Below are 136,433 nucleotides of genomic sequence, written 5' to 3' on the forward strand. Positions count from 1 at the left end.
GCAAAATGTCTGGCAGTTTTTTCTAGAAGCAAGAACCCTGAAGGACCGTTTCACCTTTAGGAGAGTTCAGTAGTCATTTTTCTGTGAGTCTGACATGTCCAGTTCATACAGCATAACATGAAGCAGTTCAGGTAAGAACAGTTTCTTGCCCAAATGGCTAACAAACTCCATAAGGAGCCTCTTTGATGCCCATCATCCTTTTGAAGTAGCTTGTGCTGCCAGGAGCAGATGTGTCTTGTTATCATGAAAAATCCTACGTTCTTAAAACATTTTGAAAGCCATATTCTGTAGGTCTTTGAAAGGTTTGAAGATTCTCTATCTAACTGAAATATATCTCTATATATCTAGAAAACCTAACATGACTACAAGATTGTCTATTATAGATGACTAGCTATTAACTTGTATTTCTTAATTATATATTACATTTTTAAATGAGCTTCACAGACACAATACTTTAATCAAGAGCAGAACTATATATATAACAAAATTGATCTTAAATTTGTTTCAATAAATCAAGACCCATACCAATGCAAAGTATCCATATTTATAGCAGATCCCCCTTTAAATTTAAACAAACATTTATAAACAATATTTGGGGATTTGGGTGCAGTTCTCTCCAAACTACTTCCTGCTATTTATTGGGTGAAGCATTTCTAGGGTTCATGGAGACCTCTCGGGCTGGTCTTGTTCCATCAAACCACATTAGTCTGGCAGGAATCCACAGGTTCTCATCCTCTTTGGAAAAAAAGCAGAACCTCTTTTCCAAAGTAACATATCCTTGGACCCAAATTTTGAAATCAAGATACCTTTCTGGGCTGAGCAGGGCAGGAGAGGCCTCTCTGATAAGGCAATATTGAGGTGAGACCTGGATGCCAAGAGGGAACAAAGACCTAGAGAAAGAGAAGACAGAGGGGACTCAGGTAGAAACCTCTCCCATCTACTGCTGGGACAAGCTGGGCTTATGCAAGAAACCTGAGGAGGTGGAGGACCAAAGGATGTGAGTGGCTGTAGAGAGATGGAAGGGGCTTGGGCAAGTCTGAGACCCCATTTGTTCAGAGCTGTCATCTGAGCCAAAGTTGTGCTATTTTCAGGAGTTCTTATTATTTTAAGATTTTTTAATGATATATTTAACTTTATTTTATGTGCAATGGTGTGAAGATGTCAGATCCCCTGAAACTGGATTTACAGACAATTATGAGCTGCCATGTGGGTGCTGGAAATTGAACCCAGGTCCTCTGGAAGAGCAGTCAGTGCTCTTAACCGCCGAGCCATCTCTCCAGTCCCCACGTCAGGAGTTCTTGCAAAAGAAAATCACAGCTGGGCTTAGCTGACTGTTGACATTTTCTCACAGAAGGAGCAGACAGGGAGGGTCATGGGACCCTCATCTGAGTATATGACCACCCTCCCAACCAGTTATATGCTGCTCCAATTCTGCTTTTACTGCACATGGCCTCAAGGTCTTGAGAGAGGTACTAGAGGCTACAGGTGGGGAAGGATGAGGCGCAGAACTGTATCTACGCAGCCACGGGGAAGCCATCATCCCTGCTGGGTGTAGACTTTCCCATGTGGCTGCTTTGTGGTCACCCATGCTCCCACCAGTAAGCACCCACCCATTATTCCGTAAAGAAGCCTAGTGAACTCCTTGATTGACCCAGGTGAACTTTGGTGGAATTGTACTTCCCTCCTCAGTTTGTCATTGGTGGATGTTATTTCCTTATCTCCTAGAGGAGGGAATCTTCCCTCAGAGAAGTATCGCAGTTTAAGGACCAGCAGGATGTGCCCTAGATACCAAAGTGGAGACTATTACAATATTATTCCTGAATGCAGCAAAGCCCCTTCCTGTTTGTTCTCCCCAGTTAAGGGCTCACCAATGTCTGTGATGTACAAACAAGAATTCAAGCAGTGTCTAATGGCAAGCAATGATCAACTTCAGTCTGCCTCTATGGTCTACTCAGCAGAAGCCTACCTGCTTCAAGGGTCAGAGCCCACCAAGGTTGCCTTGGAAACCAGATAGACGACTTATGTACCTACTTATGCACCTACCCAGCCACTGTGAGAAGTCATTTCTCTGCCTAAGACCATAGAGCTGGAAGCAGAGGGATGACTGAGAGTCTCACCAAGGTTCCTGAGGATAGAGAAGTATAGTGAGAGAGGATAGGAGGAAAGGAAGGGGGAAGGGAGGCTATAGTAACAGAGGGGGGAAACAGGATTCAGCTTGAAGCCAGCCAATCAGAAGCATTCTAGGAGGTGGTGATTAGCTTCATGTGTGCAGCTGACTGGGCTACAAAGTGCTCAGATATTTGCTTAGTCCTAAAGACTTAGTCCTAAGTGTGTCTATTGCAGCTATTTCTGGCTCAAATCAACACTTGAACAGAGTGTTTGAGTAACATGATGTATCACCCAATCCATTCAGGGCCCGAGTAATTCACAAAGGCAGCAGCAGAGGAGAAATCCACTCTGACAACTGAACTGGGCCTTCTACTGCCCTGGCCTTGAATTGCCGCATCAATTCTCCTGTCTCCAGCCTGCCAACTACAGAAGTAAATGATACTTCTTGTCACCCATTATGGGAGCCAGTTCATCTCTTGATACAGGATCTCTTGTACACCATGTTTCTCCGGAGATCCCCGATGCATACAACCTCTAGCCACTCCTATGAGTTATTCTCTGTCCTGGGACCTCATTTATTCCCTTCTTGGAGTTTGCTACTGCTTTCCAGTGATAGTTGTGTTTCCTTTCTAATGTGATGTGCACATGTGGTCCAGTACAAACCAGAACCTGGCACTTGGCACTTAGTAATGATCATGGAAGCAAAGGGATGTTTCTTCCTTCCTTTCTTTCTTTCTTTCTTTCTTTCTTTCTTTCTTTCTTTCTTTCTTTCTTTTCTCTCTCTCTCTCTCTCTTTCTTTCTTTCTTTTGGATGTGGTGAGCTAACATGAACTGTGTGCATGTAGGAGCCCCTGGAGGCCAAAAGGATCTCTTAGAACTAGAATTACAGGTGATTGTGAGGTGTCATGTAGGTTCTGGGAACCAAACCAGGGTCCTCTGCAGGAGAAACAAATGATCTGAACTGCCGAGCCATCTCTCTAGCCCCAGACTTTTTGTCTTTTTGAGACAGGATCTCATGAAGCCCAAACTGGCTGTAAACTTCTGACCCTCCTGCCTCTACCTCCCAAATGCTGGGATTATACCACCACATCTGGCTCCTAAGATGGACATTATAAATAATGAATTAGTGGTTCCTTAAAATATCCTGGCCGTTTCTCGTGAGCTTCTTCTGGTCCAGGTCTGGGCCCCCAGCCACACTCTGTTGCCAGCACAAGTCATTTTGAATTAGCCCGCGTGAACTCACAACGTGGTTGCTTCTGTCTCTGAAGCAAAGTGCTGTCTCCCTCACCCCAGAAAACACTGTCTGTCACAGCCTATCTTCTGAGGAAATGTCATGCACACCCCGAGGCCACTGATGCCACCGATGGAGGTTGTTCAGAGGCCAAGTCCCCGTGGTAGGTTTTTGTTCATCTGTTTTGCTTTTGAGACAGGATCTCACTCACATTATGTAGCCCAGCCTAGCCTCAAACTTGAGGTAATCCTCCTGCTGCCACCTCCTGAGTACTGGCTAGGCTGAGAGGCATGTGTTAGCATGCCAACCTTTTTCTTAAAGACAGGGTTTCACTATGTAGTGTGTGCACCCTGGCTGGCCTGGAACACTCTCTTTGGGGCGCATGGAGCCCTATCTACTTCCTTAGACTGTTTTGCCTGTTTCTTCCTCTTGAGTGCTGGGATTAAAGGCGTGTGGCCTCACATCTATTTTTGTTGTTTTATTTTGTTTAAGGAACACTTTGTTGGTGCTTATTGACCTCCTGGTTTCTGGGAGAGTTCCCCAAAATTTCTGCAGCGGACAAGTATAGGACCATACCAACACAGAAGATGACTCAGCTATTGGCTAAGGTGGGACTCTGGAGGGGGAAACAAACACCCTGACGGTAGTACAGAGGAAAGAATGACACAGCAAAATGGCCATCACAATTTGACACAATGATTGCCTGTCCTCTGCAAGGTGTTACCTCTTAGGATAAGGATTGGAGTTCAGGCAATGCCAACACACGTTTTCCCAACCTATTTACCAACAGACTACAAGCATCCTTTGCCAAAGTTCAAGCTTTTATTTCTTGCTAATACTTCATCTAAATCTGGTGTCTTAGTCTTTTTGAGCTGCTGTTACCAAAAAACCACAGGCACGAGGGTCTATAAGTAACTATCATTTATTTCTCACAGTTCTGGAGGCTAGAGGTTGGAGGCCAATACGTTTGAGTTCCTGTGAGAGACCACTTCCTGGTTCACAGATGGCTATCCTCTCACCGGGTCCTCACCTGGAAGAAGGAGCAGGGAGGTCTTCAGAGTTTGGGTTATAAGGGCACTAACTGCACTCAGTATGAATCCATTCTCATAATCCAGTCATATCCAAGGGCCCTCTTCAAAGCACCCTGAAGGAGTGGATCCCCAACCACTTCTTGTGAACCTCTGCCTCGGGTATCTTAGCCCAGCTCAGTGTTGCTGGCTCAAGACATCTTGCATCATCGTGCTGGGTACTGGGTGTCAACACAGCAACGGAGGGGAGACACAGACATTGTCTATTGCGTGTACGTTTGTTTGTTCTTGGTCTAACATCCCAAAGCTGCCGGGACCTTTTATAGAGGAAAAGAATTCCTGCTCCCGTGGAGAATGAGCCGAGCTTGAATCTCCACCGAGAGCTCCGCTGTCTTTTAGGAGGAAGACGATTCATGGTCCAGAGTGCAGCTCGTAATAAGAATGGTCCAAACGCCTCTGAGGTCAGAAGCTGTAAGTTTTCACTTCAGCTTGGGGAAGTTGTAAAGCTGTAAGCCATGAAGCCTGACTTGATTATCTTCACACACACGAATGCCCCAGCCTGGGAGGTGGGCTCTGCTCAGGAATGAATCTCTCCATCCTTCCTGCATCTCTACTCTGCTGATTCTATGCTCTGGGATCGACTGTCCCAGTGGGCGCATCTAGGCAAGCACCCGCCCTTTCACTGCCTGGAGTGATGCGATGCTTCTGTCTTCAGCATCTCCGTCTCCCTTGGAGAGGTACCACTAGCTGGGTGTGGGAAAGCAAAGAGCAGGAAGAGGTGGCTCAGTCATCCTCGTCGTCATCCTCATCCTCCGTGTCCTTGTTAGGGGCGCACCTCTGGAAACACTGCACCACGGTGGCCAGGAAGAAGCTGGAGATGATGGCGGCAATGGACACGGCCACACCCGAGAAGATGATGATGAACAAGTCTGTGAGGGACAGGCTGAACTTACACTCGCTAAAACTGGCTTCTGACAGCTCGCGCAGAGCCACCCTCCGGTCCTCCATGGGCAGTGAGCACTGGATGGCATCAAGGCCTGAGGAGAGACAGAATGAGAGAGAGAAGATTAGGCTGCAGCCCTCAACTGTAGTACCTCCCAGAAGGAAATCTCACAGCACTTCCTTTGGTAACTTAACTTCACAGGTTCACATCTAGACTTGAGAGCCCAGGCATTCAGCTCTGGAGACTTCCTCTTATCTGTGGATAGGTTTGTAAGGTGTTCTTTTTCTGAGGAGACATCGTTTTCACAGGAAACTGAGCAACCATCAATCCTTGTTTACTTTTGGTGTCTTCACATTCTCAGGAAACCTCTCTCGTTCTCTGTTACAGTGTTTCTGAGCAGCAGAGCTCACCCTCAACCCTTTCCCAACATTGTCTAAGAGTCAACTCTCTTCCAAGTTTGTTAATTTGCCCTCTTGGGTCCAGAAAAGAGCAATCTCACTCACTGTCCAGTGCCCCAAATCAGCCTCGGGGTTCTTACCTGTTACTCCTTCTTCTCCAGCTCAGAACAGAAAATGGAGAAAGAATATTTGAGCTTCCTCCCTCCCTCAGTCTTGGCCCATCCTTTACACATCCACAGCCACCCCACCCATTCATTCCTCCATGGGAACAGTTGTCTAGCAACCATACTGCACTCTCTCTTCTCCCTAAATCGCTGTAGTTGCTTGGGAGTCTCAAGGATTTAGATGACCCAGAACTCTTAGCTTTTTGTTTGTTTGTTTTGCTTTGCTTTGCTTTTTTCGGCAAGGTTTTACTGTATAGCCCCTGATGGCCTAGAACTCACTTTGTAGAACGGGTTGTCTTCAGTCTCACAGAGATCCACCTGCCTCTGCTTCCTAAATGCTGGGATTAACGACACATGTATAATATAATTACTGATACTTTAATTATATAAATTAATAGAATTGACTCGCTATTCCTATATATACATTTACTATATAATGATTCTGTCCACCCCACTGCTTCAAGTCACAGGATGTGTGTGTGTGTGTGTGTGTGTGTTTACATGTGGTGCCCTTGGAGGACGAGGCATTGGATCATCTACAACTGCTAGACATAGGTGCTAGGACTAGAACTCAGGTCCTCTGAGAAAGTAAGCAGTATGTGCTTGGAACTGCTGAGGCATCTCTCCAGCTCCTATTTAGCTAGTTTTTGAGACAGAGATCCATTATATACTTGAGGCTGATCTGGAACTCATTATGTAAGCCCAGGCCTCAGCTTCCCAAGTGCTGGAAGTACAGGAATGAGCCACCTTGTCCATCTTCACAATGGACTTTCTTACTCTTTTCTTTCTTTTGCCCTCTCTCCTTTCCTGCCTCTCTGTCCTTTTCTTCCCTTTCACCCCCCCCCACACACACACTCTTTCTCTGTAGTGCTGAGGATAGAAGCCAGGGCCTTGCTTATCCCAGGCAAGCCTAGTACCTATGAGCTACATCCCAAGCCCTTGACTGTTTCTTAAGCTAAAACTTCAGGCCTAGGATGTAGCTCATTAGGCAGAGTGTTTGCTTAATGTTATAGAGCATTGGTTTCTATTTCAGTATAGCATGGTGCATGCCTATAATACTAAACCAGCTAAACCAGCATTAGCCACATGGAATCTTGTCTGAAAACAAAAGCAAAATAAAACATCGGACTGAAGGGTACTTGCTACTCTTCCAGAGGAAGAGTTGGGTTCCTGGCATGAATGTCAGATGACCCCCCCCAACTCCTATAATTCCAGCTCCAGGGTAATTGATGCCCACTTCTGGCCTCTTCACACACACACACACACACACACACACACACACACACACACACCTGAAATTTAAAACTTAAGCATACTTTTTTTAAAAAAAAAATAAAATAAAACTTCTCCCTACTTATTCTGAGCATCGAAAGGCATTTGAGCCAAATTAGGAAAGTTTTCAGATGTCCATAGCGGGGCTCCCTTGCAGACATCTATTTCTCAGGGCTAAAATCAGTCAACCTGCCTCCTCTTGATAGCTACTCTCTAGCCAAAGATACCCTGAAAACAAGGAAGAAAGAGTCCTGCCTGAGGCAGGCGCAGCCCTCAAGTGATGCGCAGCCCTCAAGCTCACAGCGGGTCACAGTTCAGCTAGTCAGTAGCCCAGCCATACACACCCATCGCGCACGCACCTCTGAGCCCGTTCTTCTTCCCAGGCTGCAGCTCCCCGAGTCAGTTCTGATCTCCACACTGCTCTTTGTGCCTGGAGATTAGCCTTGGCATTTCCACAAAGCAACGTTTTTAGAAAATGTCATTTCACGTTTCTCTGTGGCTGGGATAAAAGGACTTGTTTGGGAAAACACCACCTAACCCACCAGGAGTGGAGGCTGGGCCTGCGCTCAGCTGTGATAAGACACCCTGACTTAATGGCTTTCCCAAGTTCACAGAGGGCAGACAAACAAGAGGAGCTGGACAAAGACGGTCGGCTGGATGGACAGGGGCAGGCAGAAGAGGGTGACGATCTGTCCCTAGAGCCATGTGCTACAGCACCCGTGACTGGTGCAGGGCTCTGATGTTGGCGTCTGTGACTTCAGGGTTCCCTGTCCTTTTTAACAGTATTCTGCCATAAACTGGTTTCTCAACCTGGCACTGTTTTGCTTGGGATTTGAATGCTGTTGTTTGTTTGGCAGTTTTATATACGTCTATGATACATTTAGTTGTTTTCACACACACACCCTTTCCCATCTCATCCCCCCACCACCTCCAGATCCTTTCTTCTCAGCAAGTGCCCCATGTCTTCTTTTTGGTATGTGATCCACTATGTTAATTAGGGCTGTGGTGGATTGATTGATTGACTGACTGACTGATTGATTGACTGATTGATTTAAAGTCATGAGGTATGTGTGTGTGTGCCTACTTGTGTGTGCGTGAAAAGAGAGAGAGAGAGAGAGAGAGAGAGAGAGAGAGAGAGAGAGAGAGAGAAATATCAGATCTCCTAGAGCTGGAGTTACAGGCAGTTGTGAATTGTCTGATGTGAGGGCTGGGAATTGAACTCTGGTCCCCTGGAAGAGCAATACGCTCCCTAAACCTCTGAATTGTCTTTCAAGCATCTTGGGTTTTGTTTTTGAGACAGTCTCACATAGCCCAGACTAACCTTGAACACATATGCAGCCAAGAATGCTCTTGAACTTCCAATTCACTTGATTCCACCTCTGGTACTGCTAAGATTACAGGCATGCCCCACCATACCTGGTTTATCTGGTACTGAGGATTGAACCCAGAACTTCCTGCATGCTAGACAAGCGCTCTAGCAATTGAACTGCCTCCTAACCCCCAACCCCAGGACTCTTGACTTGTGGGACAGGACTCTTGTCCTTGGCTTGAGCCGTGTGTTTTAGGCTATCTAACATCCTGTCCTATTTACAGGAGATGCCAGCAGCGCCCCAGCCAGGGGGCAATTCAAAGTGTCCCCAGGAGCCAGGTGTGTTTGCATTGTCAGCACTTGGGAAGCGAAGTCATGAGGATTAGAAGTTTAAGGCCAATCTGAGCTGTACACTAAGGACTATTTGAAATCTTGTCTGAAGCAAGTAAACAAACAGAAAAGTACCTCATCCAAGTGTCTTCTCAACCATTTGAATACAGTAATTATATATAATGTCTTTGATTTCTTTTTTAGATTTGTATTTGTTTTTATTTTGTGTTTTTCCTGTATGTATATCTGTGTACCATGACATGACATGCCTTTGGAGGTCTTAAGAGGGCATCAAATCTCCTGGAACTGGAGCGATGGATGGGTGATTGTGAGCTAACACACGGGTGCTGGGAACTAGACCCAGGCCCTCTGCCAGGACAGTCAGAGCTCTTAACCTCTAAATCATCTCTCCAGCGTCACCTCGTATGATTTCTGAAACACTAACCAGAAACATCTTGGGGAGAAAAGGGTTTATTTGGCTTTCATGTTATAGTCCATCATTGGAGGAGTCAGGACAGGAACTCAAGGCAGGAGCATAAAGGCAGGAACTGAAGCAGAGGCCACGGAGGAGCGCTGCTTACTGGCTTGCTTCCCATGACTTCCTCAGCCTATTTTCTCATACAGCCTAGGACCACCAGTCCAGGGGTGGCATTGCCCACAGTAGGCTGGGCCCCAATCATCAACCAAGAAAATGCCCTAAAGTCATACCACAGGCTAATCTGATTGAGGCATTTTCTCTTTCTTTCTTTCTTTCTTTCTTTCTTTCTTTCTTTCTTTCTTTCTTTCTTCCTTCCTTCCTTCCTTCCTTCCTTCCTTTCTTTCTTTCTTCTTTTTTCTGTCTTTCTTTTTGTTTGTTTGTTTGTTTGTTTGTTTGTTTGAGACAGGGTTTTTCTGTAACTTTGGAGCCTGTCCTGGAACTAACTCTGTAGACCAGGCTGATCTCGAACTCACAGAATTCCACCTGCCTCTGCCTGCTGGGTGACTGAAGGCATTTTCTAATGAGATTTCTTTTTCCCAGGTGACTCTAGCTTGTGTCAAGTTGACAGACACTTAACCAGGACAAATAACTGTTAGATGAGCCACTCTTCCCTCAAGAGCCCACAAGTGGGCATATCTGACTCCCTGTGACTCTTTAAGCACATGGTCTCAGGTGTGTCTGTTTGTCCTTCTGAGCTGCCTTCTCTTCTTCTCTTCTAACCCCCACACTTGGACCTATATTAAAATATCTTTTAATAAACTCTCCAAATCAACTTCATAAACTGGCCAGTCCTAAATTCTTTCCTATGTTGAGTCAAAAATCCTGGTTTTGCCTGACTGGGGACCCCTAAAAGCCTGGGAGAAGTTCTGCTAGTACCTGAGAGTGATAATGGGGGGATTGTGTCTCCTGCGTCCCAACTGACAATTCCACAGGGCATGGTCCCGCATTATTTCCTCATAGCTGCCCCAGTAACTACCCACAAACAGGGGCACCCAAACTAATTGCAGTTGATTATGGTGGCTCACACCTGTAATCTCGGGGTACTTAGGAAACTGAGGCAGGAGAATCAAAAGTTAGAAGCTAGCCTGAGCTACATGCAGAGATCACGACTCAAAACAACATAAAAAACAAAAAAGGCGGGGGGTATAGCTCAGAAGCAGAACTCTTCTTGCCTGGCACGCACAAGGCCTGTGTTCAATTCCCAGGACCACACACATAACAAATTAAAAAAAAAAAAAAAAGCATGAAGTCACCGCACTCTGGAGGCTGAGGTGAGGCAGGAAAGGTCAAGACTGAGGCTAGCCTGAGCTACAGAATATAAGAACTTGTCTACACAGAGAGAGGGAGTGGGTATGCACTCACAGCTATGGAGGTCAGAGTCAGGACTACCTCTGAAGACCCTAGGGGAGAGGTTGCCTGTCCTTGGCTCATCGCTTCCTTCTCTAACCTGTCTTCCCAGGATCTTCTGCTCTGTCGCTGTCTTTCAGATCTCTCTTGGCCTCTCTCCTACAAGGATAATTGTCATTGGAGTGAGGCACTCAGCCTACCCTGTCCCTTCAGCCAAGGAGGGTCTCATCCCCAGATTCCTAGCTAATTACAGTCACAAAGTCTCTTTCTAAATGAGGTCACTATGACAGGAGAGTCTGACTCCATCCTGGCCACAGCCTTTGGAGCTCACAATTCAGCGCCCTACCAGTACCATCTATGGAACAGTGTCCCCCCACCACCACCACCACCACTTCCCTCTGTCTCTACATTCAATCTCTCCCATGATTCTTTGAGGGCAACCACCACTGAGTGTGCTTTGGCTCAGCTTTCTTGAAACTGCTCAGGACTGAGCGGATAAGACAGCAAACATGTGGACCTGAGTTCAAACCCTAGAGTCCATGTTTAAAAAGCCAGGTGTGGTGTCATGCACCTGGAACCCCAGCTCCACCTGATGAATTCCAGCCTGTCTCAAAAAAACAAGATGATGGATGGTGTGCTGGTTGCTTTCTGTCAACTTGACACAGACTGGAGACACCGGGCAGAGGGCAACTTCAGTTGAGAAATTGCCTCCATCGAATTGGCCTGAGGCATATCTGTGGAACATTTTCTTGATTGGTGATTGATATGGGAGGGTCCTGTTCATCGTGGATGGTGCTGCCTCTGGGTATGAGGTCCTGGGCTGTGTAAAAAAGCAGGGTGACAGCTGGATGGTGGTGGCCCATGTCTTTAATCCCAGCAGGTGGATTTCTGAGTTTGAGGCCAGCCTGGTCTACAGAGAGAGTTCCAGGTCTAAAAAAAAAAAAAAAGAAAAAAAAAAGGAAGGAAGAAAGAAAGCAGGCTGAGCAAGCCATGGGAAACAAGCCAGTAAGTGGCGTCCTCTGAAATCTCCTTCAGTTCCTGCCTTGGTTTCCCCTGGTGAGGCTGTAGCCTGAAAACCAAATAAATCCTTTCCTCCCCAAATTGGATTTAGTTAGAGTCTCATCACAGCAATAGAAACCAGACTAGAACAGAAGTCAACTAAGAAATGATAACCAAGGCCATCCTTTGGTCTACACCCCCATACACACACCTGCACACACAAACACATGTACACAAACACACACACACACACACACTCACACACACATATGCATGCACGCATGGGCTGTCTCGCTGGCCCAGGAAAACACTTAAACTCAATAGCTCAAAGAAAAGTGGAGCCCACTTAGTCCAGCCACCCCTCCTGCTGCCCGTACCAGTGGGGTTGGTTCAACTCTCCAAAGCCCCAGAGCCATCTTCCCTTCACTATGGTTTGTTTGAGGTTTTGGTTATTTTTGAGACAGGGTCTCACTACATAGCCAACGGTGGCTTCCAGGCAATCCTCCTACCTCTGCCTCTATGGCATTTGTCCACCACATGCAGTTTACGGTGCCAGCGGTGGAACCCGCTTCCTGCATGCTATGCAAGCACTCTGGCAGCTAAGCTGCATCCCTGTCCTGAGCCCGCTTCTTCAGCGCTAAGGATCGGCTGGCATCCTTCCGTTAATAACCTTCCCTTTGCTCAGTCAGGGCTGGTTCCTCTTGCTTATGCTCACTGGTCCTGGGATGGGTTATGGGAAATGGAATTCAAGGATGAGTTAGCCCCTGTTCTGACAGCTACTGCCTCACAACCACATATTGTCTACAGCTGCCCAGATGTCCTGCAAACCCGCCAGCTCGGAGGCACATGCAGCCAGGAGGGTCATAGGAAAGGTGCCCATGCAGATAGATCACCTCTCCTGAGGTGATTTCCCAGTGGGCAGCTTATGTGACCTCCTGACCTCCGCCTTGTAGTGGCTCTTCCTCTGCTCATTCATTCACCAGGCAACTCAATCTTGTTCCGGCCTATCTTCTCTCTTGGGATAGCTGTCGCACTCCTGCGAGTGGCTGGGGTCCTCCCACCCACACCCCAGGCTCCCCTTGAATGATGACTTCTCCCCACAGCTGACACCTGAGTGGCGAGGGTGACAAACTGTCATCCTAGAAATAGACAGTGACACAGCAGATGGTGGATTGAGATTAATCTCTCAAGCCTGGCCCGGCCCCTTGCCAAAGACCAGGCTGGGCCGAGATCTCTCAGGGGGCCTTTCTCCAGCTCTGGCCTCCTGAGAGCTTCTCAATCCAATTGGCTACAGGCTCTCCTAAGCACTTCTGTTGTTAAAGATAGGCTTCTGCTTTCCTGATTCCGCTTATTAGGCAAAACCGGCATGCACACTGAGACACCAGCAATAAATGAGCAGAAGGCAGAGGCAAGAACTCATAAATCCGATTTGCACAATGGTTTAGGATGCTCCTAGGTCCTCTTCTAGGTGTAAGCACACACAAATCTGTCTGGAAGGAGTATCTTCAGCACCGTATTTGGTGACAGTATTGGGAATGTCTTTCCATTCACCAAAACAACCTGCCACTTCTAGGCATTTGTCTCACTGTCTCCCAGGCTGGTTTCAAGCTCCTGGCCTCAAGAGATCCTCCGACTTCAGCCTCCCGAATCTTGGGACTATAGATTAAAATACACTTTGGAAGCTAGAGAATGGTTAAATGAGCTTGTCATGCAAGTACACCAAGCTGGGTTTGAATTTCCAGGGTGAATATATTTTTTTTTTCAAAAGGTAGGTGAGGCTGTTCATGCACCTGTAATCCCAACATCATCATTTTTTTGAGGCAGGCACGGCCACATACATACCTGTAAGACCAGCGTTATACGAGACAGAGACAGGCAAATGGCTAGGGTTTGCTGGTTGCCAGGCTAGCCCTAGGCTCTGTGAGAGACCCTGTCTAAAGGAAATAGGTGGAGCATGGCATCAGATGTACTCTGGCCTCTGAATGTACTTTTTAGCAAGGGTGCTTATGCTGCGAGTGTATAACACACGCACACATATATCACATAGAGAGACACACAGAAATACACCCTTAATGGCTGCCGGCTTTTTATGGCAGAGGAGTCATGATCTTCTTCTTCTCTTCCCAGATGATTCCAGGATTGTGTTTTCCCTGTTAAAATTCTCTTTACACGTTATTTTTGTGTTTTGGGCGGAGGGTGTTTAAAACAACGCACATGTGCAGGCCAGAGGACAAGAAGGGGAGTCGGTTCTCTCCTTCTACCTTCCTTGGTGGTGTAGGTCCCACCAAGCAAACTCAGGTCACCAGGCCCGGCAGCAATTGTCCTTACCAGCTCAGCCATCTCTCCAGCTCTGGCTAGTTACCTATGCATCATCATCAACATGACAGGCTGTAGAAAAGAATGTCACTGAGAGATTTTCTATTACTCTGATCACTCTTTGAGCTGCATGCTGTATTGTGCAATCAGGGACCAAGACCTGCGACATAGCTCTTGTCTGTCTTCCGGAAGTGTCGGAGGCCTTAGGGACAAGGTAGACTTGGAGAAGGGGTGTGGCAGAGGCACCCCGTCCCTCTCACTCCTCACCTGCAGCTACAACTCTGGGGCAGAGGTAGGTTGTCCTCCCACACCTTGGAGGGAGTCACAGCTTGCTCTCTCACAAAGCTATTCTATAAACTCACTTCTCCTCCTTGCCTCTCACTGGGCTAAAGGGGGGCACACCCTGTGCTGGCAAAACTCCCATCTTTGCTTTTCCCTGCCTGCTTCATAGAACTTTTAAGGAAAGGAAGGAAGGAAGGAAGGAAGGAAGGAAGGAAGGAAGGAAGGAAGGAAGGAAGGAAGGAAGGAGAAAACAAAACACCTCAAAAACAAACAAACAACAAATAAAATGCTCAGGAAATAGCAGTTTGGGGCCTTCCACATCTCCAGCCAGGCTTTCAGCAGCTCTGTCTTCTCAAGCATCACATAGTGGAAGGTCAGATTTTGAAGATACCTCTTCCATGCCTGAACTTCCCTCCTTCCCCTGCCCTCACTTATATTATAGATGAAGGGTCCAGGGAAATCAGACAACTTGCCTAAGGTCACTGTGATGATGGTTAATCTTGAGGGTGGGCACTGCAGTTGAAGAATTGGCTCCATCAGACTGGTCACGTGTGGGCATGTGTGTAGGGGCATTTTCATGATTGCCACTGACGAAAGAGGACCTGGTCACTGTGCTCAGTACTGTCCCTAGGCTGGTGGGCCTGGAAACCAGCCAGTAAGTAGTAATCCTCCTCCATGGTCTCTGCAGCAAGTCCTGTCCTATTGGGCTTACTACTCTGAATTCCTTCAGCGATGGGCTGTGGCCTCTGAGGTGAGTTCCAACTCTCATTTTCCCTCTGCCTTTGACCTGTAAGATGAAATCAATCCCTTCTCCCCAAGTTGGCTTCATAGTATTTATCACAGCAATAGAAAGCTAAATAGGGCAGTCACCCAGACTCTGGCCTGGATCCCAAGTCTCCTGACGCCCTCTTTAGTGTCTTTCCAGGCACCTGTTCTCTGTCACCCTGAACATCTGGAGAAGGTGTATGTGCCGTGGCCTCAGATGGAGTTATCCCGTGCCACAGAGGAATGCTGCCCAAGGAGGCCTGCAAGGAGCCCTGTGAGGCTCGTTCTTGCTCTGGGGTGCCAAGGAGCATAGGCTCTAATTTCCCATAGTGCTAACTTTTGTTTTCTCCTGCCACTTTCATTAAATATCCACTATCGCACGGGGGACAATTCCCAATTATCCTCGCTGTCTCGGCCGGCAGACACTCCGTCTGATTAAATAATAAGCTGATTTCGTGGCGAGAAGGATGTAGGGCAACTGTGGGTCAAGGGCTCATCCTGGAGTACCCTGGCATCACACAGCCAGAGCTCCCATATCTCTCAAACGGAAACTGTACCCGTGAAATGCCCACTGCCCAGCCCCTGGCCACCCCTGTTCTCCTTCCTCTTCTGTGAATTTCACCACCTTGTTCCTCCACAAATGTGGAGCTAACTGTATAGGACTTGTCTTAGTTAGGGTTCCCATTGCTGTGATGAAGCACCATGACTAAAAGCAACTAGGGAAGGAAAGGGTTTATTTTATTCACGGTTCCATACAGCAATTCATCATCAAAAGCACTGTGGGCAGGGACTCAAGCAGGGCAGGAAACTGGAAGCAGGAGCCAGTGAAGAAGCCATGCTGCTTACTCTCACTCCCCATGGCTTGCTCAGCCCGCTTTCTTAGAGTGCCCAGGACCACCAGCCCAGAGATAGCCCCACCCAAAATGGGCTGGGCCCTCCCACATTGATTCACGAGTAAGAAAATGGTTTCTATCCATTTTCATGAAGGCATTTTCTCAGTTGAGGCTCTCTCCTGTCAGAGATTTCTAACTTGTCAAGTTGGCATAAAAATAGCCAGCACAGAACTTATTGTTTTGTGTCTAATTTATTCCCTTTTTTTGTTTGGTTGGTTGCTTTGTTTTTTTAACATAGTGGTTTGGTTTTTTTTTTTTTTTCACTTTTTTTCTGAGACAGGGTTTCTCTGTGGCTTCAGAGCCTGTCCTAGAATTAGCTCTTGTAGACCAGGCTAGCCTCAAACTCAAAATATCCACCTGCCTCTGCCTCTGCCTCCTGAGTGCTAGGATTAACACCGCCTGGCTTGCTTTGGTTTTCTGAGACAGGATCTCACTATGTAGTTCTGGCTGTTCTAGAACTCATTATGTAGACCAGACTGGCCTCGATCTCACAGAGATTCATTTATCTCTGCCTCCTGAGTACTGGGATTAAAGGTGTACACCATAATACCATCTAAAAAAAAATTGTTTTTAGCATAGAACTTTAATAGTAAAAGGATTTCAGCCGGGCAGTGGTGGCACACGCCTTTAATCCCAGCACTCAGGAGGCAGAGGCAGCCGGACCTCTGTGAGTTCGAGGCCAACGTGGTCTACAGAGTGAGTTCCAGGACAGCCAAGACTGTTATACAGAGAAACTGTGTAAAAGTAAAAGGATTTTGGTTGTTTAATTTTTATTTTATATGTATGAGTTTTGCCTACATGTATGCCAAGTGCATCATGAGTGTGTAATGTACTTGGGGGCCAGAAGAAGACATTGGATCCACTGGAATTACAGACGGTTGTGAGCCACCATGTGGGTGCTGGGAACTAGACTCAGGTCCTCTGCAAAAGTATCTGCAAGCCATCTCTCTGACCTCTGGGGATTTTTGTTTGTTTGTTTGTGTTGTTTGTTTGTTTTGGGGGTGGGTTGTCTTTAATTTTTATCATCATTATGTAATATGTATCTGCTCCCCCACCCCTGACTGTTAAGTGAAGCTTATTACTTTTATAATCAGGAAAAGAAAACTGCTTTTATTTTATTTTTAGAAAAAGAGAGTCACCTTGGAGCTATCTAAGAGGAAGTGCCCTGTGACTTTCAGGCAAGCTTTGGCTTTTTTTTTTTTTTTTTTCCATCTGGATGACAGTAATCTCCATTCATTTGCCCAAGGCGAGACTGCTTGACATCAGAAAATCAAAGCAGTTTCTGGGGCTCAGGATGGGCTCCCCCACTGGTCCTGAGTTGAGCCAGGTAGCAAACTGGGTTAAATGATATGGCACAGGGGCTGAATAAGCACCCTGTCTGCCAGTACCCTCTCACAGAAGGATTCTGCCCACAGGAATGTCCACTGGGGTTCCCAGCCATCGGGAGCCGGGACATTCTAGGCAGTTCTGCTGGGTTCTCTCTAGTAGGCTTTCCCGGCGGAGACCAGGGCTAGGCAGAGTCAAGGCACTTCTGCTTAGTTCTGACACATCTACCCTCCTCCCAGCCCACACCCTACACCTCCAAGTGTCAAGATCATAAGACGGTAGACTCAAGCGTCCCCTGTCTGGTACTGAGGGTTGTGACCTTTGAGGACAGAGGACCATGGCTAGAAAGAGAAGGCCCAAGAAGAGGCCTGGCTAAATCAGCTTCTGTGATGAGATCCATTGGCTGCTTTCCCAACATCTGCTCTCTCAGGCCTGATGTAGACTGTGCCACCCGCTCCGTGCACCTCCAAAGCCAGGCATACAGTCCTGATCTGCCAGCTTCTACTTCTCAATCCAGTGACCATCCTTCCACCATGGCCCCAGGACCAAGGCGAGGGAGCGCATGTGAACAGGCCTTCTATGATGGCATCTCAGGCTGCTGTGCACACGTCCACATAGGGCGTGCCCAACCTCATAAAAATAATTGCATAGTCACGCATAGTGGTGTACGAAGAGGCATAGACACGTGGATCTCTGCGAATTCAAGGCCAGCCTGGTCTACACAGCAAGTTCCTAGCTAGCCAGAGTTACATGGGGAGACTTTGTCGCAAAACCAACCAACCAAACAAACAAACAAACAAATAAATAAATAAATAAATCGAATGGAAAAGAAACATTTATGAATACACACACACACCTTTTTTTTTTTTAACTGACAGACTTTCATTTGGAAATGGCTCTCCAGGTCTGACACGGATACACTTGATTGCAAAAGAAAATTCTTAGGCCTAGAGACAGTAGGCAATTTAGGTCACATCGCTATGCTGAAGAGTTTTTATGTCAACTTGACACAAGCTAAAGTCATCAGAGAGGAGGGAACCTCAATTAAGAAAATGCCTCTGCATCCAGGAGCACACTCTTTTTGGAGGGATACCTTGCTCAGCCTAGGTAATCGGGGGGAAGGCCTTGGTCTTGTCTGGAAGTGAAATGTCAGACTTTGTTGACTCCCCATGGGAAGCCTTACCCTTTCTGAGGAATGGATGGGGAGGTGGGGTAGGGGGAAGGTGGAGGAAGCCGGAGGAGAAGAGGGACTGGGAACAGGGGCAGCTATGTAAAATGAGAAAAGATTGTATTTTTAAAAATTCTTAATAAAAGAAAGGAAAAGAAAAACAGAAGAAAAAAAAGGAAAAGAAAATGCCTCCATAAGATCTCCATAAGACTGTCGATTGGCACCTTTGCTAAGGGTCACCTTGAACCACTGCTGCTCCAGGGCAGCCTTCAGGAGTCAGCACCACGGCTGAAGACATCAGGACCAAAATCAAGGACTACAAAATCCCCTTTGACAGCCACTTTCCAAACCAGAACGAAACCAGGAACTGCTGGCTGAACTATCTGGACTTCCACCACTGCGAGAAGGCAATGACCACAAGCGAGGGTGGTGATGTCTCCATGTGTGAGTGGTACCAGCGTGTGTACAAGTCCCTCTGCCCCGTATCATGGGTCTCAGCCTGGGATGACGGCAGAGCAGAAGGTGCATTTCCTGGGAAGATCTGACCTGGCTCCACCCACCTCTCCTCTGTTCACTCTCCTCTCCCCATACAGTAAAGCGGGGGGGGGGGGGGGGGGGGTCCTGGGTATAGGACAATCCCTACCCTGGGACCCTGAATCATGATGCAACACCTAATAAAAATTCACTGAAAAATTTCAAAAAAAAAAAAATCTGACTGTCAGCAAACCTGGAGGGCATTTTTTTTTTTAATTAATGATAGATGTGGGAGGGCCCAACTCATGATAGGTGGTGCCATTCATAGGCTGGTCCTTGGTTCTATAAGAAAGCAGGCTGAGCCAGCCTGGGGAACAAGCCAGTTAGCAGCACTCTCTACAGGCTCTGCATTGGCTTCTGCCTCCAGGTTCCTGCCCTGACTTCCTTTGATGATAAACAGTCATGTGGAAATGTAAGCCAAATCATTCCTCCCTAAGTTGCTTCTGGCCATGGTGTTTCAACAGAGCAATAGTAACTTAAGACAGTCACCCAGCTGCAAACTGCAGAGCCAGGGAGCCAAGGCTTCCCCCGACGCAGTTATTAGGCTTCTGTGCGTAGGAAAGCCTCAAATGGGGCTCATACAGAACAGATCGTGGCCTTCTCCCCTGGAGCTTATTCAAGAAGTCTGGGGACCTAGGGATCCGCAGGAAGTTCCCAGGTGGCTCTCAGATTATGCTGTCTACCTGCCAGGCCTGTGTGAAGGAAGCTCTGACAAAGGGAAAAGCACAGCATTTGTGACAAAGGTGTCATTACCAGATGCTTCCTGGCCTCTCTACCCTGGCTGGCCACCTGAATGATTTCCAAAGTCTCTCTGGCTTCCAGGTCTGTGGTACTTTCTACTTAAAGAAATATGAGACCTGTGCCCCGGCCACCCACTGTCCCTCCTTACCTGGGAGCCCGGTATCTCGTGCGGAACCACCAGAACAGGTACAGAATCTAGGACTAGACAGAAGAAGCAGCCTGGTGTCACCCAGGAACTGGGGACTGAATAGGGAAAGACAGTGTCCCTTCCGGTGTCTCTCAGAAGGATGGGGCATGGGGTTGGGTACCCCAGAGTGCCAGGTTGTCTCGGTAACTAACTATTCAGCCCTATGCCGGCCAATTCATCCTGGTAACTGCTTTGTTTCTTGGTGGGAAAATTGTTGGGGGAGGTGTTCACTGGGCACAGTTGTTAAGTGAGAAGAGATTTAGGAATGACAAAGAGGTTTATAACTGTAGGCAGTACGTTCAGGATGCCAGAGAGCTGGGCATGGAGATGAATGCTGGGGATCCTAGAACTTGAGGGACTGAGGCAGGAGAATCATGAGTTCTGGGACAGCCTAGGCTGCACAGCAAGACCCTCCTGCAAAAACAAGCAAATCAAAGGCAGCACGGGAGATGGCAAGGTGGCTTCGTGGGTAAAGGCACGCGTCGCCAAGCTTGGTAACCTGAGTTCTACCCCTGTGACCCGCACAGTGGAAGGAGAGAGCAAACTCTGAAAAGTTGTCCATTGACCTCCACATTCACACTTTGACACACATATGCCACCACTCCAGACTAAATAAATAAAATTAAATGAAAACACAAATAAATATAGGATGCCCAATTAGGCCTGAATTTCATATGAAAGACAAATAACATTTCATACAAATACTAAATATGCCATATTACATTAAATAGGTAGAGCGTACTTAGTCTTCATATCTCTAAGAATAACATTAAGAAGTGATTTATCATTGATTTGAAATACAACACTAATCCTAGAATTTCTGCTTGGCTTGTCGTTTGCTAGTCTGTTTTGCTTTCTGTTACCTGGCCATGGGTGCTGCTGGCATCCCTTGCCCTCTCCCTTCAGCAGGGCAGGTTCTTCTCTAACCTTAGGCCTAGTGAAAGAGCCTGTCCTGTCCCTGTCTCCCCTCCCGGCTCCTCTCCTGGGAACTTGCTTTGAGGCTCAAAACTCCCCATCGCTGTGTGTCCATCAGGGGAGGTTCACCTGGCAGATAACACATTTTTACTACTGTCTGAGACAGTCAAGGTCACAGGAGAAAACTCGGCCCTGTCCCTGTTGGAGGAGGGGGTAGGGGTACAGAGAGCAGTACTAGAGGATGCCCTCTGCTTAGGTATGGGGGTTCCCTCTCTGGGAGGAGGCAGAATTTGTTCTTACAAGGCATGGCGCTTGTGCCCTAGGGCAGCCTGATTTTCATTGAGAAAGTTGGTGGTCAGAATGGCTGAGGAACTGGGAGTCGGGAGGAAGCATCTTCCAGCCTTGTTTTCGTGTGAGTGTGGCCTCTCTGCACACATGCCTTCGCTGCAGTGAGGCAGTCTAGACAACACCACCGTTTAAAAAGTCACTGTTCCGAGCCTCCCGGAAACCTCGCCTAGCAGAGTACTGTATCATCATTTACAGATGAGGTAAGTGTGTTACAAAGATTGGGGCTATCATTCCCAGTGGTAGAGCACTTGGCACTGCACACACACACACACACACACACACACACACACACACACACACACACACACACATACTTCAGTGCCCCAACTGGGCCTTGGAGATTTGACCTTGGCCTTCATGAAAGACATAGACTGGGAAGGAGGTGGGGGTGGAGAGCAGAGGGAGACCACATAATGGATACCAAGGAGAAATAAACCCTAGTGTTCTACAGCACAGGCAGCTTTTCTTATTTAATTACTTATTGTTTATTGTGTGTATATGTGCCGTGTACATGTATGTCCAGGTACACATGTACATGTGAAGTGTGCATATGGATGGAGGCCAGAGGTCATGTGATTCCCTCAAGTGCTCTCCATCTCCTTTTAAATATCCTTTGAAAATTTTGGTTCTATTTTTAATTATGTTTCTACAGGTCTACAATGGAGAGGCTATGTGTGCCATGTGAGTGCAGAACCCAGTGAGTCACGAAGAGGTTGTTGGATCTCCTGGAGGTGGAATCATCCTGGGTGCTGGGACCTGAACTCTGATCCTCTCTAAGATACAAGAGCAGTAAATTCTCTTAGCCATTGAGCCATCTCTCTAGTCTCCTCTACCTTCTTTTTTTTTTTTTTTTTTTTTTTTTTTTAGAGTGTCTCCCACTGAACCTGAAGGTTCCTGACATAGCTAGATTGGCATCCATTTGTCTCTACCCATCCAACCTTAGACACACACCATCATGCCTGATTTTTTACACGTTTGCTTGGGGATCGGAGCTCAGGTCCTCATGCTTGTGTGGTAGCACTTGATAAACCGAGCCATCTCTAGTCCCCATATCAACATACTTATATTTAATTAAGACCAGAAGGAGTCTGCAAGAGGCCAGAGCAAAGAAATGATCAACAGTTAATAGGACAGAAATGGTAAGCTCCTCTTATTCGATAGCTATATATCATGTACATGAATTAAATTATGACACGATGTGCCCCATTAATACACACAATTACCACGTGCCAACTAAAGTTTAAAGAACTGTCAAGTATGATAAAGAAGGGAGTGGAAATTAACCCCTCTTAAGCATCCACGCAAACTGGGTATCATTGTGCCCTCTCAGCAGGCAGGAGGACAACGTCCATATCTTGATTTCAGAAGCAGGGAAACTGAGGCAGGGGGAGGTCAGGGACTCATCCAAAATTGTAAACCTGAGTCCAGATCAGAGCTTGAGTCTTGCACTTACCAGGCCCTTCACCCTCCTTGCTTCTGGTTCACTCTGGGGACACTGTTCTGGCCACACTCTGTAGGCAGCTGCACTCTGAGACTGGAGCTGCCCTTGGCTCTGAGCCCCAGGAGGTGCCTTCCAGCTGTCACCCTCCTCTCCTGGCTGGATGAGACTAGTCTTCCTCTCCTCCCTGCCCTATCCCCAGGACCCTTACACGGGCTTCTGTTCAGTGCCTGTCCATTCTCCCCAGCCTCCTGTGTCCACCAGCTGCCCATTTTCTCCCATGGATGATAGATGTTGGGGAAAAAAAAAAAGCAGCTCCCCTTGCTCTGGGGCTACACCCTCATTACTGTGTTTTGGTTTTGACAACACATGAAGAAGGGAAAACCTTAAATGACTTACCTACTCAGAGTCCCCAGGACCTTAAAGCAAAACCCACAACTTCAGACTCTGACCCAGGGCACTGTGGAGGTCTCAGAGGTCAACCTAAGTAGCCAAAGGACAACGGAGCCAAGGCACAGAAGCATTTATAGCCCACTCCTCAAGGCCCCAGCTACCCAAGGCAACCCTGGAAACAGAACCCAAGCTCCTGCCCCCAACTGGAAGACAATGAGAGCCCCATAGCAAACACACAGTCAGGTAACGGACAAGCAGTCCACCAAGAGGGGAGCAGCCACAGAAAATTGACCCTCTCTCTAGAGAAGGCTTTGACAGGACATTCCTGTCATTCAGAATATCCTGGCAGATCTAGGGAGCCAGGCAGGAGAAGGGCATCACTCAAACCTGGGGGACTCTGCACCTTGCAGGCTAGATCTTTTATGAACTGTTCACATAGGAGAGGTATTAGGGAGAGAAAGTGTTCTCTTGCCACAGGAGTAACCGCTGGGCCTCAGGGTGTGTGCTTATGACCCTGTGGGGTGAACAAGCAGTCACGGGAATTCCGCACACCAAGGAACAGTGTTTCTGAGTTCTCAACTTTAGTCCGAAGACTAAAGGGAAGCTCACAGCTAGGCCACCTTTTGTAATGTGTGCTATACAGGACTGCAGACAATTACACCAAAATTTAGAGGCTCTCCGGAGGTGAGTTCTGTTCTGAGAGGTCAATTTGGGCCAGAGCTCACAGGCTCAGGAGCAGAAGGACGAACTCCACCCAAGGTAAGGCTATCACCTGCCTTCAGTCCTGGCGTGCACTCCGACAAATGCTGGGGTCCCTGACGTCTCAGCTCTGCCTTTACCTCCTTCATGCTGTGTTCCTAGAGCCCTGGGGTTCCCATCAGCCATTTGGATGTACGTGGGAAAGCAGGAGGGGCAGCAGGAAAGCAGGGGAGGTACCCACCCAAAAGATTTCTGTCCCACAATTCCACACCTAGGCCGCCTTTGTCCTAGCTGGGAATTTTCTTCACCAGAGATGGACTGAAGAGTCAAGGGGATCCCGGGACAGAAGGACCAGGTTAGAATCTGTGCAGCTAGACCGCGATCAAGACTGATCAGCTCCTCTCCATCTCTGGGTTTTGGGAATGGCAAGGCGTCCCACACAACATGGCGTTTTCCCATTAGGAGGGACCCGTACGTGGCTCACACCCACCTGTCCCAGGACCCAAAGAGCATGTGGACCACAAGGATGGAGAAAAGGCAGATCCTGAATCTGGGAAGGAGGTGAAGAAGAAAGGTAGAAACTTGGGAGAGTTCCAGATGGATTCTTTGACATTTTCTATGTCACCATATCGGGGAGACGTTCAGGCCTCTGCTCTTGTGGAGTTACACCTATAGCGATTCTCATTCTGAGCACTTGTTACTGAGTCCCCAAAGCGAGGTCACGAACATCCAGACCATGCTGGACTCTCCCATCTCCTTCCCTCCACCACCCAGCCCTGGCTTCCAGCCACCCTCTGGCTCACCTTTGGGCAGTTTGGATGCGTTCTCTTGAATCCAGGAGAAGAGGTGGGCGAAGTCACAGTCGCACAGCCAGGGGTTCCCATCCAGGCGCACAGTGCGCAGCGCCGGCAGTGCATCCAGAGCCGCCACGTTGAGGCTGCGCAGGTTATTGTCGTTGAGTTCCAGCACCTGCAGCGACTCCAGGCTCTCGAAGGCGGCCTCGTGCACACCAGCCAGGTGGTTGTTGGCCAGGCTCAGCTTGACCAGCCGCCCCGCCGAGCGGAAGGCGCCGGCACCCAGCTGGGTGAGGTTATTGTAGCTCAGGTCCAGGAAGGCCAGCTTCGCCGAGCCGCTGAACGTGCCCTCCTCCAGCGAGCGCAGCGAGTTGTTCCTGAAATCCAGATAGACCAGGTCTCCGTGGAAGATAAAGAAGTCCTCGGGGATCTGCTGGATTCGGTTGCCGGCCACTAGCAGCTTGCGCACGTCCAGGGGGAAGGGATCGGGCACGCTGGGCAGCCCGCGATCACGGCAGTCCACGGTGTGGGGGTCGGTGCAGGCACAGCCCGCGGGGCACGCGCGTCCCGGCCCGAACAGCATCAAGAGGCTACCGAGCCCCAGCGCCGCAGCGGCGCCGGTGGGGCGGCGGGGGACAGAGCAGAGACTCATGGCCCCGGGGGCTCCGGTGGACACGGCTCGTGGGGCGAAGCAGGCGTAGCGGGGCCCTGGCTGCGGGGCGCCGGGAGCCCTAGGGCAGCGGCGCGGGGCGGGGAGAATGCTCCCGGGCGCGCGGGGGCGATGAGAGTGTGGCGGGGACAGAGCGACCTGGGGTGTCCGGGCAGCAGGGAGGGAGGAGGCAGAGGAGAGGCGCTGGGCGCCGAATTCACCCGCACAGGAAATTGACCCTCTGGAACATTCCAAGGCATAGGTGGTGATCACGGAGGGAGCCCAGCGAGACCCCACTCGGGCGGGGAAGTGGAACCTGTCGCACGGACCTGGCCAGCGGTGTTCAAGACTAAGTTCGGTGACCGTTCCCTGGAGTGATTTTCATAGGGCGTGTCTGGGGCATGCGCCCGCAGCTCCACCCTAATCTCTGCCAAAGGGGCCCCTGTCACTCTAGCTCCAAGTCATGGACAATGCCCGCAGGCTGTCAAGTCCCCGTCTGGGGTTGCGAATCTGAGGTACGGGCTAGGCTCCAGGACGACTGGGCTTCCCTCCTTCCTCCCACCTGCCTTTGGTCCACCTCCTCTGGAGGAGGGTGTGAGCCTGGCGGGTAGCTAGCTGCCAGTTCTGCTGTGACTGGAAAGATGACCCGGGTCAGTCAGCGTTTTCCATGCTGGTCCTGAGCTTGGGGATGGAACTGATTATCCTCCCAGCGTGAATCTACTGGGGCTCTGAGCAAGGCTCAGGCAAGAGGCATTGGGGCAGTTTGGAAGGGAGTTGGGTGACCTGAGGCCAGAGCCTCCTAGACCCCCTGAACTCCTGTGACACTATCTGTGAAATGGGGAAGGTAGCTGAGGACTGAGGAAGGTCAGAAGCAGAGTTCGGGAGTTACCAACTCTTTCCGTTCCCCATCATTTTGATACCCGAGGAAAGTGATCTGGTCAGAGAGATGCCAAGGCTTAGAGCTCCACAGAGGTGAGGCTGGTCTTAGACCGTGGTAGAATTCCTACCTTGTCATTCCTCAAGTCACCCTCCCCACCCGGGCTTTGACTCTTTTCTTTTGGAAAGCCCCCACGGAGCTACAAGGAAATTGCCGCGCAGGTGGCTATTTTAATCCCAATACCCTGTGACTGAAAAGCTCAGCCCCTGGCCCAGAATAACTCAGGGAACAGCTGTCCACTACATGCCCCCCATGGCCTCTGCCCCAGCCCTAGCTCTGCAGGGGATTGGTGGAGCCAGTTATTCCGAAGCTCCAGAGCTAAGTCTGGATATATTTTTCCCAGTTTGGAAGGGAGTTGGATGACCTCTTTTTCCAGTTTGGAATCCAGTTGGTACCTCTGAGCCAGGGATCAGGCAATCAAGCCTTTGGGATGGAGCCAAAGGCCCAAGAGGATAATGCTTGCTTGAGTTCCCAGAGGGGCTGAGTATTGGGTCCCCTCAGTAACTCCTCCCCCTGCACACACCCATACCACCAAGCCAGATCCCACTCTCTCCGGAGGTCCCAGAATGCCCTTGCAATCCCCAGGTTCAGGGTCTCTGCCTCTTAAAGAGGCAGTATGGGATGGGAAAGACCTGGGTAGGTGAAGGTGCCTTAGCCACACTGGTGGTGTGCTGTTGAAGATGGAAGCAGGCGGCCAGAGTAAGCGTGTGCCACTACCCGAAAGTCTGCAAGAGCCCCCTGAAAAGAGAGATGCTGCCCGCTTCCGCATCAGGCTCTGTTTGGACTGTTCTCACCAGGGCTGCGCAATACCGCAGACCCTGTTGGAGCTCTGAGCATTTTTGTCTCGGGACACTTGGTTGACTGGGATGCCATTTTGCCCACCCTTGTACGTGCGGGTCTAAGTGTTCACAGGCGTCGTCCTGCCAAGGGATCTGATTGGCTGCAGCTCTGCACTGTGAGTCAGAGTCTCATCTCTCCCCCCCACCCCACCCATCCCACCCCCACCCCCTCTGATCCTGGCCTACCACTGACCACAGAGTTATAGGGCAGGTTCCTTTGTCTTTCTGAAACCTTTCCAGACCTTTTCTGTTAAAATTTAGCCTGGTGAGCAGTAAGCTCTTATCTAGAAAAAGGACACCAAGGGTAAATAAACATGGCACTCACTCATGGGTGACTTTGATCAACAAAAACAGTACTTTCTACCTAATGCATATACAGTATTTAGCCAATAAAGGCCCACAAAACAGGCCAGGCTTGATAGCGAAATAATGCAGGGTGTTTCCGGAAACGAAACAGCTGAGAAAGGCCTCTCCATAGCTGTGACTCCCGTGTCCTGAAATGAAGAGGAAATGCTTCCTCTACCCTTGCGCAGACAGCATGAGGGCATGAGGGGAATTATTTGCACGCAACGTGACTTGGAAAATGTTGCAGAAGTCATGCATGGAAAAGTGGCCACAAATCTCCCTTTCGGGAACTCCTTGCTTCTTGCTTTGACTGCCTCCCAAAGTCCCTGGGATCCAAATCTAACTGGATGTTTTTGTTTTTGAATTAATATCAGCACAGCATAGTTGAGGCTCATGAAGATCAGGAGGCCCTTGAGCTTCAGGACTCTTGTTCCTTGGGGAAAGGAAAGCTTTGCCACCCCTGCTATTTCTTCCCCTTGCAAGTAACACAAAGCCGTGACCTCAGCAAGGTCGTTCTGTGAGTCAGAGATACGAGCTGGAAATAGAACACAGGCACTGTGGGTCCACACCTGTGCCACTCACCCATGCTTGCTGTGCCCACTTAGGACGAAACCTCTTAGGGAGAGGTCAAAGTGCAGGTAAAGAAGCCTGGAGAAGCTTCTAGACTATCTGCCTGCCAGAAATGCTCCTGTGTTTATTCTCAAAGGCAACATGTCATGATTCCTATTCAAGAGACTCTAGATGGGGTATAAAATACCCAATATTTTGTATTGGGTATCCTGATGGATGTTTTTTAAAAACCTGAGTTTCAGGTTGTTGAGATGGCTCAGTGGGTAAAGGTGCTTTTGATGAACTGAGTTTGACCCCTGGAACCTACATGGTGGAAGGAGAGAGGCAACTGCTACAAGTTGTCCTCTGACCTCCAACTGTGCCCACACACACACCTGTACTCATACACACTGGCCCACGAAAAGTCGAAAGAATGGTTGACTCCCCTGGGACTAGATAACAGATGGTTGTGAGCCATCATGTGGGTGCTGGGAATCGAACCTAGGTCCTCCAGAAGAGCAGCCAGTGCTCTTAACTCCCGAGTCATCTCTCCAGCTCCAAATAAATATAAATTTTAAGGTCCTATTCTGCCTGCCCATCCTCCCTTTCTCCACTTTAAAAATCCCCAGGACTCCCCGTGCTTTCCGATCTTCATTCAGAGATCTTCCTGTCTGGCCCTTTTCCCATCTTTGCCAGTTATCCAGGAGATGAGGTCTCGGTGAGCTGTATACATGGAAATCCCCTGGGAAGGCCCGAAGTAGGGCCAGGGTCCTGAGAGCAAAACCAATCTAGCAGCTAGGCGTTCCCCTTTTGTTGCCACACTGACATCTTAATTAGCCAAAGTCCCAGGCCTTGACTCCCAAGCAAGATGATGCCAGTATGTCAAAGGCTATGTTGGAATCGTAAAAAATGTGGCTGGCATTTGGTGATGTCATTTGGATTACTGGTGTGAATCACTTTTTAATCAGTGCCTGGCTGGCTAGGCAGGAGGTATGAGGACATCCCCTTGTCCCCAGGGATGAGAGCATACTCTCCTCTGTGTCTGTGTCCCCTACTAAAGGGCTAATCTCAACTCCCCACTCTTCTGCACCAGCACCAGGGGGTGCTATGTCTCACACACACACACACACACACACACACACACACACACACACACACATCCCACTTTTCCAACTCTGGCTGGCTTGTAGAGTCAGTGTGCAGTATTCCCCCACTTTGCTCAGTAGCTTGGTTATTCTGACTATGAGCAAATTAACGAGACTCAGGACATGGGGGTAGTCCATTGGCCTGGCACAAGGAGATGTGTGTTCTTCGCTTGGGGCTAGCGCCCCTAATGCCAGCCAACCATCCATCTAATGTGTGGCCTTAGGCAGGGCTGGAGAAGAATGGAGTTAATGGCATCCTATCTGTTCCAGGGAAAAGCGAGAGTCCCAGGCATCCTCACCCTGTAGGCAAGATATATCCCAGCAAGCCCTGGTGCTACCCATCCCCACTTCCTCTCCATCCCTCTTCATCTTCTATCCACCCGCAAGATCCGTACCCAAGCCATGTAACGCTCTAACTGCCATCTGTTGTCTACTCCTGCCCAACTCCCAACTCATGCTTCCAATACGCAAGGAAGCCAAAGTGGCCAATGAAAATATGTATCAGAATATGTCCCCCTCTGCTCAGAGGCCACTGGTGGGATCCTGTGTGTGACTGTAAGATTTCTAAGATCGTCTCAGGCTCCTACCTCCCGGCGTCCCTTGAGTGAGGGTGAAGTCTGTGGCTTACTTCTTCGAGACACATTAAGGCAACGGTGAAAGATGTTGCATCTGAGATTGGGTGACAAAGAGCTGCTTCCTTCCATGTTGCCAGCAGACTGTCGTCTTCTTGGCTTGCACGGTTTGGTGCAGCAAGCTGCCAGCTTAGAGTGGCCCACATGGCAAGGATTGGAGGGTGACCTCAGAACAACAGCCCATGAGGAACTGAGCCTGGCCAACATCCACAGGAACTTTAAGTGAAGCCTTCCCAGTTGAACCTGAAGCTGTCCACGGGCCAACCCAAAACAGTTTCTCACCCAGAGAAACTGACATAAAACCATGTTTAGTTTTAAGCGGTTAAACGGGAATGGGGGTGAAATTTGTCGTACAGCAGGAATTGATGAATACAATCACTTGGGATAAAACCCACCATGCCTAGCTCTATGTCTCTTTCCCACAAGGCTTGTGACCCTTTCTTTGCCTATAGGTCACAACCTCTGGTTAGCCTGGTCTTGTTCTTTTTTCTTTTTATTGATTTCTACTGCAAAGTCATTGCTCTAGTTATGTCCTCTGTAAAGACACCCCACACACACACCAGGTTCTGGCTTGATTGGTGCCATTCTATCCTTTGAGTTTTCTCAGTCCAAACATCTCCTCTGCAGGCCTGCCTCAACTTCCCAGCTTCTCCATCACCCTAAACTTCCCCTGTCTTCTTGTCAAACCGCTCATTATCACAGACGAGGCCTCACTTGCCTGTTTCTTTACTTGCTCACTCTATTGTCCCTCATTAAAATGGAAATGGGACACTGTATTAGTCAGGGTTCTCTAGAGGAACAGAACCACTGGAACGGAGATGTGTTCCAAAGGGGATTTATTGGGCGGCCTTACATAACACAGCCTGGATAGCCCAGTAGTGGCTGTCTGTTCACTGGAAAGGCTGAGAACATGGTTAGCTGATGGCTAACTTTGGTGGCTGGATGCCTTAGCAGTCCCAGTCTGGTGCTGAAAGTCTGGAGGATTCCTGGAGAGCCATTGGCATCAGTTCAGGTTAGAAGCCAAAGAAGCCAGATTCTGATGGCCGTGGAGGGTGGTGGTGGCAGCAACAAGGGTACAGGCCAAGTCAGGTGCCAAGTGTTGCTTTCTCCTGGGCCATTTTTATATCTTGGCCACTAGAAAGTGCTGCCCACTCTTGGGGCAGGGTTCCTCCTTTCAGTTAACCCTTCTGGAAATGTACTCAAGAACATACCCAGAAAGGGGGTACCTCTATGTTGATTCCAAATCCCATCAGTTAACAATTGCTATTAACCATCATGGATGCTTTGTTCTAGTTCCCAGAATCCACCTCAGCATACAGTAGGCTCTCAAGGAATGTTTAAATAATGAACTAGTTGTCACCTGCAAATGATGCTTCTCGGTCAGGGTTCACAGTTACTTCCCTGGTGCCCCATGTGGACATAGATGCTCAGTTGTCCTTCCCTGGTAGAACAAGAGCCTTGTCCCTCCAAGACAGCCTCAGCTCTGGTCCTATGAGAGGTCAGGGGTGTGTGGGAATCACAGAACACTCCAATTGTACCCTTGCAGCACCCTTGGAATGGAGGGTCCCTCCTAACATTGCTTATAATCCCTCTTTAGCCTATCAAAAGCAGGCAGCACCCCACTGCTTTATTCTACCCCCCCCACAAGCCTTCATCAAACCCTCCTCCCCAGTTGTCTCCCACTGTGTGAAATCTACACTTATTTAGGAGAACTTGACTTTCCAAATTTACCCAGACCCCTTTGGTTCTCCTTCTTGGGCGAATAAGTGTTGTATTAGGCGTGGGAATCAAAGAAAGTGTTGGCACAACCCCATCCTACAGGGGTCCCAGGCTTCAGAAGGAACCACAAGAGCTAACAGAAATTTTTCTGGAACGCAGGACTTTCACATTCATCTGTAAAACTCAAGTCCAGAGGCTGGAGGGATAGCTCAGCAGTTAAGAACTTTGACTACTCTAGGACAGGACCCGGGTTCAATTCCCAGCACCCACGTGGTGGCTCACAATCTGTTCTAACTCCTGTTCCAGGAAATCTGATACCCATGCATGACTCCACAGACACTGAATGCACAAGGTGCATAGGCACACATGCAGGCAAAACACCACACACATCAAGCAAAGTAAATCAAGTCCGCACTGGTTTACCAGGCGTAGCGAAATGGGAATGGGAAGCGCGGAGTAAGTTGGAGCTCTAAGCTCTGACTGTCGTCGCTGTTTGTCTGCATCCGAAGCCAGCATGTCTCTGCATGTGTATAAATATACTTTCACCCATGCATGCCTCCATCGAGGTTGAGGCACAGTCTTCTGCTGAAGCTGGAGCTCATCATTTGGCTAGACTAGCTGGCCACCAAGACCCTGAGATCCTCCTCTCTCCGTGTCCCCCTCTGTTCCCCAGTGTTGGGGTTACAGGGATGCATGCCACATCTGGTTCTATGTAGGTGCTGTGAACACAAATTTGGGTGCCGGTGTTTGCAGAGCAAGCGCTTTCTACTGAGCCATCTTCTCAGTCCCAAAGTCAGCGTTCCTGGGCTGCTTCCATCCTACAAGAAAGGCCACACCTCCAGATCCTAGTAGATTCATCTGTAAAGGAGGGACCCACGCTGGTCACTGGGGGGGGGGGTGCTCGGTGAAGAGGGTCATCATGAAGGCAGAAACATTTCTAGTCATGTGGTGATTGGTGAAGAGGGGCATCATGCAAGTGGGAACATTTCCATCCATTCCCACAATTTCAGTGAGCTCAGTTTCTTACCTGCTTGAGAGTTCAGAGCAAGATGCTGAAGCAGGATTCCTAGGGGAAACAAAGAGGCAGACATAGCCCCATTTCTCAGTGACTCAGTCTCCTTGAAGTGACAAAGCCCAGGCCACAGCAGAGGACAAACCACACAGACTCGCGCTGTTTACCTTAATGGAGGAGCAAGCACCTGAGGCCCATAAATGGCACCAGCATTTTCAGGAGCCAGGGGTGCCAGGGAATAGTACATCTTGACACCGTTGACCGTGTTTCCCAATTGGAACGCACAGTTGTGTGGCTTCATGCTTCTGCGCCCTGGCCCTCAGCAACCCTTCTGCCAGTCCACCTGGCAGGCTCCTGCCTATCCTTGAGACACAGTGCGTTCCTGTGTGACTTTGACCTTCCCAGGCACAGCCAGCCCTTTCCTCCTCTCTATCTCTTGCAGTCTAGGCAGCCAGGCCTGCTCCGTGCGTGGTGTTTCTAGGTGATACATTTGTCTCCTGTTCTGGTCGTTCGCAGAGCTCTGAGAAGAAAAGAGGTCCCTCTGAGCAAGGACAGCAAGAAACGATTTCTTTTTCTGTGAACAAAAGCGACAGTGTCCTCTCTGTCCTTACGTCCTGGAACCCTGCAGAGAGCTGATCCCAGAGCCCGTGCTCTCTGCATTTTTGTCAAATGAATGAACTGGTGCATGCTTGTAGGGACAAACGAGCCTGCTGTCCAGAATGATAATTGGACAGAATACTTGAAGACTGAATTACTTTGGAAAGCTCATACTGCCCAGACTGCTGCACGGCCTTATGCTAACCCTCCTTCCTCACTGACTCCCTTCACCTTGTGTAATACTGTCCAGTTGGAGCTGAGAAAATGTTTCAGTGGGTAAAGTGCCTGCCCATTCAAGCAGGAAGACCTGAGTTCAAATCCTTAGCACCCACTTCAAAGTCAGGCATGGCCGCAGGTGCTTGTAAACTGTAATGGAGGTGAAGAGACAGACAGGTCCTTGGAATTCACTGGCCTAGCTAATTGGTGAGCTTTAGGTTCAGTGAGAGACCCTGCCTCAAAAAATAAGGTGATATGGGGCTGGAGAGATAGCTCAGTGGTTAAGAGCACTGACTGCTCTTCCAGAGGACCTGGGTTCAAGTCCTAACACCCAAATAGCAGCTGACAACTGTCTGACATCCTCATATGGACATACATGTAGTAAAACACCAATGAAAATAAAATAAAAATAAATTATATTTTTAAAAACAAGGTGATAAAAGCACAGAGGAAGGCACTTACTGCTGACCTCTGGCTTCCATACATGCTTGCAGACACATATGAAGGTATACACAGACACGGACACATATTTGAGATGCACGTTAACATACAATAATTAGTTGTAATTTTTTCCTTTTTTTGTTTTTGGTTTTTTTTTTTTCGATTTTTTTTTTTTTTTTTTTTTTTGGTTTTTCAGGACAGGGTTTGTCTCTATAGACTAGGCCGTCCTCGAACTCACAGAGATCCACCAGACTCTGCCTCCTGAATGATGGGATTAAAAGCATGTGCCATCCTGTCTGGCTGAAAGTTTCCAATATTGGCTCTGAGAGCTTGTTTGTAGGCTGTAGCTGGGGAGCATGGCTACCTATATACCAGCAAGCAATCTTCCTTTTCTGAGGAGGGCTGGTCTCTCCCATGGAGCACTCAGCTTTGGGAGGGACTTGCGTGGAGCACCGATGCTTACCTAGCCACCCAGATCAGCCAAGTCAATCCTGGAGATAAACAGGGTGGCAAATGGCAAAACCAGACCACTGTCACATCTCAAGGGACTTTTTAAAATTGCGTTTCATGTATTTATCTGGCATGAACGTGTGGATGTGCCAGCGTGTGGACACACTGGTATCATAGTGGGGATGCAGCGGTCAGAAGAAAGTCTGGGGCAGTCGGTCCTCTCCTTCTATTATGTGGGTCCCAAAGACTGAAACTCAGGTCTCCAGGCACCTTAACCCCGCGGAGCCCTCTTGCTGGCACTCATACTTAAGTTTACGGTCTTGGACCTGCCACTCCTATCTCGCGACTGAGCAGTTCTGAAGTTGACACCAGCAACCCCTCGACCTCTGAGACCCACGCTCAGACACACTCGCACCCACGTGCACGCCTCTCCCCACCAGGTGTGCCTTTCAGAGAGGACAGATTAGAAACCTGACAGGACGGAGTGGCACGGAACAAAGCCACCAGACTTCTTTCTAGTAAACGCGGAGGTGGTACCCACAGACTTACTTTATGTGAATCTGTATGCGATTTGCATACATTTGCATGTTTTCCCCACAGCCATCCCACTGCGTTCACAGAACAGAAAATTATCCAGTAAAGGACACCTTCACCGAAGCTTTGATTCCATATGACACCCTCTCTGCATCCGTGAAGATCCCAGAGGGTGCAGAAAACACCTGTATGTGTGAGGGAGGGGAAATCCAACATAGAGGTGTACACTTTTAGCCTCCGTGATGGGGAGTAGAGACGGGGTGTGGGGGAGGGGAGGATGTCGGACGGCCTGCTGGAAAACTCCTGAAGAAAGCCAGCTGAGCTGGTTCTCTGGTCTCCAGTCTCTGTGTTTGTGTTTCTCTCTCTCTCTCTCTCTCTCTCTCTCTCTCTCTCTCTCTCTCTGTCTCTCTGTCTCTCTCTCTCTCTCTCTCTCTCTCTCTCTCTCTCTCTCTCTCTCTCGTGTGTGTGTGTGCGCCTATCTGTCTTTCTTTCTCGCTCACACATACAGAGACAGAGAAACAGAGAACTCAGAAATTGATCGCTCTTAAGAGGTTCCTGGAAGTAAGTTCCAGACTTGGGCAACCTCGCTTCCTCCACGCAGGCACATGGAACACCCAGGAGCATCCCACCTCATCTCTGCGAAGCCCTCAGATGCTGTCTTCACCTGCTGGATGAGGCTGTGACGCTCCTCCTGATAGAGTACGGAGAAGAGATGAGAGCTGAAGGGGTCACACCCAAAGCCCAGTAGTCTGCCATCTCTATCCTTTTTCTAAGTGTCCTGTAGCCATATCTAACGTTGAGAGAACTAGGGGGAAAGGATGCCGAGGGTCTGACAAGCAAGGCATCGTGGATTTGGGTGGGCAGATGACAGAGATGACAGGTTTGAGGTGAGTAGATAATGTTCAAGGGATGGCATCCGGGGTGAACCATACAGTGAGGAAAAGGAACAGGGAAGGACTGGAGATGACATGGGGTCAAATTTGTGGACAAAGTCCTCAGCTCTTGTCACTGTCCTTACCTGACCTGGTCACATTCATATACACTGTAAAGATGCCCAAGGCTTAAGAGAGCTTCTGCACTTCCTGAACTCAGTGAGGTCACCTTACATCCAGCCAAGCAGCAGGTGATCTGTCCAAACAAGGCTTTCCTGGCCCTGACTGAGCCTCTACAGTCTTTTAGTGATAGATTGTGTGTGCACCCTTTCTTTTGTTCTTTCTCTTTTATTTTGTTTTTGATTTAGTTTATTATTTTATTTTATTTTTGACTCAGGGTCTCACTATGTAGCTCTGATTGGCCTGGAACTCATCAGGTAATCAGGCTGGCCCCCAACTAACTGGAAGAGATCCACCTGCCTCTGCCCCTGAGTGCTAGGCCTAAAGGCATGTACCACCATGTTCTGTTTTTGCTTTTATTTTTAAAATACTTTAAGGTACTTAGTTAAATCATTGTCATTTTCTTTTCAAACGTTTTTTTGAGATTTAGTCTTTGTTTTTGTTCTGTTTTCATTGCTGTTGGTTTATCTTTGAGACAGGGTTTCTCTGTGTAACACCCCTTACTGTCCTGGAACTCATTTTGTAGACCAGGTTGACCTCGAATTTACTGAGATCTGCCTGCCTCTGCCTTCCTAATGGTAGGATTAAAGGCCTGGCAAGATTTATTCATTTTTTTTTTTTTTTTTGTGAATGTGTGTTTTGCCTGCAGGTATATCTGTGGAACACATTCATGCAATGCTCACAGAGGCCAGAAGAGGGCGGTGGGTATCCTGGAAATGGAGCAGAGTAAAGTTCTAAGTTGCCATGAGGTGCTGGGAATCAAACCTGAGTCCTCCAGGCCCTGTCATTTCCTTTTGTTGAGAAAAGAATTCAAGAGCTGAAAATATCTGATCTAATCAGAAGACAGAATTTAGCCAGGCAATGGCGGCACATGCCGTTAAACCCAGCACTTGGGAGGCAAAGGCAGGCAGATTATCCAGTTCAAGGCCAGCTTGGTTTACCAAGAAAAAAAAAAAAGATACAATTTACTGAGCTTCTGTGAGGTGGGAACTAGAGGAAAGGCGACTTAGGGCTGGAGCAATGGCTCAGTGGTCAGAAGAGATGGGAGCAATTGAAGGGGCTGCAGCAGGGCGTCAAAGCCCATCCTGCCATTTCTCTCCTTTCCCTAAGTTCTCTGTGGCCATATCTACTTCTCAGAGGAGCTGGGCAGCCCCATTGGTTCAGCCTCTGGTGACAGTAGGGTCCCCTTGGCTGTGATACCTAGGGCAAACGGCTTCATATCAGGATCACAGGCAACAGGGAGCGGCGACAGAGTAGAGCCAGAGAGGGTCAGGAATTAGGTTTGTTCTTTTACAGCAACTTATTATTGGGAGAGCTCTTTCTCTCCATGGCACACGTTCCTATAACATCCACAGAAGTGAAATGTGGAAGGGGTAAGCCCGGGCCATTTCTCATTAACTTGATTTGATAGGTTACTGAAACACTCAGGTAGATACGCGTCGTGTTGCTGGGCCTCTCTGTGCCTTCGTGGGTGAGATTCCCTCCCTTGGGAGCATAGCTCTGTCGGGAACAGATTATCCATTTGTTTGTGCTTCTGTGTAACCTTCAAAACGGTGGTCATGGGGTCACAGCCAAAAGCGCTTGCTATTCTCTTAGGAAACTGAAATTTGGTTCCCATCACTCACATCAGGTGGGTTCTTCTGGTATCCTTGTGTGTGTGTGTGTGTGTGTGTGTGTGTGTGTGTGTATGTGTGTGTTTGTGTGTTGTTCCCATCTTAGTTCCTCCTCCTGCCTGCTCGGCTCCTCACCATCCTTCTCCAAAGGCTTGGTGTTCTTCTGGCCTCGAAGAGTTGCATATTTGCTCCCATGTCCATCTCCAGTCCCAAGCCATGAGCCCAGGAAGGTACACTACACATGCTCAGTGAAGACCCTTGTCTTAGAATCAGAGAACTCATGATTAGAAGCTGGGAATACAGGCAGAGAGTCTTTATAGTGTCAAACTCCAGAAATAGCCCCCTGTAGCTTCAAATCATTAAAATATATTCAATTTTTCACTAACACTTGAATAACATTTGACCCAAGTAACCAGCCCCCATCACCCTTCCCTGCAGGCTCCCTGCATCTGCTGGTGGTCCCCGGTTCCACCTCCAACACTCTCCAAAACATGAGCTCTCTCACCTTCTCCGTCCTTCCCTGACCTGTTCCCTGGCTTCTCGTTGTCCCCGTTTGATCTCTCCCAAGTCCAGAATTCAGGCTACAAAAAGCAGAGCTCCTCTTCAAAGGTAAAAGAGACAGCTCAGCTGGGCTGGTGAAGACTTAATCATACTTGAGCCTCCAGGCTGTGGTCGTGAAAGGGCACTTTTTCTCTCTGGGTCCAGTTCCAGAAGATTCCTTATAACCTAAGTCAGACACATGCAACGGCAGCCAGGGTCATGGCCACAGCTGGACACACCTGCCAAGAACAGCTGTTTGGGTTCTGGGGACTTTTCCTGCCACAGGGAGAGGCTGCCTGTAACCTTTCAATCTGCTTCTTCAAAAGAAAGAAGAGCAACTTGGAAAAACTGAGTTTGCCCCACCCAGACCCTCTTCTCTATTCCATAAGAGCTTGTTGTTTTTAAGTTACAGCCCCCCTGTGTAGTCCTGACTAGTCTAGAATTCACTATGGGGACCAGGCTGAACTGAACTCACAGAGATCTGCCTGCCTCTGCCTCCTGAATGCCCAGCATGTAACAAGCCAGGTATTTCAGCAAATGCCTGTAACCTCAGCTCTGAGGGAGATGGAGATATCCGGAAAGATCCTGCCTCAGAAAGAATATGTGATTGACCAGTGAGATCACTCAGTGGGTAAAGGCACATGCCTCCAACCCGGACTATCTGTATTTGATCCCCAGAACCCACATGGTTGAAGGCAAGAGCCCATTTCCACAACTTGTCCTCTGACCTCCACTTTCATGCCATAGAGCATGCAAATACACACATTAAATAAATAGATCTTTTTAAAAATCCAGGCCCAGTGAGATGGATCAAAAAGTAAAGGTACTTGTTACTATGATTGAAAACCTAACTCTGATACCTGCAACCCACATGGTAGGAGAGAACCAACTAACCCCAGCGAGTTGTCCTTGGACCTCCACACATATGCCAGGGCACATGTACCCCCGACTACATACACACATTCACAATAAATAAGTGAATATGAAAACAATTCTTCTGGTTTTTGAGAGAGGGTTTCTCTGTGCAGACCTGGCTGTCCTGGAACTAGCTCTGTAGACCAGACTGGCCTTGAACTCACAGAGATCTGCTATGGAATGCTTCTGTACACTGTGAAGCTGTGCTGCTCTCATTGCTAATAAAAAGCTGATAGACCGATGGCTAGGCTGGATGAGGTTGGGTGGGAGGGTCAGACTAAGAGAATACTGGATAGAAGGAGGAGGACTCTGAGGAGAGACACCAAGAGACCCATGAGCAAGCAGAATGGGAAATATGTACCTGAGGTAAATGAACCTCAGGTGGCACTCAGCTTAATAGAAATGGGTCAAGTTAAGTTATAAGAGCTATAACAGCTGGAGAGATGGCTCAGTGGTTAAGAGCATTGCCTGCTCTTCCAAAGGTACTGAGTTCAATTCCCAGCAACCACATGGTGGCTCACAACCTTCTATAATAAGGTCTGGTGCCCTCTTCTGGCCTTCAGGCATACACACAGACAGAATTATGTATACATAATAAATAAATAAATATTTTTTAAAGAGCTAGCTAAAAACAAGCCTAAGCTATTGGCCAAGCATTTATAATTAATATGAAGTCTCTGGGTTATTTGGGGAGCAGCTAGCAGGACATAAATATCCACCCACAGAGATCTGCCTGCTTCTGCCTCCCAAGTGTTGGGATTAAAGGTGTGTGCCACCACAACCATGACAAACTATTCTAAGGGGAATTTGCTTTGTGGGATCAGGAGGGGACACTACACTAATGCTTTCATGACATTCCAGTCAGATTACTTACCCCGGAGATGAAGTACTGCTCTGAGAAATGACTGAGGGGCTATTTTGGGGATCGAGTTATTTTACTTTGAATTATTAGCAACCTGTTCTGACCGAGAAACAGCGGTTGTTTTGTTTATTCATTTAAACCTCCAACATCTGGGCTCCCAGACTGATCTCTGAGAGGCAAGGAGATCTGAGAAGGACTCCATGGCAGAGACTGGGCCTCTGAGCAGGGACAATGAATCCATTTCCACAGATAGAAATAAACAGAACCTACTTTTCCCACGAGCCGCCTGCTCCTCTCGCCTCTCAATACTGCAGCACCCTGCTTCTGTTCCTGTGTTGATTTATGGCTGTTCTAGTGACACTGTCATATTGGGGCAGCATCTTGGAAGCATGTCACCCACTAGGTTGAACCCTGGTCAGAACCAGCAGTGGGCTGATAAGTGCTTCTGACTTCTTAGGGGGAGGTGGGGACAATGATATGTACAAATCCACAAGTAAGATTTGACTTTTCTGATAAGATATATAACATGATTTGAATATAACTGTAACTTGCATAATGTTCTTTATTGTACATTCTGAATATTCTTGAACTATCCCTCAAGGAATGCATTTATTTAATTTTTTGCTGAAATCATGACCTGGGACCAACCTACAGCTGCTATTCAGCCTTGTCTTAGCAAAACCAGTACTCAAGTACCATCCATATGGCAAATTTTTAATTTTTATTTATTTTAAATTTTATTTTATATGTATGAGTTTTTCTGTTTGTTTGACTGCTTAGTCTTTGGGTTTTTGAGATAGGGTTTCTCTGTATAACAACGCTGGCTGTCCTGGGACTTACTCTATAGATCAGGTGGGCCTCAAACTTACAGAGATCCTCCTATCTCTGTCTCCCAAGTGCTGGGATCAAAGGCATGCACCACCACCTCTTGACTATACGGGTGTTCTGTCTACATTTATGTCTATGTACCATTTGCATGCCACAGAAGCCAGAGGAGTGTGTCAGATCCCTTGGAAATAGAGCTCCAGATAGTGCTGGGCCAACAGATGGATTGATACACATCAATTCTTGACTCTAGTTCACCGAGTTGACTGTACTGTGTTACTCTAACAGAATACCGGAGACTGGGTAATTTATAAAGAACAGAGGTTTGAATTCGGGCTGTGGTGGCACACACCTTTAATCCCAGCACTCAGGAGGCAGAGGCAGGTGGATCTCTCTGAGTTTGAGGTCAGTCTGGTCTACAGAGATAATTCCAGGACAGCTAAGGCTGTTGCACAGAGAAATCCTGTCTCAAAAAACCAAGAAAAAAAAAAGAGCAGAGGTTTGTTCCTTATTCTGCTGAAGGCTGGGAAACCCATAGTTGAAGGAAGGACCCGCATCTGGTGAGAGCCTTCTTGTCACATCCTCTCATGGGGAAACAGGAACCCTAGATTTACAGCCAGGAGATCAGAAGTACAAGTGACCTGAGAGTCATACCTGGCGTTTGAGACCAAGTTCTTCACCTGTGGGACTTGACTCCACTCCCAGGTAAAGTCATGGAATTAGACACCCAGCTGGTGGTGGGGGAAAAAAAAAGACAAACAGACAAGGGCTAGAGAAAAGGGCATTACAATCCTCCCCCTCTTTAACTTCCAATTCATAGTAAAATTACGCGAGTGGAGAAGTGGGGGAAGGAACAAGAGTTTGCCTCTGCTTGTGATGCTGGAAATCTAATTCAAGGATGGCCCAGGAGGCACCTCCACTTCTGCTTTCTTTACTCCATAGACCTCCCAGTCATGTGACTTAGGCAAAAGCAGCTTCCTAAAGGTCCAAACGGGACAGGATATTCCTCAAAGAGGCACTAATGAGAGGTGCTTTGGTCTGTGTTGCTACAGTAAGGTTCACAAAGCAGTGTTAACTCAGAAAACAATAGGAATCATAATTCCCAATGATAACCGGGTGATCATTTTGGCAGCCAGTGGATCCAAGCAGCATGCCACTGTCCAGCGGCGTCACAACACAGAGAGAAGCAAACAGAGACGTTGCCATGGATGGCGTTTCCTCGCTTTATTACTGTTGCCCCAGTAAAATATCCTGACCAAGTGCGAATTAGAAGAGAAAGGGTTGCTTATAAGTTACAGTTCCGGGGTACAGTCTGTCGGCATGGGGAAATCAAAGCAAGAGCGTCAAACAGCTAGTCACATCGCTTCCACAGCTGAGACGTGAGTGCAGAGTCACTTGCTGTGGTCAGCTCAGTTTCTCTAATCTTACAGAGTTGAGGACTCCCTGTCCAGAGAATGGTGCTGCCACAGGAGGCTGACGCTTTCCACATCAATTGACTTAAAAATCTGCCACAGTCATACCCACAGGCCAACTTAATGTAGATAATCCCTCACTGAGAATGAGTTCCCAGGTGGCTATAACTTGTGTCAAGTTGGCAATTCTAGCTAACCATCACTGTGTGTGAGCAAGGAAGCAAGAGACTTAAACCGGAGGCAAGCATTCATCGCCCTTTAAGAATGGAACCCCCGAGTCTAGTCTGTTTGGATGCACACTTTCCTAGGATGGGGGGGCCTTGGACTTCCCACAAGCAGGGTACCCTGACTTCTCTTAGGACTGGAGAGTGAGGGGGAGGGGGAATGGGGGGAGTGGGAGGGAAATGGGAGGATGGGAGGAGTTGAAAATTTTAAATAAATAAAGTAATTAATTTAAAAAATTAAGAAAATAAAAAAGACAGGAGCCCCTGACGACCTAATTACCTACCAACAGGTCTCATCTTAAAGTTCCTACCAATCCAGCACCGTCACACTAGACACCCAACTTCCAGCCTAAGAACCTGTGGGGTACAAACTATACCCAAACATTAGCAAGAAGACTGAGCTAACCCAAGCTTTGCTCTCTCCCTAATCTCACATCACCCTCGTTCTCTGTCTCAGCAAGATGAGGCACTGCTGGGTTTTAATGAAGGAAACAGAGATGGCAGAAGGGAAGGTGAATGAGCACAGAAAAACCAAAGGCCATTCAAAGAAAGAAATCAATGCAGCCAGTGAGCTAATTGTGTGTGTGCAAGAACCAAGCATTTATTGAGTTCTGCGTGCACATAAACCTAAACCAACCCTGGGTCAGATACATGGTGTTGGGGTGAGAAGTCAACAGAAGATGCCATAGGCATGAGTCCATGGTTCTCAGCACCACTAGCCTCTGATTTGACCCTGGTAGTTTATCATGGAATATAGTGGTATAGTATTTGTGTTTTAATAAATAAAGCTTGCCTGAAGATTAGCATGCAAAGCATTCAAAGCAGTCCCATTGGTCAGCCACACAAGCCAGGCAGTGGTTGCACATACCCTTAATCTCAACAGCCACACTAGATAGCCATAGAAGTCAGACGGTGGTGGTGCACGCCTTTACTCCCAACACTAGAGAGGAATGTAAGACGTGAGGAGCCAGGTCTCAGCTCAGTCTCAATCTAAGGATTCATAGAGGCAGGATCACCCACCCATTTCGATCTGGTAAGAGCAAGTAGTTGGTTGCTTGGCTTTTCTGATCTTCAGCTTGAACCCCAATATCTGTCTCTGGGTTTTTATTATTCATGCTACAGTGGAATGTTCCCAGCTCTCTGAATATTTAATTTTAATTGGGGAAGGGCAATATGCGTCCAACAGTGTGGGTGCCCGTGGAGGTCAAAGACAACAGATTCCCCAAGGCCAGAGTTACTGCCTGATCTATCTATGGATGTTAGGACCCAAACTTGGGTTTTCTGCAAGAGTAGCATGTGCTTTTAATTACTACGGCATCTCTCCAGCCCTATGGAACTATACTTAATCAGCACTGTGCTTAAAGTGGAAACACTCAGCTAGGACCACGTGAGTCAGCTTGGAGAGGCTGAATTTGGACGTGCCTGCTTCTGAGAGGAAGTCAGCTGTCTCCTCGTCGGGAGTGAATGACCTCCAGAGAAGGTGGATTTTTGTCATGGGAAAGAATGGAAAGAGGTCAGGTGCAGGGGGTGTCCCATCCAAAGGGATGCATAATTTTATCCCCACTTTTCAGGGAATCTTGTGGTGGTTGGCTATCATATTGGTAAGATCTAGAATCGTGTATAAAGCAAGCCTCTGGCTAGGTACGCCTCTGGGGGACTATTTCAATTAGGACAGGCCTGTGCAGGTTTTCTGGATTTGGTTCTCTGGGGTATGAAAGACTCACCATAAAGTGGGCTGTACCATGCCATGGACTGGGGCCTTGGATTGTCGAAATGGAAACAATGAACTGAGCATCCCCGCATTCCTTGCTCTGTTTTCCTTGACTTCTGCTGCCTGCCATGTCTTCCCCATGCCCTGATGGACCGTGCACCCTCAAACTGTGAGCCAAGGTGATCCCTTCCTTCCTGAAGCTGCTTTTGTCAGGCATTTGATGACAACTACAGGAAAAGTGACGAGTTTTCCCAGTATGCCAAAAGGCAGAGCATGAGTGTACACACATGTACACACACATACACACGTGCATATGTTAGACTCTAGTGTCCAAACCGAGAAGGAGTCACCCCCAGAGACTACCTCATACACCACAGCCGATGCAAAAGCATGAGGATTTTATTAATTCTGTCATGACAGGGTCCCCCAGCATTCGGGAAGCTGAGAGACCCCGACTAACTGGTACAGTCTACTTTTAAAGGAGAAGGCCCCGTAGAAACAAGAGGGGTTGTTCCTTGACCATTATGATTGGCTTATTTGAAAAGGGCTAATACCAATAATTGACTGGAGAACTATTGTCAGATCAGATGAGGTAAGAGGTCATTTTGACCCCGTTTCCCAGGGGACTGAGTCAAAACATACGTGTATGGGTAATTGTTCAGGAACTGAGTACGTGCATGTGTAGCTGTTAGGTCCTTGGTTCCCAGGGGAGGAGGGGAAGCACTGAGGCACAGAGGCTGAGAGGGTTTGGAATTCAGAATTGTCTAAAATCTTACACATACATATGCACAAACATGCACACACGCACACATACACACACATGTGCACATGCATACACATGCACATGCTCGTGCGTGCGCGTGCAGAGGTGAATCCAGGTTCCTTCCCCAGCTTTCTCACAGCCCTGCTGTGTGTTGAAAGCCTTCATTTCCCTCTCCTGATTAGTTAGTTATTCAGGAGTTGTCCATGGGTGACACTCACCTTAGAGTCGTGGTGACTTTCAATCCCCTGGAGTGTGGAGATTGGGCAGGGAGACCTCTGTGCAGAATGACAATGTGCACTGGGAGCAGGTGGGGAAAGAGGCTTCATGGTTGCCTTGAAACTGCAGATGGGACCTAGAAAGGAGTCCAAAGTGACTCTTTCCAAGAGACATCCGGCAAAGACTGGCTGGGAAAGGAATGAGTGAGCAGAGGGGAGTTGAGGGGACTTTTCCTCTCTGCTGGGATGAGATGAGTTCCTGAGAACTAGGTTGGAAATTGGAATTTTTATAGTTCAAATCATTTTCCCTGTTATTTCCCTTGCCCGCCCTCCCAAATGGCTCCTCAGAACATTCTCCAGCTCTTGAATATAATAAAATTACAGCCAAGGCCTCGGCAAACCTTTAAACATTATTGCTTTTATAACGGAAACTGACCATTTTCTTATATTAAAGAAAATCACATGTGGAAAAACATGAAATAAAATAGCTGAGGTTGCTTCTCTATGTGGTGCAATAGTTTCAGTGTTAATGGCTGTTGACTGAGCGGCTTCTAAGTTTGGGGCAGCAGCAGAGGAGCATTTCGGCACAGCACCCAACTTCACTGTGAACGCAATCCTGAGAGCTAACTATTACCTCTGTCTTAAAGTGTGGTGATCACATTTGGCGGGGGGGGGGGGGGGGGGGTAAGAAACTTACCCACACTCCTGGTGAGCTAATATTGGCAAAGTGAGACTCCAGACCCAGGTAAGGGTGGCTCAAAAAATGTTCTATTCTCCTTTCACTTGAGGTACTCTATTAACTGAGTTACACCCTCAACTCTGCCAATACCACTAGGCTGGGAATCCAACACCTCTAGGCTCGGGGGCTAAATCAGACCCGAACTACAGCACTGGGGGATGAGATGCGAGGCTCAAACAGCCTCTGGGACTTGAAGGTTCTTCTATTAAATGGGAACGAGCCTGCCACTCACTTCGGCTGTGGAGTCCACAGAAGGCTCACACACCCCCCACACCTGAAGTCAGGGTCTCACACCAACTCACCGCAGATGCTCTTTTCTCGCAGCTCCCCAGGAGCCTCTGGCTGAGTGTGTGGCTCAGCAAACAGCTGATAAAGAAGTCTTGAATTAGTTAGAAAAGAAACTTTGCCACTAGAAGGATACAGCCCTAGCTAGCCCCAGTACATCTCAGGAAGCCAGCAATCAACTGCCACACTAATAATAACCTGTCTCCTTTTCTTTTTAAGACTGGGCTTCACTGTATGTCCCAGGATGGCCTTGTGTTATAGTTAGTTAACCTTAACTGTCAAGTTGACACAATCTACAATTACCCAGGAAGAGAGTCTCAATAAGAGATTTGTCTACACGGAGTTGGCCTGTGAACATGTCAGTAGGGGACAGCCTTAGTGGAGTTACTTGATGTGGGAATACCCAGCCCACGGTGGGTGGCAGCATTCCCTAGGTAGAGAGCCCTGGATGTATAAGAGTGGAGAAATAAGCTGACCCCAAGCAAGCCAGCGCTCATTCATGCATTCAGCTTCCTCTTCTCTTGACTGCGGCTATGGCATCACTAGCTGTTGGAAGCTCCTGCCTTGACTCCCCCACAATGATGGACTGTAGACCCTGGAACCATGAGCTGATAAACCCTTTCTCTCCTCTGTCTGAGTAGCTTACCACAGCAACAGAAATGACATTCAGACAGCTTGAATCCTAGACCCTCCTCTAGGGCCTCCTGAGTGCTGGGACTAGAGATGTGTAACCATTTTTTAATCGACCATGAGGCAATATGGTTTGAGCTCTGTCTCAGACATAGCCTTACACTGTTGTTGTTGCTGTTTTTCCATAAAAAAAAAAAAAAAGAAGTCGCAACTCATTAGCAAAACACAAATTCTGATGTGCTCCTTAGAGAGCCCCTCTGAGGACGATGCTGACCTGGAGGTAAATAGCAAATACTGAAGGACAAACAAGCTCCCCCTCCCCTGCCTGGACCACCCTCCCTCTCTCAACTCCCGAGGCTCCAACTGGGAGACAAAACAGCAGTTGTTTCCTCCCCAGCTTCAGGGCTTCAGAGGATCAACTGCTGACGTCAGAGACGAATTTCTCCTGCTGGTTGTGGTCTAGAATTTCACAGCCTTTGGTGCCAGGAAGGTCTGAGCCCTGTAATGGGACACAGGTGGAACGATACTGCCATGAGTGAGCTGTCCTGCTTGGATTACTCACAACTGCTGGGCTGAAGGGAAAAGCCGGGCATGTCTACAGTTCCAGAGACTGATTCTGAGCAGAGAAGGTCACTCGAGCCCAGCAGTTCCCTGCCCACCTGGGCAAAATAGCAAAGACATGGCTCAGAAATAAACCAAGAAAGAGAGTGACTGGGAAAGAGGGAGAGAGAGAAAAGGAAGAGAGCAAGAGAGGAGGGGGGGGAAGAGGAATGAAGGGAGGATAAAAGCAGAGAGTGAGAGAAGAAATCAGGTATTATAGTTCAAATTTATAACCCCAGCACTTAGAAATCTGAGACAGGAGGATTGCCATGAGTCTGAGTACAGCCTGGGCTAAATACTGAGTTTTAGAGCTATACACACACACACACACACACACACACACAGAGGGGGGGAGGGGGAGAGGGGGAGGGAGGGAGAGAGAGAGAGAGAGAGAGAGAGAGAGAGAGAGAGAGCTCAGCCAACCATGATAAGCGTAATAGGGACAGACCACCCAAAGGAAGTTCTTTACTTCCAACCATTATCACCTGCCAGAGTAGGACTCAGCATTGACAGGCTTAATGGAGGCCTGAGGCTCAGTAGTTTACCCTGAGGCAATATCTGGTTACAGGAAGGACCACAAACTGAGATTACCCAAGCACCACCCAAGAACATACTGTCCAAAGGAAATGCCTAACATTCCCACCATTGTAGATAGGATCACCTGCCAGCACACATTCACCAGGACACCCCTGGACAAATGTCAGCCAATCAGGGATTCTGAATCTTGGAAATCTCCCCCTCCCCCCACCTTTATTACTATAAAAACCCAACTCTAACTGAGCTCGGGGACTCTTCGATTATTCCAAAACGTTGGACATGCAGAGAGACCGAGTTTGCAAACTTATATAAAATAAAGGATCTTTGCTTTTACATACAGGACTCCGTCTCCTTGTTGGTTTGGGGGGGGGGGGCCTTTGCAGATCTGGGCATAACAACACACACATACACATACACAAACCTTTTGTTAGGAACATTTCTTAATGCGAGCTCCCTGCCGACGCAAAAAATTCCCAATCAAGCCAAATCAAAACAAGCCAAATATCCAGGTTTAATGGGAGATCTGCGCTCTCAGGTGGCCCCGAGGGGGAACCGGGAAGCCATGGGAACGTGACCCCCGGGAGGAAGAAAGGGAGACCACGTGTTCTGCTTTTGGTTGGGGGGGGGGTCACTTAAATACCCTGGGGAGTGGTCCTGACCCCACCCCCAGAGAGGGGTCAGGATCTAGCCTGCTGGGATTTGGAGTCCAGACCAGGCCTGGGATAGATGCGAGGAGCAAGGGCCTATGCATCCAACTTGACACCTTTCTCAAACGAAATTAGTATAATATTCACCTAGTATAACCCTGCTGCCCTGGGTTCGATCCCCAGCACTGCATGAAACAGGCATTATGGCACACACTTGTAATTCTAGCACTGTTTGAGTGGAACTTTCCATTCCAGGCCCCCTCCCTGGGAGTTGCCGCAGTCCAGGCTCCACTTCCGGGAAAGCCCTCAAATGATAATCCCTCCCCAGAGAGGGTCAAGACTACGCCCACAGGCTATTTAAACTGCCCCCCCACCCCAGAGAAGGAACACGTGGTCTTCCTGGTTGGGTTTTCCTCTCCTCTTTCTGTGTTTTTCTGGAGGGCCACCCAGGACTGATGGTGTCCATTAAACCTGAGCTTTTCCTAATTTGGTTTAATTTGGTCTGATTTGGATTACTGCATTGGCCGAGAGGCTTATCGGGCCAAAACAACTTTGCACTAACCTATCTCCAGGTAGGTAGCTTTCATGTGTTCTGGGGCTGGTTACCTGCAGTCTGGGATAAAAACCTTCAAAATATGAAGTATGACTGAGGATCACGAGTTCAAGGCCAGGCTGGGGTACACAATCAGACTCTACCTCAAACTAACAAACAAACACTAATGAAAAACAAGCAAATACACCACAATTAATAGAAAATCAACCCATATCCCTCACTTCTGTCATAGGTGGGGTGTTGTGGGAACACAGTCCGGTCCTTCAGCCAATAGCCTTGAAGATACCAGCCCACTTGGGTGTGGTCTCTGATACTGTAAATGCAGCTGTGAAAGGTATGCCCGCTCTCTTGCTTCTGACTCTCTTTTCTGGCTGCAGATTCTGTTGCTGTTCCCTGTTCCAGCAGAGGATTGTGATCTGTGAGTCTACCCCTAAGAAAATAACCCTTCATTATTCATAATTCTGAACTGATGTGGGATAATTTTGTAACTTCTGCCTTCATTTGTAAACAAAAGAGGGATGATATTATCTTAGAATGAGTCTTTTTTTTTCTACCACATAAACCAAATAAAAAATTAAAAACTTATGTGGAAAAAGTCTCTGAATTAATTATAAAAGGTAAATTAAGACTTCGTCAATTAGCAGGTATAGACCGAGCAGAGATTATAGTGCCTTTTACTACTGATGAAATACAAAAGTTATGGGAATACAATGAACCCTGGCAAAGGACTTGTGCTATTTTTTGGGGAGAAATTAATAGCAATTATCCCAAAAGCGATAGACTTAACCTTATAAAGAGAACTACTTGGATTCTTCCCCAAACTGTACATGATGCACCAATAACTGGAGCCCGAACATGTTATACTGATGCAAATAAATCAGGGAAGGCAGGCTCCAAATCAGAATAACTAAATAAGGTGAAACAAAACCCTTATAATTTTGTCCAGAAGGCAGAATTTTATGCTATCCTTATGGTACTAAGGGATTTTAAAGAACCTCTCAATATAGTTACTGATTCACAATATGCAGAAAGAGTTGTCTTACTTTTGTTTTGTTTTGTTTTTGGAGACAGGGTTTCTCTGTAACTTTTGGAGCCTATCCTGGAACTAGCTCTTGTAGATCAGGTTGGCCTCGAACTCACAAAGATCCGCCTGCCTCTGCCTCCCGAGTGCTGGGATTAAAGACATGTACCACTACCGCCTGTCTTGAGTTGTCTTACATATTGAAACTGCTGGATTTATAGCAGATGATACAGAACCGACTTTATTATTCATCCAGGTGCAAGACATAATCAGGAATAGGTTTTGTCCTATGTACATAACACACATCCGATCCCATATAGGTCTGCAAGGTCCTCTAGTGCCAGGTAATGCAGAAATTGATCAATTATTGATTGGAAGAGGGTTGCAGGACTCAGAATTTTATAAAAAAAAAAACATCATGTCAATAGCAAAGGTTTAAAGAAAGAGTTTTCTATTACATGGCAACAAGCTAAGGAGTTTATAAAGACATGTCCTACTTGCTCTTTCTATAACCAAACACCATTGCCTGCAGGGAGTAACCCAAAGGGTACTCAAAGGAATAAAATCTGGCAATGGATGTGTTCCACTTGCAGAATTTGGTAAATTAAAATATGTACACCACACCATAAACATGTACTCAGGTTTTCAATGGGCAACTTCCTTGAGCTCGGAAAGGGCAGATTCAGTAATTATGCATTTATTAGAAGTTATGGCCATGCCATCATGGGCATTCCTGCACAAATAAAGACAGACAATGGTCCGGCATATGTGACTAAGAAAATGAAATGGTTTTTTGTTTATTATAATATTAAGCACATTACAAGTATACCAATTAATCCTACAGATCAGGTAGTTATAAAAAGGTCAAATGATACTATAAAGGATATGCTGAACAAACAGAAAGAGATGGGAAATACCTCCAGAAATAGATTGCATAATGCTTTATTAACCTTGAATTTTCTTAAGACTAATGAGAAAGGAACAACAGCAGCAGAGAGGCATTGGATAATGGAAAAAACTTCTGAATTGAATCAACCAGTATATTTCAAGGATGTATTGACCTCACAATGGAAACCAGGAGGTATGCTACATTGGGGAAGGGGTTTCGCTCATTTCCACAAGAGAAGAAAAACTATGGATACCATCAAAATTAATAAATATTTGCGTTGAAAAGGAAAATCCTCTTGAAAAAGAGAAATGACAGCTCATCCACAATGGTGACAATCATAAAGGTGGTAAGGAAAGAATATAGAATTGTGGCAGGGTTCTGCTCTTATCTTTACAGGAAAATACACATCGTCAAAAATTCAAGAGTACTTGAATGCTGACAGAAAGAAAAATAACTATCCACTAAAGATCATCTAGAAAAGGGAATATGGATTATGAGGCCAGATACTGGATACACACACACACGCGCACACACACACACACACACACATATCTGGTTTTGGAGCTGGACAATGGCTCTTTACTTCTCTAAATCCAAGCTTGTTGTTAAAAGGTACATTCAGAGTTTCTGTCTCATATCAGAAGCCATCTGGTATGGGACATGGTGTGGGAGAATTGTCTGTATTCTGTCAATCATATTTTAATAAAACGCTGATTGGCCAGGCAGGCAGTATAGGCGGGAAAACCAGACAGGAAGTAGAGGTGATACAATGAGAACAGGAAAATTCTGGGAAGCAGAGAGGTTCCTCTGTCATTCCTGCGCAGACCACCAAAGAGGCGACATGTAAGCTGTCACACTGAAAAAGGTACTGAGCCCATGTGGCTAACATAGATAAGGATAATGGGGTAATATATGTTATAAGAGTTAACAAAAAGCCTGACCTAATGGACCAATCAGTTTATAACCTTATGGAGTCCTATGTGTGATTTTCTTTGTTGCTTGCCGGCTGTTGGGGTACTGGGCTGGACAGAAACCCCAACAAGCCGGCCCTCATACTACAGGGACAGAAGGAAGACTAGGAAAAATTTTGCTTTCTCCATGTCTATTTTTTTCTATATTGTATTCTTTATTAAATGTATGTCTCTATGAATAATGTTCAAGTTTTTCACAATGAACAATAGATTTTTCCTACATATTCTTTTCCTATAGTAATCTTTGAAGTTTCTAGAAAGAAGATGGGGCCCCATAGCAACAACTCCACATGTTTAAGATGACATCATGATGCTGATAGCGCTACTATAAGACCAGTTTTTTTGGGTACCAGCTGCTAAAATGGTGCACCTTCTCATGATGTTCTGGCCAGAACTCCAAATAAGAACTTTGGGAGAAAAAATCCTATCGACTGCTCAGAAATCGTTTGCAACTATACTAGACAGTAATTTTGAAACTTAACCATCACTTTACTTTTGCAGGTTCCCATTAAGAGAACATTACCACAATGACAGCAGGAAGCAATTCTAGAGGATGATGCTCCCATCTCAAAAGAGTTTGTCCTCAGGGTTGGGAACACTGTTTAGGGCTTGTTGATTATTATTTGTATTAGATAGAGGACTGGGGTGGAAACTTTGTTTGTTTTTAAAAAATGGGGGGATGATAATAATAGTGGGTAATAGAGTGAATACTTGTGAGCTATTATTTATTGATAATTTACATTGGTACAGTTTTTTGTATATCGATACAAGTTCAAATTATATTTGTTATTTCTGTTTATAATATTTGTGTACACCTATGCAAAGTTATTCTTTCAGACTGTATATATGCATGCTTCTACCTCCGTTTAGTGCATTTTGTATATTGATACAACCTTTAGTATCTATTTTCATATTGCATTATATATTACTCCTACCTCTGATCAAGATACTTATACATTGTTTACATTTTGAAGTCATTGTCCTCATTTGTTGCACATTTGTTTACAGATTATTTAATATTCTGACATGAAGTTTTAGTCTTTAAGTTATACAGGTATTAAATATTATAGGTCAGTAGTTATTCATGTTTATTATACATACAGTCAGATCAATTAGGTTCTTTAGATACATAGAGATTGTATTCTGTCTAGATAGGTAATCTTCAACCACTGCAAGGATCTGTGGAACATGGCATTTAAAGAACTTAGGGTTCTGTTGACATGAGACATGATTGCTCCTGACAGCACCAATCTACTCCTGAGAGAATGTTGAACACCAAAGACACTCCACTCAGAGTTTGTTTTTTTCTTGGCACAATTGGCCTTTGGGCAAGGAACTGCCCCTACCACAACCACTGACAAAGTACATGATATCTGGAAATAGATAAGCAGGACACAAGGAAAAAGACTGTCAAATATTGCCAAAACAGGGTAAGACAGTTCTGAAAATCTTCCTGCCTCTGAAAATGGTCTGCCAGTTATGCTAGGCCTTAGCCATAGTTGGCTGCTTCAACATTGGAAATGAGACTTTGGGTGATTGCTCAGGTAGCTAATTGTCTCCATCATATACTGCTTGCTTGGGAGCTATTTGATTGTACTTTCTGCCTACTCTCAGGCTTTCGATGGGGTGAAGATTAGACAGTCATAGTTACCACTCTCTTATGATCTAGCCAAGCCATTTCCAATACAAGACTTAGACTCCTTAGGATAGAATGTTTATTAAAACATTTAGCATACATTCCTTGCTTAATATTGTTTATACTGATTGTAATTCTAATTTTATAATTTATATCTGTTCCTAGTGTATATAGTTTTGTATTAGGTTTGGAACTCTCTTATTTTTTTTAATTACTTTTTAATTATGTATACAATATTCTGTCTGCGTGTATGCCTGCAGGCCAGAAGAGGGCACCAGACCTCATTACAGAACCATGTGGTTGCCAGGAATTGAATTCAGGACCTTTGGAAGAACAGGCAATGCTCTTAACCGCTGAGCCGTCTCCCCAGCCCTGGAACTCTCTTATTTAAACAAAAAGTGGAATTCTAAATATTTTTAAATGTTTGAACTAAGGTCGATTTACTTTATTTTTTTCTTATTTTCTGTTGGAAATATGAAATACACTAAATAAATATACTTAGTATTCCTGTAAAAAATAAATAAATAAAAAGTGGAGGTGCTGTCTGAGCACATTCTGTTCCTTCAGCCAATAGCCTTTAAGATACCAGTCACTTGGGCGTGGTCTCTTATATTGTAAATGCAGCTGTAAAACTAACGCGTGCTCTGTCTCTTGCTTCTGTCTCCTTTCTGGCTGTGGGGTTTGGTTTCTGTTCCCTGCTGATTGTGATCTGTGAGTCTACCCCTAAGTAAATAACCCTTCATTATTCATTAAAAAAAAAAAAAGTAAAACAAGCAATAGAACCATCCTCAAGGGACTGGCAAAATGGCTTACAGGTAAAGGTGCTTGCTACCAAGTCCGACCAACCTGAATTCAATCTCCAAGACCCTATGGTAAAAGGAGAGACTTTGGAAAGTTGCACTCCGACCTCCACAAGCATGCTGCGGTACATGAATACCAATACAGATAAATAAGTAAACAAACAAATAAGTATGTGACGTTGTATGATATCTGATTAGATTGGCTGTGTTGTGCGTCTTTTTTAAAAAAAATTTATCTTACTGCTTTCTTATGTGTATGATACATGTCTGCACACATGTACAGGCGGCACTCAAAGAGGCCTGAAGAGGGTGGCATGGGACTCCTTGGAATTGGAGTCACACACAGTTGTGACCTGCTGTGTTGGTGTTGGCCTAGGGCTCTCACCCACTGAACCACCTCTCCAGTCCAAGTTTTTTGTTTTGTTTTGTTTGTTTTTGTTTTTTGTTTTGTTTTTTGAGTCAGGGTTTCTCTGTGTAACAGCCCTAGCTGTCCTGGAACTAGCTCTGTAGATCAGGCTGGCCTCGAACTCAGAGATCCACCTGTGTTTGCCTCCCAAGTGCTGGGATTAATCCCAGGTATGTGCCACCACTGCCTGGCTCCAGTTCATGTCTTTTGTGTCTGAACCTGATCAATTGTACATAACTTTATCTTATGACAAAAAGAAATCGTTTATTCTCAAAACCCTCAAACTTCAAAGCTTCGGAGTTACCCACAAGATGTATCCAGTTCAGCAGACACACTAGAGACAAAGAAAAGGGCTACTGTGCCCCCAGGAAGGGCAGCCACAGTTCTCTAGCTCTTTCAGGACCTAGCTGAGCACAGCTCAGTCCCAGCCCAATCAGACACCCAACCTGTTCCTGGTCCCAGGTTCTTCACTCAATCAAAGGAACCAGAAGCATCAGGACCACCAGTTTTGATGATACCTAAAGACACAGCTATGTGCAGAGAGGCATGAAGAGGAAACAGACAATAGACAGAGAGAGGGGTGAAGGACAAGGCGTTCACACAGGAATGGGCTTACAGGAAGACTGTTGGGGGCTCCTTTGACTGGGTGGTGGCTCTGTGAGGAAACATCTGGACCACTGCAGAGTTAGGCTTTGGATGAGCAGTGTCCTGGTTAGAGGTGGAATCTGCCACATGTAAATGAAAATACAGAGCTTCATTCAAAAGCCAGTATGAAGTGGAGCTGAAGATGTGGCTCAGGGATTGAGGACACTGGCTATTCTTGCTGATGGCACAGGTTTAGTTCCCAGCACCCTCAAGGCAGCTGACAACTGCCTATAACTCCAGCTCCTGGAGAAAGCAGGGGTGTTGTAAGGAGAATGCTTGTTTGTTTCCCAGCCCAGACTCCCAAAATAACCACACAGAAACTGTATTAATCAAATCACTGCTTGGCCGATTGTACTAATTTCTTATTGTCTGACTCTTACATCTTAATTTAACCCATTTCCATTGTTCTGTGTATCATCATGAGGCTGTGGCTTGCCAGGTAAAGTTCTGGCGTCTGTCTTCAGTGGGACTACATAGCTTCTCCCTGACTCTGCCTCCTTTCTCCCAGCATTCAGTTTAGTTTTCCCCGCCTGCCTCTGTGTTGCCCTGCCCTGCTATAGGCTCAAAGCAGTTTCTTTATTCCTCAGTGGTATTCACAGCAAACAGAGGGGAATCCCACATCACAGGGGGATTTTAACTTCAAGGTCAGTGTGGGCTACATAGTGAAATCAGAAAGACTTTTGAGCTGGCATCTCGGAACATTAAAGCCAGCACAAGCCCTTCTAAGCCCAGAGCCCCAAAAGATGGCTTCTGAGATGCACATTGAGGAAGAAACCCTGGATGAAGGACTCATTCAAGACCCAGAGCCCTGAGACCTGTACAGTCCCAGAGAGCCCCGGAATTAGAGAAACAGTGTGTGTGGAAGGTAGAAGGCAGGAGACATAGTTAGAATGTTGTGTGGTAGAGAGATGGAGGAGGCAGGGTCTGGAAGCCAGGGAAAAGGGGTAAATCGTTGACACAGCCATGCCAGACCCCAGGGAAAATGTGGGATATCCCAAGCTAGAAAGCATCTCCCCATTTATTTCTCGGAGTGAGACTCAGAGGCAACTGGCAAAACCGGCTTGGGGGGTCTAAGTATGAATTTGATAGTGTGTGCAGAAGGTGTCTACCACGGCTTTCTCCCCCGAGATATTTATGGCCTGAAAACAGACGCCCTATAGAGACTGCTTCTACTGAGATTGGCTAAACCTGTATACCATAAACCCACCTTCCTGGTCAACTGTATACCATAAACACACATCCCTGGTCAACTGTATACCATAAACATACCTCTCTGACCAACTATATACCATAAACATACCTTCCTGACCAACTGTATTCCATAAACACACCTCCCCGACCAACTGTATACCATAAACACACTTCCCTACTCAACTGTTTACCATAAACTCACCTCCCTGACTAACTATATGCCATAAACCCACCTTCCTGCTCAACTATATATAATAAACACATTGTGAACTTTCAGGCTAATGGGACTTTCCGTCAGTGGGTTTAGTCTACCTGATCCCAGCTTTTCTGTGTTTCTGTAGGTCTGTTTGTCTGTTATTTCATCATCCTCTCGTCTCCCTAGTCAGGCAAATCTCTGGAAGTTGTGCAAGGACTGCACAACATACTGCTTATCAGTAAGGGGGTCTGGAGGGAAGCAGGGGGCCAGGTGAGTAGGCTGAGATGATGCGCTTTGGGCCCCGTGATGGTGGTGGAAGGATGGGACGGTTCACCTTGATTGTGGACTTGACTCACCATGAAAACAAACCTCTGGACATGTCATCAAGGGGGCTTCTGCACCAGCATCCGTCCCTCCTCTCCTCTAACTGTGGATATGACCAGCTGTCTCCAGCTTCTCTCCAGCTTCTGCCACCAAGCCCTCTCTGCTGGGAAGGACTGGACCCTTCAGCTGTGAGCCCAAACAGATCCTTCCTCCCTTCCTTCTGTAAGTTGTTTCTGTCAGCAACAGGAAAAGTAACCGTTGAAGGCACACCCTACCCACTTGCTTCTTTCCATTAATATTTTTTTTGAGAGGGAGGACACATCTTACGTAGTCCTGGTGAGCCTCAAACCTGGTAGGTAGGTGGGGATGACTGACCGTCTCAGTCTCACCTGACCCTAGCCTCCATCTCTCTCTGCTTCCTCACTTCTAGACCCAGTGTGAGCAGCTGCTTTAGACTTCTGCTACCATGGTGGACTGTCACCTTGAGCCATGAGTCAAACCTTCTTCCCTAACTTATTTCTGTTGATATTTTGTTCAGCAGGAAAAAAAAAGTAACGAACAGAGTATGGAACATAGAACACCTGACTGTCTGCAGCTCCTGATTCCACCTTAGGGTCCTCGCTCACACCCTCCTCTCCTTCATCCCTCCCTTCCTCCCCTCCACCCTCCCCTCTGAGGTACTGGGCATCTTGGACCTTCACTTTGCACACTCCGTCTCATTCTGCGTCCTTCCCTGAAGGACCACAGCTCCTCCCAAGTGTCCATCTCCCCAGCTCTGAGTCCGCTCTCTTCCCGGTGGGCCACAGTATCTATCTACCACATGGTGATGGAAGCCATATCACTGCTATCAAATAAAGACATTTGTCAACTCCAGCCAAGAAACAGGGCTCTGCTCCAGCCGTGCAGATCCGAGCCTAGACCTTGACCTGGAAAAGGAGAGTGTATTTCTAAACAACCCGCGCCTTTCCCTCTCATTAAATGTTTAAAAAAAAAAAAAAAAAAGAGTCACAAAAAGAAAGAGCAGAAGCTGACATCCGAGGCTGTGGCACCCAAATTGTAGGCTGTAACTATTGTTTACGCTATATTTGTCCTGTCTCCTGGCATTATCCTGGGGACAGGAAGGAAAATGTCAAGCCATTGGCTTCCCTGGCCCAAGCACCACTAACTGAATGAGTCCGTGTTGCCTCCTTGTGGCCAGGATGGGAACTGCATTGACCTCCAAAGCAGAAAAAGCAGTTCAATGTGAAAGTACAATGGTTCAGTCAGAGAAGGGTGAGCCGTGCTGAGGGCCTCTCCGGCTGGTGGGCTCCTTTAGCCTGGACTGCTATTTACTGGTTGGGTTGCATCAAAATCCCAAGGTTGCCTACACAGTAACTGGGAGAGACCTGTCCCAGACAGGCAGCTGGCTGCTCAGGTCCAAGGACACAGGGCCTTTTAGAACGACTTTTAATGTCCCCCTTCACAAAACGACTTTCTTTACCTGCCGCATGGATGAGACCTAAGAAAAACCCACATTTAACGTGTAATTTAGAGCTAAGTACACAACAGACGTCCGGAGTTTTAAAATTAGCCAAGTGAACTGAAATGCTTGCTTTCAAGCGCCTGAGTGTCTGACAGGGAGACATTGCCTGGAGCAGATTCTTGATAAAATAATCAGGCTCTGTCACTCCTGGGAAAGAAGGGGACACTGCTCAAATAAGGACCTGCTATCCCAAACCTTCTCCAGCCATGTCAGTGAGAAGAGCGGTCTGTGTGTGCCTGGCACACACATGGGGTGCCCTGCGGTTTGCACAGATTAAAGTGAGATTCAGAATGATTTCCGAAAGATTTTTGAATATCTAATTTTATGAATGTATCTCACCCACTTAGCTTCAAAGCCAAGGCTCTCCTCTATCCTGTCTCCATCCTACACCGGGTGAATAGAGAAAGCGTGTACAGTGAAGAGGAGTTCTCCAGTGCCTACTGGTAATTCATGCCAGGCCTTCCCATTAGAAGCCAAAGCAGAGGCTGTGGGGATGATTCATGGGTGAATGTGCCAGTCTTCCATCATGAGGACCTGAGATGGAGGCAGAGATAGGACGGTCTCTGTGGTTTGGGGAATAGCCTAGTTGGTGAATTCTACAATAGTGAGAGGCTCTGTCTTACAAAATAAGCTGGACCCCTGACCTTCACATGCACACGTATACACGCATGTACACACATGCGCACACACGCGCGCACGCACACACACACACACACACACACACGCTAGGTAAAGTGTGAGAGGTGCTTTTTTTCTATGCTCTACACTCTCAATAACTCAAAGAACCCTTACCATATGGCTTTACAGGGCCAAAAGGACTTCCATTGCCTGAAGGAAGGGGCTGAGAAATCAGGGAGGAAAAATGACTTGCACATGATCACCATCTTAGTTTGGGTTTCTACTGCTATGAGGAGACACCATGGCCATGGTAGCTCTTACAAAGGAAAACATTTAAACTGGGTCTGGCTTACAGGTTCAGAGGTTTAGTCCATTCTTGTCATGGTGGGAGGGGTGGTGGAGTGCAGGCAAAAATGGTGCTGGAGAAAGAGCCAAGTTCTAAATCCAGATCAGCAGGCAGCAGGTCTTGGCTTGAAGATCTGAAAACCCCAAAGCCCACTCTCAACTTTCTCCAACAAGGCCACACCTCCAGTAATGCCACTCCCTATGGTTCTATGGGGGCCATTTTCATGAAGCCACCACAATCACAATGGAGGAAGGTGGGACCAGGATTCACAGTTGAACTTTCTCAAATACCCTTTGCTGTTTTCTCCAAGAGCATGTAGAATCCAGGGAAGTTGCACCTCATATCATTCGTTTGTTGACATTGTAGGGAACCAATCAAGAGCAATCCCATGGAGCTTGGACATAGAGTTGAGAAATATGCACCATGTTCCTGTCTCCTCAAACACGGCAGCTTCAACAACAGATGCTTATTGTCTCAGTGCCCAAAGTAGGAAAGTAAAAGATTAGTGGGGTAATGCTGGGAGAGTGTGTTCTGGGAGACTGCGGACAAGACTCCAGCCAGGACTGCAGTGAGCTCAGGGGTCCCCAGAGGCTAAGTGATTTGATGCAAAACTCATGCTCTGGACTACTGGCATGGGCCATAAGCTACATGGCCTTAGCCCAGGGCAGCTCACACTTGGAGGTTGGTTTCTGTAGAACAAGTGATGAGGGAGGGTGGGACAGAAAGGAAGGAAGGGAGGAGATTGGCAGGGAGGGAAGGAGAGGTAAGTACTCAGAAGTAATCCTCTATCCCTATTACCATGGGAACCACCTTGATACAATATGCACTCCTTGAGGACATGAATGATTATTGGATGCCCTTTTGGAAAGTGTCCACTTCAGAGACAGAGAGGTTAGAAAGACAGAACAAAACTATGACTTTAAAAATACAATGACCCACACAAGTTCTTCTAGCACTTGGGAGGCTGAGACAGGAGGATCACCATGAGCTGAAGCCCAAGCTGGGCAACAGACTAAGGCAATGTCTTGAAATTTAAAAACAAAATATAATAAAAACAACAACAGAACCCCACTAATACACACGCAAGAGGCTGATACCACAGGTTCAAAGCCACTGGGGAATACATACCGAATACAAAACTAGCCAGGACTATGTCATGGAACTCATTTGCTTTTTTTTGTTTCTCGAGACAGGGCTTCTCTATGTAGCCCTGGATATCCTGGAACTTACTCTGTAGACCAGGCTGGCCTCGAATTCAGAGATCTGCCTGCCTCTGCCTCCTAAGTACTGGAATTAAAGGCATATTAGGATTCCCATCTCAACAAAAATAAATACTGAATATCAGCAATAAAAGATATGGTCAAGATGTTGGGCCACAAGGGCTCCTTTGGGGCTATCCATGACACAGACATATTTAGCCACCTGGTCACAGGTGATTCTGGAAGGCAAAGGAGCCAGGTAGGCTTTATGAATTGAAAAGTGGAAAAGGCTTACTGAAGGTATAGTGACAGTGCCTTGGTATAGTGACTGTGCCCTGGCATTTGATAGTCATCTGATTCGTCACCGTTGGCAGACTTGGTGAGACAATTGGGGATTCTTAAAGGGAGGAAGTAGTTAAAAGAGAGATTTTTTCCCATGCTAAAAGATGGGAAACACTATTATACTAGAAAGAGTTATGTCTCTGTGTAATTATGCAATGCAAAGTTTAAGTGTGGAATAAGTAAATGAAAAGGTAATCAATTGGGACTGACATAATGTTAACTACCATTTTAATAATCTTTGCTGTGGGTTTGATAGTCCTCGATTTGTCTTTTAAAAAGTTGGTTGATATGAGTGCCAAGATACAGGCCTTAGAAAAACGTATTAAAACAGATCATAGGGGCTGGAGAAATGGCTCAGTGGTTAAGAGCATTGCCTGCTCTTCCAGAGGTCCTGAGTTCAATTCCCAGCAACCACATAGTGGCTCACAACCATCTGTAAAGAGGTCTGCTGCCCTCTTCTGGCCTTCAGGCATACACACAGACAGAACATTGTATACATAATAAATAAATATTAAAAAAAAACAGATCATAGAGATATTCAGATCCAGACAGAGGAAATTAAAGAAGAACCAATTTCAGCATTGCAATGTAAGGTTAGAGAAGAACAACCTAAGGTTTTCAAACAATCAAATTTAATTTATCCAGTAACTTTACAGGAATTGGCAATGATAGATATCACCAAGGTTGTGCAAGAGCTGAATGAACTCCTGTGGAAATTTTAGATTTAAGGAGATCCAAAGAAGCAATAGTCTTTTATGGCATGCATTCACCTTTTGTCAAGCAGATGTTAAATTCAACGTGTAATAGAACTATCCCTCAGGACTGGAGAGACTTAGTTATGAAAGACCCAGATAAATCCAGACCCCTCTAGCAGGAAAAATAGAGCCAAAAATCTAGCAGGAAGAGAAGAGCCAAAAATTTAGGTTAGCCCGTTTAGTGACTCTGTTTCAGGAACTTGCTGAAGATAAAGTTAGATTAGATTATAATCTTAAGAAACAAGTAGTTACCTGATGGAGGAGGGTTATCTGTCTATGTGTTACTTTCATTGGTTAATAAAGAAACTGCCTTGGCCTGATAGGTCAGAACATAGGTAGGCAGAGTAGACAGAACAGAATGCTGGGAAAAAGGGAAGTAAGGCTGTCGCCATGACTCTCCGAACCAAGAAGGATACAGGTTAGGATCTTTCGCGGTAAGCCACGACCTCATGGTGCTACACAGATTACTAAATATGGGTTAAAGCAAGATGGGAGAATTAGCCAATAACAGGCTAAAACTAATGGGCCAAGCAGTGATTAAAAGAATACAGTTTCCATGTAACTATTTCGGGTAAAGCTAGCCGGGCAGCGGGAGCACAGCCCGCCATTGCGCCTTATACAGAGTGGTGCTCCAACGTGGTAACTAACTCCACATAAAACCTAAGAGGGCTTAAAAAGGAATTCTAGACACAAATATAGAGTTTAACACAGCTTTTTGCTGTTTGCTAGGGTGTGCTAGAATTTTTCAATGATCACTGGTATTTTCAGAATTTTCCAATGATGCCCTCCCTACCCCCTTTGTATTACTGGGTTGTGTTTTTTCCCCTTAAATACCCCTTCTCCCCTCTACTCAGGGTCGAACTCTATACCCCTGTGTGGGAAATGAATTTCAGCCCCAGTGCACTGGTTCCTGTCCTGTCAATAAACTTCATGTAATTGCAGCAAGGATGGTCTCTCGTGAGTTCCTGGGGGGTCATGTTATCCCAAGACTTGAGTGAGAGTCTCCCCGCTCTGAAGGTCTTTCAGTTACAGCAGTCTTGGAGCCTGGTCCTCAATTACAGTGGAGAACCTGGTGGAAAGATGAGGCTATGACCATTGAACAATGAAGTAGAGCTAGAGGTATGGAAATCTCCAAAAACCAAGAACTTCTTTGAGCAGGAGATTATGTTAATGTACAAAGGCAACCTCTATATGATTATTCTGTGCAGCAGCTTTGAATTCCTGGGATAGAATTGAAGAAGTAGGAAAGACAATTAAATTATTTACTAAAGTTATGCAGGGCCCAAAAGAAACCTTCACTGATTTCTTGCAAAGATTGACTTCAGCAGTAAATAGAATGATACCTAGTAATTAAATCTCTGGCTTTTGAAAATGCTAATGCACAATGCAAAAGGGTAATTAGGCCATTAAAGACAAGATCAACACCCTTGGATAAATGGATCTGAGATACAACCAATATTGAATATCATAACCACGATGATGCTTGGATAGGAGAGATGATTTCTAGAGGGTTGAATAAAAATCAAAATGTCAAGTGTCTCAATTGTGCTAAATAAGGTCACCTAAAAAGGGATTATAAACATGGTGTTCCTAGAAACAGTGTTTTTTTCTAAGCATAATTCAAACAGAAGTCACCTCCTTTCTTGATTATGCAGAAGATGTGGCATGGCAGGCACTGGACTAATGAATGTGGATCAACAAGGGACAGTCAAGGTAACCATTTGCCTTTGGGAAATGCCTTGAAGGGCCTCTCAGAGACCCCCATGTCAAATTCAGTTCAGTCATTTCCTGTCATCATGGAGGAAACTCCTTCTCAGAACAATTAAAGGACCTAATATCTATTGTAAGAAACCATATTTCTTTGGATGATAGAACAGCTTTAGAAAATAAAAAAAATTTCAGGAGAAACCATAAATCAAAATTGATAAGGGTTCAATTCGAACAAGAAAGACCTCTTGATTAGAACAGGTGATAATTCATCGACCAGGGTGACCATTCGATCTAGACTAATTTAGACAACTAACAAATGTTTCTCATCTGATCAGATATTACTTGTCATAAGGGAACCTCCTCAAAGTTAGGATTGGGGCAGGGTTTTCTTTTGTTTTTTTTCATGAGAAAAGAATACATCCAGCCAAGGAATCTGAAGATAACTGGACAAATGAGACATCTGAAGAAAAAGAACAAATCATCCAGAAAAAATGTCCCAAGAGAAAGAGTAAATTGGCTTACCAATTATATCACATTTCCAACAGGATAAAATTTCATAAATCTTCCCAAATGTTTGTTTCTGCTGTTCTCAACAGACATATAATGTAAATACTCTTTTTGTAGTCCAATCCAATTAAAAATTAAACCTGGCTTTGAAATTGGGGTGTGGTCCTGTGCTTCTCTAAACCCAAGCATGACTGTTAAAGTAAAATCCAAAATTCCTGTCTCATGTCAGAAGAGCCACCTGATATGGGACAGAAGAAAAATCAAAATTAAGGGACTATTTTGTTGCCACTAATCTCATAATCTTTTGGTTTTATTTTTACTTTTTAACAAGTTAAGGCACAAATATTATCTCAAAATTTATAAGATATATATATATATATAAACTTTTTGTAATGATATTAATGGTCATATAGAGTACTAACTAATTCTAGGAAAAAGCTTCGTCTAGTTTCCCTGTACATGATTTCAGGTTTGAGTCTCTAACTGCTAACTAGGAATTAAGTTTTTGTACTCTGGATGGACATAACAAAGGATGGTCCTTTAACATTTTTTAGATCTGCTGCATATGATATTTAAATGTTTAAGTTTTCTCCAGTGAACCAAGACCATAAGATATTTAAATGTTTAAGTTTTCTCCAGTGAACCAAGACCATGCCTAACAGTGAGCTTTGAAATCTTCAAAAGGAGGACGGGACCTCAAAACAATGATTCCACCAGGACTGTGGTAACACCATGTTCAAATACACCACCTAAAGATAGACTTTTGGCTACAAACTGCTTAGGACAATTTCAAGGTGGTTAGCTGAGATGATCCAGCCTCACAGACTACTCTAGTCAGTACTTGAGACAAGCTCTGCACTTGCCCATTACACAGAGACTGGACAACAAATGATACAGCTACCTCTCCCAGGACTTAACAATTAACCCAATTTTTTTCAGGGTCCTCAAAGATGCCATTGCCCCAAGACAGCAGTAAGTAAATTTAAGAACACTATTCCCACATTCCCAAGAGGTGGGGTGGGTGGTTTTTGGTCATTCAATGGGTTATGAATAATTGCCATTAGTTAGATTGGTTGATTACAAGTTGTTATCAGTAATGGTTAAAAGTTTTGTTTTGTTTTGTTTTAATGACAATGAGACAGTAGCACCAATCTACTTCAGAGAAAATGATGGGCACCAAAGAAACTCCACATGGAATTTACTTTCTTTGTGGCAAAAGTTAGTCATTGGACAAAAAAGTGCTTTTGCCTTGACAGCTGGCAGAATGTTGTCCTAATTGAACAAGCAGGACACAAAAGATAGCCTGTAGGCCAAAAATGGATGCCCCAACATTGGCCAGCTACTCTGGGTGACTGTCCAGGCAGCCAGCTGTTTCTGTCATTTCTCACATATTTTGGAAGTCACTTTCTTGCACTTCCTGCTTACTCGGGTAATATTATTTCCTTCTCAGGTCCCTGATGGAGTTGTAGTCATAGTTTTCCTTGTTACCAGATTCAGAGAAGAAATTTACTAAAGAGGTGTAGAATATATAAGGTTGAGAGACATTAAAAGACAGTTTTGGTAATGAGAATTAGGATAGAAGGTGAATTAGGTACAATCCTTTGGCCTAAGATAGGATAGACAGTGGAATATTTTCTCTGAATCTGTCATATGCATATGGACTAGACATTGTTGACGTATTTATTGTCTGCATATATTGCATACAGTTATTTTACTTGTATATAGTTTTCTTATATTAGTTATAACCTTTTCTATTTTAGACAAAAAGGGAAAATGTGATGATATTTTGTTTGTGATCTAACAATAAAATTTGTCTGAAGATCAGAGGGCAGAGCTACGACACTAGTTTGTCACAGAGGCCAGGCAGTGGTGGCATACACCTTGAATCCCAGCACCTGGAAGGAGAAAACAGGAAATGATATGGCTGGGCATAAAGAGGAGGTGATAAGGCAGGATGGAGACAGGAGCTTGGCCCCTTTTTCAGATGAGAAGTTGATGAGGTAAGAGGTAGCTGCGACTGTTCCTTTGTCTCTCTCATCTCTCAGCATTTACCCCATTATTTGACTCTGGGTTTTTATTATTAAGACCAATTCGATTCACACTACATAAACTTTTTCTCCCTTAAGCTCAATCTTGTGAGTTTGGTCACAATATCAAGAATGTAAGTAATAAAGAAGCCAGGCGGTTGTGGCACACACCTTTAATCCAAACACTTGGAAGGCAGAGGCAGGCATATCTCTGTGAGTTCAAGGCCAGCCTGGTCTACAAGGACAGGCTCCAAAAGCTACAGAGAAACCCTGTCTCAACAAAACAAAGCAAAACAAAAGAATGTAAATAATACAGAAAATTGGGGCTGTTGCTGACCAGTTTGTTAAGAGGAATTGTGGAAGAGTCTGGAGTTGCAGCCTAGAAACACCAGAGAACAGCGGTTCTCAACTTGTGAGTCTCAACCATCAGGAAACACTTATCTCTGATGGTCTTAGGAACTGAGATACCACTCTACAAAATGAAGTAGCAATGAAAATAATGTTATGGTCGGGGTCAGCACAACGTGAGGAACTGTATTAAAGGGTTGCAGCATTAGGAAGGTTGAGAACCACTGCACTAGCGTGTTCTAAGTACAGCCTGATGGGCCAGTCAGGTGGGAGTCTGGAAGATGGGAATGTTGACAGACACGTGGACAATGAAGGCCCAGCTCATGAGCTTTCAAAGGGAAATAAAAACTCTGCTGGGAACAGAGATAGAGGTGGTTCATGACATATTCTGGCAATAAATCTGCTGGCTGCATTCTCCCCAGGACTTGAGAGCTGAAGTCAAAAGTAATGAACTAATTTGCTTGGCAGAGAAAATAGCAGGAGTGAGTGGCATTCAGGCTGTGGCATGGTTTCTGGTCACTACTTTTATCCAGGTTTACAGTGAGAGAAAGAAAGAGCACAGCTGGGCGATGGTGGCGCACACCTTTAATCCCAGCACTTGGGAGGCAGAGCAGGCGATTTCTGTGAGTTTGAAGATATGAAAAATATACAGTTTGGGAAATTAAGTGTAATAAAATTCCATGTAAGGCAAATGTAGAAGCAGCTATGATCATCAAAGATAAACCACTTGTACGCATCTCTATAATGATTGCACAAGTGAGGATTGTTTGGGAAGAGACACCTACTGAAAAAGGACCCCTATCAGATTATCCCCGAGGTAATATTATCGGCTATTTTCTTGACTAAGGGAAATCTTGACATGGTTGACGTCAGAAGATCCAGACCATTGTGGGTGGTATCATCCCTAGGTAGGTGGTCCTGGGTTGTGTAAGAAAGTAAACTGAGCAAGCCATGGAGAGAAAACCTCTATTACGGTTCCTGCCTCTGAGGTCCTGTCTCTGGGTTCCTGCTCTGACTTCCCTCCACGATGGACTATGATTGGGATGTCCTTAGGGACTCCACCTAGGACATCATTTTATCCCGGCTTGGACAATTGGAAAGGTATCCTGGGAACAAGATCTTGCCCATCAACAGGGGCAACTTGTGAAAACACAGCTTCATTTGGATGGAGTGAGCCTGGACTGAGATTGCTAATGAAGGGGTTCCGTGCTCAAAAACAACTGTCAAAAATATTTTCTCAGGTTGGGTGTGGTGGCATACACATTTAACTCCAGTACTTGGGAGACAGAAGCAGGTGGATCTCTGTGAGCTCGAGGCCAGTCGGCAGGTCTCTATCACAAATTCTGGGCAGTCCAGGGCCACGCAGTGAGACCCTATCTCAAAAAAGAAAAAAAAATGGTTTCTCAGATTCAGCCACCGTCCCTATGATAGAAGAGGGTCAGGCTACATCTTGAACTGGCTGGCTGCAGAACCTGGCGACACAGTCTACTTCTACTGGTTTTGCCTGCGTTAAAAACACAAGGACGATGGGAGCATGGAGGCACGCGCCAAGGCTCCAGAGAGCTGCTGAGGCCAGGCAATGGATGACAGGGTCAGATTCCTGGCAAGGAGGAAAGGGAACGCCATTGTATGAATCTATCAGGATGAAACCTAAATTGCAGTGGATGTTAGAAATGCCAGGACTGTGGGATATCTGACACAGGAGAGCTGCAGACACAGGTTGGAGCTAGCCAAGGGAGAAGAAGACCTGGAAGCACAGGGCTGTCTCAGGCCACTGGGTGTTGATTGATTCTCGATGAATAGATCAGCAAGGCCATTCACTGGTCCTCTCACTCCAAGCCACGTGTGTGCTAGCCTCTGTGGCTGCTGGTTCTCAGCTCTGCTGGTGGTTCTGGTCATGAGGTCTGAAGTCTCCTGCCCTCCTATCAGGACCAGGTCTCCTCTTCACATCCCTGCTACTTCAAGGTGATAGGAAAGGCTTCTCTATGAGCAGTTACCTGTTACTGCAGGGTCTCCTTTGGGACCCTCCATACACTGAGCCACTGTGCTGCATGCAGGCCATGGTGGGTGTCTCTGTAAGCAGGACACCTGCTTGGATGTTCTTGAGATTTATCTTCTTCCCACCCTGGCCTTGGGCAGCAGTTCCTAGAATGAAGCATCCCATTCCCCACTTTGTTCTCTTTGTCACCCCTTCCTAGAAGACAGTGCCACATACCACATGTCACATACGGATTCTCTCTAAGCAAAACCCCTGTGAGCCAAGCTTACCAGGTTTGGCTATTATTGTAGAAACAATGCTTGAGTCTGTTGGACATTCTCAGTATGACTTGATTATTTCAGCATGTTTTATTGCTCAGGATTTTTAGAAGCCCATTTTGAAAACCAAATATTGGATACCAAGTCCTTTCTCTATATATAATCTTATGTCCCCCAAACGAATCCTCCCAAAGGAGATACCCTGACTGACTGGTTTGCAAATGAGGGTCAACAGGGGAATTTTATTGTTTAGGTAATCTCATGTTTTATCATTACATGGGGTAAATGGGTATATACCACTGGCACCTGGTGAATTGATTCCATGGGTGTCCCTAAATATCTTATAATGCTCAGGGCATGACTTCATAAAAAGAAATTACCAGGTCCCAACTATCAACAGTGCCAAGGTTCAGAAGTCGGGCTGTGGCTGAGAAGTGGAAACATCCCAGATAAGCCTTTTCAAACCCCGCCATCCATCAGCAGTGACACAGTCGATGTCTGCAGCTCCCTGCTTCTCCACTCAGCTCCTGTGGTCCCTTCTCTCCTCTCCTCCAGTGGAGCAGCACTCCTCTGACTGTCCTTCCTGCCTGTTTCTTCCTACATGTTCCTCTTTCTGCTCGCCTGTCTCTCTGGTCTTGCATCAGTCAGCAGTCAGCTGAAGGTGACTGTCTCCTCTTCAAAGACTGCCTTCCTTCCTTCACAAAGCTCTCTGCCACTACACTGCTCTTCAGGTTTTGAGGGCTGGGTTGTTTGCTTAATTGATTTTGGTTTTTCCAGACAGGGTTTCTCTGTGCATCCTTGCCTATCCTGGAACTCACTCTGTAGACCAGGCTGGGCCTCAAACTCACATTCCCCTGCCTCTGCCTCCCGAGTTCTGGGATTAAAGGTGTGTGCCACCACATCCAGCTTGGGTTTTGTTTTGCCTAGAAACCTTTCAAGCAGTTTCTAAATGTTACATACCCTCTGTGCACACTTTAAAATCCTTAGAGATGCTTTGGGGCTGTGGCAGTTTTCTTCCTGCAATGCAACAAAACGACAAATAGAGAGAGAGAGAGAGAGAGAGAGAGAGAGAGAGAGAGAGAGAGAGAGAGAGAGAGAAGAGCCCTGATCTTTGTTCCCTAGCTCCTTCAGGAAACATGGAGTTATTCCTTTGGCCACAGATATGTGAGAGGAGAGGAGTCGCATTATAGACATCAGGGGAATTCACGCTGTTCAAAAAGGAACGCCCATAAGTGTCACCATGGCAAACTTGGAGCAGTCTACAGTGTCCACTCAGCATGCTGATGGCATTGTAAACAAGCAAGTTAAAGGCAAAATTCTTGCCAGGAGAATTAATGTGCAGATGGAGCCTGTTAAGGCCACAAGAGCTGAGGCAGCCTCCATAAACAGAAGAACAATCTGAGAAAAGCGAAGCCAAGGAGAAGGCACCCTAGTTCAGCTGAAGCGCCGACCTGCTTCTCACAAAGAGGCAGCCTTTGTGACAAGGGAAGAACCCTGAGCAGCTGGAGCCCATCCCTGCGAATTCACGGCTCAGTGCACAAAAACAACCCTTCAGATCCGCAGAACCACAGACACTGGCAATGGCAGACACCTGGAATCCCAGCACCTCCTCAGATAGTAGCGGCAGGAGGGTCAGAAGCTCAAGGTCATCCTCTGCTAGAAGTTAGACTCTGTCTCGAAGATGGACAGATAGATGAACAGACAGACAGTGAATCGTTCATCACAAGCTTAGTAGCTGCAAGGATGGAACTCCCAGCCCGGGCATCTATCTCAGGTTAGTCAGGGTCAAGTCCTCCTACACGGCAGCAATCCATCACTGATGTCTGCAGCTGCCTGCGCAGCACTACAAGAGATATGTACATGTCTCTGTGTGTCTGTGTGTGTATGGATATGTGCATGCATATAAATGTGGACACTTCAAAATAATCTCTTTCAGATTGCCCTGCGACTCCACATGTGTGCCATGGCACATGAATACCGATAGCAAATAAATAAATAGATGTAATTTTAAAATTTAAAAAACACAGAACTCGGGGCTGGAGAGATGGCTCACAGGTTAAGAGCACTGCCTGCTCTTCCAAAGGTCCTGAGTTCAATTCCCAGCAACCACATGGTGGCTCACAAGCATCTGTAATGGGGTCTGGTGCCCTCTTCTGGCCTGCAGGCATACACACAGACAGAATATTGTATACATAATAAATAAATAAATATTAAAAAAACACAAAACAACAACAAAACCCCACAGAACTCCTTAAAGGTAGTCCCAAAAGTTAGCAATACGTATTAACTGTTATTCTGCTTAGAACATTTTAAGCAGATGCACCCAGCATGGGAAAATCTTCCTTAAGACCCACGCACGTAAACTGATTTGCTCTCCCCACCCACTTCATACTTAGTTGTCCATTTAACCATAGATTTTGTCCAACGAGTCAGTAGGAAATTTCTCTTCCTAACAGTCCGCCGGCAAAGCCGTCTTCCTTATCAAGCAGGTTATCAGATCAGACTGTCTTCTTGTCAGTCCGCCTTCGTTTCCTGTCTGACGTGACCTGTTGTCACACCTGTCCTGAGACAGCTGACAAGATAGTTGGGTTAGGTGGAGCAGCGCTGTGTGCTTGCTCTTGTGTCGAGCCAGGCTGTTCCGCCCGTTGTGCGATGTTTTACACTTTGGACTCTTTTGGGGGGCCCACCACCCAGCTCCGAAGTAAATCACACACAGAGGCTTATTCTTAGCAATGAATGCCCGGCCTTAGCATGGCTTCTTTCTTGCCAGCTTTTCTTATCTTAAATTATCCCAACTTCCTTTTGCCTCTGGGCTTTTATCTTTCTTTCTTCTGTATGTCTTACTTTCTTTTTTACTCCGTGGCTGGCCAGGTGACTGGGTGGCTGACCCCTGATGTCCTCCTGTCCATGTTCCCTTGCTCCTCATTCTCCCTTCTCTCAGAGTTCTCCTATTTATCCTCTCTGCCTGCCAGCCGCCCCCATCCTTGCTCCTGCCTCGTTATTGGCCAGTCATCTTTTTATTAGGACCACCAGGTGTTTTAGACAGGCACAGTAAAATAGCTTCACAGAGTTACACAAATGCAACATAAACAAAAGTTACACACCTGAAAATAATATCCCCCAAATTCACTCTTTCCTTGCTCCTTGTCATCCTTTCTGCTCTGGCCACCAGGGCACTAGCGGCAATCATGAGATTCCAGAGCCAAGACACAGAAGAGGCGAAGACACAAAGTGAAAATTATAGACACTCTTGCCATTTGCATTGAAAATAGAACAACCCTGTCTCAAAAAGCAAAATAAAAACCCACAAAAAACAAAACAAACAAAAGAATAATACAACCTTGGCAAAAATTCCGTTTTAAAGCTGAATTTCACACTTAGCAGAGACATCTACTTGCCAAGAAAGACACAACCCACCCCACCCCACTCCCTAAGCCAATAGAGGCTGTTCAAACGTTGTGTTCCATTGCCAACAACAGGCAATTCCTCAGCCCAGATAAGCTTTAGGGAAATGGAGTTTAGTCAAGGGCTGTATTTGGTGATGGCTTTCTTAATGTCAGAAATCCAAGGTGGTACATGCCCTGCAAAAAGACAAGGGATTCAAGGATGTGCTGGTGTGCACACATGTGCTCAGATAACTGTGTACATGACTGTGTGCATGTGTGGTATGTGAATCTGTGTGAGTGCACGCACACCTGTGTGGTATATGTGTGATATGTGTGCATGCCTGTGTATGTATACACCTATGTGTTGAGTATGTGTGTGTGTAGTATGTGTGCAGTCCTACGTGTGCCCACATATGTGGTGTGTGTGCACATCTGTGTGGTATGTGTGTGTGGTATATGTGGTACATGTAGTACCTGCGTGTGTGAATGCTCCTGTGTTGTAAGTGTGTATGTGGTGTTTGTGTGTGTGTGTGTGTGTGGTGTGTGTCTTTCTCTCTGTGTGTGCACACCTGTGTTGTGAGTGTGTGTATTGTGTGTGTGTTGTGTCTATCTTTCTCTGCGTACATCTGTATGATGAATGTGTGTGTGGTGTGTCTGTCTGTCTCTCTCTCTATGTGCACACCTGCGCTCTCTCTCTCTCTCTGTGCACACCTGTGTTGTAAATGTGTGTGTTGTGTGTCTGTCTCTCTGTCTCTGTATACACCTGTGTGGCGAGTGTGTGTATGGTGTGCATGTCTGTAGCACGTATGTCTCTGTGTACATGGTTGTGTGTGTTGTATGTGTGATGTCTGTATATGTGCCTGTACATGTGTGTATTCATGCGTGTGTGTGTGTGTGTGTGTTCTAGGCTGTCTTTGTTCTAAAATCGCCAGGACTCCATCAAGAGGCCCCACCCTGACAAGCACATCTGAACTGCCTTCCAAAGATTCCACCTCTAAATGATACAATCCAATGGTTTATCCTCTCCACACCTCACAGAGGAGATTAATTTTCAACACAGGAGTCCTCTGGGGAAAATTTCCAAACCACAGCACACAACAATCTGTCAAATTGTACTTTCGGTGCCCTGAGTGGGATCTGCATTCCCCGGGGCAACACTCTGTCCCAGGATTAAGCATAGCTGAGGGCTTTGTGTTTCTATAGCAAAGCCCAGAGGAAAAAACAGAGAATGGGGAAGTAGATACAACATTATAAAAGAGAGTGGGGACTAGCTGAGACTCTGAAATGGATGCCCATGACTCTCCCTGCCTGTGAGTCCCTTTAGAGGGGATCAATGCTCCTCGAGGGATTCGCTACCACTCAGAAGAAAGCTGATATCCTCCATTGATACATTTCTTCAAGATATTATTTTCTATTATTTCTATTATTTTTTATATCTATCAGTTTTACTTATCTTTTCTGTTTCTGACCCCATCATCCATCTCAAACACAAGAGGTTCAGAAATGGGAATCCGAAAATCTGGCCCCCTGCACATACTCCTTATTTGTGCAGCTCATGCTGACCTCACCCTAGAAATGACTAGGTGACCACAGTCCCTGCACCAGGGAAGGAAAACAGAAAAATCACTCGAATAACAGTTCCCAGAAGCCCCCTGGTGCTTCGTGACACTGGGGCCGTGCAAAGCAAGCAGAGGCCTCGCTCACTTTAGGGCCTGCAGGCGGTTGGGTAGCAAGGACCCTGCTCACACAAAGCCCTTTTCTCCCAGCTTTATTAACTTCTAAGCCTTTTCCTGTTTGTCTGTCATGGCCAAACCCACCTCTTGGCAGACAGTAAGTCTGAGTATTTGAAGTAGATTCCTGAGCAGTGATTAAAACAGACTCGGGCCCTTAACAAAAGAGGTTCTAAAACAGCAGCAGCAGGGTCCGGGCTATACTGTAGGGCCTTCACTCCAGCCAGTGGGCCTATGACCAGATCTCTGGGAAAGACGTTGTGTGCACCAGGGAGGACGGACCCTCCAGGTTGGGATGCGGTCGGTGACAACTGGCACTCAGCTTCCTTGTGACAGCCAGCTGCTGGCAGAAGCAAGCCTTCAGTACGCAGTTGCTCCTTCAAGGAGGACAGTCATCCTTGGGGACAGAGTCCTTGCAACGCTCACTTTCACAAGTCCACTTTCCACCCAGGGAAACAAAGAGGGCAAAGGGTTAGGGCGGATGTCCACAAAGTTTACACCTTTCAAGGGAACTGTGAAGGAAATGGTAGTCCCAGCTGCTGTCCGGCCTGCCCCACGTGCCTTCCAAACCTCACAGTTGCAGATGCGTTCATTCAGCAGAGCCTGAGTCGTCACAGCAAAGACCCCGGAACACACTGACAGGAGTCTTCCTTCATTGAGTTCTGCATTATGACAAACGCCTACCTCCCCAGGGCTTGTCTGTCCTTTCAAACTCGGCTTTGGCTCTGCCTGGCTGTAAACAACATCATCCCAGCCCTGGGAAGGCTGAGACAAGCGAACCCAAAGTTCCAGACTAAGATGAGATTTTGTCTCAAAGCAAAAACCACAAACTCAATATTCACCATAACAAAGTAAACCCAGCCTGACTCCGATTCCAAACTACTACAGCGATACTTTCTGTCCAAATCATCAAAAACCTCTGAATTCAAAGGGATTCAGACAAGTTCTCCTTTCACTTGGGGGAAGGTAGTGTGTAAACCATGAGTTGCTATGACAACAACCGTCAACAGTTGAGGGAGTCTTTGCAATTTTTTGGTGCAGTGAGAAATCAACCTGGGGCCTAGAGTCTCTAAGATAGGGGTCACTCCCCTTTCTTCAAAGGCTCTGTTCACCTCACTGACCAGAGCAGCCTGTGTGAAGCCTGTGCAATGTGTCCCGCCTCGAGGACCAAGGGCTTCTCCAGAGCACAGACAGCACAGAGGCCTGTTGATCTGGATTTGAATAATTTCCTCATCATTCCAAGAAGATAGCAAACTCTTTAAATAAATCATAGAAAGACTCCACACAGTATTCCTTGTCTTATGACAGCCATGGAGACCCACCTCAATCACCAAAGACTGTTCTCAAAGACTCTGTCACAGGGCGGGAGAAATAACAGAGTTGGTAGAGGGCTTGTCTAGCAAGCAGGAGGCCCTGCATTTAGTCCCCAGTTCCAGATAAAATGGGGTGCGGTATAGAGTGCTAGTGTTTCCAGCACTTGTGAGGTGAATAAGGGAAGATCATGAATTCAAGGCTAACCTTGTCCACATTTGTGAGTTCAAGACTACCCTGGGTTACCTGGACCCCTGCCTTCCCAAAAGAAAACACACCCTCAAAGTGAATGACTCCTGTATGTGGATAAAATGATCAACCATGCCTTCCCAACCCATTAACTCTGCCCCTCGGGAACTCTAAGTTAAGCCCTTTTCTCTAAACTGCTTTAGGCCGTGGTATTTTATCACAGCCACAGCAGTTAATAGTTAACAGGCTATTGGGATGGGTTGATGAATCAGAGGTTTCAGGGTTCTGACTTTTCCTCCTAGAGCTGCTGCGAGAACACCAATCTTCACAAGAATCCATCTTCCTCTAGAAAGGAAAGCAAGTCTCATGTCTAAAACAAACACTTGCTTTTCTTTCTATAGCCTAGGCTGGCCTTGAACTTGCTACGCAGCCAATGATGACCTTGAACTTCCGATTCTCCTGCCCTCACCTCCCACGCCTGGCTGGATTTACAGGTGTGCCCTGTAAACCAGCTTCATAGATGCTGGGAATCCAACCTGGGACTTTGTGTTTTCTAGACAGGCACTCTGCCAACCGAGCTACAGTCCCAGAATCAAGGTCAAGTTGTTATCCCTAACATCTTACCTCGCTAACGTCGTACCTAACATCTTACCTAGCATTCCTCGGATGGAAACAAATGCACCAGGAGTGGGATTGTGCGGTTTAATGACCGAGCACTACCACACCACGGCTGGAAAAACGGAAAAGTAACTTTAGTCCGGGGTGCCAATGGGAAGGGAATACTGTTAAGGGCAGAAGTCCACCCAAGTAGGCTGTTCTAAATTCAAAAGCCTTGACTAAAGGTGGCACCCAATAGGTGACGCATAAGAAAGATACCAGGGCACTCCTGTGCCCCGCAGCTAGGAGGGCTCATCTACATCTAGTCATCAGGAAATATCTCAGACCCCTGCAGTAGGGCATCCTACAAAAATAGGCTAAGACCTGCCTGTCAGGGGCATCCTACAAACACTCAATCTGCCATCTTCATGAAGTGCCAAGTTCATGAAAGACAAGGGAAGACTCAGTCTTCTGGAATCTTCAGAAGACAGGGCAGCAATTATGGACCAGGGGCAAAACAAAAGCAATTTTTTAGTTATTTAGAGATGGGGTCTTGTTACCCTGGCCAGGCTGATCTCAAATTCTTTGGCTCAAGTGGTCCTCCTACCTCAGTCTCATGATCTAGCTCATACTTCAGGTGATCACCACCATGTCCGGCATGCTGAGGCTCAAACCCAGGATTTCCTCCATGCCAGACAAGCCCTCACTCCCCAGTCAAGAGCAGTGTTTTAATATTAAATTTCTTAATTTGATAATCCTGCTGTGGCTATGAAGGAGGTCTTTGATTTTAGGAAATTTGCACCCAAGAATTGAGGACTAGAGGGCATAATGTCTCTATGACTCTCTCTGTGACTCAGAAATACATCAGTGCCCGTCTACATGACACAGCAGAGACTGCTGAGTCACGAGAGTGTAATAAGGCAGAACAGAAGCAGGTTGGTTAATATAGAGGAAGGGTATATGGGTGTTCTGGATTATTCCTTCAAACTCTTTTTTTGTGGGGATTTTTTTGGTTTACTTGTGGGGGTTGATTTTTAGAGACAGGGTTTCTTTGTATAGTTCTGTGCTATGCCCAGATCCACGAAGTCCCCCCAACACCAACAAGGAGAGCCCGTCCTATATGTAAAAACAAAGAGCCTCTATTTTACACAAGTTTGCAAACTCGGTCTCTCCACATGTCCAACGTATTGGAATAATTGAAGAGCCTCGAGGTCAGTTAGAGTTGGGTTTTTATAGTAGTAAAGGTGGGGGTGAGGGATGTCTAAGGTTCAGGACCCCTGATTGGCTGGCATTTGTCTAGGGGTGTCCTGGTGAATGTGTACTGGCAGGTGATCCTGTCTACAATGGTTGGAATGTTAGGCATTTCCTTTGAATGGTGCTTGGGTAATCTAAATTTGTGGTCCTTCCCGCAACCACATACTGCTTCAGGGTAAACTACTGAGTCTCAGGCCTCCATTAAACTTATCGATGGCTGAGTCCTACTTTGGCAGGTGATAATGGTTGGAAGTAAAGAACTTTCTTTGGTTGTCTGTTTCTATTTAGCTTATCATGGCTGGCTCCTACACCTGGCTGTTCTAGAACTCACTATATAGACCAGGCTGGCCTCAGATTCAGAGATCCACCTGCCTCTGCCTTCCAAATGGTGACTGAACCATTCATGAAAAGCATGAACCACCATGACTAGGCTCAAACTCCCTCTCCCCCCCACTTCCTTCCTCTCCTCTTTGAGTCAGGGCTTCCTCAGATTTACTACGGAGCTGAGAATGACCTTGAGCTTCTGATCCTCCTGCCTCCACTTTACAAACTCTAGAATCACATTGTGGGTATGAGGGTACCACACATACCTAGTTTATGTAGCAATGGTGTTGGAAACCAGGGCTTTGTATATGTTAAGCAAGCACCTCTCCCTTCAGGTGACAACTCCCCCCTTCCCCACCCCTCTTCTCTCCCTTTCTTCTCCTCCCCTTCTCCTCTCTTTCCCTCCCTTCTTCTCCCCTCTCTCTCCTCTTCTCTTCTCTTCTCTTCTCTTCTCTTCTCTTCTCTTCTCTTCTCTTCTCTTCTCTTCTCTGCCCTTCTCTCCTCTTCTTTTTAGTGCTGAGAACTGAATCCAGACTCTTATATATCCTAAGTAAGCCAAAACTTTGAAATTATGACAGAAAAAAAAAAAAAGCTGAGAGACTGAACATGTAGCTCAATGGAAGAGCATTTGTCTACTATGAGGTCCCTAGTTCAGTCCCTGGTACCAAATAAATGAATGAATTAGTTAAGAAATAAATAAACAAACAAACAAACAAACAAACAAATAAAACAAGGCAAAAGAAACCTGAAAAGAGTCTTATACAAAAATTATCAGCATATATGTATAACAATACAATGATAAAATTCTTTACAACATTTAATGGTCAGTTTTATCAAATCAGGTTGAAAAGCATTTTTCCAATTGCAGCTACTATTCACCATATTGTTTTTATTCTTAAATTTCTTATTATGTATAGTGTAGGAGCCTCCTTTGGATTGGGGTATATAAAGCCTATGAGACACAAACACTAGGTGAATCTTGGTATTTACTGGATGCCCTCCCAACTCTATCAGCTGTCTCTAGTCTCTTTCTGAATCCTCACACTTCCCTCCAAGCACAGAGAAATAACCAGGGCAGGACTGATGTTGTTGCCCGGATGTGGGATATGACAAATGGCCCTCAACATGGGTCATATGGCAGTATATTGCCAGCAGGTATGTCTGTGCACTACATGTGTGCAGTGTCTGCAGACATCAGAAGAGGGCAAGCTGGGCAGTGGGGGTACACGCCATTAACCCTAGCAGAGGCAGGAGGCTCTGAGTTTGAGGGCAGCCTGGTCTTCTAAGTGAATTCTAGGACAACCAAGGCTACAATGAGAAACCCTGCTACCTGTCTCAAAAGAAGAAGAAGAAGGAGGAGGAGGAGAAGGAGAAGGAGAAGGAGAAGAAGAAAGAGCAGGGGAGGAAGAGGAAAAGGAGGAGAAGAGGAGAAGAAGAAGAAAGAAGACGTCAGATCCTCCTTGGATCCTCCATTGGATGCTGGGAACTGAACCTAGGTCCTCTGGAAAAACAGCAAACATTCTTCACTGACGAACTCCAGTTTCACCTTATTTCTCTTTTCTGAAATGCTTAACATGTTCAACATCTTGTTCAATCAGTCCCCTAGATCCACGAGTTCAACTAATCACAGATTAATATTTAGAAAGCTGGACATAGTGACTCACCCCTTTAATCCCTTGGCAAAGGGAACAGAAGTAGGCAAACCTCCATGATTTCAGGGCCAGATTTAGGAAGTTCCAGGCTAGCCAGAGCTCTAGTGAGGCTGTCTCGAGACTTAGGAGTGGGTATTGAACATACACAGGCGTTTTCCTCTTCCTCTTTGCCTCTAAACAATACAGCACAGTAGGTAATCATTAATATATAGTACTGGTATCACATTAGTTATTACGAGTGACCCTGCTGTGAGTTAAGTTCATGGAAGGATGCGTTAACATAACCTGCAAATACAACCCTGTTGTTTTGCATTCGATACAGTGACTGAACCTTAAGCAACTGCTGTCCCAACTGGCAAGCAAGTCTGCAGCTACTAGCAGAGGTTTGGGCAGGATGGAGCAAGACAGAAAGTCTGTTCCACCAGGCACCAGTTCTTCTCCTTTTGAGACATGGTTTCTCTCTGTAACAGCCCTAGCTGTCCTAGACCTAGCTCTGTAGACCATGCTGGCCTCGAACTCACAGAGATCAGCCTGCCTCTGCCTCCTGTGTTGGGATTAATGATATGCACCACCAACCCAGTTCTATCCTTCTATAGAGCTTGGGATTCAAAGGTTGAGGTAAAATCCTGCTAGCTCAGAGAGGCTGAGTAGCAAACAGCTCACTTTCTCTCCTTGTTCTCATCTCCTGAAAAAAGGGGTGTCCTGTTCAGCCCCCACTAAACAACCCCCATTTCACTTAGTACCTCCTTACCACTTCCTGTCAGCTAGTTGCTCACTCAGCCTCCTGACGCTTCCTGATCAAATAAAATTGATTAAGTTTTATTTAATCAAACAAATATTACACGTCTTTGCATCATTAACAAAAGCAGCAGAAGCAAATGTAGCACGCCTCTCCACAGTTCAAATAACATTCCGCAACAAGCCCCACTGTCCTTAGGGACTTGAGCATCCGTAGATTATGATATCCCTGGAACCTGCCCCCGCACACACCGAAGGATGACTGTGCTTACCCAACTCTGTGATGGAGAATAGGCACCTACCTAGCTCTTCAATAATTCTTTGGGGATTTTGGGACTGAAATTCTGTAGGTCCCCCTGGAACAGAGGCCTGAGAGGACTCTGACACCTGAAGGGACAGTTGGCATCAGGGAGATCTCACGGGAACAATAGGCACTCTGGCACTTAGAGGACACCCGTGGGTCAGAATTCAAGCCGGTCCCCACTCATGGAACAGCAGAAGCTGGCTTCCTGGCTGGGGTCTCTATGTTGAGTACCAGTGCACGGGTGGAACTGCGAATAAATCCAGTTTCCCGGGACTGCACAGATGGGGGGGGGGGGGCTCAACAATCAGGCTCAGGTGAAGGTTGGCCAAGAAGAGAGAATGACCCCACGCTTACCTTAGTTCAGTGTAGAAATCTATGCCCTTGGTCAAAGAAACCGGTCCCCCTTAGAGCCATTTAAACACTTCTTTCGTAGACACTAGTGTTTAGTAACTGTTTCCTGATGATCACAAACAGCACCAGGAGAAGAAAGAGATTGGGAACTCAGTGGACCCTGGTAGAAACAGCCGCCACCAGGCTCAGATCCTAGCTGTATGCAGAGTTCTCTGCAGTGGGAATCAGAATCTCTGCTCACAAGCATGTGGACTCTGGGGCTCATGTGGCCCCCGGCTGTTTCCAGCAAACCGAGGTGTTGTGAGTTCACAACCTCACATTACTCCTGGTCCAGCTCGAGCCCTAAGAAATGACCTATTCAGGAGTCACAGAAATGCTTCGTGTCTTGGGGGAGTTAACTGGAGGAATTTCAGCCCCAGAACGCTGTGTCTTCTCAGGCACCCTGCAAAAGTTCAGTCAACTGCTCTCCAGACTGGGCAGAGGCCTCTAAGAATGCTTTCCAGCGCCTGTCTCAACCAAGCTTCAGCATCTCCTAGGACAAACGGTCCCACACCATGTGTGCCATCTTAGCTCCATATATTTTATTCAAGACCCAGGATTAACAATAGGCTCCAAGCCCTGATCAGACACAGAAAGACAGGTCTTCTCTCCCCATTCGTTTTCTGTAGGACTCCACATGGTTTGTGGTACGTTCTAAAGAGTGGTTCTCAATGTGGGATTTCCCCCCCCCTTCCTTCTTTTAATGAATGAGGACTTTGGAGTGACCCCAGTGACCTGTGTGTTAGGCAGCCCTCCAGGTGAATCAGCGCTAAGCCATTTTCCTTGAATGCTGTGATCCTGATGAAGGTTGACTGGAAGAACCGATGAGATTGCAAGGTAAGATTTACAAATGGTGGGGCTGTGGGCCTTATCTCAAGGTGCCTGTCTCTAACTCTTTGTTTCTTTAGTCTTCACACAAGCTGAGTCATAGTCAAGTGGGGAAAGACCCCTGTGGTGCCAAGCTGGATTCCACTTTTTAGGCGTTCAGGGCTTCTGTATCTCTCTGGGGCATCTTTCTGCCCAGGGCTAAGGTATCTTTAACTTGCTGTTTGCCTAGTTGTGGAATGTAACTCCTCCCCCACCCTATCCTTCAGTGACCCTTCTAGGGGCCAGCCACACACCTGGTTATTCAGACTGGAGACTTAGTTCAGACTCCTCCAGTCCTCCCCTGTCCCCAGGCCCCCAACAGGATTCTGTTTCCACTTTTGTCCCTTCCTCCATCCTCGACAAGAAGGTAGGAGACCAGCCTTCTATAACCTAGACACATCCCTCGGACACAGGGAGAGCGGAGCCGGGGGTAGATTCCCTGGATTCTTCATCTACTCCTAGAACCCCCTCTCTATAAACTGTGCGCCAACGGTCCAGCCGCCAAGACAGAGCCCGTTTGCCTCCGTTATTTGTCCAAGAGGCCAGGCAGGCCATGAGCGTGGCACTCAGTCTATAACACACATCACTCACCCAAAAGAAATGATGTCACAACACCAGTTCAGCAGCCATGCGCCCCAGGTTTCTCTTTCTCATCTCTAGAATCTACTCCAGTCCTATCCCGCAGTCCCAGGACAAGTCACTGTCCCTTGAGCAACCCCCAGATATGTCCAGCCTCCTGCCTGCCCAGTGACACCTGCTGTTGGGTGGGCGGCCTTGCTCTCACCCTGGTGCACGACCCAGAAATGCTGCTAAAGGGCACAGCTTGCTAACTGTCGCTGTGAGCAAGTTTGCCAGAGACACTGGTTTAACCTGGTGTGTCCCCTCAAAAGGTGTTATTAATAGTGATGGGGTGAAAGCTGAGAGTCTGAGGTTTTGTTTTTTATTTTGTTTTTGTTTTTGTTTTTTGAGGCAGGGTTTTTCTCTGTAGCCCTTGGCAGCTTGACTGTTCTGAAACTCACTCTGTAGACCAGGCTGTCCTCAAACTCACGGAGATCTACCTGCCTCTGCCTCCTACTGGGACTAAAGGTGTGTGCCCCCACCATCTGAGCTGTTAAAATAATCTTGGTTCAGGAAATCAAAGGACTTCCCTGACAGCCTGAGTTTGAGCCTTAGAACCCACAAGTGAAGGTAGGAGTGAGCTGACTCCACAGAGCTGTCCTCTGATCTCACACACACACATACCATGTCATGGGTCCCTATACACATCATGTATGCACATGTGCACACACACACGTACACACATGTACACTAAATAATTTTAGAAGTCTACTCTTGCAGTTCTTCAGATGAAGTCTATGCCAGGCAGTGGTGGCACATGCCTTTAATCCCAGCAGTCAGGAGGCAGAGATAGGCAGATCTCTGTGAGTTTGAGGCCAGCCTGATCTATGAGAGCTAGTTCCAGGACAGGCTCCAACGCTGCACTGCACAGAGAAACCTTGCAAAAAAAAAAAGGCAAAGATGAAAACCCACTTTCACCCTCATTAGAACACTTTGAGGACATTCAGCCTTAAGTTCTGCTTTTAATTTATTTTTATTTTTACATCGTGTGTGTGTGTGTGTGTGTGTGTGTGTGTGTGTGTGTGTGTGTGTGTGAACTATCTGGTCAGAAGCATCCTTTGGGGGCCATTTCTTTCCATTCATCATTATGGGTCACCAGGTTTGGGGGCTGAGCCTTCTCAGGGCCCATCTTCAAATGCTTTTGTTGAGTGGAATTTATGGCATCTGGGCGTGGAGTCAAGACCACCTCCCCAGCCCTGTTCTTAAATTCCAGCAGGTTAGAAGGGGGGGGATAAAGAAGAGCTCTCTTGCTGATACCCACTCCCTGAGACTGAGGAAAGATTGTTTAAACCAAGAAAGGAGAATTACTGGTTAAATCCTGGGATTAAAATGGATAAACTGGAACCCTTAGTTCCAGGTGAGTGACCACCCATTAGATGACACAGCTGCTCACGCCTCCAGGTGAAGCCACAATGTCCCCAGTATCAGGAGGGGTCACGTGCTCTGCCTTTCAAAACCGTGTAAGTCACTAGCGCCAAGCACCCTACCAGGCCAAGCGCCCCAGTCAGATCAGTACCATTCCTAGACAAGCACCCACAAGGCTGAGTGCCACACTGGAAGCCAGTTGTCGGGGGACAGACACCCCACCAGCCACACATCCATGTGCCTTGGATGAGGGTTCAGTTAATTAGCACAAACTGCCTCTGACTCACCCAAACGACTGCCGTTTTTTTTTCCTAACCATCACATTCAGTATTTACAAAAAAATTAAAAATCCAATGTGTGATTCTAAAACCAAGGAATGGGCCGCACAGGCTACTGTGTGAGTCTCCCTTTAGCCCAGTAAAAAGGAAAATGTTGGTTTTGTGCTTTCTCCTTCAAAACAGAATAATAAGTACAGTAGAAAAATAAATAAAAATTATAAAGCAGAACTGTTTACTATCCGTGTTCCCTCTTTCTCCTGTTGTGGAACAGTCAAAAGCTTTTTTTTTTTTTTCTTTTTTGGCCTGGGCTGGGCCCCAGTGGCTGAGGCCCTGTAACTTTAAACCTGGCCTGAGGTCATCTTGTGATGCTGGCCAAACGGAGTCCGGGGGCGGTCCTAGATCCCTGGGCTGGGACCACCTGACGCCCACCCGCTCCCGCCCCGGTTGAGAGACATAAATGCTGTCTGTGCCGCCGAGGAGTTGCCAGCTGCCAAGTTTGCTGTTCTGCTGCTGCCGCGAGCCAAGGAAGCCCGGGCACTCACTGGGACTTTTGCTCACCGCCTTTCAGTCTGCTGCAGAGTTCTTCCCGGCTGGGCCTGTAGTTGCGAAGCCTTTTTTCCATCTTTTCACAACCACAAAAACCACTAGCTGCTGAGGCTCCAAAGAGATCAAGATGTGGACGGCGCCGGTGTTGTTCTGGGTTTTGGGGAGCGCGTGGTGCTGGCACTTTGCGCAGGGAGGTAAGTGTCCCGGCCAGAGTGGCTAACAGCTCTTGCTGGTGGGGGGATGAAGGGAGGCGTGGATTTTCTGGGATCGGAGAGTGCCCGGGAGAAAGCTGGGGCAACTTAGATGGGGCCAAGTCCCCAGGAACAGTCAGTGGGTGCTGCGGAAGTAGTCCGGATCCACAGGTGGTAGGGGTACGGAATGTCTCCCTCCTCCCGGGGGAGGGGGGAGACTAATGTCGTGGGGCGGGAGGGTGATACCAAGGGAGACTGGACTGGTCCAAAGAGCAGGGTATTAGAGGAATAGTTAATGTCTCTGGAAGAGAGGAACAGGCAGGAGGATAGGTTGGAACCAGGGGTCCCATCCTTGGGGACAGGTAGCACGGGTGGGAGGCGAAACAACTCGGAGTAGAGGAGGGGAACTGAAGGCTGCTGTCTTTCTAGCAGTCTTGTCTCTGCCTCCTTCCTCTTTTGACTCCAGCGCTGGGAATGGATGGAACCCAGGGCGTCCAACATCTAAAGCTGTACCTCCTAACCTGGAGGATCGCCGTGAGGTGTAAGTGTGGTTGAGGCCAAGGACTCAGTGGCTGACTTAGCGTTAATAAAAGACCAATGGAGCTTAAGTGCGCTCAGTAGGCAAAGTCCTTGCCTTGCAGGCCTGATGCTCTGGGTTCCATCCCCAGCAAGGCGCAAAAAACAGCTTAGTGATGGTCACCTGCGTGATCTCAGCATCTTCGGGGAAACAGGCGGGAGGATGACGTTTTCAAGGTCATCCTGGGGGCTACACAGTGAGTTTGAAAGCAACCTGGGCTTCAGAAGTGAACCTACCCTGTTTCATTTCTTGCCTTGCGTTTTTAGTTGTGTCTTTTTCCCTGGGGAATCTAAGCTCTAACTTTGACCCAAAACATCACCTGCTCCTCAGCAAGCTAGTGATCTTCAGAGATGGAGCCCTGTCCTTCCCGGGAAGGAAGTGGTCTGTGTGAGACGGGTGAAGCCTATCCTCGGCTTCTATAATTCTCCACCGACAACACCTACCTAGTCTTAGGGAAATTATACAGCATGCACCGGGCGGGGTTGTCTGCTTCAAAGAGGCGAAGCTACTCTTTATGGCGCTCTGGGCTATTCCTGGCAGTCCTATCTTTGAAACTTCTCCTTGCACTATGATGATATATACAGTTCTGTCTTTCAGTTCTATTTCTGGTTTGGCGAGACAATGTGTGTAAATGGCGTGGCTTTTCACTCGCCCCAACCACATCCGAGGAAAGCCAGAGACTGGCTAGCATCCTCTCAGGCAAGGGTAGGCTGCAACTCTCAGAAGCCAGTTTCCAAGGTGCTCCTAAGATGTAGCTGCTGTTCGGTCATGTCTAGAAAGAGTCTTCGTTGTGCTATGTTAGAAACTGTACAACTGAAGAAAGAGGCCTGGGAAAGAAAGGGGTGGCCATGTGGCCAGTTCTCTGCAGGCTGTTCTGCTGCAAGATTGAAGCCTATAGGGGTTTTGTCTGAGAATAATGAATATGGATGAGCAACACCATTGAGCTGAGGTATTTATTATTGGGGAGCCAGACTGGAGGTGATTGTGGTGTGCTAATTCTATTAGGGTCATGTGCCATGATTTAGTATTATAATCCAACCCCCTTTGCCATCTCTAAAGTCTTAGGGGATTCTAAAGAGGCCTGTTGTCCTCACATCTGGCATCTTCCTCCATTGCCAGGCCCCACCCTTGCTCTGAACATTCATCCAAAGCCTGTACCCGAGGGCCTGTCCGCTAGACAATTAATTTTTGTAAGATTCTGAAAGTCGCTGCTTGCTGCTAACCCATGTGTGCTCTTCCGGGACCAGTCCAAACAGGATTAATCATGTGGCAAAAAATCATCCTGTGATTTCCCTGAAGTTCTTGCCAGTTTGGGGGAGGTGAGGAGCTGGAATCCTCTGTTGTTGCTGAGGGTTTTTGGTGCAGAGGCCTTGAATAAAGGCTCGTTCTCTTAGAGATTCTGCGAGGGAAGCTCGGGCTTATGATCCCAACCTAGGTTCAGAAGGGAAAAGCACATTTGAAGGTTTGTGTTCGGCCCCGGAAGGCTGAGTGTCCCCGTAACCAACAGTACTAAACTCAGTTCACCACTTACTGACTCAGTGCTGGCACAGATCGAGACCCGAATCTTGGCATGAGTGAGGATGGCCCTGCCTAGTGGGCAGGGTACCACTTCGTTGCATTCCCATCCCCCACCACATTCTAGGAATGTCACCAGACTACCTCATTTAATCCCCGACAACTCCTGTAAATTATACACTATTATCTCAGAAGCTGCCAGAACAAAGATTCAAAAGCAAAGTCAAACTCCTCACTACTTCTGAACTAAGAGAAGGAAAAAAAAGGAGACAGTTGAACTTGACACCAAAGGTGGACTTCGCTATCAGTCCCTTAAACATGAATACAGACTTTCCTAGATTTTTTTCAGTTATACGCTCCCCACACTGGAATCGGTGCATCAAAATAGATTGCCTTAGTTCATCCTGCTCACAGGTGCTAAATACCTCCCAAGAGGGTGCGGCAGGAGGCTGGGTACAGGAAAGCCGAACGTGTGCTCCGCCGTCCTCGCCAACCAAGAATGAACCTGTGCCTCAGATTGCCCTGGCTTATCTGAATTTTTGTCATAGTTCTGGCTTCTGAGAACAGGCATTCCAGGTTACAACTTGTGGAAGTATTTCGGGGGAGGCTGAGAAGGCAGCAAACTCAAATACCAGTCTTTCCCGGAACCCTGCAGAGGATCCCCAGCCCGACATCCATCGCTCAAGGAAACCCTGCTTATCCTGAAACCTCTCACTCAGGGAAGAAACCAACGTGGTCTTGTTAGAGGAGGGTCCATGACTGGAGAGGCTGAGATACGCTCAAAGCTGATGAGGTTGCTCACAGAGTTCTCACGGAGTACACAACAGTTTAAGCTCCCTTTGCCTGCAATTCTGAGTACTTTGTCAATAGATGTCTTAAATTGTGTGTGTGTAGGCCAAATCTTCCTCAATGACTCCACACCCTATTTTAGAGACACTGTCTTATTGAACCTGGGGTTCACCAATTGCTAGACTGAACAATGGCCCTCAGGAATCTGGTTGCCTCTACCTCCCCAGTGTTGCGGTAACAGGTGCACCCCGCTTTTTGTGTGAGTCTGGGGGTTGGAACTCAGATCCTCGTGTTCGCATGGAGAATCCTTTACTAAACGAGCCCCCTCTCCATCCCCTGGAAAGTTCTGGGGAAGGAAAAGTGATCAGGCTTTTCATCCAAGATGTAATGCAGGATAGAGCCAGGTTAGGAAACAACTGGCCTTCTGCCAAGTTCATCCAGGGCAGGAAATGGAGGTGTCTGTTTCCTCCCACATGTCTAACCACAGCGCCTGGCTGTCCGTCATTCCAGCCCATTCATGACCAGCCAGGTGATGGGAAACTCTTGAACATTAACGGAAAGAGTAGAGCAAGGTTAGAGAGACAGCTGGACGGATAAGATGCTTGCTGTGCCAACGTGAGAGCCTTAGTTTGGTTCTCAGAACCATTTTAAAAAGCTGGGCCGCAGCAGGGATTTGTAATCCCGGTGCTAGGAATGCAGAGCCAGCCAGGTCCCTGAGGCTCTCTGGCCAGCCGGTCTAGCCCAATCCACAAACTCCAGACCAGTGAGACACCCTGCCTCAAAAAATACGATACTTAGAGACTAATACCTGAGGTTATCCCTTGGCTACACACACACACACACACACGCGCACACACACGCACGCACGCACGCACGCACGCACGGACGCACGGACGCAGGCATGCATACCAGTACGTCTGTATTTGTATCTGGTCTCGTGTCTTTGCCTCTGAGAACAGTTTGTATTTGAAGGTAAATTTGGCAAGTTCAGAGGGAGATTTTTGACCGTGGCCAGCTGATCACTTCCTTGGAGAAACAGAAGACAAACACTGTAGAGGCAAGGCAAAATGGATGCAGTTTCAAAACCAGAAAACATATGCAAAGGATGCAGATGAGCTCGTGGCTTCTGTCCACAGGGGCAGAAATTGCAGAAGTGCCTGGAGAGGTGTGGGCAGGTCAACCTGCACAGCAGCGGGGCTCGGAGAGCTTCTGTTCAATTGGCAGGGTCCAGGGGAATGCCAGTAGTTTGCAGTACAGTTGGAGGCCTGGGAAGCAGGGGTGCAGAATGTGTAAACAGCACTGAGGAGCAGGGTATTTCCCAGAGGCCATCACTGTGTTTTCGTCAGGGGGAATAAAAGACAGCAAACAAACAAGGCTGTAAAGCAGAGGGGGGGTGCCCCACCCGAGGGAGAAAGGACTTAGTTTGTCTGGCATCTCTAGAAAGGGAGAGAGGGAGAGAGAGGCAACCGCCCTGCCCAAGGAATTTGCTTATTTAGCAAATACTTACTGAGTCCTTGCTATGTGTTCAGGCTTTGGAGCCTGGTGTTATCCTGCTTTGAGCTCCTAAGGGGGTGTCCGATCCGGCAGCCTTGCGGATTCTGACCTCAGTAAGGTTGTGTCCTTGAGCATTAGAGGTCTTTGTTCCCTTAATCTGGCAACACATTCCATCCAGTGCTTTTGTTCTACAGAAGATCAGTCATCTCCAGAACCTTTGTCACTGGAGAGGGGCATGACATTGGCGGCAAATATGTGCATAAAGTGCAGAAAAACAAGTCTTCTATGTGTGTGCGCATGCGCAGATGTGGAGGCCAGAGGAAAATATCTTGTCATCCTTTTTTAAAAATTTTATTTTAAGATTTTTTTTATTTTTAAAAATTGTGTGAATGCATATATGTCTATGTGGGGGTATGCAGGTGCCCACAGAGGCGGAAGGAGTCAGATCTCACAACATGCAGAGTTACTGAGAATTGTGAGCAGCCCCAAGTGGGTGCTGGGAACCAAACCCAGTTCCTTTGGCAGTGTAGTATGAGCTCTCAACCACTGAACTATCTTTCTCTTCAGCCTCCCCGCATGGTTTCTCAGAGACAGGCTCTCTCACTGGTCTGAACCTTGCCAAAAGCACCAGGTTGCGGGGCCAACAAGCTCCAGAGAGCCACCTTGTCTCTTTTTCCTCAGAGCTAGGGTAGAACTCACACACCATTACAACTTTGGTTCTGGGGATCCAAATGAGGTTTCCGTCTGTGCTGGCTTGAATCAGAATGGCCCCCAGAGGCTATCTATATATTTGACTGCTTGACCCACAGTTGGTGGCATTGTTTGAGAAGATTACGAGGCGTGTTGGTGATGACGGAGGCTTGTCACACGGTGGGGGTGGGCTTTGAGGTATCAAAAGCCACGCTATCCCCAATCTCTCAATCTCTCTCTCTCTCTCTCTCTCTCTCTCTCTCTCTGTGTGTGTGTGTGTGTGTGTGTGTGCGCGCGTGTGTGCGCGCGCGCACGCCTGTCTGTCTGTCTATCTCTTTCTCTCTCTGCCTCTCTGCCTCTTTCTACCTCCCTTCTACTTGAGGATAAGATACAAGCTCTCAGCTATTGCTCCGCTGCAGCTTCTCTGCTGCCATGTTCTTACTATGGTGGTCATGGGCTCGCCCTCTGAACTGTAAGCCCTAATTAAAACTCTTTCTTCCAAAAGTTGCCCTGGCCGTGGTGTCTCTTTGCAGCAATGGACGAGTGCTAAGGTACCAAGCTTGCAGGGCAAGTTCTTTCCTGGCTGAGCCCTCTCCCCACGCTCCCGTGTCTTCGTTCCTAGTAACCTTTGCTTCCTGGCCTCTTATAGAAAGATCAACTCGTGGAAGGCGGCCTTTTCTGAGACTATCACTCCATAGGAAGATTAAATGTGAAGCTGCAAAGCCACACACTAGATTCCAAATGGGAGGGGCTCACAGCAATAACCACTTTGTAACGGTCATCGTTTGCTGTGCTAGACTGTGTCAGCCACTCGTGAACCCTGTTGCACTCAGTCCTCACAGCACAAAGACAAGGCAGGAACTATTTACGTCTTAAAGACGAGCTCATCCAGGTTCAGGCCCAAAGCCAGTAAACAGCAGCAATGAGCTGGAACTCAAGTACCAGAACATAACAAGTGCACACACCCTGGGCACACATCCCTGGCCGCTCAGCTAAATGGCCACCAGTGCTTGGAGTCGGTGTCCCTGAAGACACTAGAAAAGTCAGCCGTGTGATCCCTCAAAGGTCTTAGACGGCAGCAACACCCTCTGTTACGGTTATACTCACCAAGTTGTTTTCATCAATTTTGTTCGTTACACATATGGTTTTAATTATGTGTGTGATGTCAAGAGCACTCTGCTGGGTCGTTCTCATTTCCAGCTTGACACAACTAAGAGTCATCTGGGACGAAAGAGGGGACATCTCAGTTCCAGAATTGCCCACTCCGTGGGATATTGTGGTAATTGATGAGGGAAGGCCCTGCCTACTGTGGGGAGGTGATCTTGGGCTATATAGAAAAATCTAGCTGGCATGAGCCAGAGAGCGAGCCCATAAATGGTGTTCCTCCAGGCTCACTGCTTTAGTTCATGCCTTGAGGTCTGCCCTGACTTCCCTCAGGGATGGATGATTACCTCAAGTGTGGCTTTTGGTTGTGGTGTTGATCCAGCAACAGAAAGCAATTAAGAACAAGTACCAAACTAAAATGCTGTCCCTGTCCCCTTAAGTGTTTGCAGGGCACATATTATCAGGGATTAGAGGATGTGCTGGTTTAAGTGACAATGGCCCCATAGGCTCACCTGTTCCAATGCTTAGTCCCCAGTTCATGGAACTGCTTGGGAAGGACTAGGAGGTGTGACTTTGTGGGGGTAGACTTTGAGGTTTCAGAAGCCCATGCCAGGCCCAGGCTCCATCTCTCTCTGCCTCATGCTTGTAGATCAAGATAGAAGCTCTCAGCTACTGTGCCAGCCCCACCCACGGCTGCCTGCCTGCTGCCCTGCCCCCCTTGCCATGACCGTTGGACTCTGAGCCTCTGAAATGACGAGTCCCTAAATTAACTGCTTTGTTTTAGAAATGGCCTTGGTTGTGGTGTTTTTTGGCAATGATAGGAAGGTAACGAAGACAGAGGGGAAGAGAGGATGGATGGTTAATAGGTACACGAGTGTAATTCCTATGCACGAGTTCTAGTGTCCTATCGCTCAGTGGGGTAGCTATGATTGACAGTGAACAACTGTATTTGTTGATGTAGCCAGAGGATTTTGAGTGTTCCTGACAACTGATACATGTTTGAGATGATGGAATCCAGCAGTCCTGCTCTGATCTTTACATATTATAGAAAAGTATCGAAATACTGTATTGTACCCCATAAACCATAAATATATTTAGCTGTAGCAGCACTCTTTTTTTTTTTTTTTTTTGGTTTCCAAGCCTTTTTTCTTTGATTTTGTTATTGTTTTCAAAATATTGCTTCCCAAATTTTATTCTTAAAAATAATTTCAGGAGCTGGAGAGATGACTCAGAGGGGTTAAGAGCACTTGACTGCTCTTCCAGAGGTCCTGAGTTCAATTCCCAGCAATCACATGGTGGCTCACAACCATCTGTAATAGGATCTGACTGCCTCTTCTTGTGAGCATGAAGACAGATCACACAAATACATGATTATAGGTGTGTCCCGCCATGACTGGTTTATGAGGAGCTGGGGTGGGAACCTGGGCTTTTGTGTATGCTGGACAAGCACTCTGCTACCTGAGACAGATCTTCATCCCTAACTTTTCTTAAATTTAAAAACAAATGTCTGCACGCATGTTTTCTCTCTCTCTCTCTCTCTCTCTCTCTCTCTCTCTCTCTCTCTCTCACACACACACACACACACACACACACACACACACACACTATTCTAGTGAGCAGAGGGTATCTCATAATAGTTCTGAACTGTCTTTCCTTCACTAATGACAAATGAACTTCACCACCTTTTCATACTGAACATCTTAGGGGGGATTGTTCAAACTCTTGGCTGTTGAAGTCTTCAGGCATTTTGCTAATTTGCTTTTTTCCAAGTAAGAAATTAAAGTTTATTGATTATCGAATACATATACATATATGAGAAAGGGGGGGCCAGGGGGCTGCAGTTATTTTTAAGAGCATTATGTCCAGCAGCTATGAATAGACAAACTGCACTGTCCCCGTGAACAGTATTCTCGGGCCAAAGCCAAACTGGAACTGGAGACTAAACTGTTTTAAAAAAAATCGACAAAGAAAGAAACAGTTAAATATTGGTTTTTTGGTAGATCGATTTATTTCTCTGGTTGCCCCCCCCAATATTGCCTTCTTCCCGCACATTTTGACCTTTGGCACTTTCATCAATAAGTAATGCATTTTGTTGTTCTTTAGAGTAAGAGTTCTGTAGATTATTTCTAGTTGCAAGATATGAAAATTTCAAGTGTTTTTTGTTTGTTTGTTTGTTTCCTCTTGCTGTTGATTTCTGAATCAATTTCACTGAAGCCAGAGAAGAGATTCTTCCCAGTGTTTATTATTTCAGATTTGGGTAGCACTGGTTGTCCTGGAACTCACTCTATAGGCAGGCTAGCCTCGAACTCAGAGATCTGCCTGCCTCTGCCTCCCGAGTGCTGGGATTAAAGGCGTGTGCCACTACCAGCTACCTGCATTCATTTTTTTTATGGAATGTCTTTTAATTGTTGATCATAAATCACACTTTAACAATATTAGATGGTGAACAGTGCTTTTAATCCCAGCACTTGAGAGGCAGAAGCATAGGGAGACCTGTGTGAGTGCAAAACTAGCCACCAGGTCTGGTCTATATAGTGAATTCCAAACCAGCCAGGGCAACTTAGTGAGACCCCCATCTCAAAAAAAAAAATAAATCGTTTTTAAAAATACTGCACTGTTATTGGATAGCTAGAGACATTTCTTCCATTCTATGAACTGGGTTATTTGTTATTATTTTTTGATAGTGTTCATTAAAGCCCAAATCGTTAAGAACGTGACGTCTGGCTTGTCTCCTCTCCTTTTCTGTTCTTGCACTGGTACCAGAGTTGGAGGCTGCGGAGATTGAATCTGACTTTGTATGGCTTAATTCTGGCAGTCGGGCGTTGATGCCTTTGCAATGAACTTTCGTGTGTCCATGTAGTGACCCAGCTCCATTCTTTACCGTGTGGCAATTCAGTTATCCCAGCACCTTCTGGGATGAGAAGATAACTCTACCCCACTGTAGTATCTTGGTGCTTTTACGCAAAATCAGCTGCCTGTGAGGATAAAGACTTATGCCTGGACTCTCCGTTCTAGTCTGTGGGTTTACATGCTCACTCTTACCCAGAGTCTGCAGTCATTTGTGAAAACGTTTCCCCGTTCCTGGAAATTAAACACTGGGCCTCTGCAGGCTACGCGAATGCTCTGTTTCTGAGCTCTGCCCCAAGCCCATTTCTATTTTATTATTTTTCTGAGATAGGGCTCCCTCTGTGCTGCATACGCTGGCCTTGAATTCCTGGGCTTGATGAGATGCTCCTGCTGGGCCTACAGGGACACCATGTCCAGTTATAATCAGCCTTGGTTTCTGCAGATCTGCTTCATGTGTTTGAAATCAGGATACACGAGTTCTTCCACTTTGTCCTTCATCAGGATTGCTTTGTCTCTTCTTGTCACTATATTTTATTTATTTAAATATATATTTTGTTTATTTTACAACCCGACCACTGTTTTCCCTCCTTCCTCTCTCTGCATCTCTTCTGTGCCCCTCCCCCATCCACTCCTCTTCTGTTTCTATTCAGAGGAGGGAAGGCCTCCCATGGCTATCAGCCAAACATGGCATATCAAATTGAGCACTGGACACAACCCAGTATAATGATAAAGGTCCCAAAAGCCGGCAAAAGTGTCAGAGACAGTCCCTGCTCTCACTGTTAGGAGCCCCACAAGAAGACCAAGTTATACAACTGTAACATCCATGTGGAGGGTTTAGGTCAATCTCAGGCAGACTCTCTGATTGTCAGTTCAGTCTCTGTGAGCCCCTAGGAGCCCAGGTTTCATCACTGTATTTTAAGTGTTTGTGGACCGATCTTACCTTAAGATCTGCTAAGGCAGAATCTGTAAAAGAACACTGGGGCTGGGGTGTAGCTCAGTGGTAGGCCCCTTGCCTGGCCTGGAGGCCCCACAAAAGCATCTGCTCAGACTGTAGTCACCATCTGTCAGTGAAGAGCAAGGGAGTGGTGTTACCCAAACCTGTCGGTAGTCAAGGCAGTGAGGACAGTGTGGAGTGGGAGGGATGGCTCAGCAGCTAAGTGCACTTTCTGCTTTTACAGAGGGCCGGATTCACTTCTCAGAAACCCTACGGAGGCTCACAACCACCTATACTGATTTGGGGGATCTGATGTCCTCTTCTGACCTCCGACAGCACCATCTGTGTGTGGTAGTCCATATACATACGTGTAGGCAACCGCTCATGTACACAAAATCAAAACAAATCTATTTTTTTTAAAGATTTATTTATTAAGCATACAATGTACTGCTTGCCAGGAAGGCACCAGGTCTCATTACAGATGGTTGTGAGCCACCATGTGGTTGCTGGGAATTGAACTCGGGACCTCTGGAAGAGCAGCCAGTGCTCTTACCCTCTGAGTCATCTCTCCAGCCCCCACAAATCTGTTTTAAAAGAAGGCAGGTGCAGTGATTAGCTTTTCATCACTATGAGCAAATTCTTGACAGAAAGCAACATAGAGGAGGAAGGCTTTAGTTTGGCTCATTGTGTAAGGGCATGGGGTCCATCATGGAGGGAAGATGTGGGGGCGGGATGTGAGGATAGTCAGGGAGCCCAGGGAGAGAGCTTGCTTCCTCCTTGGCCCTTCTTATTCAGTCTGGACCCCCAGCCCACAGGGTGCCGCCACTCTCATTCAGAGTGCCTGTTCCCCCCTGGGTCACACCTCTCTATAAACACAGATGTATCTCCTGGCTGACTCCATGTCCAGTCACACGATCTGTGAAAAACAGGTAGGGGAGGTGAGAGGCGAGGGAGCAGTTGGTGGGAATGGCAGGTGTTTGCTCTTCAGTGTTATATACTATGAGGGGCTGGAGGAGATCCATCACGATACATCTTGTGGGCATGTGGGAGCCTGTGTTCTAAGAGGGTCTGAAGAGTGAACCTGGAGATGGGGCTGGATGCATGAAGTTCCCATGGGCCAGGGCGAAGGGAGAGGGATGGCAAGGGAAATTCAGAAGATATCCTACTGGCCAAAGCTGCTTAATTTTTAATCTCCCACGGGTTGAGATGAGATGAAATTCAGTCATAGACAGTTGCCTAGCACACACACAAGGCCCTGGGTTTGATTCCCCGGTGCTATGAAAACCAAACCAAGATTATTGTAATGCAAAATAAAAATTTCCTGAGATACAGCTTCCAGATGAGGCTGAGGATCAAGGCCAAGGGCAGCCACGTTCTGCACATTCTCCCCCTGTGCTCACAGCTGGAATGTCTACCCTGCAGGTCCGATCTGAAGGGGCTCTTTTTCCACTCTTTCGAAATCCCAGCCGCTCAGCTGAGAGCCCTGAGTAACCAGAGCTCAGAGTCTCGCTCAGTTCCTGGCAGATGGCAAGTGCCCTCACCCCACTGTGGTGTGCTCTGGGCAGCACCCTTAAAACATCCGATGAGGTCACCACTCAACTATCTTCCCTAGAAGGTGGCCTTTTGTGCGTCCATCCAGCTCCTGCTGGGTTCCAGAAAACCTCTTAGGAGGTATGATTCCTGCCCACAAAACTGAGCGTTCATTTCCCCTTTTACAGGAAAACCATCTGCTATTAGTCAAGAGAGCAAAGTGGTCTCCCCGAGTTGAGTAATCAAACTGACAGCTGGAGTCAGCTGTCTCTGTTTTGCTGCTGAGGAGTTTAGGGGTGAGCAGTATACTGATTCACTTCCTGGAGGCCCCCCAAAAAAACGTAACCACCGCTCACCTAGTCATTCTGTGTCCTCACCTCAGGCTATGAGACTGACTGGGCAACAAACTCAGCAGAATGGCACGTTACTTAAAAGAAGGTTCTAGAACCACGAAGGAAGGAAATAGTGAATGGCCCAGTGTAGCCAAGACCTGGACTGCCATGGAGACACTGCCTCCCAGCTTCCCTGTGGAGAGAGGGATTTTCCCCTGGGGCAGTGGGTGTGGTGAAGCCTTGAATGGGCAGCAAGGGGCCTTGGCAGCCTCAAGCTCCTGTGATCCATGGTTAGCTGTGTACCTCAGCCTTTTCCTTAAAAGGCAGAGGCTCAGGGCTGAGGAGATGGCTGAGCCGGTAAAGTGTATTAGCCTTGAAAGCGTGAGGACCTAAGTTCAGTTCCCAGCACCCCCACAAAAAGCCAGACACGGTGGCAAGTGCTTTGAATCTTAGCGCTGGAGAGACTGAGGCAGGAGGATTCCCTGGAGCTCACTGGCCAGCCCACTGGGCCTACTCCGCAAGCCCCGTGTCCTCAGAAACAAGGTGGGTAGTTTCTAGGAAGCACACCCGAGGTTGACCTCTGGCCTCTGTGTGTGTACACACACCTGCTCGTACACTTGCCCATAGTGCTCACAGATGTCTGCACAGCTGAGGATGGACACACACACAGACACACTCACACCCATAGAATACAGGCCTGCAAGAGGGAGTGAGACGAGAGTGACCCGGAGACACGCTGGCTCCAGGTGGCTTTGCACTCTGCTGGGCACTCGCATCCAGTCCGCCATAACCACTTTTCCACCGACTTGGTGGTTCACTAACTCTCTCCCTCACCATCCGCCCGAAAAGCAGGGATGCTCCTTGTGGCGGGAGCGGGGAGGGGGAGGTTGGAAAGGCCGCAGGAAAGCTCAGGGCAGCAGCTTTTGTTCATTCTCTGTAAACTCACTCAGAAGGAGTCATTGTCAGAATTGCCCCTCCTGTACCCTTTCTGAGGGGAGAGGACCGGGTCTGCTTGGGTGCCCCAGAGTTAGGCCCTCCCCCTTCCACCTGCCCAGTGATATCTTGCTCTCAGAATGAAAATGAGAGGCCTTAATGGCCATTGGCCTCTTGTCTTCTCTATTTTCTTTCCCTTTTTTCTCCTCCTCCTCTTCATTAGAGTCTTCCTGTAGCGCAGACATACCTCATGCTCCCGCTTCGGTCCCTCAAGTGCTGAGATTACTACAGGGGTGCATCGTTACCATCCACTCTCCCCCTCCCCTCTCCTCCCCTCCCCTCCCCTCCCCTCCCCTCCCCTCCTATCCCTGTCCTCTCACCCCCACCACAGCTATGTTGGTTTTTCTTTTTCTTTCTCCCTCCCTGTCTTTCATTGCCCCTCTCTGTGACTCTGGAGATTGATCCCAGGGCCGCCCTGGGCCACACAGTCTACCACTGAGCCACCCCAGCGCTTCTCCCATTGCCTTTGTTCAGCTACAGAAACGTTCAAAAGCCGCTTCCAGTTTTTAGGAGGTGACCCACTGGGGCCAGCCAGCCCCAAGCACAAGAAACCTTTGGAGCCATACACAACCCATACCCACTGCGGGGTCAAGGGAACAGGCTCCTGATGCTAGCGTGTAGGATTTTCTCAGAGGATCTAGAAGCACAGCTCAGTTCTGACATCCTTCTGTTCAGTGCGGTGGAAGAGGGACTCAGCCTATCTGTCAGCAGCAGCATGCAGGCTGACAGTCGAGTCCTATCTCATCAGCCAGGCTTGGTCTGCAGGCTTGACAGAACCTGTGACAGCGAGTGACAGGCAGGGCCGCAGAGTTCAGCCTCACAGGTGAATTGTTCTGTCCTCATCCCTGCTGCCCTGTAGTGGGGAAAGGGCTCACCAACTCTGCAGTGAAGGCCAGTGCACACATCCAAGGAATAACTCAAAAGAAACCAGTTCCTTGATTGTCCATATACTTACCCATCGGTCACTCAGCAAACACCTGCCAAGAACCTGCCGTGACTCCAGAGGCTGGTAATGTGTTAGGTGGCACCATGCTCTCCCAGAGGGAAATGAGTGAAGGCATTTCTGTGGGTGGGTGACAGGAGCCGAGCCTTCCAAGGGTTGTCTAGATTAATAGTTGTTCATCCCAGGTATGCTGGTGCGCACGCCTCTCATCCCAGTCTCAGAAGTGACAGGAGGATCATGAATTCAAGACCAGCCTGTGTTACAACACAATGGGACCATGTCTCAAAAAGGCACAGAGAAGGCTGGCGAGATAGCTCAGTCGGTAGAGCATATGGCGTGCAAGGATGAGAACCCAAGTTCGAGCCCCGGAATTTGTGGGAAAAATAAAAACTGCCAGGCAGGGGGATGCGTGTTTAGAATCCCAGAGTTGGGGGAAGAAGAAACAGGCAGATCTCTAGGGCTTCATGGCTAGCCAGCTGAGTGGAATTGGCAAATTTCCATCCACTGAGGGAACCTGCCTCAAAAAATAGGTGGGCATATCCTGAAGAGTGACGCTGAGGTGGATCTCTGATCTACACACGCACACGCACATACGCATGCACTATTCCCACGCATGTGAACATGACACACGTATAGACACTCAAGGCTGAGAGGAGGAGGTTTTCCAGTGCCAATCTCTTGATCAGATGAATAGTTTGCCAAGATGTATGGAAAGAATGAAGAGACCAAAAAAAAAAAAAAAATCCTTGGCCACACCAGGGCTGATTCTGGCTACATCCAGCAAACTACCCGGTGTTGTGTTGAGGAACATGGCTTCTGGAGAGCGGCTCTTCACATCAGAGGAGCCCTGTAAACATCTGCTGCTGCATCCATATCCAAAGAATGACTTCCTCGGAAGGCCAGGAGCAGGGCCAGCCCACAGTGCCCCGGGAAGAACATCAGACCCATTAAGCAGAGGAGAGTTCTAGGCTCTCGCCCTGGCTGCAGAAACCCACTTCGGGGTAGCTGGGGGAAGAGGCAGGAGCTCCTGGGGACCCCAGTGAGAGGTCACCTGGGTTGATACCGTCTACGGTGTGAGGTGTGTTTGAGACTTGTGGTCACACTCTTGAGACACAATAGGGAAATAAGCTGCAAACACCTTCATGGGGGTAATGGAACAGAAGAGATTGTTTTTCCGAAAGGATTCTCTGTGTGAGATGTATGTAAGTGTTCATGTGCATGTGTGTATTGTACACACAGATGGAGGCCAAACATGCATGTCGTTGTCTTTCTGGGTCATTCTCCACTTTTTAAAAACGTTGCAGGTGAGCAAAGGTGTCCAGAGTTTGAGCCCCTGGAGCTGGAGTTGCGGGTGTATTTGAGTTGTCTAACCTGGATGCTGAGAATCGAACGCAGATCTTCGCATGCTCACTTAACCACTGAGCCACCTCTCGAGCCCCTCTACCTCATTTTTTTTTTTTTTTTGAGATAGGGTCTCTTATTGAAGCTCACTGATTGGCTAGACCAGTGCTGGATTGTAGGCACCATTCCACCCTGGCTTTTCACGTGGGTCCTGTGCAGCGAACACTTTACTGACTGAGACATCCCTTCAGGTCTGGACTTTATTTTTTATTTTATTTGTTTGTTTGTTTCCCCAGACAGGGTTTCTCTGTGTAGCCCTGGTTGTCCTGGAACCCATTCTGTAGAACAGGCTGGCCTGGAACTCAGACATCTGCCTGCCTCTGCTTCCTAAGTACTGGGGATTGAAGGTGTGCACCACCGCCACCCAGTTTAGACTTCCTTTTTAAAACATTGATTTATTTACTGAGGGAGGAGCACATGCATGCCACAGGGTATATGTGGAAGTCATAGAATGACTTTTGGGAGCCAGTTCTCGTCTTCACTGTATGGTCCTAGGGTTGATCCTCAGGTCGTGACTTGGCTACAAAGTTCCTTTACCCACTGAGCCATCTCACTAGGCCAGGGCCCTTGTTTTTCCTAATTAAAAATTTCAGGTCAGCAGAGGAAGCCAGGGGTGTCACCATGGCTTCTGCAAACGCAAATGCTTTGTTCTTCTGCTCCTCTCTCCTACCCCTTCCACCCCCTCCAGCTGGTTCCCTTTCTTCCCCCAGTTACTTCCTCTTTTGCTTTCCTAGTACCCGTGTTTCTTTGCTGTCTTTATTTTCCACCTCTCCTAGGGTCTCCTCTTCCCCTTACGATTATCTTTCTAGTTTTGTGACCTACACACACATGTAAACACACATGTAAGCATACATAAACACACACATAAACACACACATATAAACACATGCATAAACACACACACACATAGACACAAACATACACACACAGAGAATTTTACATTTAGGTTTAGCCTGTGAAGCAAACATGCTGTGTGTCTTTCTGAGATTGATTTATTTCACTAAACAGACTGATTTTCAGTTGAAAATGAACTTTTAGTTTTACTGTTTTGGGGTTTTGTGGGGGAGGTTGTTTCAGTTTGATTTGTCTTGTTTAGGACAGGCTCTTCCTGTGTAGCCCAGACAACTCAAAATCAGGATCCTACTGCCTTTGCCTCCTGAATGCCCCTTGCTCAACAACAGACACAATCTGCTGTGGGCCAAGACACTTAGCTTTGTGGGAAAACCTGACTTGGTGTTCCCACAGATTTAGACGACATAGCCCATCTACTCTTCATCCAAAGCGTCAGCAGCTTCTTCTGTGGCCATGTGCTTATTTATCATAGAAAGTATGAAGTTTGTATTCATCTTCCACTTCAGGGAGTCTCTGACAGCCATGGCTGGGATGGGGAGATTCAGCTTCATCTTGACACAGCTGTCAGTCCAGAAGATACCCCGGAAAGAGCCCCTTACACAGCTATTTTTGTTGTTTGCTTTGAGACAGAATTTTGCATTGTGGCTCAGGTTGATCCTGAACTCACAAGTTTCCTGCCTCAGCCTCCTAAGCACTTGTGAGATTATAGGCATCAGCCCCCACACCCAGCCAAAAAGAAAGGAAAAGTTCCTTTTCACTTTGCTGTACGCATGCATGCAAGCGTTGTTGGTTTACTTCATGTAATACTAGGGTGTGAGCACAGACATGCTGGAGTAGTGCTTGCTCTACAGATGAGCTTCACTCCTAGTCCCGTTCCCAGTGTTCCCAGTCATATACACCCTTAAAACCAGCAAATCCCCAGCCCTAGCAGGTTCCAGGACTGGAATTCTTTTGCCCCAGAGAAAATCAGATAAAAGTTTTCACAGACACACACACACACACACACACACACACACACACACACACACACACGGGAATGACTAGTACACGTCAGGGAACTCCTTAATGGAGAAAGTTAAAAAAGGAATTAAATCACCAGGGAATTCTAGAGAGGAAAGTTAGTGTGCTATACTTTATTTTTAGGTGCTTAGTAAAGAGCTAAGGGATTTATTTTCAGTAAAATTATGAATACATCACTGATTGTTTAAATCAGCGCAACACTTCTTTTCTACTAGAGGGCATAGAGGCTGCAAGGTAACTGAGCAACCTAGGGGAAGCTGATGGCTCTTGATCAGATACCACATACACCAGACCCTGGACTTTCTATGGGCCTAGGTGGAGCTAGACTTACTACTCTAGGTGGTGGAAACAAAGAAGAGACCCAAGCCTCTAAACTGTTAGTTCCGGCCTTTGCTGTTATCAGCCATTCTGGTCATGGGGTAAAACCAGAATAGCAACTTGGGCAGGTAGTAATTCTATGTCCTTGGAGATCTGTGAATACCCTAAGCGGGATGCTCTATGCCTGGACTCAAATGCCTCCTGATAAAGATAATTTCAGGAAGGCAGATTCCTGTGCCTACCTAGAAGAGAGGAACAAGGCCTGGCCAGTGGGAAACTGTATTCACGAAACAGTTCTGAACTGTGGGAATTAATTCCCAAATATATATCAGAAAGGGAAGTCAGCTCCAGCGAAAAATCTACAACAAAATACAGCCACTTTATTCACAAAGCAATAGCGCCAAAAAGCCTTGCCTTTGGTTTAGCCTTTACCAGATCTCTTGGATCTGTCTGATAAGTTGCTCATGGAAAGATGGCTGGGCAATTACTGTGTAATGTTGCAGTTTGCAGCACTTCACCATCTATTATTGAGACAGAATCTCTCACTGAGCACAGAGCATTCCAGTTCTGTTAGACTGGCTGGCTGGTAAGCTCCAGGGATCCTCCTATCCCTGCCTTCCACCTGCACTGGGGTTACGTACAGATGTATATCACCATATCAGCTTTTAAAAGACATATTTGTTTTATGTGGATGTGTGTGCGTTTATGTGAGGTGTATGTGCATGTGAGTGCAATACCCATGGAGGCCAGAGTGGGCACCAGATCCCCCTAGAACTGGAATTACAGGCAGTTGTAAGCTGTCATGTAGATGCTGAGAACTGAACCTGGGTTCTTGTCAAGAGCAGCCAGCACTCTTAACCTCTGAGTCACCTATGCAGCCTCCATTTTTAGCTTTAATATGGGTGCTGGGGATCAGTGCTCAAGTCCCCCCCATGTTTTCATAGCAAGCAATTTACCAACTGAGCCTTCTCCCCAGACCACTAAAGAATATCTTCATAAGGCATGCAGTATGCGAGAGAACTCAAAAGAGATGGAGTATCATAAGAGTATCATGTCACTGAAAAAGGCATCCCTGATGGTTAGCAGCTAGATGAGACCACTTGCTACCGCGTATTAAAGATATACTAATAAAATCAAAAGACTGAACACACAGTCAAAAGGTTTTTATTAAAGATTTGTGGCTGCAACATTGTACATATTACAATGTCCAATTTGACCTATCATCAAATTCTATGACTTTTAAAACAAATATCAGAGCCAGGTATGGTGATTACCTGTAATCCAGCACTTAGAAGACTGAGGCAGGAGGATTTCTAGGAGTTTAAGGCCAGCCTACATACATGGGATGTACATAGTGAGATCCCATCCCCAAGCGAACAGAAGACTGAAAGAAATACTGCCCACAAATGTGTCCTTATTTGAATCATTGCGTTAAGATGTATCTCTTAGGGTTTTTATTAATGCGTATGTGTGTGAATGAATGCCATGTGTATGCAGATGCCCTCAGGACAGAAGAGGATGTGGGATCCGCAGGAATTTTAAATTGCAGGTGGTTGTGAGCTGCCCGACACAGGTGCTAGGAAGTCAACCTGGATCCTCTGCATGAGCAGCAAACTCTTAACTGCTGAGCTATCTCTCCAGCTCCTTAAATAATTTGTTAAAGATCCTTTTACATTTATTTATATTTTTTTGTTTGTTATGGGAGGCTCTTAGGCCATAGCAGGCATATGGAGGCCAGAGGACACCTTGAAAGAGTAGGCTCTCTTCTTCCACTGTGTGGGTTCCCAGGGCGGAACTTCAGTTGCCAGGCTTGGCAGCAAGCAGCTTTGCCAACTGGCTCATCTTGGCAGCCCATAAACTTGAAATTTGAATTTGTAATATTAGAATTAGATATTAAGATAAAACCATTCATAAGGCCTGGTAAGATTGTTCAGTGCTTAAGCTGCTCTTGCAGAGGACCTGGGTTTGGCTCCCAGAATCCATGTAGTAGCTCATAACAGTCCGTGAACTGCGCAGTAGTCTGGGGCACAGTTAAAGTAAGTCTTGGCTTCCAAACTTAAAAACCTCAACGTAAAAATCATTATTAGTTCAGTTATCTCCTCTTAAAGAGTTCAAACTTTGTCCTAGCTTTTTAAAAATAATTGTTTAAGACTTGCTTATTTAATATGTGTGGATGTTTGTGATTATTAAGAGCATGTAGTGCCCACAGAGGCCGGAAAAGGGCATCGCAATCCTTTGGAACTGAAGTTATGGACAGTTGTGAGCTGTTGGGTGTTGGGAATTGAACCTGAGTCCTAAAAGAGCAGTCAGGGATGTTGAGCCATCTCTCCAGCCCCTGACCTAGCTTCTTAAAGAATAACAAGGAAAATGGCAAGGGATGGGTTTTTCCTCGTGTGGAGAAGTTCCGTTGGTTCTCACTCCCATGTTAGCTGCAACTGAGTGTGTCAGGGAAGTGTACTCAGGTAACCGGGAAGGGATACAGATGTTTCCAGAACTTTCCTGGCACGCCAGGCTGTGAGCATTGTTGTGATTGTGGGTTCTTTACTCTCCACTTACATAAACATTTGTACACAAGTATGAATGTGCAACCCTGCATGTGTGTGTGCTGGTGTGTGTATCCCAGGAGGACACGTGAGTGCAAAGACACCAATCCATGGCTTGAAGATCACCAGCAAAGAGAAACGGGGATGTCAGCTGCTGGCTAGAAACTCGGCAGCTGGCCGACACTCTCCACCAGGGAAAGCCTTCTGCCAAAATAATTGAGAATCTTGTAAAGATAACTTTCCCATGGAGCCAACAAGAATGCTGGGCCAGAGAGACAAAAGGCACGCATCGTAATCGTGACAGTCATTCATAAAACACCCTTTGTCTATTCAGGGAGGCTTCAGTACTTGGCTGTGTGGGCTAGGGCAAAGAAAGAACAAGGAGGAATTTTTATCGAGTTACTCTTTCAGTGAACTGGGCTTTCTACGAAAGGATTGAAGCCGGCTTCATTCAGTCCTTTTGTTTTGAAAGCAAGGCTTGTTTTACGTTAGAGACACCGTATGAAAAATGATTTTGATGAATGGTTCCTAGGAACGTTTTAACAACTGATGAGTTTGAGAACTGAATTCAATCCAGGGGATAAAGAATTTGTTGTTGTTGCTATTTTAATGTTTTCTATTAGTATTGTATTAGTATTCTGTTAGCTTGTATTACGTGTACATAATGCTGGGTTTCATTATGACTTTCATACATGTAGTAGTGTGTTCTGGCCATGTTCACCTGGTTCCTCTTACTGTCCTAAGTCTCCATTCTCTTCCAAACTAACAAACCTATTTCCTTTCTGATTTCATAGCTTCTTTGTGTGGGGGGGAGAGGAGGGAGAGGGAGAAGGAGGGGAAAGGAGGGAGGGAGAGAGAAAAAGAGAAAGAGGAAGGAAGGGAGGGAGGGAGGGAGGGAGGGAGGGAGGGAGGGAGGGAGGGAGGGAGGAGAGAGAAGAGACCCAGTGAGTTTCACTAGGGTTTCACCCTACAGGAGCATGGGTGGGGGTTTGCTTATGGGAATGTAGGGTACCTTACCAGTGGCTGCGCCCCTGAAGACAATGTCTATTCCATGGAATGCTTAACTTTTAGGTAGGGATTACTTCTCTGGTAAAGGAACATTAAACATTTGTCTACTCCGTGGGCATAATCCCTGCCCTCAGCCATAGCAGCAAATGACCATGGGAGGAGGCCTACCATTATATGCACTGAGTTTTAAGGATTTTCCTGAGTTTTTTAAATTAAATTTACATGAGGTTTTTTTGTTTTTGTTTTTGTTTGTTTGTTTGTTTTGTAAATGTGTTTATACATTTTACCTCTGGGCCACAGTATCTCCTCCCTTCTCTCCTCCCGTTCCTTCCCCCCATCTCCCCTCTGCTTCTGTTAGAAAGGGGCAGACCTCCTATGGGTATCAACAAAGCATGGCCTATCAAGCTGCTGCGGTAAGAATAAGCACCTCCCTGTATTAAGGCAGAACAAAGCAACCCAGTATGAGAAATAGGTTCCCCAAAGCCAGTGTTAGGAACAGCCCCTGCTCCCATTGTTAGGAATCCCACAAGTAGACCAAGCTACACATCTGTCACATATATGTAGAGGGGCTAGGTCATTCCCATGCAGGTTCCATTTCTGGTGGGAGTGCAGAATTAGACAGCCATGTTGGAAATCAGTATGGTGATTTCTCAGAAAATTGGGAATCAATCTACCTCAAGATAGTCTGTTTGTTTGTTTTGTTTTTTGTTGTTTTGTTTTTTAAGGATTATATGCTAGGTAGCTCATCTAAAGCTATCCATCAGCAACTGGAATAGGGCCAGCTGTGAAGAGAAGGCTCCAGAACTTAGCAGCATTCCTCCAGAGGCCTCCCACCCTATTGGCACCAGCAGTGGAGTTCTGATCAAATATTTATTAGCCATGCTTCTGGCTGGGCTGTCTCGATAGGGGGAAACTAAAGGATCGAAAGAAGGGTTGCTCATCAGAACAACATCCTAGGCGTGGATGAACATCTGGTCTTTAATTACACCGGGCGCTTTCCAACACCCCTCCCTCCTGTACTTCTGATGCATGACCCTTCTTTCGTAACTGTATCTAGTCGTGGCATTTCCAGAACCGCTCCATCTAGGGAGGAGGCCCACAGCCAGTGAGTCAGATCTGTAACTCGTGAAAAGGATTACGTGAATTAAGAGTAGATGCCCTGGTGTACTTAGTCCTGAGTAGTTAGAGGATACTGTCATCTCTCACATCATTTGAGTCTATTTTCTGTCACTGTAACAAAATACCCCAAAGCGTATAATTTATAAAGACTAGGTGTTTATTCTCCCCACGGCTCTGGGGTCTGGGAAGTTCAAGAGCGTGGTCCCTGTATCTGCTAGCACCTTCGAAGACATCACAGTGAGGATGCATACCTCAGTTCAGATCTATCTTCTTCCTCTTTCTAACCCACCAGTCACCTCTTGGGGACCCCATCCTGATGACATCATTCAGGTCCCATCACCCGCCAAAGCCCCAGCTTCAAACACCATTGACCTATGAATGTGGGCAGTCAGTTTCTAGCCCAGGGGATCTGGTGGAGATAAAGGTGCAAGGTGTGGCATCCCGCCACAACAGAATCCAACCTGCTCCAGCCTCCTCTGTCCTTCATCCGAGTGTGAGTGCAGGAAGTCAGGGTCAGGGTTGGTGGGATGACTTGGTGGGTAAAGCACTTGCCATGTGTCTTAGTTTGACTCTGCAGCCATGATAAAACATTGACCAAAATACAGTCTGGAGAGGAAAGGGTTTATTTGGCTTACAGATCATAGCCATCATCAAAGGATGCTTCCAGGCAGAGCCTAGAGGCTGGAACTGGAGCAGAGACAGGAGCACTGCTTCACTGCTGACTGGCTTGCTCTCCAAGACTCTCCTTCTCCTCCTTCCTTCCCTTTTGGTTTTTCAAGACAATTTCTCTGTCTAGCTTTTGGAGCCTGTCCTGGAACTTACTCTGTAGCTCAGACTGGGTCTCAAACTCACGTAGATCCACCTGCCTCTGCCTCCCGAGTGCTGTGATTAAGGTCATGCACCACCACCGCCCGGTCCCTCTTATAAAAAAGTATTTCTGGGCAGTGGTGGCACATGTTTTTAATTCCAGCACTTGGGAGGCAGAAGCAGGCATATCTTTGTGAGTTCCAGGACAGCCAGGGCTGCACAGAGAAACCCTGTCTTGAAAAACAAACAAGAAAGTCTGACTGTGTAGCCCTGGCTAGCCTGGAACTCACTATGTAGGCCTTAGTCGTCCTTCTTATACAACCCCGAACTGTTGCCCAGGGACGGCACCACCCATAGTGTGCTGGACTATCTCACATCAATCTTTAAGCAAGAAAAATGCCCTACAGACACGCACACACAGGCCAATCTGACGGAGGTAATTCCCAGCTTGAGATTCCCTCTTCCTGGGTGACTCTAGTTTGTGTCAGATTGACAGGAACTCACCGGTGTGTCATGACAGCATGCCGACCTGAGTGTGAAGCCCCAGAACCCACAGAAAGCCGAATGCTGTGGTGCACATCTTTGACTCCAGTGCTTCCCTGAAGAGATGGGAGGTGGAGACAGGATAATCCCCAATTCACAGGTCAGCTGGTCTGACTCACACAGTGGCAAACAATAAGATACCCTGTCTCAAGCAATGTGGAAGTAGAGAACTGACCCCTGAGGTTGTCCTCTGACCTCTACACACACAACATAGCATATATCTGCCTTCTCTCTCTCTCTCTCTCTCTCTCTCTCTCTCTCTCTCTCACACACACACACACACACACACAGCACACACACAGCACACACACAGCACATGAGCTAGGGCAGTGGGGTCAATAAGTTTAGCATTTGGTACTAAGCATCCTGTTGACATTTCAACACCTTTAAGGGTACTGCTGACTCCATATGTAATCTGGTGATGCATACATTTAATCCCAACACTCAGGGGGCAGAGGCAGGTGGATCTCTGCTAGTTCAAGGTCAGCCTGGTCTACAGAGTGAGTTTCAGGACAGCCAGGGATTCGTAGTGAGACCCTGTCTCAAAAAAGAAGTTGAAATCAATCTATGAGGTCAGTGGGTCAGTGATCTTAATTATCCAAGTGAGCAGCAATCTCAGTTTAACAGTAATGGAGATTGGGTTTATTGTTGTCGTTTTAAATTTTACTACATCTTATTTACTCACTTATGGGGGCAGGGCTTGTGCCATGGCATACATGTGCCCATCAGAGGACAATTTGCAAAAGTTAGTTCTCACTTTCATCCGCATGAGTCCCAGATTTGATCTAGATTATCAGGCTTGGCAGCAAGCACCTTTACCTTCCCAGCCATCTTTCCAGCCACATGAGTCTTTTTTTTTTTTTTTGACTAATTAGTGCTGGGTATTGAGACCAGTGCCTTGGGCACACCAAGCATGTGTTCTGCTGCTGGACTACCGTTAACCCTGAAAGTTTAATTGTCAAAAGTGAACGAACACTCATTTTTCTTGGACCTTGTAGGCTTGCACAGAGCATGGACCCAGGTATGTTTAGAAAACTTTCAGATAATTTTACAGAGTTTTTCTGGTCTGTGTAATGCTCTGCCCATCTGAATGCACCAGTCAGGAAGACACTGACTCTACTAGGAAGGGAAAAGTAGGCAGGTTCTTGTCCAGCCCTAGCTGGCAGTGTCACCAAGTGTTTCCATTGTCCTTTGCTTCTCTATGGAGGCCAGGCCATGGTGTGTGTCAGTGGCGCCATAAGGAAGTGGTGCAGACCCTGGTACTGTGACAGGGCAGAAAGGACCACAACTTACAGAATAGGAAACAACCATGACTGTAGGTGGCCAATTGTCTTTGCCAATTGGATTCGACATCATCTGCATACCGCATCCCTGACTGACCTTTCTTTTTCAGGGCCCGTAGGCGGACTAGAAGATGATATTGTGACCCCAGGTACAGGGGATGGCATGGTGAACCCAGGTCTGGAAGACAGAATAGCAACCACGGGTCCTACTGGAGGATTGAATGAATTTACTGGCAAGGTACCCCTGGGGAGTGTCCCGGAAAAGGGGGAGTTGGCTCCAAGGGCAGGCTGTCACATGCCGGGGGATGACATATACTTAGATATGAAATCAACTACTATACAATGAAGCAGTGGTGTGGCTTACCACAGAAGGTACATCCAAGTCTCATCCAGAGACAAGGGAGCTGGTGCGGTGGACACAGACAGTTTGAGAGCAATAGACCACGTCTTCTCAGAATAGTATGAAATCAGCTTAGTATTTGCCAGTCTGAACTGAGGCCAGGTGCAGGCAGGTCTCTGTAAATATGAGCTAGCCTGGTCTACACAGTGAGTTCCAGGATAGCTAGAGCTACATAGGGAGACTCTGTCAAACAAACCAACAAACTGGATTCAGGGAGCTTTAGTAGGTCCCTGGGGAGGTGGGAGAAGTTCACCCAGAGAGAGCATGCAAGCCCCAAGCCAGTTACTACACAACCTCATTCTGTGTATCTCTTTATCCAGGTCATTTGTTCTGTCCTCAGTGACGAGCAATGAAAGAGTTGAAAAGCCTGCCCTGGGCTGGGGAAATGGCTCAGTCAATAACATGCATGTCTTGCAAGCATGAAAACCTAGTTTCAATCCCTAGAACCCACATAAAAGCCAAAGGTGGTGGTACCTAGAAAAGTGAATCTTTGGGGCTTGCTGGCCAGCTAGCCTAACCTAACAGGCATGCCCCAAGCCAGTCAGAGATACTCTCATGAAACAACAAACACATTCACACACACCCACTGTGTAGATGGATTTTCTTTGGGCTGTCAGCTCACCAAAAATGACATGAAGTCTTATGATTAATTGTGAAAGCTTGGCCTATAGCTTAGAATTGTCCCATTCGCTCTTATAACTTAAATTAACCCATTTATATTAATCTATGTTTGGTCTCATGGCTTTTTCCCTCTCTTCCATCATGCACTTCCTGTTCTCACTCCATCTCCTTTGGTGTCTCTCACACCTATATGTATTTTCTCATTTCCTCTTCTTTACCCTCTGTCTGGAAGTCCTGCCTAACTTCTTCCTGACTAGCTATTGGCCAGTCTGCTCTTTATCAAACCAATCACAGTGACTCATATTCACACAGTGTAAACAAATATTCCACAACAGCCCCCCCCACACACATGCATTTCACACATAAACCCAGAACCACTCACTTCCTAACCTTCCACTGTCACCGAATAGCTGTGAGGACCTTTCCTGGAGGGAAGCAGTGCTCATTATGAAATTTCTTCGGCTTGTTCATTGAGTTTACTTGAAAAAGCTGCCCATGGTGTACTGAGAATGTATTGGAAGGGCCTGGTACAAAGTAAGCTGTCAGTGACGGTGAACTCTGCTCTTCCACACAGTTCTGCCAAGTCAGTATTACGAGAGGAAAGTGCTATTCCAGTTTGAGAGAGAGAAAAACTTAGGTGTGAGTGAGCCAGTGTTTTTTTGTTTTTTTTTTTTTAATTATTTATTTATTATGTATACAATATTCTTTCTGCATGTATGCCTGCAGGCCAGAAGAGGGCACCAGACCTCATTACAGATGGTTGTGAGCCACCATGTGGTTGCTGGGAATTGAACTCAGGACCTTTGGAAGAGCAGGCAATGCTCTTAACCACTGAGCCATCTCTCCAGCTCCCGAGCCAGTGTTTTTGAAAGAGATCAAGGGACAGGAAGTCTACATGCTGAATATTTAAAGTTTATTTCTGGACTGAACCTGGTTTTATCCCCATCTCCACTCTTGTTTATTTTTTGTTTGTTTGTGTCCATCTGGAATTTATACTTGCGTTTGTGAAATGTTTGCTACCTTAAAGTCTTTCCTGCAGGACGTCAGACGTTGTCCATTCCAAACCTCAGGCTCTGTCTCCTTTTGCCTCACCCACTTCTAACAGGTACCAACACACAGAGAGATTCCCTTAGAGGAACGGCCAACCCCAGAAATCCCAGACCGTGATCACGAAGAACATAAGAGTACAACCACTGTCAAAATGGTGACTAGCCGTTCTGTGGATCAGTCAACAAGTCACCCCAACAAAGGTGGGTCTGCCCTGGTATCACCCAGGAAGCTCTCTCAGTCTTGAATGATAACTAGTCGCAACCCCCTCCAAGGACCCATCACTGGCTCCCGGTGTTGTATTGCAGACCCCGTATTAAGAGCCTTGTGCTGGCTGCTGAAGAGATGGCTCAGTGGCTAAGAGCACATACTTCCCTGAACCCTGGTTCTGTTCCCAGCATCTCACGGCCTCCCGTGACTCCAGCTCTGAGTAACCCAACACCTCTGTCTTCTTAGGGTGCCACGCACAAGCACATACACATAATGAAAGTAAAATCAATATTTAAAAAGAAAAAATATCTGTGTAAGATGAGTCATATGGCTCAGTAGGTCAGCAGGTTACGGTGCTGGCTGCCAAGTTTGACTGCCTGAGTTCAATCCCTGGAGCGCATATGAAGGAGAGAATCAAAGCCTGGAAATTGTCTTCTGCAGGGCACCACAGCACGGTGCCCACATCCATACAGATACTTAATCAATCAATCAATAATAATAATTGTAAAAGAATCTTGCATTGACCCTCAAGGGCAGCAATTCTACACTGACGTTTCCTGGTTTACCTTATGGCTATTCTAAGTCAGATCCTCCAGGACTGTGTGTTGTATGCATAATCCAGGTTGGTGCCTGTGATCTGAACTGACCTTGTAGCTGAGGCTAACCATGAACTCCTGATTTTCCTGACTTTACTTTCCAAGTGCTGGGACTGCATATGACATGGAACCTGACTGACTGTTGTATGTTACTCTTTAATGCATACTTCCAGGTCCAGTTGCCAGCTGAGATTTAAGGACTCTATAGTACTTCTAAGGACTTATCAAATGATTTTAGATCCAGGTGTGGTGGTACATAAACGCTCACATTCTAAGGCACAGGGATTGCAAATCAGAGGCTAGCCTGGGCTACACAGTAAGACTTTATTTGACCAAACAATAACATGGGGGCTACATGAGGTGCTGTCTCAAGAACAAAGCAAAATCTTTCACAGTTGTTTGCCTGTGTAGACCACAATCCACAGTATTGACACATGGAAGCCACTCAGTAGTCACAACCAAATGAACGGATAAAAGCCATAATATGTACACACAGTGGAATACGACTTCACTTTAAAAGAGAAATAAATGCTTACACATGCATTGAGTCCACTTGCATGAGGCACCCAGAGGTGCTGAAATCAATAGATGTAGACAGCGGAATGGTGGCTTCTAGGAGCTGAGGGAGGGGAAAACAAAGAGCTTCTGTTTACTATGTATGTTTCCATTTTGCATAATGGGAAGGATCCATGTTTGGAAAATGTGGTTCAGAAGCAGAATACTTGCCTACCATGGCTAAGATCCTGGGCCTGAGCCCTGCACACACACACACACACACACACACACACACACACACACACACACACAGAGTTCAGTAAATGGATGGAGGTGATGGTTGGACGTGATAAGTGTACTTCATCCCACTGAGCTGCACACTTACAAGAATTAATGTTGCTCAGGCGTGGTAGTACACAGCTGTGGTCCAGGCACTCAGGTGGCAGAGGCAGATGAAGCTCTGTGACCCTGAGGGCAACCTGGTCTACAAAGTGAGTTCCAGGCAATCCAGGGCTGTATAGCATGATCCTCAAATGAAAGCCCCCCTCCCTCCATACAGATCACATCACAGCTAGTGTTACTTTTAGAACCTGTTGACTCTCTAGGGCAGTGATTCTCAACCTTGCTAAGGCCACGACCCTTTAATACAGTTCCTTATGTTGTAGTGACCCTCCCAACCATTAAATTATTTCATTGCTACTTCATAACTGTTAACTTGCTACTGTTAGGAATTGTGATGTAAATATCTGATATGAGACCTCCCAAGGTAGTCGCCACCCACGGGTTGAGAACCATTGCCCTAGGGTGGTTTTGAAAGCTGTGAACTAAGATCCTGGGGAAAGTCTGATCTTCCCTTCTCCCCAGTGTCTCACCAGACCATGGGCCTCGTCTACAACCGAGGCAGATAGCCACCCTCAACTCCAGAATTAAGGACTCTCTGTAAAATGGGTAGTGGGAGAAACTAAGTAAAGGAATTTTATTCTAAAGTAGAAGTCGTGGGAAACTGTCGATGAGGAAGTCAGGTGGAGAGTGTGTATTGTGGCCACCTGGCTGGACTAGGACGCTGGTGGACACCCTCAAGTGACAGGGGTGGAAGTCACAAAGAACCAGTTTTCATTCATTCTAGCAGGGCAGGCCACCCAAGTACAGGTCAGACCAAGAACAGAGGAAAAGGTGTCAGGAGACAACCCACAGCCCGGGCCACCTCCTCTCAGTTAAGAAGCCAGCTGTGAAAATGCTTAGAATCTTAGCACTTCCGGTGTTTGCCAGGATCTTGATGAAAAGTGAAGTAGCCACACCTGCATTCCTCTTCTCCCCCAGCATCTCAGATTTCCCAACCATTTACTTCACAGCTCTGTGGCTCAGAAGCCTTGGCTCTTAAAATCAGATCAGATAAAATCCACTGGGTGCAAAAGCACACGGGAGCTGTGGGTGGGCAGTAAAGTCGCACACTGGTGATAATGCAAATGGATGGTTATCAGTACAGAGACTGTCAGCGCTGGCTTCTGAAGCCCCAGTCAAGTTTGTGGAGGGAGTTACCCTCTTTGCATAGGTTGTGTTTCTTTCCACTTCTAGTAACTTCAGCTGCCAACTGTTCAATTATAGTCATCAAATCCTAATAGCTCTCTTTGCCTTTTTCTCTCTCCAGACAGCACAGTTGACGAAACACAGACAACAGATAAGAGAGGTAAATGAGATTTTGGTCTTTGGGAGATAAAAAGAAAGTTTCTCTGAACACAGTTTTTGGGAGGAATTCCATTCACTCTCGGGTTTCAGTCAAACAAGAACAGAAAGGACCATCTTCCAAAACAGAGATGATGGGCTTCCTCCCTCTCTTCCTCCCTCCTCCCTCCTTTCCTTTTTCCTCCCTCCCTTCCTTCCTCTTCCCTCTTTCCCTCCTTTCTTTTCTCCCTCCCTTTCCCCCCTGCTTTTTGAAGTGCTGGGAATTGAACCCAGCACCTTGTGCATACTAAGCTAATGGTCCACCACTAAGCAACATTCCCTAGCCCACTTTCAACTTTTTTACTTTGAGACAGAATATCACTAAGTTTTGCCCAGGCTGTACTCCAGGCTGACACTGAATATAACTCTCCTGCCTCATCTTCACAGCACAGGTCTCAGTCTCTCCCTCTCTCTCTCTCTCTCTCTCGCTCTCGCTCTCTCTCTCTCTCACACACACACACGCACACTCACACACACACACACACACACACACACACACGCACACACACAGAGTATATTTACTTAATGACAGCTGTGGAGAATGACAACATGTCACAGTTTACGATAACTGTATTGTATTGTACTGTATTGAATAAGCTGGCATCCTTGTTCTTGTAATGGAAATAATTTGTGGTTTTCCCACTTAAATAACGTGGCTTGTAGGTTTGTCATACAGAGTCCTTATTATGTTGAAATACGTTCCTTCTGTTCTGAGTTTTCTGGGATTTTTGTCATGGACCAGCCATAAAGAAGCATGCCCATCAACAGTGAAGCCAGTGTGTTATGTGTGATAAATTCAGAGACTCAGGAATCTCTTGATTCACAAGATGGGATTAGAGCAGAGCTGAGGCTGGGGCTTGGTGGCACGGTGCTTGACTAGCACCCTCAAGGCCTGGGTTTGCTCTCTGCCACCAAGAAGAGAAAACTGGCTCAGTGCTTCCACGCTTGCAGGCTCCGCTGTCCTTGGGAGACGAGCAGAGCGCACTCTGCTGAGAGCATCAAGACAATGCCGTCTCTTGCGTCTGCTCCTCCCAGGCCTCATGGTTCTTTTCTCTCCATTCAGATGGCTTGGCAGTAGTGACCCTGGTTGGAATCATAGTTGGCGTCCTGTTAGCCATCGGCTTCGTTGGAGGGATCATCATTGTGGTTATGAGGAAAGTTTCTGGAAGGTTCTCGTAAGTAACCCCTTATCCCCATGTGATATGTGAACGTAGGCAGTCCTGCTCGCCACTGAAACGTCTGCATGCGTAGAAACCGCTGCCTCATGGCCTCCACAGGGACAGATGTCAGTGTTGACTGTAGACGTTTCTAAAAACGCGAGCAGAGCCCAAGACTGACTTCCTCTGTAGTCTGAGCAGACTGGATCTCCCATTTTAGTCTTTCAACTACCCACACTTGAAAAAAAATCCAAACCAAGTTTTAACTTGTTCCCTAATCAATCTCCTTGCTCTCCAGCCATCAAAGGCAGGTTTGCTGGGGTGGGGGTCACCTGTCGCAGTGCCAGGCCCTCGTTCTGATGAGGACCTGCACTGTGTGTGCACCGTGTGTGCGCTGTGTGTGCTGTGGGTGGGGTCTTTTGTAGTTATCACTCCCTCACACCCGTCCTGCACACCCTGCCGTCACACAGGTCAGGTCGTTCTATCTTCCTGGCCTTGGCTTTAGGAGGGAAGAGCCTTTCTCCTGGCTAAGCTTCTTTCACAGCGTTCCAACTCAGCACCGGAGAAAAACCAGAGAAATCTGATGGGCAGGGAGGGGAGAGGATGAGTCATCCGTGGCTCGGAAGGGCAGTGATACACAGCTGTCAGTGCATCGTGTTGGAAATGTCTGGAGTCCTGACCCCTCCTGCCTGGGAAATAAGGGCACAGGGTTCTGGGACTGAAACCACAGGAAAGGACAATAGGCTCAATGACTATGGGGCAAGGAGTGACTGGTCCCAATAGTTAAAGTAATAATTCTCTTTATTTTCACAGGCCCTAAAGAGCTGAACAGATCAGGTTGTTCTCCCAACATATCTGAAAATAAGGGAACATCCAGTGTCCCCTGTTCCCCATCCTCTGCTTGTGGAGGAAGATGACCCATGGAATGCCCACCCCACTCATAGCCATGGTGACTCCTCCGCTTGCCAGAAGTACCAAAGGAAAGATACGTGACAAGCCACGGTCCCTTGAAGCATATGCCTTTGGAGAACAAACATTCTTAATATAAATTTTATAATAAATGATTCAAAATACAACCTGGGTGGAAAATGAAGCGAAGCTCCGTAAACTGACTTGTTAACCAAGACCGCATCACCAGTTGGCGTTAGCAACTGTAACCATGACTTCATCCTGGCCATTCCCTGCTACTGCTGGGATGCAAAGGAATCTGGAAATGTTTATTGAATCCGCAGAGCCATTGGCTCAGTGTTACTTACGTCAAAGAGGCACGGGCCTGCTGATATGTACACATTCCAGCCGGGGCGCGGGTTGGGGGGGCCGGGGGGGACGTCTGTTTAAATATGTTTGAGTCATTGAGCCGCAAGTGTAAATTTATAATCGGGCATGGTGAGCAGCCCCTTAAGGGAGCCTGGTGGACCGTTTCAGAAGCATCCATTGTGACTTCAGGTCCCGGAGGGTCCTTTGCTGGTTACAGTTCTCTAACCCATCTCTAAGCCATGGTGACTTGAGGAGTCATGTCCTCACCTCCCTACACTCAAACCATACTGTGAAGGCCTTATTCCAGATGTTGAGAAAGCTCTTGGATGTCACAGGAGGCCCGAGGCTCAGCAGCTGTAGAACCAAGCAGGGAACTTGGTGCTTAAGCAGGAGAGACTCCGGTGTGTGCTTTGGTATAGAAGATAAACTGACCAGTTTCTAACATCTGCCTTCTGTCTCTGAAGAAAGACAGCGAAAGCCAAAAGAATCTCATATAATCTTAGTTGCTCCTATGTGGATGGGTGTAAAGGTCTGAGTTTAAAATAAAAGATACTTCTAGTCTCCTTGACATACCACATCTTTCCGTGGGTTCAATCGAGAAGATCAAAACGATGAGTCCACAGGGGTATCCTGCCTCTACCACTTGGCTCGGTACTTCTCCTCCTGTGGATGGAATGAGTTCTTCTCCTGCACAGTGTTAAACACTGGCCTGGCCAGATGCTCTGTTAAGACTGTGAGTCTGTAATCCTTCCATCCTCTAGCCTAGGAAGAGTTCACAAGATGGGGAGAAAAGTAACCCAATGTGCCTGTGTGTTGCCCCAACCCAGCTGGCCCAGCAGGCTGCTTACTCTCACCTCAGCCGGCAGGGCTGGGTAGAAGAGCCTGTGAGTCGGATCGCAGTGTGAGCCGTCTTCCTTCTCATCCGTCAGATTCCAAACTGGAGCTAGGAACAGTGCCCTTTTCTTCTTTCTTTCTTCTCCCTTCCCACTTTCACCCTGAAAAATAGCAGCCCAACCCAAGCTACACCCCAGAGTCAGTGCCTGCTGGGACAGGGCTGTGGTGTCTTAGTCACCTGTGTTGGTACTCAATACAGCGTAGACATCCTTTCAAATAAAACATGATTGTATACAAACACGAGTCCAACCTCTGACTGAACACTTCCGCCGAGAATGGGTGTTCTTTCTGCTAATGTTAAACAACATTTATTTACTCGTTTTTTGATTTGGGGTGGATTTTCAAGACAGGGTTTCTCTGTGTAGCCCTGCCTGTCCTGGAACTTTCTAGACCAAACTGACTTCGAGCTGCCACACGCCCTTTAAACCCAGCTACCTTTTGACGTAATGGAACGAGAGTATCCATGGTCACAGGAAGTTTGTCCTCAGGAAAGAAATGCAACCATCGTGTTCACCAATCTCTCTGCTAAAGATGAGAGGCCAAGGCCAACAGGACGAAAACTAGGTGGCCTCTTGAGTCTTTTACTCTCTCTTATCTCAGGGTTAGAGAGGTCTTGCCTGGTTCTTCCTTTCTCTGAATTGTAAAGAAAAGCCCGGTGAGGAGCATTTTTATCTTGCCCTTGAAACTCAAGGCCTCCCTATGAACCCAGCTGTAGATCCAGAGCTCAGCTGTCCAAGAACACGTGACAGAAGGGAAGGGCCCAGAGCTGAGCAGCAGTGTCTCCATCCAGAACCCACTTCTCTCTCGTTCCCCCTACCTGGAGACTGCCCCAGTCAAGGGACTGGTCCCTCTGTCATCTGTCCCTCTGCACCCTGCCATTCTGCTAGGATACGGTTACACTGTTGACCTTCTACAAGCCCATGATCACTTATAAAAGTTGGGGATTAGCAGTAGTTACATTCTGCCCCTTTCAAATTAGGTGAAGCTTGGGGCTGGTGAGATGGCTCAGTGTGCAAAGGCCCATTCTACACAAGCCTGAGGATGTGACTTTGGTCCCCGGAACCCAGGGGAGAAGGAAATACCTGATTTCTCTTGCTTCCACTCATTTTCACATATCACACATAATAAACATTTAAATCAGTAAAAATAGGAATTGGCTATCCCTTATATGAAATGCCTAGGATCGTAAGTATTCAAACATTTTTTTTTTGCAGGGGTGAGGGTGTTGTTTTGAGAAAAACTTATATTTTAAAAATTATTATGTTTTGTGTGTATATGTGCTTTTCTAGCATGTCTATTTGTACTACCACTGCCTGGAGCCCATGGCAGCCTCCTGAAGAGGGCATGAGATCCCCTAGAACTGGAGTTACAGATGGTTGTAATCTATCATATTGGTGTTGTGGGCTGAACCCAGATCCTCTGGAAGAGCAGCCAGTGCTCTTAACTGCTGAGCCATTTCTTCAGCCCCTTGAGATAGATTCTTGTCTCATGACTTAGGTTGCGCTTGAACTCAATCCTCCCACCTCAGCTTTCCCAGTTCTGAGATTGTGCACGCTATGCCTGGCTCCAGACAATAGAAAATGGAATATTTCATAGTCCCCCTAATCTGAGACTCTGATATCTATGGCATTCCAAAGTCTTGAACGAAGAAGCATCATGTCAACTCAAAATACTTTTCTATTTTTTTTTAAGCATTTCTGATTTCAAAGTTTGAAATGCTTGACCTGGCCTCAGGTTTTATTCAGTTGGGGTTGTTGAATTTGGAGAACATCAGAATCCTTGGTGCCTGGTTCCCTAGAGAAGATTTTGGTCCATCCATTGCTTTTTTTTTTTTTTTTTTTTCTTTTTGTAATAGCTGCAACCCCTTGGGTGGGCCACTTAAAAATCTTTGGAGTTCATTTGTAGTTACTTCTGGAGACTGGAGAAAGCTTCTCTTGTCTCATGGAAGACTAGCCACACTTCCTAGTCTCACACCCCAGAGGGAAAGTGGGCCCTCCTGTTTGTCTCGTGCACATTTGTCTTCCGTTATAAACGCTCCCAGGGGAATGCTGGAAAGCAGAGCGATGGTCTGCCAAGGGTGTGGGATGTTTAAGTAAACAGCTTTGTCTACTCCTCCGTCCTAGACATCTGGGCTGGTGGTAGTGATGAAGTTCACTGCTATCGCTCGATCAGTCCCTTGTTTGGCTGTTCATGGGCTACCATGCCTGTACTCCCCGAACCCAGAAAACTGAGGCAGGAGGAGCATGAGTTTGAGACCAGCCGGGGCTTTATACTGAGATGCTGGATCGATTCTCTGCTTCCTGCTCCACGTTTGTCTTCTCCAGCAAACTTCAGGTTCACTTCTGGAGTTCCTCGACTCGGGCACTGCTCTCCAGCTGAGCAGGTGTCTGTCCCTTCAGCCCCCGAAGCAGTGGGTAGCACTTACCTAGTGGACAGTCCTCCCGCTCTTTGCAAGTATATCACCCTCTTCCTGGTCAGATCTTCAATAGAAGCTCATCATGATTGCAAAGTCCAATGTCCCCATCCCCCTCCAATTTGAACTGCCTGTGCCAGTGATCCCGAGCTAGGATATCTCTGAACATACCACCACCACATTCCAAAAATACTCCAGTGGTTATAAAAACAAACAGGGGAAGGGGGATCCTATATGAGACCATGGTACCTATATCACAGGCACCCATACAACCTATTGTAGTAAAAGCTGCATGGTTCTAGGTCTAGGTCCAGTTTGGGTGCCAGGCTCTCACACCTCCAAAACTGCTAATTTTGTGTCCTTAGACTTTATTATTTTACTTATTTATAACTTGGGGTTTTTCGAGGTAGGGTCTTTCTGTGTATCCCCAGCTGTCCTGGAACTGTCTATATAAGTCAGGCTGGCCTCCAACACAGAGATCCATCTGCCCCTGCCTCCCAAGTGCTGGGATTAAAGGTGTGTGCCACTGCATTCTGCTTCCTTAGACTCTTAAAGATTTTGTTTTTATTTGTGTACACATGCATGTGAGGGCAAATGTCTGTGAAGGCCGGAAGGGGGTATTAAATCTCCTGTACCCAGAGTTAACAGTCGGTTAGGAGTTGTCCGACACGGGGCGTTGGGAACCAAACTCAGGTCCTCTGCAAGACTAGAGAGTGCTCCTACCCCAGAGAACCTAGACAACAATGAGGACCCTAAGAGAGACAAACATGCATCTAATTTACATGGGAAGTAGAAAAAGACAGGATCTCCTGAGTAAATTAGGGGCATGGGGACAATGGGAGAGGGTTGAAGGGGAGGGAAGAGAAAGGGAGGCAAGCAGAGGAAAAAATATAGTTCAATAAAATCAATAGAAAAGAAAAAATCTATTAATAAATTTGTATTAATGCATAAAAAGTGCTCCTAACCATTGAACCATCACTTTAGTGATTTATTTTTAATTAATTAATTAATTAGTTTATTTATGCATACATGTTGTATGTATGCTTGTATGCATTTTAAAGACAGGACTCCACCTGGCATCAAACTTGATATGTAGCCAAAGATGATCAAGAACTTTTATGTTCCTCCTGTCTCTGCCTCTTGAGTGCTGGGGTCAGAGCTGTGTACCATCACATCTGCTGGGGCTCAAGCTCAGGGATGTTTTTCATCTAAGAAAGTGCTCTACCAACAGAGCCACACCTCTAGCTCCATTGTTCAAGACCAGTGGTCTCGCCATTAGCTCCAGAGTCATGCAAACAGGAGCCCTGTGTTTTGATTACAAACTGCTTAGCGCATATAGAAAATACAGAGCAACGGGAAAGCCCTATTACTCCTATTATCCATTGCAAAATAAATGATCACATAGTCTATGTAATTATTTTCCAGAAATAAAAACTTATCTGTATTCTTCCCTGGACACCTTCTGACAGCAAAGCTACACACACACACACACACACACACACACACACACACACACACACAAACCCAGGAATCATTCGCCTAAATTGGATGCAGGTCACCTGATCACCTTAAACCATGTATATTTTCTACTATCCTTATTTTACATAGATGTCTCCACAATCAAGGTGTAATACTATGGCTGGGAGATAGCTCAGCGGTAGAGAGAACACCTGTACCATGTGTAAGGCCCAGGGTTTCACTCCTGGACATGGGATCTTCCTCTGGAACTTGCTTCCTCCGGCCACCTTCTGTCTGTGAGCCTCCTCTTTGCTTAGGCATATTACCCAGATGCAGCCCGATGGCTGGTGTAGAAGATTAGGCGATGCCTGCACCGCCATTCCTGATTATTTTTCCCCATTGTTCAGTATCTAGGCTGTTTCTAAATTTTTGAATCTACAGATGACATCCATGTAAATGGACTTTTCTTTGGACCTCCATCTCATAAAAAAACGACACAGAGACTTACTATTAATTTTGAAAGCTGGGCCTTAGGTTAGGCTTGTTTCTAAATAGCTCTTATAACTTAACCCATGTCTTTTAATCTCTGTTCTTCCACGGGCTCATTACCTTGTCTCCATTTCGCCCATTCTGCTCCCTCTGCTTCTGGCTGGAGATGTCACCTTTCTTCTTCCCAGAGTGCTCTGTCCCCAGAAGACCCGCCTAGCCTCTTCCTGCCTAGCTAATGGCCATTCAGCTCTTTATTAAACCAGTTAGAGTGACACCACCTTCACAGTGTAAAAGGGATATTCTGCAGCACATCCACAATTAAAGGAGTTTTATTTTTACCAGAGGACAGAATTTTGTTCTCCACAAAGAAATTAAAGTGAGTTTATTTATCAACTATTTTACATTTTATTTTTAAGTATGTGCATGTCCATGTACATGTGTTCTGGTGCCTACAGAAACCAGAAGGGAGTGTTGGATTCCCAGGTGGTTGTGGACCGCCTAGAGGAGGTGTCAGGAGCTGAGCTCAGGCCGTCTGTAAAAGCAAAAAGTGCTCCTAACTGCTGAGTCATCTCTCCAGCACCTGCCACCCAACTATTTAGGTTTTTAAATATTTATATATTCAGCACCTTTCTTGTAGGCTTGCTCCTAAGGTATGAATTAATTGGATAATAATAGTAATCCAATAACTTTATAATGATCATTTCCTTTTTCTCTTTCCCTTCATGTGAATATCTGTGTGACTTCATTTCTATATGAAATTATTTGGATAAAACATGCTTATTATTTCTTTAAATGATAGAAATGTCTCGTCTACATTCATAAAAATTTATTTAGGGGTGGTAATTTAATATAATTACAGTTTAGTGAAATTGAAGGACTTCATTTGCTTTTAAAGTATAATTCATAAAAAAATAGGACAGATTTTTTTTGCTTTTGCAGGGTTTGTGTGAGTGTGAGTGGTGTATACACACATGCTTGGTGTATGTTTGTATGTGTGTGGTGTATATACACATGCTTGGGTGTGTATGTGGTTTTGTGTGCATGTGTGTCAGTGTGAATTTGTGTGGTGTGGACACACATGCTTTGTGTGTGTTTGTATGTGTGTGGTGTATACACACGTGCTTGGGTGTGTGTGTGTGATTGTGTGTGTATGTGTGTCAGTGTGAATTTGTGTGGTGTATACATACATGGTGTGTGTTTGTATGTGTGTGGTGTATATACACATGCTTGGATATGTGTGTGGTGTTGTGTGTGTGTAAATTTGTGTGGTGCATACATACATACATGAATTGTGTATGTGAATTTGTGTGGTACATACACATATGCTGTGTGTGTGTTTGTGTGTGTGAATTTATGTGTTGTATACGCACACATGCATAATGTGTGTATGTGTGTGTGGTGTTGTATACACATGTGTGCCAGGCATGGGAAACCTTCCTTCCAGTTATTGGTCAAAGTGATTAAAGAGACCCCCAAAACAATACAGGATATTGACGTTGCATGTTGTCTTGGTTGTTTCCTATTTCAAAAGATCCCATTGTTGGGGGCTGGAGAGATGGCTCAGCGGTTAAGAGCATTGCCTGCTCTTCCAAAGGTCCTGAGTTCAATTCCCAGCAACCACATGGTGGCTCACAACCATCTGTAATGAGGTCTGGTGTCCCCTTCTGGCCTGCAGGCAGAATAATTGTGCGCATAATAAATAAATAAATAAATATTAAGGGAAAAAAAGACCCCATTGTTAAAGTATCACACACTAGAGACACAGGACATGGAGGAATCAAGCTGGAACTGACCCAGAAGCCTCCTTTCTGAGGGCTAAACCTCAGGGAACCAGAAAGTGCCATGCAAATTGCCAAGGGAGAAGAGCCAGCCGTAGTCCCATCCAGCTGTAAAATCTACAGACCGCAGCAATGACTGGCCTAGCATGACAGCTCCAGTGGTGCGGTAGTGGCACTCATGTTTGGGGTGTAACAAACAGCTATCCAAGTGAACTTAAGGCTCACCCAATGGGAGCAAGTTCATGCCTGGTACAGTAAACCTGACCGATTGATTACCCACAGCTATGGAGGTCATAGACACTAAAGGAGGAAATACGACTGCCGTTTTCCTAAGTCAATACAGCCTTTAAATGTGTTTTAAATATTTGTCTACATTCTAACAGATAGCTATCCCCCCAGGGATAAGTCCCCTGACAGGTTGTCTAATCCCAAATCTTCAACCCTAAATAATACATACACCTCTAAATGGACTCCCCAGGTTATACGTATAAATGTAACAATAATAATCACAGAAAAAGAGGTCATGAATTTAAAAGGGGCATTGTTGAGCACAGGAGAAGTGAGAGGGGGAGGGAGGGGTGGGGACGATGTAAATACAGTACTCATATATGAAAACAAGCATACAAAAAGTCAGGCAAAGTAGTGGGCACTTGTAATGACAGCAGGGTGGGGAGGGGTCAAAGGGGCCTGTGAAGATTCCAGAGGCTTGGTGGCTCCCGGTTGAGCAGGAAACCTTGTCTCAAATTACTAAGAGAATAGGGAAGGATGAAAGCCAGCACAGTTAACTCTTGCCTGGAGCCACCAGAAGCTAGAGGAGGCTGGACCACTTCCCCGGAGTTTTTGCTCTGAGGCTGGACCACTTCCCTAGAGCTCTTGCTCTGCCCACTCTGGATTGCAGGTGCGAATCCTCCGGAAACAGGAGAGAAAAAATTCCTGATGTTTCCGCGCACCCAATCTGTTGCCATCTGTCAGAGATGCCCTGGGAAGTTAACGCCCCTGTGAGTAACCCCCTCGAGGGAGGAAGCTCCCCGCTCCTGTCCAGCCCATCCCAGATGGAAAGCAACCCTAATCTCTTCACCTCTGACCTTGAGCCATCCACCTGATGCTTCCAAACAATGGGCTGGCAGGCTTCAACGTACTTCCTTTGTGACCAGACAGCTGTTGACTAGGCTTCACCGGACTGTCATTCCAATTTCTTGTTAATGATGGAGGAATCCATGCTGAAAGACATATGGCCTAGAACAATAGGCATAGCCAATGCTGGAATGGGTTGTAGAATTCAGGGCAGATCAAACTGCAGTCAGTTTCTATACTTGTCATAGTCAATGGCCTTCAAATATCTTCCCTGCTCAATGCTCAGTCTGAATGTATGATTCACACCATGAAACAGTCAGATGTAAGTAAAATCCCAACATCTGCTCAGCAGATACTGCCTGAGTATCTCCTGTCAGTGACTGCCTATGTCCAAGGTGCTCATGATGGATTGGCATTGTTCTAATCAAAGTATGTGGGATCCATTTTCCTTTAGGTCTGTGGCTAAGAGGGCAAGTTTCTCAGGGATGAGGGCATTCTTCATTTACAAAGCCCTGAGCAGAGTAACTTGTAAAGTGTTTGCTGACAGGCCCGGGCCATGGAGCATGCAAATCAATATAGGTAAAGCACCCTGTCAAGCAGACAGATAGAGGAAGAGGCCAAGGGTAAACAACGGGACAACATTCTAGCTTATTCACTCAAAACTAAATGCCACTGGCAGGGTTCCCCTTCCTCCTGATGAGCCACATGTGCCCAAGGTCAGCCCAGGAGAGTCCTAGCTCACATAAAACTTCAGGCCTCTTCAAGTTGACCAATCCAAATTAAGAGAGGGAGACTTGCCTTATACTTTATACCAAAAGGCACTTAAAAGACCTAGGCCCTTCAGACGGACTTGGCTTTGGGTTTCTGAATTCCTTGTCCACTTGTGGGGAATCTGTCTTTCTGTGTGTGTGTGTGGGGGGGGGGTGTTGCACACATGAGTGTTTCCTCACTTTTAATAGTTTGTCACCTCCTGTGCCTAAGATTCTTCCTGCCTTTTATGCCTTAATTGACAGAGAAAACAAAGCCACCCAGGATGCCTAGACAGTTGATGCAACGATCATCTGCAAAGGTGGCTCTGGAAAACCAAGAACTTCCTCTCTGCCTGTTTGGTCCTCCTGTCCTCAGACTCCTGGCGTTGCCTGGTGCCAGGAGCCTACCCTCCTGCTAAAGGGAGAGTAAGCAGAGAGAGACAGAATTGGGTACGGGTGTTGTCGGAGGCTGCTCATTCACTCCTGGCCACTTGACTCGAAATAACCACACAAAAACCATATTAATTGCAATACCATTTGGCCAATAGCTTAAGCGTATTTCTGGCTAACTCATATCTTAAATTGACCCATTCTTATTATCTTATATTTTACCACGAGGCTCGTGGTTTACCGTCAAGGTTCCGGCGGGTCTATCTCTTGCAGTGACTACATGGTGTCCGACTGACTCCGCCTACTCTCTCTCTACATCTCTGTTTGGATTTCCCGCCTGGCTTTATTCTATTAAGCCATTGGCTGAAAGTAACTTTATTCATTAACCAGTAACAAAAACAACACATATACAGAAGGACTTCCCACACCATACAGGCAGACACGGGTCCTGCTAGTGTACAGCGCATGTCCTATCTGTGAAATAGAAATAACGGTCACAGTCCAGCTCGGAAGACCAGACTCAGAACAAGCAGACAGTGCTTGTGGCTGTATCCTGCACAGTGTAAACCTATAGGCTGCAGGCATCAGAGCTCCTATCTGCTCGACCTGATGAGATCTGAACCCAGACGCCTCAGCTCTTAGTTGCTGGCTCTGCTGGCTCTCAGTGTCCCTTCCTCCAAGTCCTCTCCACTGTTCCCTCCAGATAAGGTCCGGAGGCATCGACACACTCCACTTCTTCACAGTCGCTGTCACTAATGGGTACTTGTGACTTTCTGTGTGCTTGTTTGTGTAATATCCTTTCCCCAGCTGGGCTGTACATTTTCTTACTAATTTCCTATGGCCAGTGCAACGAAAAGGTCATTAGAGATCCCAAAACAATAGGTTTTGTCCTTTTACCTCTCCAGAGGCCACAGGTCTGAATTCAAGGTGTCAGCAGGGCTGCCGTCCCGTCCCATGGGAGGCCCAGAGCAGACTCTTGGGTCTGTCAGTGTCTGTGTGTTTCTGGTGTTCCTTGGCCTGTGGTTGTATTGCTCCACTCTCCAATCTGCCTTAAACAGATCTTTCCCTACTCCCTGTGTGCTTGTACCCTATGGATATGTCCCCAAACTTTTTCCACATCTCCCTTCCTGGAACACAGGTGCCTGCACGTAGGCCCCACTTGGGTAACGCAGGCCAAACTCTTCCCCTCAAGAGCCTTAATTTGGGGCGGTGGAGGTGACTCAGTAGGTAAAGCACTTGCTCGCCTTGTAATAGTGAGGACCTGAGTTAAATCAACCAGTTTATTTCAAGGATATACTGACCTCACAATGGAAGCCAGGAGATGTGCTGCGTTGGGGAAGGGGTTTTGCTCTTGTTTCCACAGGAAGAAAATTATGAATACCATCAAAATTAATAAAAATTTGGATTAAAGAGAAAAAAAACTCTTAAAAAAAGGAGAAATGACAGCTCATCCACAATGATGATAACCATACAGGTGGTAAGGAAAGCATATAGGATGGGGGCAGGGTTCTGTTCTTGTCTACCTTGCCTTCCCTGCCCACTGCCCTGCCTTCCCTGCCCACTGCCCTGCCTTCCCTGCCCACTGTCCTGCCTTCCCTGCCCACTGCCCTGCCTTCCCTGCCCACTGTCCTGCCTTCCATGCCCACTGCCATGCCTTCAATACTGTGGTGCATTTCTTTTGGGAATTGTAAGCCAAAATAATATCTTTCTCTCCTAAGTTACTTTTGTAACTTAGCAACAAGAAAATAAGACAGCACAGTAGCTAAATACACAACATTTGGAATCCTTCACCCATCATCAAAGACTAGTCTCGACGAAATTCGTACATTCCAGGGTAGGAGCGTGAGGATTAGAACCATCAAGCAAAAGGAACAGAGAGATGAGAGAAATACGAGACAGAGAAACTGAACAGCATCAGGAGGCACATTCAGTGAATACTGAATCCGTGTTTATTTTCCACATGCTTATATACTTCACTCTGAAAGGGGATGAGGGAGGCAACAGACTTCATTAACATGATAGAAGGAATAGACTTGAATTCTTCAACCTTTGGTCCAGGTGGAGTGGATTCACCTCTATACCCAAAATACTAATTAACCACACTCTAAGTCAGGATCTCTTGTTTGTAGCCACATCTGTTGTCAACATCTTTGAGAGAGCAAGAATAAACTCAAATTCTCTGACCTCCAGTCAAGGTGAAACAGGCCAGGCCCTCACACCCCCTTTTTTTGTCTCCATTATCATTGTCCCTGAGGGATGTGTCTCTGGGAGTTAATGACCAAGCTCACCTCTCGATGAACCTCGTCACTGTCGCTCTGTATGAACCTCGTCACTGTCGCTCTGTAAAGGTCCTTAGGTCCTAGGAGAAAAACTCATTCAGAACTACCCACATCCTAGCAAGAATACAGGGGATGGGGCTCACCTGTGGCCTAACCCTCTACATCCAGGAAGCCTTTATGATAAACAAAGACCCTCACTTCATAATAAGAGCACTGGAGTGTTGGAGCAGCCAAAGTGAAGCAGTTTTAGACCTGACCGATTCGGGCATCAGCCTAGAGTAACAGGTATGCTGCCTGAAGTAGAGTGAATCCAACCCTGGTGGCACTGTCCTTCCTCCTGGTCTGAACAATCAAGAGGGTACAATATTCCAGCCATCTCGGTCTAATCTTTCCCCCTGTTGCTTATGTTATTCTTTTTTCCCTCAACAAAAACCAAGCATGATTCATCTCTACGTTTTACATCCTGTTTATTTTCAAGTTTGTTAGATGAAAGTGCCCTTGCAAGGCCAGCTCACTGTGGGTGATTTCTTCTTCTCTAAACTGTGTGTGTGTGTGTGTGTGTGTGTGTGTGTGTGTGTGTGTGTGTGTCGGGGGGTGGCTATCCTAGCAGATTTTGGGTAGAAGAGGGATAGCTAGATGAGCGAGTGTTGGCAGGGCTCTAGTGTTTTCTGTTCATCTGTAGCTGGACTGAAATTTGGATGGAGGCACCTTTGAAAACGAGCCATTAGATTTTATTCCTAACTCTTCTCAGAAATGGTGGAGTTCAAGGTACACTGGTGTGGCTCCTAGATCTTCTGTGTAGTTAGACTGACAACAGCCCTATGACGGATCTCACTGGATTCTGTCAGACTTGGATCTGTCTTCCTCTCGGCTCCACCCCTCTTCCCTCCCTCTGCCTTCCCCATGGTTGCTTTAGGCTGTCTGTCAGCGAACTGCAGTATCTTCACATCTCTCTTGTAGTTTTCAACATCACATCTCACTTTAAAAACCCCAAGCGAGAGGGCTGGAGAGATGGCTTGGCAGTTAAGACCCAGCTTCTGCAGGGTATCTGAGGTCACCTCACATCAACGGCAAACAACCCCCATAAAATTCCAGCTCTCAGGAATCTGATGCCTCTGGTCTTAGTGGGCATCTGCACTGGTGTGCCCATGTGCATGTGTGTGACTGTGCGCCTGTGCAAGTGCATGTGCATGCACACACAGAGAAATTACAATTAAAAAAAAAAACTCTGAACATGCCTAAAGAAGAATGAGCAGCCCACGCATACACATATTTCCCCCTTGCTGCATTTCCATGGCTCCTGGGATCTTTCCTCCGTGTTCCCCACCTGTGTCTCACCCTGGTTTTCCATACACTCTTGACTCATGTTAGAAACTGCATCAGTTTCTCTGCCTGTCTCTCTGCCTGTCCCGCTCATTGTGTTTGTTTGCCATCTTGGTCTGGAGCCATTTTCTACGTAAATTGGGTGACGGATAGGCTCAGTCCCCTCTGCAAGAGCACACCAAAGCTGCCCTGTTCGTGTGTGGGCATCCTTCCCATTGATTCCGACTTATCCAGAGGCCCACCCACATGGGAGTGAAGCAGGCGGAGGTAGTAGAATTGCTTCCCTGTAAATTACAACTCTCTTGCATGCCCTTGTTTTCGTTTCTCTGGTTCTTTTGTTTAGTCTCATATAGCTCAAACTGTTTTCAAACTCTCTGTGCAACTGAAACTGGCCTTGAACTTCTCATCCTCCTGCCTCCACCTCACAAGAGCTGGGATTCCATTCAGTCACCATTGTACCCAGCACCCATCAACTGTTATTTTTGTTATTATTATCATCATCATCATCATCATCATCATCATTAATATATGCATCAGTTTAATCTTTGGACCAGTTATTCAGCAAAGGAAATGATTTCGTTTTCTTATTGTTTCCTTCAGCTGGGATTCTCCTTTGGTGACCAGCTTTCCCTTATCAATAGGGATGTTTAACAATGACAATGACAGTTCACAGGGAGCAGGGGGGGTCCTTTTTCATTCATTCCCTTTAACTTTCAAGACAGGATTTGGTGTTCTGGCTACCTTCAGTTGATATGATTAATGTATTTTTTGAACTGATGTTTTTATTGTTTTTTCTTTTTATTTCTCCACATTTCACGCAGATTATTATGAATCCATTCTAGCCATTGGAGGCCAGAAGAGAACACAGGAGCCTGGGAAATACAAACATGTGAGACCCCCGTGTGGGGACTCAGCATGCTGTCTGGGTTTTCTGCAGAAGCAGTAAGTGCTCTTAACCGTTAAGGCGGCTCTTCAGGCCCCTCTGCCCTTCTCAAGAGAGAGGTGGGGTTCTCAAGTAATCTTCTCCGGCTCTGAACTTGCTCTATAGCTTAAGATGGTCTTGAACTTCTGATCCTCCTGCCTCCACCTCCTGATGCTAGTGTTACAGGCACGAGCCATCCTGACCAGTTGTCGTCATTTTTGATGCTCAGACTGTTGGTCTTGGGCCAATGGTAGCCCCACCCCCACAGGTTGGATTTCTGGCACCATCCCTTCTGTCTTTTCGGTTTTATCCTGACTTTTACAAATATTTGTGTTTATATTATGTGTATTTGTGAGTGTCAGAATTATGCTAAGTGCACCTCGTGTATACAGCCCTCAGGGGCCAAAGGGGGCATTGGATTCTCCCAGAATTGGAGTTACTGACAGATGTGAGTTGCCTTGTGGGTGCTGGTACCTGAATCTGGCTTTTAATCCCTGAGCCATCTTTCCAGCTTCAACATTCTGGTTTTTTGATACAAGCAAACCTAGGAAAACCCAAAGCATTCTGTCCCTAATTGAGCCTACACCATCTCTCTAGGTGCGCTGGTCTGCTTGGGCAAGGACATTAGATTCATTGCTACAGAATTCTTACTACTTCTATAGACAGACTAGTTTCCAAAATACAAAAGGCCACAAAACTCCATGATAACATTTCTTCTTCAAACCTAACATCTGACCTGAGGGCCGACTAAATCCTTTCAACAAGTTACACTTGGATGGCTTTTTCTGTGATGCTAAATTCTTCTCCTCCTCCTTCTTCTTCCTCCTCTTCCTCTGCTCCCTTTTCCCCCTCTCTCTCCCCTCCCCCTCCCCTTCTTTTGAGAAAGTGTTTCTTTGTGTTGCCCTGGCAACCCTGAAACTCACTCTGTAGGCCAGGCTGACCTCGAATTCACAGAGACCCACCTGCCCTTACCTCCCAAGCGCTGGGATTAAAGGCTTGCACCACCATTGCCCGGGTGACACTAAACTCTTGATTTCTAATTATAGTTTATATTGCTGAAACGACTTACGAGCCTACTGCATGCACACAGTGAGCACAAACATCAGCTTTGGTACCAGACTGCTGGTGGAAGTTTGCGTTTTCTTTGTGAGTTCTCATCTGACCCTGGGATCCATTCCACTAATGATGGACACTCTAAAGGCTGGATCTGAAAGTAACTTGAAGTAAGTCTTTCATCTTAAGAGCACAGCATCAGTTTGATACATAATTTAGTACTTGTTTCGACTTCTTTGCAGTTTTTAGGCGATACTTTCTTTTCTTCTTTTGGACTTACTTTGAAATTTTTGAATGTATAAAATATTTAAGCAATTCCAAAGTCAAAGCTTTCCAGCAAGATAAATATTTTGAAATACCTTAGTTCCTTCTCCTGGTCCTTCCTCTGGTCCATCTTTCTTGTTTGCTTTTGAAAGTGTGAGAGAATATTTCTATACGCACATGTGGGCATCATCCATGGTCTTTCTCCTTCTGTTTTTGTTTTGTTTTTTTGAGTCAGGGTTTCTCTGTGTAACCCTGGGAGTCCTGGAACTCCCAATGCCTTGGATTTAGATATCTTCCTCCCTCTGCCTCCTGAATGCTGGAATTAAAGGCCTGTGCCCCTATGCCTGGCTTCTTTCTCCCTCTGTATGCCGTATCATAAATACATCTTGGGGGGTGGAAGTTTCTTCTACGGAAATACATCGGCTAACGCGCCATTAACTCCACACAGAAAGGAGGTCAGCCTGTGATGGTTTCACGACCTAGATCTCTTGTGTAAGGACACCAGAACATGGAGGCATTTCTAGCGACTGACTTGGCAGGGGTGGAAGCTCACCCAATTACAAACACCCAGCTAGCTGATTGGTTACACAACTAAGAACCTCCCAGCAACCCATCCCCAGCTGTAGGCAGTCAGGTAAATCAAAGCTCTCCCAACCACTTCTCTGCCAGCTGCTCTTGGCTCGAATAATTCGTGCCCAGTGTGTTTCAGCCACAGTGTTTCTTTTAGTCCCTCATGTGTACACGTGTATTCCACATTTCCCGTTGGTCTCTGTCATGTGGCACTTTCATAAGTCAGCCAGCCATTTCTCTATTGATCAATGCTAGATCGTCACCAATATTCTTATAAATGTTGTATGTAGCCAATTACTTAATATGTATTTTGACTGTACGTGTGACACACACACACACACACACACACACACACACACACACACCACTAGGAAATAGACCTCGGAATACTATTGCTGAGTTAAGGGATAAATACTTCTGGAATTTCATTAGATGCTGCTGAGTTCTCCTTCAAAGAACTCGTTGTATTCTGTATTTCCTCTGTATTACTCAGAGTTCTCTAGAGGACAGAACTAATAAGAATGACTATATTATTGGCTTACAGGATGGGACCAGGTAGTCCAACAATGGCTCTTTCACACCGGGGAGGTCAAGAATGAATGGTCATTCAGTTCATGAAGCCGGATATCTACACAGTCCCAATCTGGTGCTGAAAGCCTGAGGGATTCCTGAAGAGTTGTTGGCCTTCAGTTTATCTTAGAATCCCCCAAAAATTGGTTCTAGTAAGGATAAAGAAGTGTTACAACTACAGGATAGATGGACTTGCCAGCGAGACCTGGGGCCAAGCAGGCAAAAGCTAATGTTTCCTTCATCCATGTTCTATTTTTGTGGGCTGCCACCAGAAGGTGCTGCCCAGATTTAGGGCGCGTTTTACCACACTGAATAATCTGATAAGGATATTCCTCCCAGGAGTGCCTGCCCTCTGGTTTATATTTTAGTTTGTTCCCTACCCAGCCAGTCTCAGGATCAGCCTTCACACCCACTAGTGATGTCTGTCCTTGTTTCTTCCACGGCTTCATCGACAGTTTGGTCAGTCCGAGAAGCAAGACACAGCATCCCAGTGTAAGTTTTCATTTCTTCTACTGCAAGTGAGTTGGAGGTCCTCTCCATGTCTTTAAAGTTCATTTGTTCTAGTTGTGGTGGCGCACACCTTTAATCCCAGCACTTGGGAGGCAGAGGCAGGAGGATCTCTGCGCGTTCCAGGCCAGCCAGGGCTACCTAGTGAGGTCTTGTGGAAAGGAAGGAATGAAGGGAGGATAAAAGGAAAGAAGATCGGTTGCTAGATGTGGATTCATTTGGTGGGAAAATGCTTCTCTAACATGCAGAGAGCTCTGGAGTCCGTACCCTGAACTGCAGCAGGGGGTGGAGGGGCAGGCAATGGGAGGGAGAAAGGAAAGAAAAGAACTGTGAGTCGTCTGGGCCATCCCACATCAATCACTAATTAAGAAAATGTCTCCATTGGATTGCCTACAAGTCAATCTTATGGAAACAACTTGCCTTAGGATTTTATTGCTGTGAAAGACACCATGACCATGGCAACTCTTATAAAAGGAAACATTTAACTGGAGCTGACTTACAGTTTCAGAGGTTTAGTTCATTATCATCATGACAGGACATGGTGGTTTGCAGATGGACATGGTGCTGGAGAAGGCAGTGAGAATTCTACATCTTGGTCCACAGGCACCATAAGGAGACTGTGTGCCACACTGGGCATAGCTTGAATACATGAGACCTAAAAGCCCACCCCCACAGTGACACACTTCCTCCAATAAGACCACACCTCCTAATAGTGCCACTCCATATGGGTCAAGCATTCAAATACCTGAGTCTATGGGGGGGGGGCATACCTATTCAAACTACCCCATTCCATCCTCTGACCCCCACAGGCTTGTAACCATACCATAATACAGAAATGCATCTGATCCAGCTTCAAAAGTCCCCATAGTCTATAACAGTCTCAAATCTCATTTAAAAGCCCAAGATTCAAAGTCTCTTCTGAGATTCATGAAATCTCTTAACTGTAGGCCCTTGTAAAATCAAAATGAAAAATCAAATCATACTTCCAACACACAATGGCACAGGATATGTACTACCATTTCTGAAAGGGAGCAGAGAAACACTGAACCAAAGCAAGACTGAAAACCAGATGGGCAAACTCCAAAATCTGCCTCTCCATGTCTGGTGTCAGAATGGTCTTCAGATTTCCAACTCCTTTTAGCTTGAGTGACTATAACACACTTCTCTCTCTTGGGACTGGTCCCCCTCCCTTAACAGGTGTCCCACGGCTCTGGTATCTCAAACATCTTGGGGTCTCCAAGACAATCCAGGCTTCAATTTCACGGCTCCACGCTATGACCTCTCTAGGTCTCCATTCAGGGACACCCCAACACACAACTGGCCTCAGTGACTTTCCTTAGTCACTAAGGGAGATTCCATAACTGCTTTCTTCTGTCTTTGACTCTAAAGCCAGAACCATGTGACCAAAGTTGCCAAGGTCTGTTGCTTGCTGGGACTGGAACATGGCCCCCTGGTTCAATTACATCTTTACCAGATTTCTGTTTCCCATGTTCACTACCTAAGCTTGGCTGTCCTAGAACTTGATCCATAGACCAGTCTGGCCTTGAACTCAGAGACCCCCCTTGCCCCTGTCTTCTGAGTATTGGGATTAAAGGCTACCATGCTTGGACCTAAGCGATTCTCCAATTCCTTTACACAAATTGGAAGCTTAGTTGGGCGGGATCAAGGTCACCACTCCCTTTATTCCATTTAATATTAGGATTTTCTTTAATCTGTTTATCTCCTTGAACACAGAACTTAACTCCATTCCACTTCCTGGCACTCCTTTTCTCACGAAAGTGTACATTTTGTAATTTTCCTTGCTTAGCTTGTTCCTTTTCATTGCAGATCTGCATGAGAGTGACCGCTAATAACCACACCACAGAGCCAACAGGAGGCTCTTTTGAGATTCCTTCTGCCGGTAAGATTAATCTGAACGTCTTCACTTTAGCCTCAGTCAGACTTTTCAGACAAGGGCAAAAATCAGTCACATTCTTTGCCAAAATATCACAATAATAGTCTTTAGGACCCATACTAACATTTGTCTCTTCAGAAACCCCTTAAGCTAGGTCCCCACAGTTCAGACTACTCTCAGCACCACTGTGTTCCATGATCCTAGCCAATTAAGCATCACTTCATGCCTTCCACTGCCTTCCTAATCCAAACTCCCAAAGTCCACATTCTTCCGAATAGAAGCGTGGCCAGTCCTATCACTATCAGTACAATACCCCACTCCTGACACTAACTTCTGTCTTAATCAGAGTTTTACTGCTGTGAAGAGACACCATGACCATGGCAACTCTTAGAAAAGAAAACATTTAATTGGAGCTGGCTTAGTTTACTAGGTTTAGTCCATTATCAACATGACAAGACTTGGTGGCATGCAGGCAGACACAGTGCTGGAGAAGGAGCTGAGAGTTCCACATTTTGTCCTGTAGATATCAGAAGAAGACTGTGTGCCACACTGGGCATAGCTTGAACATATGAAACCTCAGAACCCACTCCCACATGACAAGCTTCATCTAACAAGGCCACACTTCATAGTAGTGCCACTCCCTGTGGGCCAAACATTCAAACAACCTGAGTCTACAGGGCCCATACCTATTCAAACCACCACACAATTATTCAATTGATGGTCCCTTTTCAAACAGGACAGTTATTCAGCCATGAAATCCTGTCATGTGCAGCACCACTGGTGGAACTAGAGGTTGTCATGTGAAATCATATAGCCCAGACCCAGAAAGACACACACCGCATGAGACAAGACTCGCGGAGAGATGGTCTTCAGCTGTGGTCACTAGAGCCTGGCCGAGACAGAAGGAGGAGGATGACAGATGGAAGTTAAATAAGAGGCCCTAATCCTGTTGGAGAGGAATCATTACTTCTTGTTTTCTCGTGCACAGTTGGTGACTTTTGGTTTTTGTCTGGATCTCTACCTGTGCACTAATGTGTGCAGTGCCCGAGGAAACCAGAGGGTGGCACTGGATGTCCTGGGAGTGGAGTTACGAGCAGCCGTAGGTGCCATGTGGATGCTGGAATCCTTTGGGAGAGCAGCCAGTACTCTTAACTGCTGAGCCGTCTCTCCAGCCCCTGTATTTAGATGACTGGAAAGCAGACCTTCTCAGCTTGTAGAAATGATTAATGTTTGCGGAGACAGAATGCTTATTATCCTAATTTGATCATTACTCATTGTCAACACTTGTGGAATTACCATAATGTACCCATAATGATGTACGACTATTACATCTCAGTTTAAAAGAAAGAATAAAGAGAAAGAAGAATGTTGACTTAAAATGAAATTTAAGTGGCTGGTGAGATAGCTCAGCAAGTAGAGCATTTCTGTGCATGCCTGACACCCAGAGTTCGAGCTCTAGAACGCTCAGAGTGGAAGGACAGAAGTGACCCTGAAAGTTGCCCTTGAACCTCCACATCCACGCTATGGTACTGGCCAACCTCCCTGAAAAATAATGAAGGAAATAAATAAGAAAATCTAGATCTTGGGTTAGAGGTAACCTCGATGGACTCTGTAG

The 136,433-nt window shown here is 46.6% G+C and overlaps 2 protein-coding genes and 1 pseudogene across 2 annotated transcripts; 2 read left to right on the top strand and 1 right to left on the bottom strand.

The window, feature by feature from the left end:
• Positions 1-4,246: 4,246 nt before the first annotated feature.
• Lrrc38 (leucine rich repeat containing 38) lies at positions 4,247-25,565 on the bottom strand. The gene is made up of 2 exons (XM_048426687.3): positions 24,417-25,565; positions 4,247-5,405 (listed from the first exon to the last, which is right to left on the bottom strand). Exons 1-2 carry the CDS (start codon positions 25,057-25,059, stop codon positions 5,152-5,154), a joined length of 897 nt encoding a protein of 298 aa, XP_048282644.1. The 5' UTR covers positions 25,060-25,565; the 3' UTR covers positions 4,247-5,151.
• LOC125395307 (cytochrome c oxidase subunit 6B1 pseudogene) lies at positions 17,724-18,920 on the top strand (annotated as a pseudogene).
• A 58,175-nt stretch (positions 25,566-83,740) lies between the features above and the next one.
• On the top strand, positions 83,741-116,759 carry Pdpn (podoplanin). Its single transcript, XM_048426633.3, has 6 exons — positions 83,741-84,047; positions 108,797-108,924; positions 110,813-110,957; positions 113,704-113,742; positions 114,841-114,952; positions 115,748-116,759. Exons 1-6 carry the CDS (start codon positions 83,981-83,983, stop codon positions 115,752-115,754), a joined length of 498 nt encoding a protein of 165 aa, XP_048282590.2. The 5' UTR covers positions 83,741-83,980; the 3' UTR covers positions 115,755-116,759.
• The last annotated feature ends 19,674 nt before the right edge of the window (positions 116,760-136,433 follow it).

Source organism: Myodes glareolus, chromosome 6, assembly GCF_982192425.1.
Source record: "Myodes glareolus chromosome 6, mMyoGla1.1, whole genome shotgun sequence".
Classification (NCBI taxonomy): Eukaryota; Metazoa; Chordata; class Mammalia; order Rodentia; family Cricetidae; genus Myodes; species Myodes glareolus.

Bases quoted from the DNA above. Each gene is read 5' to 3' on its own strand.
- Lrrc38 (XM_048426687.3), bottom strand. From the start codon at position 25,059: ATGAGTCTCTGCTCTGTCCCCCGCCGCCCCACCGGCGCCGCTGCGGCG. The intron at 5,406-24,416 runs GTGAGCCAGAGG...GTCTCTCCTCAG, and splicing joins CGCATCCAAACTGCCCAAAG to GCCTTGATGCCATCCAGTGC.
- Pdpn (XM_048426633.3), top strand. From the start codon at position 83,981: ATGTGGACGGCGCCGGTGTTGTTCTGGGTTTTGGGGAGCGCGTGGTGC. The intron at 84,048-108,796 runs GTAAGTGTCCCG...TTTCTTTTTCAG, and splicing joins CTGGCACTTTGCGCAGGGAG to GGCCCGTAGGCGGACTAGAA. The intron at 108,925-110,812 runs GTACCCCTGGGG...CACTTCTAACAG, and splicing joins TGAATGAATTTACTGGCAAG to GTACCAACACACAGAGAGAT.